The sequence below is a fragment of the Lutjanus erythropterus genome, chromosome 17, assembly GCF_056507025.1.
Source record: "Lutjanus erythropterus isolate fLutEry1 chromosome 17, fLutEry1.hap2, whole genome shotgun sequence".
Taxonomy (NCBI): domain Eukaryota; kingdom Metazoa; phylum Chordata; class Actinopteri; order Lutjaniformes; family Lutjanidae; genus Lutjanus; species Lutjanus erythropterus.
The window spans coordinates 28,032,220-28,176,398 of NC_139333.1; the positions used below are offsets into that span (position 1 = coordinate 28,032,220).

The 144,179-nt window shown below is 39.9% G+C and overlaps 6 protein-coding genes across 6 annotated transcripts in view; 3 read left to right on the plus strand and 3 right to left on the minus strand.

Annotated features, from left to right (window-relative positions):
- The window catches only part of g6pc1a.1 (glucose-6-phosphatase catalytic subunit 1a, tandem duplicate 1), a 3,957-nt gene extending 3,672 nt beyond the window's left edge, over positions 1-285 (minus strand). Inside the window, exon 1 of the mRNA XM_084740852.1 lies at positions 1-285. This exon is cut by the window's left edge and continues 76 nt beyond it. Coding sequence (XP_084596978.1) covers positions 1-142 — 142 coding nt within the window. The 5' untranslated portion in view covers positions 143-285.
- Positions 286-4,123: 3,838 nt separating this feature from the next.
- On the plus strand, positions 4,124-7,789 carry g6pc1a.2 (glucose-6-phosphatase catalytic subunit 1a, tandem duplicate 2). Its single transcript, XM_084740490.1, has 5 exons — positions 4,124-4,428; positions 4,520-4,629; positions 5,716-5,836; positions 6,116-6,231; positions 6,844-7,789. The coding sequence occupies exons 1-5, from the start codon at positions 4,199-4,201 to the stop codon at positions 7,344-7,346; spliced, it is 1,080 nt and encodes a 359-aa protein (XP_084596616.1). The 5' UTR covers positions 4,124-4,198; the 3' UTR covers positions 7,347-7,789.
- Positions 7,790-13,992: 6,203 nt separating this feature from the next.
- Positions 13,993-21,178, plus strand: LOC146312390 (S-adenosylmethionine synthase). Its single transcript, XM_084740426.1, has 9 exons — positions 13,993-14,243; positions 15,609-15,686; positions 16,909-17,031; positions 17,156-17,268; positions 17,813-17,956; positions 19,247-19,465; positions 19,670-19,852; positions 20,055-20,188; positions 20,291-21,178. Exons 1-9 carry the CDS (start codon positions 14,153-14,155, stop codon positions 20,391-20,393), a joined length of 1,188 nt encoding a protein of 395 aa, XP_084596552.1. The 5' UTR covers positions 13,993-14,152; the 3' UTR covers positions 20,394-21,178.
- A 4,870-nt stretch (positions 21,179-26,048) lies between these two features.
- Positions 26,049-51,987, minus strand: LOC146312391 (transmembrane protein 150A-like). The gene is made up of 8 exons (XM_084741131.1): positions 51,514-51,987; positions 49,970-50,059; positions 47,536-47,583; positions 43,654-43,740; positions 40,145-40,212; positions 35,364-35,491; positions 27,334-27,511; positions 26,049-26,594 (listed from the first exon to the last, which is right to left on the minus strand). Exons 2-8 carry the CDS (start codon positions 50,032-50,034, stop codon positions 26,347-26,349), a joined length of 822 nt encoding a protein of 273 aa, XP_084597257.1. The 5' UTR covers positions 50,035-50,059; positions 51,514-51,987; the 3' UTR covers positions 26,049-26,346.
- A 10,084-nt stretch (positions 51,988-62,071) lies between these two features.
- LOC146312392 (very long chain fatty acid elongase 6-like) lies at positions 62,072-76,903 on the minus strand. The gene is made up of 4 exons (XM_084740623.1): positions 76,710-76,903; positions 68,887-69,018; positions 65,714-65,865; positions 62,072-63,831 (listed from the first exon to the last, which is right to left on the minus strand). The coding sequence occupies exons 1-4, from the start codon at positions 76,802-76,804 to the stop codon at positions 63,401-63,403; spliced, it is 810 nt and encodes a 269-aa protein (XP_084596749.1). The 5' UTR covers positions 76,805-76,903; the 3' UTR covers positions 62,072-63,400.
- Positions 76,904-95,467: 18,564 nt separating this feature from the next.
- The window catches only part of LOC146312393 (uncharacterized), a 78,671-nt gene continuing 29,959 nt past the window's right edge, over positions 95,468-144,179 (plus strand). The window contains exons 1-10 of the mRNA XM_084741222.1: positions 95,468-95,610; positions 106,481-108,951; positions 109,965-110,082; positions 111,096-111,645; positions 113,389-113,856; positions 125,177-125,371; positions 126,468-126,548; positions 128,290-128,402; positions 129,511-129,569; positions 131,232-131,321. Coding sequence (XP_084597348.1) covers positions 106,768-108,951; positions 109,965-110,082; positions 111,096-111,645; positions 113,389-113,856; positions 125,177-125,371; positions 126,468-126,548; positions 128,290-128,402; positions 129,511-129,569; positions 131,232-131,321 — 3,858 coding nt within the window. The 5' untranslated portion in view covers positions 95,468-95,610; positions 106,481-106,767. The remainder of the gene's footprint in view (positions 95,611-106,480; positions 108,952-109,964; positions 110,083-111,095; positions 111,646-113,388; positions 113,857-125,176; positions 125,372-126,467; positions 126,549-128,289; positions 128,403-129,510; positions 129,570-131,231; positions 131,322-144,179) is intronic.

The window sequence follows — 144,179 nt, forward strand, 5'->3', positions numbered from 1 at the left end:
GGAACCAGACGGGGAAGAAGCAGAAGAAGGTGGTGTGCAGGTCGGCCACCGTGGACGCCAGGCTGAACAAGCCCTCGTAGCTGCTGTATCTGGTCTGCAGATAGACGGTCAGCTCGACCCCCCAGCTGTGGAGAAGATCCATGATATCACAACGTCTGCCTGAGGACGAGGCACTCAATCTGGGGTGTTTGGTCCCTTTTTTTTGTCCCTTCTGGTCTGCCTCTGTGCAAGTCTCACTGGACTTTACTCAAGGCTGTAGCACATTTGTTTGTCTTTCGGACAGTGCAGACAGGTTCCTTAACCTTTACACCCCCGAGGCCCCGGTCAACGCTCAAATCCATCGGTACAGAAGTCAGCTGGACAGATCAGGGACCTCATTTATAAAATGGACTTGTGGTCAGTTTTGATCTGGAGTGTAACATAAGTAGACTTGGATATGATCTTATCTCTAAGCAGAGTCTAGACTGGACTTAAGTCGTCTGACTCATTGGATACACACGGCAAGTAAAAGTCCTGCCACTGGTCGCTTGTTTCAAGCGGCATTGTAGTGTCCACCATCTACGCTTTCAAAGTCCCTGGTAAACAAGAACAACCTTCGAGCTGCAGCCTACACACTGAAACTGGCAAAACAAACAACAGCGACAACTAAAGCCATAACAAGACAAAAGCAAAAAACAAAACAAGACTAAAAACAATGTAACAAGTTGAAAAATGTAACGAGACGTAACATGATGAAAAAGACACAAAAAAAACCTAAAAGATGTAACAAGATACAAACGACCCAACAAGACAAATAAGACATAACAAGGCAAAAACAACAACAGAAAAGACAGTAACAAGACGACATAACAAGACAGTAAGTAAAAGATGTCACAAAACAAAAAAGATATAACAAGACTAAAAACTTCACAACAAGATGAACCAGACATAAGACAGAAAAACAAAAGACCCAACAAGACGAAAAATAACGTAACAAGATAAGAAAACACAATAAGATGAAAAAGACATAAAAGACCCAACAGGACATAAAACCCACCAAGACAAGAAAGACAACAAGCTGAAAAACAATGTAACAGACATAACAAGCCAAAATAAATATGCAATAAGATTAAGTACAACATAAAAGACGTAACAAGATGAAAAAACAACGTTAAACTCGTAGCATCTGCTATGTACGATTTCAAATGGACAATTAGCAGCTGTAATGCTAATGGTACAAACACAAACAGGCTAACAGCTGTTATCTTTTCGTTTGCAGTGATGAGGTCATTTTGATACCAGAGCTCATCTCCTGATGTGTAAATGTTTCATCAAAAATAGTTCCACCTGTTTCGCAGCAGAACCACGCTGGGCTTAACGCCACCTGAGACGATTGTGATTGGTTTAAATAAACACACGAGAGAAAGAAAGAGAGAGAGAAAGAAAGAAGGCAGCTAATAACTACTAACTAACTACAACTCTCAAACTCTTTACTTTTGAAATAAGCTCAAAAAAGTTTTGCCAACCTGCAATCATTTGTTGATTTAATTATTTACTTTTCTTTTTTAGATAAACTTTTTTTAAACTCATTTTTATTCAAACACAGAACACAGAGAACATTCAACCTGGAGATGCAAATACAAGCACACTTGTTTAAAGTTCACATTCTTTTCACGTCCGAAAATTGTAAATTATTAACTATTATTCACTTTCATTTTAATGAGTTTACTCAACAATTCTTGAAATAGCCTGCAAAATCATTTCTTTATAATATTTTATATATTTATTTATATATAAGACTTGTGTTTTCTGAGGAGAAAAGTTAAATATGTCAAGACAAGTTTATAGGTTGGAAAAAACTCTTCTAAAGTTTATTTTCAAAAGTTAAGAGTTTGAGTTTGATGTGATGATTATGAGTTTTCTCAGTTTTCTTTTTCACACTGTTTCTGATGAAAGTCTCATCTGTGCAGTTCACTGTAGGGGAAAACGTTGACTGTTTGCAGATGTCATCAGTAAGTTGAGATTTATAGATTACAGGTGTTTAAATTACAAATTTTCTCCTCACAGCCTGCATAAGAAAAGTTTTTTGAACTTGAGCACAATGTTGGAAATAATGTCAAGATTATTTTCTCATGCATAGAACAAGTTTATAAATGAGGCCTCAGATTTCTAGGAAAAACCTTTTTTTCTCCTCCGGTTGATAAAAATGAAGGCTGCTCTGAGTTTGAGGCAGCTGATTGTGAAATCCATTGATTCTGGCTCCCAATTGATCCTCTGTGTCCTATTGATAGCGTAGAATGCGTCATTTGATTTCAGGATCACACGATGTGAGGAATGATGAAATTCTTATCATCAGCCGTGTCCCTAAAAACCAGTTAAAATATGAGCTCATCTTGAGTGTCACTGCCAGGCCCGATTGTCCTGACGGAGCAGAAACTAGTCCGCGACCTCCAACCTTTTTTCCTGTTTTTATCGCAGACTATCTCCTCAGCTCCCACTCAGTCCAAACCCGATCATTTAATCATTGATCTCCTTATGTAAGCTGCACTGTCTCCACCACCAAATCATCAAAAAGACAATTACATAACGGACAATTATTACTCAGGGGCTGCATGAATGAGAAACTTGCCCTGTGGAGTGTCTTATTTCTCTTCAGCTGTAAATTAAGAGGATAATTTAGGTCACAGTTGCAGTATTGATCCAAGTGAAGATTTCCATTTTCAGCTGCTTTGTACTTCTACACCACCACACTTCAGAGGGAATAATTGTACTTTTTATTCCACTACATTTATTTGATAATTTACTTTGAATATTCAGATTATTAATGCAAAATATAATAAATACAGTAGAGGAGGTCACTCAGCTGAGTGCAGATCTGGATGTAAACTGCTTTGTAATCATCAACATTTTGATTGTAATTGTTATTTAATTACATTTTTTTTTCAAATTAGCAGATTAATTATTGAGTTATGATTAAAATGAGATCATTGTGACCTCTGACCGCCAAAATCTAATCACTTCATCCTCGAATCCAAGTGGACCTTTGCACTGGGTTTTGAGAAATTCCCTCCTTCCTGAGACACTGCATTCACGAGAGTAAGATGGATATGAGGACGACGTGACCTTTGACCACCGAAGTATAATCAGTTCGTCCCTGAGGCTGAGTGAACGTTTTTAAGAAATTCCCTCCAAGGCTTCTTGAGATATCACGTTGATGAGAATGGGATGGATGGACCTTGAACTTTGACCTTTGACCACCAAACTCTAGTCAGGCCATCCTTGAGTCCGAGTGGACATTTGTACCAAATCTGGAGAAATTTTCCCCGACTCACAAGAACGGGACAGACATTGGTCAACAGTGACCTTCGTCCTTTTTTATCACCAAATTCTAATGAGTTCATACTAACCTACTTCAAGGAACTTTCTTATGTGGATTTTGGACAAAAGCGGTTTCCAAGACGATAACCTCAAAGACATTTAGAGAAACTCCCGCAGAAAGCGAGACACCGCACGGGAATTTCTCTTTGGACTGAATCTTCCTCTGACGCACACTCAGGTGTGCAGACAACATAACGAGCGCAAAATATCAAAACATCAAAAATAAAATGATCTGCAGAAAAATCTCTTCCTGTTTCTTTTTAACCGCCTGATGTCTGAGTCACCGCAACTCTGTGAAAATGTAAACAGAGGCTCGATTCATCAGGTTTAAGGAGAATCTGACTTGATGGCGGACATTAAGAATAACTAAATGGTCTTGTTAACTTATGTAGAAGCATCAGTCATAAATTAAGACTGTTTCATCCCCATTTATGGCTTTAAGTAGGATTCTGAATGCAGGATTTTTACTTGTAACAGAGTATTTCCACATTTTAGTGTTTCTACTTTTACTAAAATGAACACTCTGAGGATTTCTTCCACCTCTGCACGGTTGTGAAATATATCCGACTTCCTCTGTGTGCTGTGTACAGTAGTTCAGTGATTGACATTTTGTTTTCCTCTTATCTTTTCAGCTTGTTTGTGTGACAGACCTCCCAAACTCTCCCGACTCCCAGTGTTTTATTACACATGTGCAAGGTCCAAAGATCAGCGTGAGCATGCGTTTAGCTGGTGGGTCCCTCTAGTATAAAACCCACCAGCTGTCTTACTGATAGCAACACTCTTTTTTTGTCACTCGCACATCACCACACTGAGTTTTTTCTCTTTTTCTGGGGTGCTAAAGATGAACGCCGTAATGGACTCCCTGCAGGGTTTTGGTGTGAGCACCACCCGCTACCTGCAGACCAACTACCAGGATGCTCAGGGCTTGTTTCTCTGGGTGTCCTGGGCCGCGGACCTCAGGAACACCTTCTTCATCTTCTTCCCGCTGTGGTTTCACCTGCGGGCGTCGGTGGGCATTAAGCTCATCTGGGTGGCCGTGATCGGAGACTGGCTCAACTTGGTGTTCAAATGGTGAGTCAGGTGCATCTCTGAAGCACAAGTTCCTCACAAGTTTTTTTTTTAAAGACTGTAACTTAGAGCATGTTTCTGTCCTTTTCTTCAGGATCCTGTTCGGGGAGAGGCCGTACTGGTGGGTCCACGAGACGGCTCACTATGCAGACAGTGTTCGTCCTCACATCGAGCAGTACCCCATGACCTGTGAGACCGGACCAGGTGAGAAAACGAGCTGATAACCCCCAGCTCTCTGTGCATTAAAATTATTCCTCTGATACTGGGTGCAATAGTAGCTGCAAAAATAAAAGTCTTCCAGCTGTGGAAGACTTAATAAAATAATTAATAAAATGACCACAAACCAGTGAACCTGAAGTTTATAATCCAGTTTTGTAATCATGCACAGGTTTAATCTTTAATCAGTGGTGAAAGAAGTGTTCAAAACTTAAAACACACACTCAAATAAATAATTAACCCAAAATCCCTGACTTCATGCTTTTTAATTACATGTTAATGTTCCATGTAATTTTATTACATAAGTTTAATGTAAAGAGTTGCGTTAAATGCAGTGTTTTTCTATCATGTTGAGTCAGTTTGTTTAAATTAAATAACTTGATAAAGTTAATGTTAACTTTTACATAAACTGTGTTGGAGTGTTACGCTTCCTTATGTGATCTAGTAAATAAAGTTTACTTGATTTGTTTACATTCACTTTACATGAAGCGTGCTCACATTATTTTTTAAAAGAATATCGCTTTGTGTTTATTAGAGCCGAGAATCTTTTAATGTTTAATGTGGGTCCTTTTATATATTTTGTCATACATCAACTTGGATGGCAGGGTCTAAATGTGTTAACTCTTTAAAAGTTACACAATAACTAATAAAAGATTTTTGAGTTTTTAGCCAAGTAGTGCCTGAGAAAATAAATAGTTTTAATTGGAAATATCAAAATTTTAAAATTTACTTTCTCTTCAATTAATTTACTCAATTCAAAAATAGATTTTTGTGAAATATTGGATATTTTAACCTCTTTATGCGGTTGAGAGGTTTAGAGAGGAAATCAAGGGGATTTTGATTTGTAGTTTATAAGCTTGTTTTATTTTATAACGTTGTAAAATCTTAATTGGAAAAGAAACGTGCAACTAAAGCTGTAAAATAAAAGTAGTCCCTCTTAAATGTAGTGAAGTACAGGTATAAACTAGCATAAAACCATAAAGTACATGTACATCAATATTATATTTATAATTAAGTACAGTACTTGAGAAATAAACAATGCAGTGATCGTTCCACTCTGTCTGTGTGATGCAGGCAGCCCCTCTGGTCACGCCATGGGAGCCGCAGGCGTCTACTACACCCTGGTGACCTCCATCCTCGCCATCATGACCAGCAAGAAGAAATACGGGAGCAAGAAATCCACCAACAAGAGCTGGTGAGTCGGTCTGAGAGACGCTGCCGGTGTTGTTTACCATTTTCCATCCAGAGCTTATCACTGTGGACACACTATCTGCCCCGAGCTGTGGTTGATCATTGACTCCAGAGAACTGTGGGTCAGAGAGAGGAGATTATCGCTGTTTTGATGTCCAGGCTGCAGAATAAATGTGCTAATTGTTATACTGCTTTGAAAGGTTCACACACAAAAGTCTCTGTGCTGCGTCCTTCGTTTTGAAAAATAAAATAATCCAAACTGGATGATCTTTTATTTTGACAGGTATCTGAAGGCCGTGTTGTGGACGCTGTTTTGGGGAGTCCAGGTGTGTGTCTGTCTCTCCAGGGTCTTCATCGCCGCTCACTTCCCCCACCAGGTCATTGCTGGGGTTATTACAGGTCAGTGGACCCCATTAGACACAAACTCAGATCAACTGACCCCTGCTAAGTCCCGCCCCTTTTCCCTCTGTGCTCCAATAACAGTTGAGCAAGCTTTGCACACAGCTGAACCTGTTTCCTGCACTTAGAGGTTTAAATACACACTCCCTGGCTAAGAGTGCTTTCACAGTGGCAGATTCAAAAGCGGGCTAACCCTGACTTCAGCCTGGAGCTTTTATAGCCCTGCTCCGGGGCAGGGTTAGCTCTGAGTTTGGGAGATTAATTCGATTAAACCCAGAGCTTCACATCAGTTGCTGCAGCCTGCAACCCTAACCCTGTCCCCAGTCCACTCACATTACACGCTGGTCAAGTGTCCGCAAAAGACCTTGGACAGGAATCTCATGTCTCACAGGATTCCAGAGAAAATATCAACCTCTGCCAGCAACCAAACTATTGATGTAGATTAGCTGGCTGGCATTTTGCTAACATTAGTACCTTAAAGATGGGATTCCACTAGGTACCGAGCTTTCTCAACTGTTATTTGAGAATAGACCAAAAAGGGGCGGGACTTAGGATGATCATAATATAACTGACATGACATAATATTGACCTGGATGTTTCACTGTGTTGTAGGTATGATCGTGGCTGAAGCCTTCAACAGAACTCAGTGGATCTACAGCGCCAGCATGAAGAAATATTTCTACACTACTCTCTTCTTGACCTCCTTTGCCGTTGGCTTCTACCTCCTGCTCAAAGCTCTGGGCGTGGACCTGCTGTGGACCCTGGAGAAAGCCCAGAAGTGGTGCGTGAGGGCGGAGTGGGTCCACCTGGACACCACGCCTTTCGCCAGCCTCCTGCGTAACATGGGCACCCTGTTCGGCCTGGGCCTGGGCCTGCACTCGCCGCTCTACACCGAGACCAAGAAGAGCAGCAGCACGCTGGTGAAAGCGGGCTGCATCATCAGCTCTCTGGTCCTGCTGCACCTGTTTGACTCCTTCAAGCCTCCCACGCACACCGCCGCCCTGTTCTACCTGCTGTCCTTCTGCAAGAGCGCCACCGTGCCTCTGGTCACCGTCAGCATCATCCCGTATTGTGTGAACGGAGCTCTGAGCCTGCAGAACAAGAAGGGAGTGTGAGCAGTGAACTCAGAGTACAAAGACTCATCAAATGGAAGTGCAGATTCTCCTCCGGATAAAAACAAAAACAAAAATAAAATCCTCAGGAAACGTCCGGGAGACCAATGGGAAATTGTCGCTGGTGTCACTTGGACGCTGGACTCTGTGAGCACTGTGTGACACTATGTGAAAGCACTATCCAGGAAGTCCAGGGGCACTTACAAAGACCAGTTCTGAATTCAATAAAATATAATTACAATTGTTTCAGAGTCCTGGAGAAGGATAAATGATGAACACATGAGTAGCAGGTGACTGTTGTTGCTCTGTTAAACCTCAGTTTTTAAGTTTCTCAGCTTTAATATGTTGTGTCAGCTGTAATAGTAACGTATTTTAAATGTTATAGAAAGTATTTTTAAAAGTGTTTTGAATATTTTTAATAAAAAAAATTGTGAAAATGAATGAAATGACTTGCATCATATTTCACTTCACTATGCAACCACACTGCACTTCAAACATGATTAGCTATTAGTATAATTAGCATTTGTTTATTCAATCACAGCCCCCTTTTACTGTTACTAAATAATTCATTTAATTAGAATCGGCAGACAGATGTAAGTTTGACATATAAAGATTTGGTTGGTCTAATCTAAATAGTCTCAGAGTGACTGAGAGAAATGCAAAATGTGTTACACTCGTCCCTGGTCTCCCCTACAAGTTTAAAGGGAGCAGATTGTAGAAATATTCAAGTACAACCCCCACTCCAAAAAAGTTGGGATGTTGTTTAAAACACAAATAAAAAGAGAATGCAGTGATCTGCAAAAACATTTTGACCTATTATACTCTGAGTATAGCACAAAGACAAAGATATTTAATGTTCAAACTGATTAACTTTATTGTTTTTTGTAAATATTCACTCATTCTGAATTTGCAACATGTTCCAAAAAAGTTTGAACAGGAGCAAGTTTACCACTGTGATACATCACAAAAGTTGTGTGGATTCTTGCTTGATATTCGACTTCAGCTGCTCAACAGTCCTGTTTTGGTCTCTGTTGTCGTATTTTGTGCTTCATGATGCACCACACATTTTCAATGGGAGACAGGTCTGGACTGTAGGCGGGTCAGTCTAGTGCCTGAACTCTTTAACTATGAAGACATGCTGTTGGAACACGTCCACAGTGTGTCTTGGCGTCGTCTCGCTTAAATAAGCAGGGACGTCTCTGAGAAAGACGTCATCTGGATGGCAGCGTATGTCGCTCCAAAACATGCATGTTGTTCTTAAACTCTATATTGACCAAAAACAAAGTTTATCAGTTTAAACATTAAATATTATCTTTGTGCTATATTAAACTGTATATAGATCAAAAAGTGTTTGCAAATCATTGCATTTGCATTTAATTTAACATTTTATAGAACATCCCACCTTTTTTTGGAATTGGGAATTATTCTTGTACATAAATGTAAAAGAAATCCACATCTGAAAATTAAGGTTCACAAATATACTTCTGTTACAAACATATATATGTCTTGTTTTAATAAATTAGTAGGAATGCAAACGTATTTGCAGTTTTCATCTAAACATATAATATATCCAAACTGTTGAATCTGCAACACCTTTTCTTGTCATGTATGAACTTTGCTGCATTTCTTTGAACATCAGAGTCTCACTGGCCACATCCAAATATGTTTTAATGAAAATATTTGTGGAATTTCTTCTTCATATGTTTATTTTATTGCATTGTTTATGTCTTGTCGTATTTTTCATGTGTTCTCTGAGGTTTGTATTCATATAATTTGTGCCTATAATGAAATAGAATAAATATTTGACCTAAAGCACACTAACCTCACCTTCAACCTGAAGTTTCAACAAAATGTCAGCTTCACCCAAAAACACTTTGTCTTTACCTCTGCGATGATTCGAACTGTCCAACTTTCTCGTTGAACTTCATTTAATAAAAAATACACACAGACGGCCTGACTTCCTGAAACTATTCGTCCCATTCCGGCTGCAGTTTAACCTCTATAAGATAAAGATATGGATATTTTTTGCAAAGCCAGAGTGAAATTAATCATTAACTGAGGAGCAGAGCCCTGGCCTTTACTCTGACTGCAGCGATGACACAGATCCTCACGTCACACAACCGTCTGTGTGTCAGCCGCTGCTCAGGAGGCCAACGCTGCCAGCTGAACAATCAATATTTGTCTGTTTGTGTTTTGCAGAATGCACACACACACACACACACACACACACACACACGACATGAACGACCTGATGAACGCTGAGTTATGAAAAAACTTTTTCAGTGCTGTGTCACAAAACTGGGTCAAAACTTAATGAGTTCCACGAAAGTTTTTAACTCATGACAGCAGAAGTTTGGTTTTCTGTGAAGCTGCTTTTTTTCCTGCCAACAGTCTTTGTGTATCCGTGTAAATTAAAGGTGGTTGAACTTTAATCAGTTGAAGAACAGACTGCTGACTGTAAATGCAGATAAAAACTTAAGAAAGCATGTATATGCATGCATGTTTTTGCATCATTTTATTTCTGTGTTCCTTCATAAAGTATGTATTATTGCAAATTAGACAAAGGGACTACCAAGGCACATTTTAACCGATTCGTTTTCTTATTTTTGTGGACAGATACGAGAACGAGAATTCAGCTCAATTTCTTGTTTTGGCTGCCAAAGTTCAGAAGCTGTTGTAACCATTCAATATGGACCCAAAAACATTCACAGCCTGGAGACAGAGAGAGGTTTAGACAGTTTATTAAGTGCTCTTTCTTAATGGCGGTCTGAAGGTTTGGCTGAGACGGACAGGATTCAGGCTGCTGAGGGCTGAGCAGGGCAGGCAATGGAGCTGGTGGCAGAAGACTGAGATGAGGCTGGTAGGAAACTGGTGTTCTGGCAGAGCTGGCTTGGAGGATCTGAAGCACAGGGAAAACAAAGGGCTACTGAGGTCCAGGAAAAACATCCAAAAAACACACTAAGAAAATCTTCAGTAAACTAGAGCCTAGATGTCTGTACCACATAGGAGACTGAACGATCTGGCAGAGTCTGGGAGTCTGAGCTGGAGTTATATACTGCAGTGTCTTGATTAGTGGATTGGGTGCAGGTGAGCCGGATAACATCTGCAGAGGATCAGATAGATGAGCAGGAGGAGGGAGCCGAGAGTCACGCCCAGCAACACAGACAGAGACAAACATGACACACTAAGGAGGGAAAACAGGAAACACAAGGAAAGGGAGAGACAAAGCCCAAACTCTAACAGAAGCTTATTGCCTTCACATGTTTTCTCAATGAAAAGATCATTTTCGTTCCTGGAGAAAAAAAAATGTCTTTTTTTTTTTATTTATGGGATAATTCTTCATGAACAACAAATTTGCTCTATTTTTCTGAATTAATATGATAATATTTGATGAAAAAAGATGTTGATGTGAACCTTGTGTTCATATGTAGATTTATTTTACATTTATAGGCTTCTTTGATAACTATTTCATGTACATTGAAAAAATATTTATGTGAAGAGAGTCATTAATATTTTGATTTGACTTGAATCATCATGAATCATTATCTTCACTGCTCCTCGACTCTGCATGTCGACATGTTTAGCTCTCAAAGTAAATATATGCTGTAGATGAGTGTTTCATAGCCCTGGTCCTCAGGGCCCACTGCCCTGCATGTTTTAGATGTTTCCCTGCTCCAACACACCTGATTGAAATGATCAGGTTGTTGTCAGGTTTCTGCAGAGGCTTGATGATGAGCTGATTATTTGAATCAGGTGTGTTGGAGCAGAGAAACATCTAAAACATGCAGGACAGTGGTCTGCTGTAGATGACTAGATGCGAATAAACCATCAAAGACCAAATGAAATGAGAAGCTGGAGGATTATTGGCCACAGTTCACAAAAAGAAGAAACCAGACATTCATGTAAATCCACCCATACTGCCTCCTGCTGGTAGAGAAAGTAAACAGCAAGTGATTATTGTGCAGGATGATGCTGAGCTGATGAGTTTTACAAATCAAAGCTTGTAGTGTATAAATTCATTTGAAAAGAAAAAAGTCAACAACAAAAGACAGCACAAATGAATAAAAGAAAAACAGCAACAACAAAAACAGAAAAACACGTTTTTTTTTATGTTATTTCTACTGTATAAAATGCAAATAAGATTTCTATAAGTGAGAATGAAAAATGCCTCTAAAACAAACCGTCCAGTTATTGAAAGTAAAAAACAGACTCATCTGGCCTCTGTAGAGCCCCTTAGTCTTTATTTAGATCAGGGCTGCCCAAACTGGGGCGCCCGGACCAAAGCTGGCTCACCATAATGTTTGATTTGTCCCACCAGATGTTTCTAGCTTTAATTAAGAATGAATATATAAAATGTTATTTATACTGTTTAATTTTTGTCTGTCATCTCCTTTGTTTCTCTCACCTTTCCAGTCTACCTTCACCTGTCTTGTTCAATGGAGGCAAAAGCCCCCAAATTATATAAAACCTCTTTAAATATGATCCTTTATTATTAATTATTTTTCATAATCAGAGCAGACGGACAGAGCGACTCTTTGCACAGGAGGTTAATGAAACTTGTGATCTTAGTATCATTTTGTATCTGTGTGCTTTTGTCCCATGGCTCAACAGTAAGTTTCAGTTTTGGCTCTTGAAGGGAAAAAGTTTGTCCTCCTTTGATTTAGATCTTACAAACAGTCCATGTTCCCTCACAAACAGCAGTGAGCTCAAGTTAAAGCTGCCTGTTGGACGTCCTGGAGCAGCTCGAATCCTCCATCTGATCCACAACAAGGTCGATATCAATATTTAAAATAAAAATAAAACTGTGCCAGTCATTTTGAATTAAAGTCCTTCCCTGAACACGTCTCCATGACAGTATTCCATAATAAATATAGCACCACCTTCTGGCAACAGAAAATAACATGTTTTATATTTTGACGTGCTTCTCCAAGAAGGTTGAACACATCCAACTCATATCTGGTCAGAAAGGCCTTAAGACCATAATAATGCTGTTTGGGAACATCTTGACATATCGTCAGACAGCATTGCCATTACGACATGGCAAAGGTCGTTGTTTCGCCAAAACAAAGGAAGTTGCTTTATTTTTTGTTTACTTCATTGAATCTGCCTGAAACTTAACATGTTCAATAGTCATCCAGGCCTGAACACATGATATGAGTTTTGTCGATGGGGGCAGCCAAATGGCTTGGTCACGCCCCTTTAAGTGCAGTCCTGGTGGCATGTTGGACGTCTGACCTCGCTGCCACCGTCACAGCTCAGCCTGCGCCTCCTGTGGCCATTACATTAACAAAATAAAACAAATGTCACCCCAAAAACACCTAATAAAACCAATTATGGATTCAGCCCATCAACGTAGGTAACATTTTTATCAAGTCACCCAACCACACTGTGCACTGTGGTTGTGAAATTACAACTGCAGACTGTAGTTGTTCTTAAAGTAAATTTCACCGCACCACATGTCAGTCCACTACAAATGCAAGTTAAGACTCTACCATGCAAAGAGAAAGACATATATCAACAACATCCAGAAACACTGCAGACTTCTCTGGACCCGAGTTCATCTGAGATGGACTGACGCAAAGAGGAAAAGTGTGCTGTGGTCTGACGAGTCCACATTTCAGATCGTTTTCACAGATCATGGACGTCGTGTCCTCCGGGCTAAAGAGGAAAAGGACCATCCAGATTGTTACCAGAGCTAACTTCAAAAGATCTGTGATGGTATGGGGGCATGTCAGTGCTCATGGCATCATGGATAACTGTCACATCTGTGAATGCCTGTGTCCCAACAGCATGTCTTTGTAGTAAAAGAGTTCAGGCACTAGACTGACCTGCCTGCAGTCCAGACCACTGAAAATGTGTGATGCATTATGAAGCACAAAACAGAGACCAAACAGGACTGTTGAGCAAGAATGAGGAAGAATTTCACTTTCAAAACTTCAGTTCCCAAACACTGACTGAGTGTTGTTACAGTAGTAAACGTGCTCCTTTTTAACAATGTTTTGCAGGCATCCAAATCCATATTAAAAAAACAAACAGTTAATCAGTTTGAATATTAAATATTTTGCCTTTGTTCTGTATTCAATCGAATATAGACCAAAAAGTATTTGCAAATCATTGCATTCTGTTTTTATTCATGCTTATTTATGCTTCCAACTTTTTGTGAAACTGAGATTTGTAGTTTTATTTAGAGTAAATCAATAAACAGATCTGACAGGAGACCCGAGGACACTCGTTCCCTGCATCAGGTCGTATCTAAAGGACTGAAAATGTCCCTTTGGCAGGCAGATCTCTGTGTGTGTATAGAGCCGCAGACGCCCCATCGGAGACCTCAGGGGCCCCCAGGTACAAAGAAACAAAGAGTAGGCATGAATGAATCTGTGGAGGAGCTTCAAAGTAACCGTCTGATGAAATCAACGCCCCGCGGTCTGATTTAAGGCGACTGGTTTGACTGTCAGAGGGTTCTGAGGTCAGTGAGTCCAGATTCTGACACATTCACCACGAGAGAAGTTTTAAAGTGCATCTCCAAGAAGAAGGGAAAAAAAGGAATCTCACCCTCCCCTTCCTCGCCTCTGAATGGTCTAACCCACTGGTTCACATGGCACCCTCCCCCCATGTGAGTGTATATTGTCTTTGCCTTATATAGAGCAGAGTTATCCGGCTGCACTGCCTTGGGACTGTGAGGTTTGAGTGCAGCTGAAGTCTGACACACAATCTTTGTCATCCTGTTTTGATAAGACACACAAGGACACATCTTCTCTGCTCCACGGCCGTCACTTCTGCTGCGTCTGTCCAGCTCTGAGGGGGACAAAATGAATGGTACCATGGATGGGAACTACGACCACGCTCTTCCTGACGGGTCCTTCATGTTTACCTCCGAGTCTGTGGGAGAGGGACATCCTGGTGAGTAGAGGACTCCCTCTCTGTCCATGCAGCTGCTGCAGAGTATGAATGGGCATCATGTGTTAAACACTTTGATGTTTCAGTGATCATTGATGACTTTGAGGAATGTGCAGAATCCTGAGCGGTGCATGGAGGCACTGCAGCATAAAAAGTAGTTTGATGAGCCACAGAGCTCAGGTTTATGGTTTCATTTGTATTTCTGCATGCAGTTCTGAACTATTTAGTGCATGAAATTAAATTCACACAATTGAAAACATGTTTTAGTACATTATAAAAGAGAAAACTTGCTCTGCAGCTAAATGATTTCAAGCCGCTTCAACTTAAAAAAAACTTCTGATGCTTTTAAAAGTTAAATTTACTCTGTAAAGCTTTACACAACATGTGATTTGTGAAACTGAAGGACCTTTTGACAAAATCAAAAGAAAAAATCTATATTTATTTTGTTTGTATCATATTTGATATGTTAGGCATTAATTAGAACAATTATTGCTCATTGTTTTTGGAGACTTTGTCACATTTAAATTGGTTTGGTTTTTTTAAACAGTAGTCTTTTTAATTCACAGTGTAGCATCAAAAACAGCTTATCAATGTAACATTCAGTTATGCTAAACAAGGAATTGTGAATATCAATTAAAAAGACAATTATTATTATTATTTTTAGTAAGGTGTTTTCTTGCTAATAATTGTTTGCAACTTCCAAGTGATTATTATGAGAGCAGGTTGCTTAAGTAAAAAACACACAAACATCTCAGTTTCCACTCTGAAGATGACATTTCAGTCTTTTATTTGTTTATTTAACAGTGTATTTGTGTTTGTGGTGCTAAGAAAGCAGATTGCATCATGAAACTCAACAGAATAATGATGGAGTGATTCACAAATGAATTATCTTGTAGACCTGCTGTATCATATTTAATACACACATTTTCAACATGATTTTACTATAAAATTAGGTACAAAATATTAAGTAATTATAGGTTGTAAAATGTTCATATTGAAAATATGAAATAGCCCCATTAGCTATTCCTCCCTGGGTGAAAATATCCACATTGGCCAGTGTGGTTATTTACACCTCAGGTGCAAATAGTATGTAGTAGTATGAAAGTATTACAGTGTATGACAGTTGTTTGCGGTGTGTTGGTGCTTTGAGGATCTGATGGCGTTACAGTAAACCATGAGACACCGGTGCCGAGGCTATTAATAGGAGTGATGTGTAGTAATCCGATGATGGAGAGGTGAGATGTGATACTTTCAGGCTCTGCCCAGGTGAAGAATGTGACATGTGCAGCAGGAGGTCACACGAGGATACAACCTGACACACATACTGTGGTGATCCAGATGCTAAAGCTTTTTAATCTTGTTTTCCAGATAAGATATGTGACCAGATCAGTGACGCTGTGCTGGATGCCCACCTGAGGCAGGACCCTGACGCCAAAGTGGCTTGTGGTTCGTACAAAGGATAGAGAGAACTTGCTGCATTTCCCAGTTCTTTCATATTTTGAATATTCGTTCAGGTACAAACACAGTTTACAAGTTGCCCAGACCTGTTGTGACTCATGTGCAGTCCATCTGCAACTTGAAGCAACTTTGAAAATCCTAAATTACACTTTGATGCTGCATTTTGAATAATAATTGAATTCTAAATTTCTCCATGTAGCCTAACAATGTCATCATTATTATAATTTTATGATTACCTGATGTCAGGCTGTATGTTCGTGGAGGTTTATGCGGGTAGCTGTCCAGGGAACATCCTTTGCTGCAATATTTTCTATAATGTTTATGGCATGTATCTCTGTGAATGAGACTTTGCCTTGATCCCTTCCTCCAACTGCTGTCATCTATCAGTTGCTATGGCATTTTTCTTTCTTTTCTTTTCATTTTATTTATTTTTTTATTTCAATGAAATATGACCCTCAGGTAACAGGGCATTAACAAGACTAGTTTATCTTGTTTCATATCTTTGTCAGGTATTTCCACTGCTGATGTTGTTAAAATGATAGATTTTCCTCTGAAAGCAGGACTTCAGTCTCAAAATTTACTATTCACTGCTATTATTGGGGCATTAATTATGCTAATAATGTCTAATAATAAAGTCTCATGCACGTGCACTCAAATATGCACAGATGGATTATTTCCTGACATTACAACCTTTTGCAGAATCTGACGTTCGATATTCGTACGAGCCCTTCGTACGAAAAAAAGCAGAGAAAGTTAACATAAGAATACAAAAATCTTCCTGAATGCGTGCAAACCCAGCAGAGGGAATTGGAGCACAAGTAAGAACAAACTACTTTCCCTCGAAACATCGGTCTGTAAACTTGTTATTAATCTTTTTTGCACAACTTGCTTGTAAATGCAGTAGTCAAATCCAATGTGTTGCCTTTTATTAAGTATTTGCGAACAATGTTTGAGCCCTGCCTGGTTTGTAGTCCACCAAGCAGGAACTGGTCTTATTTAGCTAATTATCGAATTATTCAACAACTATTCTGAAATGCATCAGATTTCAAAACTGGTCATGACTCCTATAGTCTAAACCTTTTTCTGAAGCATGAAAAAATGGATTTCTCAATAAATACTCGACTGAAATCAAAGTGATAGTCACTTCAGTCTGACACTGTAATAATAAATACATTTTCCAGTTGTCAAAGTCCTCCATGTGTTGAAACAGAGACGGTGTGTAAGACGGGGATGGTGCTGCTCTGTGGTGAGATCACGTCCCGAGCCAACGTGGACTATCAGAAGGTGGTGAGAGACACCATCCGAGACATCGGTTACGACAACTCGAACAAAGGTGAGTGGACTGTCAGAGGTCACGTCTCTGCACACGTTCCCTCAAAAGCTGCTGTTGCATTTATGAGAGAAAATATTCCACTGCAGGTTAATTCTGCACGTCCTCTTCTCATTGTCCCCTCCAGGTTTTGATTATAAGACCTGTAACCTGCTGGTGGCCCTCGAGGAGCAGTCCCCTGATATCGCACAGGGAGTTCATATCGATCGTCCGGAGACCGACATCGGAGCTGGAGACCAGGTCATCTGGAAAAACACAACATTTGGATTTTGGAGAATTTCTGTCACAAAATTATGTTTGAAGAATCAGAGGTCAACTTAAAGATGCACACATTAGAGTCCAACTCTTTTTCAGTGTTCAGTAAAGGACAGTAGCATGAAGGTGCTGCTGGAGCACAGATCTTTTACTTAAAGGGCAATTCTGGTATTTTTAAACCTGGTTTCTATTTTAATTTGGATATTTTGGAATCTAAATGACTAATAGGTAAAATCTGGGATTGTTTCAGTGCATCTCCTCCACCTCAGAGGTGAACCAGGCTGCAACGGTTGCAAAGTGATCCTCGGGGACAAATGTGCCTTGTTTTTACCACTGACAGGCACTGATTGTCAATTTCTATGTGTATGACAACATCATGAAAATTTTACTTAGTATTAACATCAAAATATATTTAAAATACTGAATGAAATTGTTACAAATACCTGCAAAATGTAGTTGAGTAAATGTACAACAAAGATGTCAATTACATAATTTATTAGTTTTAATTCTGTTCGTTCTGTGCTGACAGGGTCTGATGTTTGGATACGCCACAGACGAGACAGAAGAGCTCATGCCGCTCACCGTCGTCCTCGCCCACAAACTCAACGCCAAGATGGCCGAACTGAGGCGTAACGGGACTGTCCCCTGGCTCCGCCCAGATTCAAAGACACAGGTGGGTTCAGGAAGAAGTACAGGAGGAAGTCACATGACCATAAAATGTGTGTGGATAAGTACAGACTCCCAGATCCTCTCATAGTTTGACTTTGCTCAGTCCTAATCCCAGATCCTCTCTGCCTTCTCAGCAGAATAAAACACTGATATCCTCCTTAAAGGTCTATTGCTCTTTCAAAATAAAACCTTCATATTTATATATGTGGCGGGGCGCTCCCTTAGAGATAGGGTGAGGAGCTCTGTCACCCGGGAGGAGCTCGGAGTAGAGCCGCTGCTCCTCCACGTCGAGAGGAGTCAGCTGAGGTGGCTTGGACATCTATATCGGATGCCTCCTGGGCGCCTGCCTAGGGAGGTGTTCCGGGCATGCCCCACTGGGAGGAGGCCCCGGGGAAGACCCAGGACACGCTGGAGTGACTACGTCGCTCGGCTGGCCTGGGAACGCCTTGGGGTCCCTCCGGAACACCTGGAAGAAGTGTCCAGGGAGAGGGAAGTCTGGGTGTCCCTGCTCAGACTGCTGCCCCCGCGACCCGGCCCCGGATAAGCGGAAGATAATGAATGAATGAATGAATGAATGAATGAATATAGGTCAGTATATAAACGATGTAAGCCATGAAGAAACACATAAATTCACACTTAGAACAAAATCTCTTTGAATTCCCGGTTTGTGATGAGCCAGTGGCTCTCACTGTGTTCACAGATACTCATGAGTATGTGGGACGGTGATAGTGACCTGCAGAATGTGCTCATCAGCAGACCCCAACCGGAGCTCGCTGGTATGCAACATCTGAGCTGGGAGACTCATCCCAATAACCTCGTCACCAGTTTCAGCCTGTGCACGTGCTTGCAAGATATCAATCCTTTGAGCTCACGGCACATGTGAAGACTGCTGAAGGGTCCCTCGTCTGCAAAAGCTCAAATATGAAAATATAACAGCAGTCTATAAATGTGGAAATATTAAGAGAATATTTTATATTTTTGTTGAAAATCATTTTACATGCCTCAAAGGTGCATTATATAAAAATGTGAGGCAAAACGTAATCACAAATGATCAATAATTCCTCTCAGATGCCTTCAAACTAAACTAACAACCCTGCCTTGTAAAAAGTAAGGAGTAGAAAGTTCAGGTGTTTGTGTTAAAAAGTAGGGAGTAAAATAAAAAAGTCCTAAAAATAAATACTCAAGAACAGATACCTGAAAACTTTACCCAAGTATGCATGTAATGTAATGAAATGTAATATCTGTAATAAATATGCTAAAACGTCTCCTCTACCTTCCCTCCACTGTCCTCCAGGTGACGGTTCATTACACCCAGGAGAACGGAGCTGTGATCCCTAAGAGAGTCCACACTGTGGTGATCTCAGTGCAGCACGATGACGATGTGAGCCTGGAGGAGCAGAAGAAGGTCCTGAAGGAGAAGGTCATCAAAGCTGTGGTCCCTTCAAGGTACCTGGACGAGGACACCATCTATCACCTGCAGCCCAGCGGACGCTTTGTGATTGGTGGACCTCAGGTAAAGGTCTTCAGGTTGCAGCCTGTTCCCATTCCCATGTGGTCAAATGCAGATGTTTGGTCACACGCTACATTACCATTACAACCTAAACTTTTATTTTGAAGGGCCAATCTTATCTTATTCCATTCTGCGATGTGTTTGAGACGTAAATAAAGACAGACTGCAAAACTGAAGACAAAATATCTTTTTGTGTTTCTCTGTCAGGGCGATGCTGGAGTGACGGGGAGGAAGATCATCGTCGACACATACGGCGGCTGGGGGGCTCACGGGGGCGGGGCTTTCTCTGGGAAGGACTACACCAAGGTGGACCGTTCAGCTGCCTACGCTGCCCGCTGGGTGGCGAAGTCTCTGGTGAAGGCCAAACTGTGCAGGAGGGTGCTGGTGCAGGTCAGACAAACAAACAAACCCATCCAAAATATTCACTTTCAATACTTTTCTTGTTTTATGAATCGAGGAGGAAAAAAACTTTAACCTTTAATCTGACAACTGTAACAGATTCATCATTAAAACCCAGCTCTTAAACCTCAACTGAAACTGTCTTCATCACAAGTCTTCAGACTTGAACCGTGTCTCTTTTCTGTATTTTCAGGTGGCGTATGCAATCGGAGTCGCTCACCCTCTGTCCATCTCCCTGTTCACCTACGGCTCCTCTCAGAAGAGCGAGAAAGAGCTGCTGCAGATCATCAATAAAAACTTTGATCTCAGACCTGGCGTCATCGTCAGGTCGGCGTTAAACTGATTCTACTGATGATTAAACTAATGATACTGCTGGATGTTTAACCTGTAAGTACCTGGATTTATCTCTGTTGTTTCATTGCTCTGCAGAGACCTGGACCTGAAGAGACCAATCTACCAGAAGACGGCCTGTTATGGACACTTTGGCAGGAAGGAGTTTCCCTGGGAGGTCCCGAAGAACCTCAACTTCTAGAGTATCTGTGTACGAGTGTGTATGACTGTGTGTGTGTGTGTGTGTGTGTGTGTGTGTGTGTGTGTGTGTGTGAGTGTGTGTGCGATGTATAGATAGCTGCTCCTCGTGCTTCTGTAACCCGGTAAGAGAGAAGCAGCTGGGTGGGTGTGTCAGGATGGGTCAGGGTTGGTGCAGATAAGCTCCGGTCATTGGATGACGGACGGAGGGTTGATCTGTAATTTATGTCTTCATCGTCCCTCAATAGTAACCTGAAATATGAGCCGTTTGATATTTTTGTCCCACAGATACAGTTTACAGTACAGCCACGTGTTTATTCCACACTTAAACTGGTTTAAAGAGTAGTTGTTGAATGGAAGCCCATAGTGATAAAGTGATAAAAAGTGATTTTAAAAAAAAGCAAATGTCCTACACGTACAGATATAGTATTTCAAAATAATGAGAAACTTTAAAAAAAAAATGCTAATATTTTGAGAAAGTTTCTCATTATTTTGAGTTAATAACACTGTGATACACCATCAAAAATCAATTTAATCAATGTAATCTAAGATTAATTTCAATCAGTTTATCAAAACTAGGTGTAGAATAAGAAAATTCAGTTTGAAAATTAAGCAGAGCTCTGTTGCACAATCCTAAAATAATGTCTTTTTTTTTTTTTTTTAGCAAATCCAAGTCTAGTGATGTAAATAACATAATATGAAATAGTTTAATCAGTGGCCTTTGCCTGCTCTGTATTCCATCACAAAACATTGCATTATTTGTGAGGTAGCTAGAAAGTAAAACAAACAGCAACAACAAAAAAAGTTATGTTGTTTGCTACCTAGCTATAAAAGCGAAAAACAAACAATTATTGTTTGCTAGCTAGCTAGAAAAGAAAAATGTTGTTGCTAACTAGCTAAAGCTAGCCAAATGTTGCATTGCTTGCTGGCTAGCTGGAAAGTAAAAATAAACAGTTATACTGATTGCTTGCTAGCTAAAAGCTTAATTAGCCTAGTTCAGTTCATCTCAAGTGCAACTTAAAAGTTAATACTGGATCACAATTTAAATTGGAGTTTTGGTGCGACAGAATTAAATTTGATCTAAGTTTTGAGTAAACACTAAACTGAGGTTTAAAGAGAAGTTTTCCACATTGGTGGAAATGGACCTCCACATGTTTGCAGCCATTTGGCTATTTAGCTTATTTTGTGCAGAAATTAGTGAATGACCAAATTTTAATGGAGAGCAGCCATGTTTGCAGATTCATTTCAGAACCACTTTAATGTCTTAAGAAGAAAAAAAATCAGTATTTTTTATCATTGTCAGTATTTTTATAAGTTTAATACTGTATGATATTAGCAGAGTGTCTCCAGGTTTTAGTTTAACTTTGGATGATCTAAAGTCTTTAAAGATCTTAAAGTAACCTGTAAATGTCCTTATTTTTTTAGCATGAAATCAAACCTGTATTTTGTTTAACTCTAAAACAAAGATGTAGATGTGATCGCAGGTGAAGATATACAGCAGATATCCCAAAGAGGTTTCAAATGTTAGTAAATCAGAGTGATTGTTGCATGAATCCTAACATTAACTGTTGTTGTCAGTATTTTTATATGATGCTAGCTGCTAGCTGAGTGCCTGCAGGTTTTAGCTGAACAATCAGAAGAATTTAAGCTCTTAAAGTAACTATAGATGTTTTTTCTTTTGTTTTGTTTTTATCAATCATGATCGATCTTTTCTTTGTTTATTTGAGCGTAGTATTGAAGCATAGTGATGTCCGTGGCATTAGCTCCGCCTACCCTCTCTGGCGAATCAACCCATTCAGCGGACCAATCACTGCTGGTTGATGGAAGACGCGTTACTGTGCTCCGCTTGTGATGGGAATGTCGCCACAGACACAGTTCATAAAGCTGCAATCCAGTTTCGTTGTAGGTTGGTGTAATTAGCCAGTAACTTGTTTGAAAGTCTTTGAAATTACATTTACCCCCAAATTTCAAGTTCAGTAGATGATAATTAGCATCTAACATATTTGAACAGAAGATCAGAGGTACAGAAACTCAGTATTTGTTCAAAAGAAGTTTAAAATGTTATTGAGTTCAATTGGGATTTTGAGAAAACCTGCAGGCTTCTTAACATTAGTTGCTTGTAAGGTGTCTGCAGGTTTAGGTGCCACACTGGACGATTTAAAGAAGTCTCGCTGAAGTCTTCACAGGTTTTAGAGCTTTTAGAGCTTGTTTTTCAAAAAAGAAATCAATGCACAAACCTTTATTCTAAACATAGAACCCTATATATAATATAACCCTAACCATAGAAAAAGCAATTATGAAATGTAAAAATACAGTAGATGTCCTAAAGATGTTTTAAATGTCGGTGACTCATAATTGACAAATCCTGAATGCTTCCTGACATTTATTTTTGTATAACAGACAGCTGACTGCAGCTTTTATACTGGAGACTCTGAGGCCTTTGAAAATGTAAGATGATTCATTCAGTACAGGCTGAAAATGTTCTTTGGTTTAGAGTTTCAGCAGGAAATCGATGCACCAACTTATATCCTGAACATGCTGAATGGTGGCTCTATGAGATGAAACAGCTGATAAGTTTGATATCATTTGACACTAAAACAGAGTGAACTTCATCAAGGCCACCAGACGTCTGCAAAGCAAAGAAATACAGTAAATGTCTCCAAAACATTTCAAAAGTCAGAATCAGAGAAAAACATGTGAATCTGTAACCTTGTGAGGCGTATTTCTCATCTGAACATGAACCATATCTCAGTCTTTACACATACTTTGTCATTAATTGTGGAAAAATATGTAAATATGATTTTTGAAAAATAAAACATTTTGAAAAGATTGATTGCATTGATTTTTTTCTTCAAGGCTGCAAAAATGAATGTTTTGGGTTTTTTTAAAGGGAAACATCCTTTTACAATTTGCTTTAATTCTTTCGTTCTCTGCATACATTATTAAACTTTACTTTCTTGGAAATGCAGTTGTGTAAATGATCATAAACAGCATGACAGCATCTCTCTTTGCTAAATAACTTGGTCCCGTTAAAACTGTAAGACTGCCATTGTTATTACATGAGAGCAATGACACAAAGGTTTTTGGCAAAGAGCTTAAGTGAGATACAACAAAATATACAACAGAGCTTATTGAGACGGCAACATAAAGATGTTTCTCTGGATATTATAACTTGAATTACAAGATAAACAGAAAAAGGTTTAAAGGGATAGTTCAGATGTTTTGAAGTGTGGTTGCATGAGGTATTTATCCATAATTAGTGTATCATCTACAGTAAGTAGGAGGGGTCAGTGCTCTCATTCTGGAGATTTGATATATTTTCAACATTTTATTTTGCGATCAGACAGCCTTTTTCTGACAGGAAATTGCTGTTATATAGGCTGAATAGCGTTGTCTCTCCAAAGCAACCAAACTCCATTGACAGAAACAGTAATTTTACCTCACAGAACACAGGAGTTGCTGGTCTATAGCTGCCTCGATCTGTTCATTTGTTTGCGTTTTTGTGTGACTCTGGTGTCTTAAAAGGTTAGTTCAGATTCACCAAAGTCACACGATAACACAAAGAAACAAACCAATCTATGCAGTGTTAGACCAGCAGCTCCTGTGTTCTGCAAGTTAAAATGACCAATTTCACCAATGGAGTTTGGTTACTTTGCAGAGAGTGATATTTGCCTTAAGTAACTGTGGTTTCCCATCAGAAAAAGGCTGTCTCACAGCAAAACAAAGCATTGAGAATATTGTAAATATGCTTCTTTTCCAAACTGATGCCATTTCTTGTAGATAATTAACTGACTATGGATAAGTACCTCATGCAACCCCACTTTAAAAAATCAAAACTGTCCTTTAAAAACTGTCCAACACAAGGACAAACATAATTTTAACCAAAACAAAACAAAACAAATGTTTTAACAAAGTACAACAATTAAACCACATTAAATGAAACAATTATTCTTGGCACAGTAACTTTCCAGCTATTGTCAAAACTTTTGGAAAGCTTCACTTTAAAAAGTGAATTAAAGAGCAAAAGCTGATTATGTAACAAAACTTCCTGAGTATAAAACAACACGGAGCTTGGTGTCTGAATGTCTAAACATCAAAACTTTCATCAAAAACCCTCTGCTCAGCAAGGAGCGACATCTGAGGACGTTCGATCTGATAAAAGGCAGCTTCGGCCAAGAATCCAGAGAGCGATTGTTTCATTAAGACAATTGAAACAAACAGCGAGGACTGTGTGCGTGTGTGTGGACATGTGTGACTCTCAGAAAAGGCACTTACAATACTGTGCTATGGTTTGCAGTGTAACCTGCACTTCTGCAAAGCAGGATTAGAAGTCTTTGGTCAGTCTTTGGTCTCTGCTGAAAGGAACAGCTTTGGCACTGCGGCTGTGAGCAATAGTGAGCATGAGGATATGCAGGATGCAGCTTCCAGGCTCTAAACTCCACTTTAGTCTCTTCCAGATGGACCTGCATGTTGTCCTTTGACCTCCTGACATGGATGAGAGCTAACCAGCTGGGTACTTTAGCCCTGTGTCATGCCGCCGCCCCTTTTTGGGTGAAACCAACCACTCTGAGGCCCCGTGCACACCTGTTATTAACCTGCGATCACAAGTGGACAGCTCTAAACAGTTTTACTCTGATTATTCAGACCACGTTCAGAGGTGGTCTGGGCCGCAGTATGAACACAAATGTGTCCCGGGCCACATGGAAAGACTACCTACACAAGTACCACCAGACCCCGTTGAAAAATCACGCTATTTAGTCAGTGATTAAGTGAGGACAAACTTTTCAAACTTTGTGAAATGCTGTCTGTGACAAATTCTTAATTATTTGGGCATTCTTGTAAATTCAGCAACTGTTTGTGCCTGTTTGTTCCTGTGGGCAGCAGTTAAAAAACAATGATGCATTTTGCAATCATGTTTACTTGCATACAGAGGGGGGAACAACAAATTCTTAATCAGTTGTGCCCGCTTGCAAATTTGACATTATATGCAACACATCATGTTGTTTATTTCCTTGTAAAAAAAAACCTTGGGTTGCATTGCTGTGAAGAGCAGATAGGAGAAAGGCTGCACACTTTTCCTTTCTCTATTTGACTGGTGGTCAGTACAAATTCTGAGGTCTTTGCCAGTTCAAATACATAAAAAAAAGACAACAGTATCACCGTTTAGCCATTACAAGCCAAAATCCTTTGGCCAGCCAGGTGAGCAATTAAGCTATGCCTTCGCCAATCAACAGTCTGCATCTTTACATAGAAAAAAAATAAATAAATAGGTGTCTTTTCAGTATACCTCCATCAAAATAGATGAACCTGATATGTCCATAACCATATTTTTTCATGGTAAAAAGTTTAGTTACAGCATCAACTAAGACTCTTTTCTGATTTACTCTGATCCGCAGGCACAATCGGCACACGTCATTTACTCAGTAACATCGTTAACTAACCTGTGAACACGTGTTTGTCACAGACCGAGGTCACCAGTCCTACAGGATAAAAGTGCTCCTGAGTTTAAATGGACCAATGAATCCCCTTCATAAAAAAATGTATCTGGTTATAACGGACCAGTCTGGTGTGTGTAGAGGTGTGTATGGTTGTACTGTAGCAGCCTGGTGTTGTGTTCAGGTGATTTAATGAAGGTAAACAGTGAATGGTCATGTGTAACGATACTACGTTGTGGTGCAGCACTGCACAGGCTGCAGATTTAGCAACACATGTCGCTTTTTATTGTAAGTAGGAGCCTTAAACACATACAGATGGATGGCAATATTTGGTTGGGTCCAATTTCCCTCTTTCTAGCACTGGGTTGACATGTCCTCCAGTCCCCTGTGGTGGTGCATGTCACAGACACACATACTGACTGGCCACTTTTACAGCACTTGTTTTCACCCAAAAGCAGGGGCGTGGTCGCTCTCAAGACAGCAACGTTGCGTGTGGCTGCTCTTATCGATGCTGACGTTTGGTTACAGCATCGAGAAGCTCTCTGGCTGGTGGTGGTTGGAGCCGCCGCCCACCTCTGCCTTGTGTTCAGAGACGGAGAAGCTCAGCACTCCGCCTCCCCTGGACAGGACCATGAGGGTGTCCCCCGACATGCCCCCGAACTCGAAGGCAAAAGTCCCGTAGAAGAGCATGATGAGCATGCAGAAGACCCACTCAAAGATGGCAGAGGCGTGCTGCAGCGCAAAGCTCTCCTGGCAGAAGAAAACTCCGCCTGGTGATCGGAGGTTAAGGAGAACAACGGCTACACAGCGGGAGGGAGACAACATCAGTGAACACAAATGAATCCAAACGTCTGTATCTGTGTCAGTGGTGGAAAGTAACCATAGTTATATACAAGCCAAATATCTCTTTCTCTCGCTCCACTGGGAAAATCAGTAATTTTATCAGACAGAACACAGGAGTTGCTGGTCTACTCCTGCCTCAATCTGTTAGTTAGTTTGTGACTGAGTTTTTGTGGACCACTGAGATAAAATAAGTAAAAATTAATATAACCTTTATCTTACAACTGAACTGTGCAGCTTGTGCTCGGCTCAGATCGAGGGGCCTCAGAGGAGAGGACTGCGGTTGGACTCGTCTCCAAAGGGATGTAATGGTGTTTTTTCTCCAGCAGGGGGCCATGCAACACAGTTTACAGTCATAACCCCTGAAGACGGACACCGGAGCGTCACAGTCAGAGTGTGGAGAGCCAACAAACGCACAGCCAAGATCATGCAAACAAACACACCACACTGGTGTACGTCCATGCCATCGATAAAACCAGATGTTAGAGTTCATTTCAGTTCCTGAAACCTCTGTATCTGCAGCTACAGGGTGAAGCTATACTGGTACACATCTCTCTGAAATCACTCATTCATATCCTCTATTTTGTCATCTTTTTCAGAGCTCAATACCCTCAATATTTTGGAAAACTGTTGGAAACTCAGACACCTGCAGAAAAAGGAAAAGGATACTGAGCACCAGGGCGATCAGCGCCAGCAGGGTCATCCCCACACGCAAGTGGCCTATCCGGTACTCCTCCTGGGTCTTGGCCAGTCTGTAGGTCAGAGCTGACTGGAGACACACAAACAGCATGCTGGAGGGAAATGCTACTCCGGCGCCGACGTAGTGGAGGACTTTGGCAAAATCCACCTGAGACACAAACAGATAAACACATGAAACAGTTACAATCTGGCATAGTTATTATATTCTCTCAGAGAAATAGCATAGTATGAGTTTGATTAAGAGTTGTTTAGCAGAAATGTACATTTTTTACATACAATTTATCCTGTGGAAGCAGCAATTTTGGAAAAAACTTAACCAGCTGTTATGGTGTCTGTCTCTTTTTTTGTTACTCTTGTTTCCTCATTTTCTATTTGTTGTCTTTTCCTTTACATTTGTCTTTAGAAATGTCAGTGTCGGTCTGTTGTTGCACCGCTTTAGTCCAGACTAAAATATCTTAACAGTCCAGGTATCCTTTTCAACGTCCTCAGCAAGGAGGAGGGCGCCAGATTATTGGACTGTCACACCGACCTCTAATAACATCGAAGAAGGAAATTGGACATCCTCTCAGCTTTGTGCCACCAGAAGCTGCACGGCAAGTACATTACAGACACACACACACACACACACACTACTGTCCCCCTTCAAAAGTTGTTCCCCACTGTTTGTCATCATGCCTCTTCGTCCATACGAGGACCATGGCATCAAACTTGGAGGTCCATGTGGCGCTGGGACGTGTTCTCACATGTGTTTTGTAATAAATCAGTTTTGGGTGAAGGAGTTATTGGAAATGGATCACAAGTTGCAGGATTTTTTCGCCCTCTCTCTGAAATGATCTGAAATTAGCCACAGTCTCATGTCACAGACTAGATTTTCTAAAGCCTAAAGACAGAGCCAAGAGGAGGAGCAGAAGTCTAGTTTTTCTCTTTACATACCTTTAATTACAATAAGCTGAAAGGTTATTATGGAATTTTTGCTGATTGATGCCAAAAACTCTGCCTTTCTGAGCTTTAAGTCTAAATCTAAAAACATCTGGGCATCATTACTTGTTGTTCTCTTGTTGTTGGGAACATCTGAACACAAAAAAGCTGATAAAAAAAACACAAATGGCACACAGACACACACAGGGGTCTTTGTGACCTAAGACTGGCACTTATCTGACAAAGAAGGTCACAGGACAAGACGAGCTGCACAGGAAGTGGAAGAAAAAACTGTAATGATGCCAAATTACAAAAAGTCAACGAGATCATCTCCATTATCATCTGTGACGCTGACGGAGATGACACAGTGGCGATCTGATGTACAACCAGTTACTGTAATGTACTGGTCCAGGTTCAGCATCACAGACAGAAGAAGTGCATCTTCCCTTCATTCATGATCTTCTAAGTAACAGCAGCTGGTATGATGATGACACATCCCGAGCGTGAATGACAGAGGTGCATTGTGGGAGACATCACAGCTGTTTAAGCTGTGTAATTACAGAGCGGAGACACAAAGAGACAGTAAACGCAGATTCTGCTTGATTTATGTGTCTGCTGGTTTTGCACAAACCACCTGAAAACCACAAGAAGAGCACAAAGAGGCAGAAGTTCTTCTTCTTCTTAAAAAAAAAATAAAGTCATGAATCCTTTTTCCTACATTTTACATTTGCTTAACAATCTAGAACAAATGAGTCAGTTAAGGGATCTGAAATCCAAGAACCATTTTGCATCTTAACAATTCAATTCAATAGGTGTTCGGTTTTTGCCCGTGACCAACCGTTAAGTTTCAGCTGCTCAACAGTCCTGTTTGGTCTCTGTTGTCGTATTTTGTGTTTCATAATGCACCACACATTTTCAGTGGGAGACAGGTCTGGACTGCAGGCAGGTCAGTCTAGTGCCTGAATTCTTTTATTGCACGTCCACAATGTGTCTTGGCATCGTCTCACTGAAATAAGCAGGGACGTCGTCTGGATGGCAGCATGTGTCGCTCCAAAACCTGTATGAACCTTTCAGCGTTAACGGGGCCTTCACAGATGTGACAGTTACCCATGAGCACACTTTTCCAGTGTCCATTAGTCCATCTCAAATGAGTTCAGGCCTCAGAGAAGTCTGCAGTGTTTCTGGATGTTGTTGATATATGTCTTTCTCTTTGCATGGTAGAGTCTTAACTTGCATTTGTAGATGCAGAGACAAACCCTGTTCCTGAACAGTTCTCAGTACGTCTCCTCTCTGCAGCCTCTCTTTGGCCAACTCATTCATCATTTCCCGAAACCCCGATTCAACATCAACACATCATCTCAGAGATGTAAACAGCGGCCCTCACGTGCGTGCGTGGCCGTTTATCTCTCAGCAGATGTGGCGTCAGCATGGAGCACGTTCATACAGTCCATCACCCCACTGCCATGTTTACTCTGAGGAAAACACTGAGGTTCATTATGTAAGACTAAGCACGGACAGGGAGGAGAGGCCTGCAGCCAATCAGAGGGGAGACCTTAAACCGCTGAGTCGGATGAGGGGCCCTCAGGATGAACTGTGTGCCCCGTAATGTAGTTAGAGGGGCCCCGACGAGAAGAAACAGAGCCGGAGGAATCTGAGACGGCAGCTTCGCTTCACGCTGCAGAGGGCCTCAAACTACAACACTGACCTCTGACAGCACACACACGTGCGGCAGTATTATCACTTACATCTGAGAAAAAGGTCTGATGGATGTTACAGGAGAAACAGACACAGCGGTGGAAGAAGTATTCTAGTGTTCTGGTTCACGCTCTCTGCTCTCACAGGTTTGACTGCAGCAGGCAGCAGTTAAAAAATTTCTAAAAACCCACTTTACACTATTATCCATAATTCCAAGTTTATTCAACATGAATATCTGAGACTACTGAAGGTAGAAATAAACAGCATGGGAGTGAGAATTTCTTTGTTAGTCTCATAAGAATATCATAAATATGTGAACAAGAAGATCCAAGTTGGCAGAAAACCAAAGTAAAGTCAACACCAGCAGCGAAAAGCTGAGATAACTCAAAAATATAATTAGCTTTTCCCAACCTCTTCATTTTTACAGTGTATAATTAACAACCAATGCAATGTAAAAACAAAAAAGTTGAGAAAACACAAACTCTCAAGGCAAATTACATCAACAGATTTTTGAGTTTTGAGCCAAATTCAAACTCTTTTACCAACTAATAATGTTTTGTTGAGATAATTTACTTTCTTCTTTAAATTAAACTAAAAGCTCAAAGGTTCACATTTTTTTGAAAAGAAAAGTTTATTATCTGACCAAAAGACTAAAGGTTGGCAAAACTTTGTTTAGTTTATTTCAGAAGAGTTTGATTCAAAACTCTAGAAAAGTCTCATGAAGGCAGTTTCACTAGTCTCAACTTTTTTAATGCAGTGAAATAAAAAGTACAAGAATTCCCTCTGAAATGTAATGTCAATATTAATTGCAGTTCTTGAGTAAATATACTTACTTTTTCAATCACACTGTAAATCTGAATAACTTACATGCACTCTTACATATAATTTACATGCACTCTTTCATTAAAGTTAAATTAAAATGATTGATTATAGAAAACTCAGATATTTTCCGTAACTGCAACAATTTTCATTCATCACACCCTGTAAAAATGAAAACGCTGAGAAAACTCAAAATTTCAAGGCTGCTTACTTCAATCAACAACTCAAACTCTTAAGTTTTAGAAAAGTTAAACCAACTAAAAGAGAAGTTAAGATAATTTATTTTCTTCTTTAGATAAACTCGAAAACCATGACATTTCAAAGTAAACTCACTGAAGTAAATAATGGTTAATGATTTAATATTTTCAAATGCAGTCATTTTATTTTCAAGCACACAAATAATGATACATCAGGTTCACAGCTCAGTGAGAACAAGTTTTGATTTTTGGGTAAATCATCTCAACAAAATATTACAGGTGGACAAAAGTTTGTTTACTTAATATCAAAACTTAAGAGTCTGAGTTTTCTAAACTTTCACAGTGCAGAACTGAATCATTTTAAGTATATAAAAAAATTATTTTAAGTATATTTAACTAAATATCAATCAAAACATTTAGTTTAATGAACACAAAAGACAGAAAACTGCACTGGAACATTTTAAAAGTTATTAAACAACATGCAACAAATAATCAATCAATCGATTATTAAAACAATCGCTAACAATTTTGATAATCAGTTACTATTATTATTATTTTTGTTTGTGTTTTCAGAAAAAGAAGACAAGAGAGAACTTGGTGAACGTTTTTCACTATTTTCTGACATTTTACGGAGCAAACCACTAATCAATTAATGATCAATTAATTTCAGTGGTGAAAATAATTGTCATTCGCAGCCCTTCATGCCTGAGTACATTACCATCAGTGTAAATTTCAAATGCTGAACTGCATTCCTGGCACAAACCCCACAGTTAACACATGTTGAGCAGCAGATTTAAAACAGCAGCACCTGAGGCCATGAGAGCTCCAGATGTGTGCAGATGTGCGCCTGTACAAACACTATGTTCCTGCGCATCTACTAAAAAAGCCTGCATGTACGTACATGAGCCGCAGCTCCTCTCCTCTGCTGTAAATCACAACAGTTATTTTAGCGAGTCAGCACTAAAGGTGAGCCTGCATCACACCGAGCTGCTTTTTAAAACAACACGAGAGCTCGTCGGTAAACCGAACCGACACGCAGCCGCAGAAACACCGCCAGACGATCTGCAGACAGAACAAACACAACATCCACATCAAAAGAGGTTTGCTTGGAAGGTCTACAGAGAGCTGAGAGGCTGCAGGGGAGAGAGGGAGCAGAGGCTGATTCAGATTTCAAGATGGTTCATCTTTCGCAGCGATGTCCAGTGACGTAATCCAGTCGATCACTCCAAAACATGTGATATAATCAGACTGTTGTAAAGTCTGTAAATCAACTCTACACTGGGTCAACAGGACATTATCTTACAGCACTCACTCTGCTTACTTCCTCTTTTTGTCTGCATGCAGGGGTTACATTTTTATTTGAAAGAATTCACACAATCCACATTTCTGTGCTTTACCATTTAAAATGATCTTTTTTCAGCTGTTTTACCACGAACAGTCACTCATAATTCCACCATCAGATATTTGCACAGATTAATTAACAAATTAATTAATTAATTACCAATTTAAAAGTTTTACGAAGATATTCAGGAGTCTAAAACCAACCAAAGATACCCCATGCAGGTGGGTGCCTAAGATAATTGTAGGCAATGAGATTAGAGGAAATGATCAGTTTTGCATTGCAATTTTCATTTTTACTAAAAAAAAAAAAACAGTATTAAAATCGTGATGCTGTGATATTTATTGAGGTCTGAACCAAACATCTTTTCTTTCATTTAGCTCAGTTAAAATGTCGTTTTCTCAAACATTTTTCCTTTTTCAAAAAACATGGTGATCTGGTTCTGGTTAATTGTGCGGCTCTAGTGTAAACCACAGTAAACTAAAAAAGAAATCAAGATTGCTCTTTTCTTGTTTTTAATGCCATCATGTAAGAAAAAAAAATCAAACTATGTGTTTCTCATGTAGCTTCATCAGATTCGCTCTATCCAGTAGTCTCCCCATATTTATTTGTCTCCCAGTTATTTTGGAGATATTTTAATGTATCAGATGTATTTGTGTCCGTGGCTTCAGAAACAAAGTGGTTCTCTTTCTTCTTCTTTTTTCTCAAATGAAGTAGTGATGACACGGCAGTAAATGACTGTTTTGGTTGTCGTGGTGCTGAGAGAGTTCATGTAGGTGTGACAGGAAGAGATGCAGGAACTGTTTCATCTCTTTAACTCTGTTAGCAGCAAGAACAAAGAACAAATTTCTTCATGCACTGATCAATTCTGAGATTTTGGCATTTATCTTCCCTAAGACTAGCAGAAAGAAAATCAGAGGGGTAAAGATACACACACATTTTGTCTCATATTCTGTACCAGAAATCTCCACTCAGTGCTACATAGGTGCACTTAAACAGGTTCTTGCAGAGAGATTTGTTCTTATGGCATCCATAGCCTAATTTATATAACATTTTATTACAAAAAATGTAACAAAAAAGCCATTTTATGTCTGTTTTTGTTCTTGAAATGCACACAAACGATCAAATATTTAATTAGACAATGCCTCATCTTCATATTTAAACATGACATTTCAGAAAACTTGTAATAGAAAAAAAATATTTGTCTTAATGTAGATAATCAACAGGGGAAGGTTCAAGGTTATATGAAATTGTTTACCCTGTTTACCTGCAGTGTTTTGCCTCTGCATCAGATTTACTGGTGCAAATCTCTGACCTGCAGCAGAGGTTTCAGAGTATTTAGAGTGTGTTGGTTAAAGAGGAGCAGGATGGTCTGAGCTCTTTAGAGGCTCGTCTCTAATGTAACCTCCACACTGTTTATGTTACATGGAGGCCACAGAGACCCTCTGCTTTCAGTTGCCATGACACCGACCCATAAATCATGTAAAGTCTTATCTAAGCAGCAACATCTGAACAGTGTGCTCAGTCTCTGTGTACGATAATAAACAAAAAAACTGAGAATAAAGCAATATTTTTACTTCCTAATAAGTCTGAAAAGTTGAGTTGGTGTTTTAACAGATTTTAAAATTTACCAGCGACTGTAATTTGGCTGCACCTGGGATAAAAGATCAAACATTCAGTTTCAAACAAAGTAACTGTGAGCCACAATAGCCGGAGGTGGTGAAAATCACTAATAGATAGCAATCTCTGTCTGTGAATGAATACTGTTTGGAAATGATGTAAGAAATTATGTAACTTACATTTTAGAAAATGCAGCAGTGCAGGAAGAGGAGGTTTTTTTTTTATTATTATTTATTTATTCATTAGTTTTTTTAATGATATCAACCCTTAACTTATTTTTTGGAGCTTTTGGACATTGTGCTCATGTCTCCATATTTTACCGCCCATTCTTTGAGATGTTTTAGTGCCATAATCTCAGTTTCCTCCTTTTCTCCACCTTTAACTTCCTCAAAAACTGTAACGAACAACTAAAAGATTCCAGAAAAATGTTTATTTTTCTGTTAGAAATCAATCATCTGGTCCAGATTAACCTCTGAGGCTGAAGTGACCTGTGAGTTTCCTCATTAATTATCCATTCCTCCCGCTCTCTGTGCATTGTGTATGTACCCTGCCATCTTTAAGTGCTCATTATGTACAGTGCACACAGCAGACGACACATGGTAGCTTCGCTGTGTGACCCAGAAACCAACCACTTCTCCAGTAGTAGCAGTTCCAGTAGATCCTCCCATAGAAAGAAAATAGTTTAGACATAAAACTGCTCACATATCTTGAGTAATTGGATCTCGATTTCTGGAGAGAAACATTTTTCAAATGTGTTATTTTGGTGATTTGAGCTCCACAAGCTGATGCATATTATTGTAGTCTAGTTTTATTATTGTAATGTAGCTATATTATTTTATTTTATTGTAGCTATATTGTGTTGATGTAGCTATTTTCTATCTATCATTGCACCCATTATCACTGATAAGAGTTATTAATACTCCCAACCACCAGGGGGCAGCAACGACTAGTGTCTACCTGTAAGCTACACTTTTCATGCCTCTGGGTTAGACAGTATGATTTAGTAGAAGAAGATGCACAGGAGGGTAGATTAACCGAACACTGCTACAGTAGTTAATAAATAATTAAATGATGAACAGTTTATATTGAATATAAAGCTCATGTCGCCTGAACTGTCTCAAACTTCTGTAAGGTGAGTAATGACCAAAAATTCAATTCTTAAAAGTAGCATATTAATCTGAAGAATTAAGACTCTTTCTGTCACTTTAATTCACTATAATCACCTTTGATTGATGCAAAGTGAATGATTACACTCAGAGAGAGCTGTGAGTAAAGGTCAATGTGAAAACACATCTGTTGTTGTTGTTGAGTGTCAGCTGATAATCGTCCTCTAAACCAACATGATCAAGACAAAGCCCCGAAGCTTTCGAACACGATCATCCGATCAATGACTCTGATCAGAGTGCGATTACCTGGAAGTTTCCCACCATGATGAGGCCAGCGGCGCAGATCCATGCGGTGGAGAGGCCGGCCGTGTTGAGGACGCAGTTCTGGTGCTTCTCGATCACGTGAGCGTAACGCAGCAGACCGATCAGCATCACTGGAAGAACAGAAGAAAAAGAAACGTTGGCTCCGACACTGTGCCCACACTACATTTCAGATGTTTATCATTTCTCTTGCTAAATGACCTATTTTCTAAACAGAAGAAAAACACTCGCAGACCTCTGCACCCAAAATCAAAACACATCCAGATTCTGGAGTTTTACAAATTCATATCTTTGTTTATTAAAAAATGATCTTTAACAGGTGTGTAATATTTCTCAATTATAGTGTTGTTTGTATCTTGCGTACTTTTGTCTCTCCACAGTTTCACCACAGATGAAAGAACATCTGACATCTACATTATTTTTGTTCACTCAGAACAATAAGTTTCTAAGGTTTTTTTTGCCCCATGCTTTGGCTTGCAGGCTATACTTTTAACAGGCAGCGGCTAAAGTGAAGCCAACTCAGAAGTGCCAAAAACTGCCGTTCAAAAAATGGACACTTGAAGCTCCAGTCTCCATAGAGTTCCATATTAAAATGTCCAACTTTACTGCAGAAATAAACAAGTTTTCAGCCTCGTACAAAAACAGGTTTGATCTCTAATAGTTAATTTCCCTGTTCATGACAAATATAACTCACCATTTTAAATTGTATTGAGGCTTAAAGTTCTGTATTAAAGGCATGCTGTCTTTGAGTGACAGGTGGGTGCCGTCATAGATGCCTTTCCCTCATGCACCGGTTCTTAGCCCACTTCTGGATTAGCCAGGAGTTAGTCCTGCATGGCCAGACCTCTCTCCACAGCTCTTGTCGCTGAAGAGAGGTCTGTTTTAAATAGGATTTCATATATTTAATATGCATTCTATGGCTCCAACTCTATATTTGGAATGCTGTACTCATTTTTGCACATGCAGTTGCTACATAATGCTCCTTTAAGTGTGTTTATGTTTAGGTACATGAATGGATTTTGTGTATTCTGTATTATTATTGTGCACACTTATGAAATAAAAATGAAATAACAAATTTAACAGCTTGACTGGAGAGACCTTTACTCTCCTTTTAATATGAAGATGTTGCAGCATCAAAGGAACAGCGAGATCCCAGCGCAGCATCTCAAACATGAATCCGTGACGCTGCAGATGTCTGTGTGAGCAGATTCCTCCTTAATGTTTATTTAACTGTTCCATCAAAGCTTCACAGCAGTTTCACTCCGCTCTCCTTCACGTCCATCTGATGCTCACGCCGCTCACATCTGGTGCTCATCACGCCACAAACTGCAGAGAGCAGCGACTGTTAGGATGTTCATATTGTTAGTCCAGCAGCGAGCACAGTGGTCAGTTTTTGATGGTCGGGTGTACGCGGAGATAAGACCCAGTGTTTTGGGTTCTTGGTTATCTGTGTGCTTCACTGGCCGCCGCACAGCGAGGGATCGACCGTCTGATCTCCACTCACACCACACCTTCGAGTTAAACAAACCGCCTCACAAACATAAACTGAGTATTGTTTTTGAGAGCACAATAAAAAAAGGGAGACGCTTTTTGATGTTGGGGAAATTTCAGGAGTGTGAGCTCGCACACGCCAGCAGAGTCACAGCAGTCGACAATACATGGACTAACAGAAAATTAAAGTAGGGCCAGTCTCCTGTTGAGATCAGCACACGGATGTATTAATACACCTATGGATCAGTCAGTCAGGAAAACAGCCTCTGATTGGTCGACAGACTCGACCCAAGGCATCTTGGAATTGCCAGTGAGCGGCTAACAACAACAACAACAACAATTTACAACACAGAAAAAAAGGTTAAACAATCACAGAAGCATCTGGAGGCTGATGTTATAAAGGTACAATGCTAACATTAGCATTAGCTTAACGTTAGCCTATACTGCTTAGCTCACCATGAGCATGCTCACCATTTTTTTGGGTTATTCTCAAAGATTCAAGTGTAAAAAAGAAAAATAAATTATCTCAACAAAACACTAAAAGTTTTTCAAAATTTGCTAAACTGCTTTTAAATGTTGCATTTTCCAGCTTTCGCATTTTCACAATTTGACCATCTTAAGTTGGCAGGTTAGCATGCTATCACTAATTAGCATTAAACACAAAGTACAGCCGAGGCTGATGAGATTAGTTTTGCTGATTTAGTTTTTACTGGACAGATTTCTAGTTTACCTGATGATGAAAACGTTTGACAAACATTTGTACCAATTTCATAGCGATCTATTGAAGAGTTGCTGAGATATTTCAGTTTGGACGAAAGCGGGGAACCTTCAGGCTGCTGACGTGGCTAAAATGCTAAACACTTCCTCATTCCAGCCTCTCAAATGTGAGGATTTGCTGCTTTTCTTTGTCACATATGGTGGTAAACTGAACATATTTTGGTTTTAGACTGGAATAATCAAACTGGAGACATTATTTTAAGCACTGAAAAACTCCAACAGGCTTTTTTGTTACTATTTTAAGACTATTTAAGAAAAAATGCTAATGAAAATAAATGTTAGTTGCAGCCCTAGTTTGGTTTTAACCAAACCTGACTTGCTCCCTTACTGTCTGACCTGACCTTCGACCTCTGTGGTTTACCAGCAGCAGCTGATGATATCACTGTCTGTCCTCGCCACACAGCTTGTTTATGCTGCCGTACACTGTTCAAAAATGAAAAACATTTGGACAGATTGCTGATAGTGTGGACAAACAACACAAGTCTGCCAAAGTACTTTCCAAGAGTGACTAATGAGGTGTAAACTCTGAGCCGACAGAAATGAAAAAATACTTAAAACAAAAATGAGATTATGCAATAATATTTTTCTCCGTTTTGCGCACAGTTTTAACAGTAATCTTGGCTCTTGTTGGCTCTGTGAAGTCATTAACTGTGGTTCAGTGGGTGGTAACATCCAAGCTGTGAGATCTACAGCAGACACAGACAAAAACCCCCTCGGCTGAGACGGGTTAATGAGCTCATTAAACGTCCACAGATTCCAACATTTTCTCAGAAAAACTCAGAAGAAGCAGGTGTGTCCTGGTGAGAGGTCACGTCAGCGAGATTCAGCGTTTGAAGAGAGTTCAAACACACACAAAAAAGGACACTCGCATCAAGGTTTAATAATTTATTACAACTTACTGTAATACGTGTGTGTGAGTGTGACAGTGTGTGAGTGAGAATGTCAGACTGTCTCTGACCTCACAAACACCAAACACAACCAGAGATACGACACAACGACTGAACATTACCTCAGACAGAGAGGCGGGAACAACCACTGAGCAAGAAAAAAGCTCTGCATCTGTTTATTAAGGAACGCCTGGTGGTTGTTAGAGAAAAACTGAGATCATGTGGGATTAACAGGTATATTAAACATGTGACTATAAAATGACGTCCATGTCTGTCTGAACTGCTCAGTTACACCAACAATTATGGTTTAACTATGTCGCACCAAACCTTTAAACTGGCCTAAAATTAAAGAAACGTAAATGTCTCTTTAGTTTGTGATTTTGGAGATTTTATTTAAATTCTCTTGCACCAAAACTTTAAACTAAACATTTTATCTTTAAACCAATACACGAGGAGGCTTAACTGTTAAATAGAGATGGTTTGAGAAAAATAAAAAGTTCCTTGAAGAAAGTTAAGATACAGACTCAAACCAGCTGAGTTTTAACATTAGCGCTTCTTTGCTGAGCCATCATGAGTAGGCTAACTAGACTAACAAAAATTTTTAGCAAGCAAGAAAACAATATTATGTTCTTTTTTGCTTGTGTTTGCTTTGTTTACTTTTTAGGTAGCTAGCAAACAATGTAATGTTTTGCCAACTTTTTTTTTATTTATCTAGCAAACAATGCAATTTTCCTCTCTTTTCTAGTTACTACATCCTGACAGAACTCTAGTTTATTTTCATGTATTAATTTATTTATCTAGCTATTTATTTATTTATTTAAATTTAGCCAGGCAAAAGTATCCACATTGATTAAACTGGTTTACATCAATAAACTTGGATTTTCTAAACTGAGATTAGTTTTTAATTGTGCTTTAATTAAGCTCTGTTTAATTTTAAATCTGGAGTCATTCAGTCATTTTGAACCTAGTTTAAATTAGATTAGACTATAAGTAATCTTAGATTAAATTATTTTTTGTTGGTGCAACCCAGTCTAAGAGGTTATGACATCCATAATTTTACGGATTCAAAAACTTTACTATCATATGCAGAAATAAAGTCTTGCTCTGCACAATATTAAACTTGCTGTTTTGGTGTAAAAGTCAGCCTCCGAGTTTTAAAATTTATATTAGAGTTTAAATTCTCAGGTTCCTTACTATTTTTTTACCAAGCAAGAAAAAAATCAATATGCACCACAGTGCACAACACTGGGTGATGAACTCAGAGAAAACAACCTAAAATAGATGGTTTAAGGTGGTAGAATATAGCAGCTGGCCTCATGGTCGGAGGCTGAATACTCATGAGACATAAAAATGTACCATTCATGGCATCGGGTAAATTTTCCCGTGGTGAGGCGGGACCTGGCAGTGCATTCTGGGGAACAGAGACTTGGCTGGAGCCACTACAGCTGAGAAAACAAGCCTGTGAGTGCACAGAGCCTCGTTCAACCAAGAGCTGCATGATGGGTAAATGTGCGTGAGGGTAAAACACACACACACACACACACACACACACACTACAGCTACATGTTCTCTGTACGCATATTTTCTGAATACTGCTGTATTGATACTCACCCATGAAGGATCCGGTGCTGCAGATGAGGCTGAAAAAGCAGCTTTCAGGTGGGAGAGTTCCACATTTACTGCAGTAAAAACAGAGGAGATGAGGGGGGGGGGGGGGGGGGGGGGGTTTAGTGCAGGCTGGCCTCAGGTCAGTGGGCTGAAGTGAAGTACAGGTTCAGTCAAGTTCTCACAGAGTTCAAATCTGATCAGTGACCTGCAGGTCGCCTCTCTTTATCTTTGGTCCTGACTTTTTTACTGCGCTGCACTCTCAGGAGGAAATTCCTTAAAACTGGTCATGAAGAAGAAGCACAGCCTTACATGTGATCTTATACTCTGTGGCATTAAAGGGATAGTTCAGATTTTTTTTATTTTCAGTTGTATGAGGCACAGTTGTACAATTTCCAGCATTAATTCCCCGAGGGTCTCTTTCATATCCATGAAAAACTGGAATTATAAGTGAAATATCCCTGATGAATCGATACTGAATTGAATTAAATCGTGAATCAAATTAAATCAGGGCCATATGAATCAAACTGAATCAGGAAATCTGTTCTCTATTACTTCGATTATGTTATTTTGTGACTTTTGACCTTTTAAAACACCAAATACAAACACAAATGCACAACACAAACTAACTAACAGATTGAGGCAGCAGTAGACCAGCAACTCCTGCATTCTGCAAAGTAAAATGAGTGATTTTGTCAATGGAGTTTGGTTTGTTTGGATAGAATGAAATATGACTCACATAACAGCAGTTTCTCCACAGAAGAGGCTGTCTGACAACAAGGTCAAGTGGTAAAAATATTCAAAATTGAGCGTACACTGCTGACTTTGTCCACAGCAGTACATCAACTTCCTACAGCTGCTTCTCCACACTGAGGTTTGTTCATATAAATCTGAACTTCCCCGTTTAGAAGCATGCTAACATTTTCCCTTGGAAAACAGTAGAGCAGAGAATTGATTGTCTCTAAGTGGAAAGCAACAGTCTTACTGGGAGGTCAAGGACAGAATGACACTGAGATCTTTATCGATCTAAAGCACTGTGAAAAAAATCCCGAGACTAAAACAAGACACGTCCTCAGCAGGGTGAATCTCCAGAAACATAAAGCCCTCGTTCATCCTTCCTGGTGTCATTGTATGCGGCGAAAAAGCTTTCCGTGTTTACATTTCACGACTCAGTGTGCCGACTTTTCAAAGAGCGGTGAAGGATCCACGACACACAACAAAAGCTCGTCTTCCTGTCGAGGTGAGGAGGTCAACCCCCGCCCCCCCACCACCATCGACGACTGCGAGCTTCAGTCGGGCAAGTGTGGACTCATCTCACAACAAACTCTGCACTGCAGCTGCTCACCGACTATCAGAGCAACTTACACAAAGACACATCAACTAGAGAAAAAACACTCTAAATGATTAGAGAACTGGTTTTCTGTATAATGTTTGTCTTTGCAAACCCACGTTGCTGCTGCGTCTGCGTCTGATGCTGGACGTTGCTTCCTGTGAGTTTTTCAAAGTGGTAATCAAACACAGTAATTAGCAGTAATCAAAACTCAAACGTGATACTGAGGTCAGGACTTTTCCCCGAGGTTTATTGTGGAACAGATAACTATTTCCTTATAATGCTGACATGACAGCACATTTACAGAAAGAGCCACAATGCTTTCTTACATGTGGCCCCTTGTGCACAGGAGAAGACGAAGATGAAGATGAAGAGAGAGAGGACTGTTTTCTATTTTCTCTGGCAACAATACTGATGGATTTAAGCCTGAATTTATGACACTGTTGTGAACGAAAAGGACAATTTAAAGCATCATTTTCATCATTCAACATTATTCAGTCCCTCCAGGGAGTTCCAACAATTAACGCAAATTCAACCAAACCCTGTGAATTTTGCACGAGATTGCAATTTTGTCCAATTGCTGCAACATTTCTGCAAATTTGCCTGATCATCGTAGCTTCCTGTGAGTTCCGCCACTCATTCCAGTCCACAAAGCAAAAAGATTTGACTAGACAGATGCACCATGTCACAGGGTGTTTGCAGATGGACTGTATATCCTGCAACTGGCTGCATGGATTCTCAAGTCATGACTCAGTCAATGCATGATTTTTGGTAATGACGGATTAAAGTGGACATGATTTATTACAAAGAAAAAATACTTTTGAAGACATTTCGCAATCCAGACTTTCAGAAAAATCAGCCAAGAAATTGAAAGTTTAAACTGACAGGTTTAATTGCAGGGCTTCAGATTAACTCACAATATCAGTAATTGGATGGATAAATCTAAGTCTTACATTTCACATTTTGTCCACTACACATTAATCACAGGCTGGAGCTGAGCGCCAAGTGAAACACAATGTGCTCCGACCTCTTCTTGTTTTTGTATTTGTCGTCTGGTTTCAGTGAATAAGAATTTAAAAAAAAAAGAGCAATAATGAAGCTGCTTTTTATTGTTTGAAAAAAAACAAAACCAGACCGAGCAGAGCAAATAAAACTGACTGGGGGAAACCACAGACCACAGCAGGACGAGCTGCTGTTTCACATCATTCGATATCTGCGGTCACGTCATGCGTACAATATGTGTTCTGTTGTGGAAAAGAGGCGGAAAGAGGATCCTCAGTCGGTTTTTTGTGCGGTCTGAAGAAACCGCAGCGATGGCGGCGACTGAGTATCAGCAGTGTGTTGTTGTTTGGTTCATTGAAGGTCACATGTAGGAACCAGACAACTACGATTGTCATATAACAGGAGGTTCACAGGTAAACACACAGCAGCAGTTTTACAAAAAGAGTAAAATCCTGGTAGGACTGGTAGGACAGAAGACTTTTTCACTGTCCTCTCCCTATTTCCTCCCGGGATAACAATTTTCTGCAGATTTCTCCAGATTTATGACAAAATTTAACACCTGTCACAACCTGTTTCTGGCACTCTGCAGTGTGTATGAGCCCTTTATGACTCCAAATGTCTACTGTTTCCACCCAGACAGCGATTCCGATAACTGTCTGTTGACTGCTGATGTAAAGTTAAACTCCTGAAAACAAAAGTCCACTGATCTGAAAATAAAATACACACTCTGGAGTTGGAGTTCAGTGACTTCCTGTCTCACTGTCTGCCAAACTCCATTAACATTTTGCTCAATTTAACAGTTATAAACACCTACTCTTTCTACAAGATTATTTATGACTTGTTACAACTCATAAACAGACACTTCACTCATTTGGCAAACATTCGGCATTAATTTGAACCCTAATTAACACAAAACAGGCAAACAGAAAGACAAGTTATGGACTGAAAAGGAATCTCAAAGGAGGACATACGACTGTAGCTATGAGAAACCAGTATTTCAACTCAGCATGTTTCCTTAATCTCTAAAGACATATAATGACCATTTTATGATTTATTAAAGTAAATATTATAAATTTTATAAATGCATTAACTACTATCTTGAACTAACACAGCTGACTGTGAAAATATTTAGTTTGGGGTCAGTCCTGACTCCTGGAAGACCTGCAGAGGTGGGTTCACTGACCTGATGAGTGGTATGTTGTCCAGGGTGCAGCACAGAACAGGACCCCTCTGTAATGGGAGCGGCTCGTCACATGAAGCATTATAAAGCCTGTAAACACACACACAAACGTTCATACACTTCAGTCTGCAGATATAAGAAAGATCAGTAAAAGTCTAAAGGTTATGCTGCATTTTTAAATTCAAACTTGTTCAAAAACTCATTTTGGACCCACCTGGAATCACTGAAACTCACCTTAAAGTAGTTTAAAGTTTAAAAAAATAATAATAATGATCTTCTTTTCAGGTCAAACTTTTACTTTTCTCCCCATTTCAATGGTGCATAATAAATCTAAAGTAAGCAAATGTGTTCAAACTCTGTTAATGGTTGAGCATCAGCCCACATATTTGGAGGATCATGTCTCAGGCTCTACGCAAACAACAGTAGAAAATTCACCTAAAATATTTGTGAGGTGAGATGTCTCTTAATTAAAAGTTAAATCATTAGCTGCATGTGTTGCTTCATTTATAAAACTGTTAGATCTGTCAGGGTCTTGGGGAAAAAAAATTTAAGCAGATGCCAAAACAGTCCAGGTAAAATGTCTGTTCCACTTGTGTGAGTAGTGGATATAAATAGACAATATTGACAGTTTGGGTCACAGGGAATGCAAAACCGAGGAAGTGGCGTACCGATCCGATACGAAGCGGTTCAGGACTGTTCCAGCCCTACAGAGGTTTGCAGCAGCTAAGCTAAAACTTGTGATTTTATTCTAATACTGGACATTTTTGTGCAACAGTAAAATGGATTTAAATGCATCATAGGGTGTGTTTTTGGAGCAATGGGTGTCAGACAGATGGGCTTATGTTTAAAGGGAAATGACTACTGGGGTTTCAGAATAACTGACCGTCAGAACAAAGTCATGGCACCTTCTTCATATAGATTTTCCCTGCAGGTGTTTTGCAGACATCGACCGATACGTCTCTGCTGATAAAGTTTTTAAAGATGATATGACATATGATAACTAAACCTACTATTAATGTAGCGTATTTATATTTCCTGTACCAGCTGGGAAGGTACTTTTATTAGCAAAACTGGTGATTTGAATCCACGTTTATGTTTCACATGCCACAGAAGTCACTCGATATCAGAGGTAAATCCAGCTGCAGCCCTCACACCAGCTTGGATTCCTCCTTTTTCCATATGTACCAATCTGTTTGCATTCCTCGTCTTTGCTGAAACTCCCTCCTTACTCATTTATAAACTCTTTCTTTACACATTTTCCCCTCGTCTCAACAATTGCGCCGCCTTATTTCCTTAACGTCCACTCCCCATCTTCACCTCTCCATTCCTTCTCCGTCTCAAGCCTCTCTGTGTTTGAATTAAGACTGACAGTCTTGCCAGGAAGTGGGGAGCGGGGCGGAGGCCGCGCTGATGGAGGCTGAGGAAAGATTCCTCGTGCAGAATAAGCCCACCATGAATGAGCTGTTCTTGAATCGGTGCCACATAAACACGCCAGCTGAGAAAGCCTTCAGTGTGTTTTTCCCTCCACGTTCTCCACAGTTTTCACAATGGGCATCTGCGAGTAATTATTCACAATCAGTGGCTGAGTTTTTGCAGTTTTGTGGCACATTAACAGTACCTCCACACTAGTTTTTCTTTCTGATCGGCTCTCCGTCCAGAAACTGAGCTTTTCTTCAGCTTAAATCAAAACAAAACTCTGGCTGCCTCATGAAGAGAACAACAGCCTGGAAAACAATGATTTAAATCGCTGTTTGATGCTTGATCTGACCACAGAAAGATTTTTTTAATCTTGAAAGTTTGCTCTACTAAAACAAATAACAAGAGTTGAACCAGCTAAGCCTCGGCAGAGTATACAGGCCGTCTTCTCCTTACCAGCTGGGATGTGCTGTAGCTGTTTGAAATTTATCAGACTTAGTGAGGACATATTCTGGCAACAAAACACACAACAAGATTAAAGAGATCGTTCGGGGGAGGATGTTCCAGCAAGGCTGATGAATAAGTCCGTGCTTAAGGGAAAAAAGCCTGGCTTGAATTAACTTGAACTTCCACTGCACTGCCTGTTCTGGTCATGGCTAACTCGAGGCAGGCTAAAACAAGCTGCGCTCTGAGCGCGCACGGAGAACACAGGCAGCCCACAACAGCTGATTGTCGAAAACGAGGATGAGACGCCACAAAAAGGAGAGAAAACAAGAGAGATTTTCTTCTCAGCAGTGAAACAAACCCTGCAGACTGAACTATATGAAGAATACAAAGGATCATCATGAAAAAAGGCCAATACTGCCGTCATCAACAAAACAAAGACGACAACTAGCAGAAACTGATTTTATTATGTTAGTCTGCATTGCACCTTTAATTTTATTTATTGCGTCTACTTGTTCTGTGTAGGACTACAGATGGAGAGTAGGGTTTTGCTAAATCTGGTGCAACCATGTTTTCATTTCCTGTAAATGAACAATGTCATTGCACACTGTCCTTCTATAAATAAACTAAACTAAAGTAAACTAAAAAAACCTGCAGACAAATAAATCCCAACTTGATGTGATCCTGGCATGTGTCGCTCTGTCCTAACAGCTCACATGTAGAGCGTCCGCCTCATGAACTGAGCAACTCGGGTTCGATTCCAACCCGAAGACGAACCTCCATGTTGTCCTCCTTCTCTCATTCCTTTTTTTCTTGTCTATCTTCAGCCGGACTATGTAGCCAAAAGGCAAAAGCTATAAAATCATTCAAGAGAAGATATAGAACCTTACTGACTGTTTTTTATCTTCACAGCTTGAGCAAAATGAGTGAATAAATAAATAACTTCAAAATAACTTTGGCATGCATTTTTCTTAATCTATAATCTATAATCTGTTGTTGGCTTTTGAAGACAGTAAAACATGATTTTCTTTACTTTTCTTTAATACATCCTTTGAAACTGAAGTAAACATGTAAATTTATGCCTGGTCACATAGAAAAAGGTCTCAACTTGTTTCCGCACAGACGTAAGTGATGTGAGCACAAAAAGACACTTGAGGAAACTCTTTAACACACAGCTAAGTTAACTTGACACAGAGCAGGATCGTTCAGCGGATTCTTTTAAGCCACAGTCTTCTCTTGCTTAAGTTAGCCAGACTTATCAAAGTAAACCAGGCTTTTCCTTTACCCACATTGATGGAATAACCCTCAGGTGTTTTTGAAGTGTGGCTGCATGAGGTATTTATTTATTTCATGTAGGAACTATTTTCTTTCTGCAGTAGAATTTACCAGAACTACTTGAGAACCTACAGGAAGTACATGAAACTGCGCACGACGAGGACCGTGGATTATCTTGAGTGACCAGGTCACAAGTTTTGGAAAGAGACGCTGGTTTAGAATTTTTCAAATGTATTTTTTGGTACTTTGTTGGACACAGTTTGATAAGCGAATGGGTCATTTTGCATGTGGAGGCTCAAACAATGAAAGAACATGTAGAAGTGAAAAGTCTGACAATTTTACTGAGAATCAACTCATCAGTTTTGATCAGTGAACCATGTGCAGGTGGTTACTGAGACATGACAAAACCATTTTCCAAGAGTACGCATCGAGAACAAAGGAACACAGGTGTGTAGGAGAGGGGCGAGTAGACCAAAAAGTTGCAAAAGGACTCCCGCACACTGTCCACCTTGCAATATAACATTTATTTGCAAGTATGTTTCAGTACTAGACCTTAATCAGGCAAAGTGTGATGAAGGTCTAGTACTTTAACATTGCAAATAAATATTATATTGCAAGTTAGATGATGTGCGGGAGTCCTTTTGCATCTACATTTTCTGGTTAGGAATTATTATATATGTAAAATTGTTCTATAGTAATAACACGGCATCACTTGGTTGATAAATGTGTGTATGAGTGTGTGTGCTGTACCAGTTATGCACGGGGCAGACGTGCTGGTTGTACAGGGCCATCGCATATCTGTAAAGTGAAAGGAGAGAAGAGAACTGAGCAGACAGACATGAAACAAACAAGATATTGTTTTGATTAACGTGACTTTGCTGAGGTCTGGACATACAGCAGCTACACTCCCTGTCAGTACTCTGCTGTTTAACAGAAAACAAACAAGTGAAACGATGACAAAACTTGTTTCACCCACAGAAACGGAACATTTGAAAGCACCGTCACATAAAGTGACATTAATGTCGGCCCAGGCTTTAAAGTACAACATATTTTTTCACTAACAAAACATTTGTCGCATGAATTACCAAAGTGTTGCTTCCACCGACTTCGTCATAACACGCAGAAGCTGCTGGCTGTATTTTAACCTGCAGGCTGACGCCAGAGGAGCAGCTACACAATAACTACATCCACAAACACACACAACCTGGCTGCAGGCCCAAGATCATTCACCACACACACACACACACACGCTGTGAATCATATTATAGGAGCCTGGCTGAGAGTCGTGATCGGGAGACGGACACAGCAGCAGAGGCTTGACTCTTACTCGATCAAATATCTCAACAACTACTGGATGGATTTTCATGAAATTTTGTGCAAACATTCGTGCTTCCAAGAGGATGAATCCCCCTGACTTTGGTGAACTTCTGACTTTTCCTTTAGTGTAACCACCAGGTCAAAGTAGAAATCTCACGCTTCATTTCTGCAAATCATTGCATTCTGTTTTTATTTACTTGTTACACAGCGTCAACTTTTTTTTGAATCTGAGTTGTAACTTTGGCCGCATGTCAACAATATCTTACCTGAGACTTAAATACATCAAGAGGAATGATAAAACAGTTTCAGCCACTGTAACAAGCTATCAGTTCCCAAAAGCCACATGGTGCCACAGATAAGAAACCAAATAATAAGCTGCTGACAAAAACTGCTGTACAAAAACTGAAGATTAGATATGTGATGGTTGGAGCGCCTCTATTGATCACTGATAACAAGGATCGATTCGCCTTTACTTGAAAACTGTCAGGTTTAACTGTGAATCCACCAAATCTGCAGCCACAGTTCTGTTTCTGGGTCATACAACTGTTCAACGGTGCGTTCAAAGGCACGAGCGGACAGGTGTCAACGTGTCCGGCCTGCCAGAGTGAAGGGTGTGGGGGTGGGGTGGGTTTACAGACTCGTCTCTGACAGGGACAGCATTGGAGACCCGGTGTGAAAAATTCTCGCGCCCACTTAGCGAAGGTGTGAGAGGCTTTTTTTTTTTCTTAACAAAAGGAGACTGTGTCAGTGGTCTCACACTGAGGAGAGAAAGGAAGAAGAAGAAGAGACAAGGAAACTGTCACACAGTCCAGAGCTCAATTTAAAGAAGGTTTAGGTGATGCGTTTGAGGACAGTTGTCAGCAGATGTCTCATTGTATACTATCTCTCAGTAACAATATAACAATAACAATAATGCTGCAAAAAACATTGTTACCACAGACTTGTAGTTTGTAGTTTTCCTGTTAAATTCCCTGAGAATTAATAACCTGAAACAATAAAAAGAAAATGTTCGGAGAAATGTAACTGTGTACCACCATCACAATGAACTCTGTTACACATTTTAAACAGGCATAGAGACGATATCTGATGGAAGGAGACACTTCCAGCCGCTGATTTAACCAAGAATATCTGTGCAATCGCCTCTCTGATTGTTGCTGTTTGTCATTCTGTTTTTTGCTGACTGTTTCTGTTTTGTGATGCTGCAGAAAATGGTGAAAAATGTCAATCAGCTTTTCCCAAAGCCTAAAACGACGTCCTCAAATGTCTTGTTTTACCCATAACTTAAAGATATTCAGTTTACTGTCAAAGAGGAGGAAAGAAATCAGGAAATATTCACATTTAAGAAGCTAAAATCAGAGACTTTTTCTCTTTAAAAAATTACTCAAACCGATTAATCGATTATCAAAATAGTTGGCACTTAATTTTCGGTATGTCGTTGTCGCTCTCTGGTCCGTCCCGCCACCTGCTGACTCTCACTGCGCTCATTTCCACCATAAAAGCAGCTGTTGCCGGTTGCCGTAGAGCTGCAGATGTGGCCGCTGTGGCAGATGCGGAGACACACACACACACACACACTGTACAGACGCGACCAGCCCAGAGGAATGTCAAGGATCACTCATCCTCTAAAACAACCGCAGAGTAAACAGCCGTCTTCCAAAAGAGGAAACTGTTTTACATTCATGAACTTTGTACATCCAGCTGAGGTCACTGTGATCACTGCGGGATAATAGGTAGACTATCTAACCAGGATAACACATTCAGACAAGTGAACTTTCAACACTTTCTGCAACACAGTTTGTCCACAAAGGTCGAGAAAAACACACAGAAGAATTTCGTACAAGTTGGCAAATGTTTGTTCACTACTTACACAACCCATATTCCAGTGATGGTGAAGACAGGCAGGCTGACAGGAAGGATCATCCACAGGGACATGATGACCACCTGGAGGTTTCCTCCACTGTAAACCAGCAAACGCTCTGATCAGACCCTCAAAAACCACCAACACCAGTTTGTGTCGGTGACAGAATTACAATAACGGCCAAGAAGAACTGTACTGGTCACGTTAGGGACGTTTAGGACTTCACAACACAACAGTCCTGGACCTGATCAGTTACTTATCAAACTTGTCATAGACTCGTTTTAGACAAAAAGGTTATTATTTCCCCTGTGGATCAATAAAGTATTCCTGATTCTGATTCGTCGATTGATTGTTTGGTCTCACAAATGTTGAAACATTACTTTCACAACATCTCAGAATCCACTGTGACTTCTTGAAATTCCTTGTTTTGACCCCGAAACCCCAAAGATTTTCAGTTTACTATCAATTAAGACAAAAACTGGAGAAACAGGAACAATGTTAGGAATTTAGGGACTAACTGTTTGGAAAATAACTTGATTAATTTTCTGATTTTCTGATCGACTTGTCATTTTCTTGGGCTGCGACTAACTTTATCATTTGGTTCATTTACTGTCAAAGATATCAACTTACCAAAGACAGAAATCACATCTTAAAATTTAAGATTTTTGAAGAAAAAAATGAAAGAAATACTTATGTTGGAAAAGTTGTCGTCACTGTATGGAAGAAGTGTCAGATTGTAACGATATCTACTGTGATATCACATTTAACTCTTTTATTTTATTATTTCTTTTTTTAAAAAAAGGATTTAAAAGGATCGCTACTGACTGCTGCAACATTTGTTTAACAATTAGAAACAGACAATTCAAACTTTCATTGCCAAAGACTTTAAGTTAAAAGGAAAAATGAGATGAACAACAACAACAAAAAAAAAAAAATGCTGCGCACATCAGATTTATTATTCAATTTTTTCAAGTTGTCACTTTTCTTTGTTTTTTAATATTGTGATGAACATTGTTTCTTGGCCTTTTTTAATCATGATATTATTATATCTTGACTTTTTGCTTTCATTACATCCCTACAGAACACAATACATAAATAGAGATAAAATGAAATCAGATAAAAACAATAAAAATTATCAAAAACAGCGGGTACAAGAACATTCAGACATTTAAATTAATTGTCAAAGATGTCACACATCTAATTATCTGAATAATGACATAAAGGTTCTCATTATTTTTAAATACTAACTCATTATTTTGATAAAGTTTCTCATTATTTTGATAGTTTCTCACTACTTCAAAAAAGTTTCTCGTTATTTTGAAAAACTCACTCATTATTTTACTAAATGATATTTGAGATACCTTGTTATTTAAGACATATTTTGATCAGCCTACTTTAAGAAAGTTTCTCAGTAGTTTGAGATGTAATAATAAGGACTTGTAGGATCTTTTTCTCATCTCATTGGCGGACAGGATCTTACACGATGACCTTCATACAAACACTCATCAGTAAAGTAAATTAAAGGAGCAGTGATGTTAAATGTTTGTTCGTACCTCTGGTTCGTTCAGTGGAAAAAGCTTCAGGCTCTGCTCCTCATCTCAGCTCCTCCAGACTCGAGGAAAAGTTGCAGAAAGTCGCTGTGAGTCCGAGCTGCTCCTCCTGAGCTGCTGCTGCTGCTGCTGTCTCTGCTCTCATGGTCAAAAAACTGATCGATGCTGATCGATCACATCGGGATCAGGAAAGGAAAAATTAACAGCGTGGTTTCATGTTTTCATTCATGACACAGAGTCCCTCCTCCGTCTGCAGCAGCCGGTTTGTTTCTGACCTGGAGGAGGAGAAAAACAGCTGGAGTCAGTCAGTCAAACTCCTCCCAGTCTCACGTTTCCTCCCTCTTCAAAGACACATCTGACGGTTTGTGTTGCTTTAAATCACATTTTCCTTCAGTTTTGTACTTTTTAAAATGTTTTTCATATGAGCTTTTAAACCTGCATCAGAGTCTGTGAACTTCTGCAAACTTCACAAACTGTTTCGATGTGTGAGGAATCAGCTGTTGCTGTTGTTGTGGTGCCTTTAGTGAATCACGGATCATTTTGTTCTCCGTCTAGTTCCTGGAAACAGATTTCACAACCACATGGCAGAGAAATTACACATAGTGACTCTGGAAATGTACTCTGAGATACTGAATTTCATGCTTTTCTTTTCTTTTCTTTTCTTTTCTTTTCTCCAAACTGCCCAAAATCATTTCCAAGAAAGTGGACATATGATGCCTTCAAGTACCCTTTGTAAAGTCCTGTTTTCGGGTTGGCAGGGCCTGAGTAATGTGTGACTGCAGGGCATGAAGACATGTTGAACCTCACTAGAGGTGTGAAGTAACAAATACTCAGTTACTGTACTTAAGCAGAGTTTTCAGGTATCTGTACTTTTTTTTCTGACAAATTATTGCTTTTAATTCCTACATGTTCACACAAATACCTGTATTTTCTACTCTGCATCTGTACGATTGCATGACAAGACAAAACATACAAAACAGGATGAAAATGATATAAAAAGTGTCACAAGAAAAAAACAGCTTAAAAGACGTAACAAAACAAAGACTGAATGACAACACAAAAACGACGCAACAAGATGTAACAACATATAAACGTGAAAGACGTAACAAAACGAAGATGGCATAACAAGACAAAACACAAAGTGACATGACAAAACAACGTGAAAGACGTCACAAGACAAAAAACAATATAATGAGACAAAAATTATGTAACAAGATGTAACAATACAAAAACAACATAAAAGACAAAAACATAATAATAATAATAATAATAATAATAATAATAATAATAATAACAAACAACAACAAAACAATAATGGCAGAACAAGATGTACCACAATGGACACAACGAAAAAGATGAAAAAACGTAACAGACGTAACAAAAAAACAAAAACTGCAATACAAGACTTAACAAGACAAAAACAACGTCAAATGCGTAACGACAAAACGGCGTAAAAGATGTAACAAGACAAAAACAACATAAAAGACGCAAAGAAAAGATGAGCTTCAGTTAGATTTGCACATAAACAGCCAGTAGAAACCTTATTTTTACTTTGAGTACATTTCAGAGCCTTTATTTTTTCTGCAGTAAAGAAGCTGACGGTGATAAACAGCTGATAGATTCACAGACTCTTCATCATTTGGTATTGTCAAAGACATACATACATATTTTAATATCTTTCTGGAGTAAATGTAGGATCACTTTGTGACCTTTTCCACCACTGATAACACAGACATTATTCACTCATGAAATAGAGTAAATACAGGTCATCTGTTTCATTCAGGTCAAACAGAGTCAGGGTGCTGCTATCGGCTCGCTGGAAAGCTCTGCTGCACTAAATGGAACGAGCCCTTGGTTATTATCATTGGCAGTAACATCAGCCCTTGTGTTTACTATTTCATATAAATATGTCTGCCATGAAAAAGTTCTGTTGTATTTAAATGAGCAAGAAGATGTGAGTGAGGCTGCAACACTTGAACTTTACAGAAAACAGATTAACAAGAGAAAAATCCCATTATTAGAGCTATTATTGCTCATTAATTGAGTGGTGCGCATTTTCCCGACAGCACCTGAAGGCAGCTTCACGTGGGTCCTCGCGTGCCTCGCCATGCAGAGGTTCACACAGCTGTTTTAAATTAACATGTTTAAGTCGGAAATAAATGTCGTCTGCGCTGCTGAATCTCCCGTTTTACTGAACCGGTGCCAGAAAAAACACCGAACACTGACGTCCGACCGCCACGAGGGGGCGCTGAAGACTTTAATATCAATATAACACCTGCAGGCTGGTGATGACCATGATCTGAACATGGGGGGACTCTGACTTCCTTTAACATTTAAAAAAGCAGTAATCCTAAACTAAAAATACTCTGTTACAACTAAGTCTGGTATTAAAAATGTTACTTCAGTAAAAGTATGTGAGTATAATCAGGAAAATGTACTTAAGTAAAAGTACTAAATGCAGTAATATGCCTCCTGTGACTGTTATACTATTATAATTTGCATTTGTAATTTGAAAGCAGATTTTACTATAAATAAACAGCCTATTAATAATAATAATAATAATAATAATAATAATAATAATAATAATAATAATAATAAAAGCAATATAAATTAAGTAATAAAACAATAAAAAGTTAAGTATATTAAAATGATAAGATAGTTAAAGGTAATAAAAGCAAAAGCAAATATGTATTTTCATGAAAACCTATAGATATATCCACACACACACACACACACAAACACACACGCACACACACACACACACACACACACACACACACACACACACACACACACACACACAGGTGTGTACATACATATGTACACTTGCTGCACTTGCATGCATGTTAATGTGCAGCAGTGCGGTCAGTTGCAGGGTCACTGCTAAAAATAGCATCTAAATAGCAGCCTAAGGTTACTGTTTCAAAATAAAAGAAATCATTTAATAATCAGAGGGGACAGCAAAGTTTTTCTGCTTTTCAGTAACACTCCTTCAATTTTAGCCTTAACATACACAAAAAATATTAGCTGTGACACAAAAATGGACGATATTTTAGAGCTCCCCGTGAATTTGGACTATGGATACAGATGTTAAAGGAAGTGCATGCCAGGGTTTGGGGGTTCTGACAGTGAAAGCCTGGTCCTCTTTGGTCACAAAAGTGGACCTGGGAACAGAAAGAAGTAGCTGATTTGATGATCTAACATCCGATTTACACCTGATTTTAAAATGTGATCTTTATCTGGAAACATTATCCAGATTGTTGTATAAATTGTGTTTACATCTACCTAAGATCTTAACATAATGCAAACCAGACTGTCTCCAGATGTGGTCAGGCAGATCGGATCACATTCCCATCATATCAGATTTATTATGTACTGTACTGTAAAGCCTAGTATAAAATGTAGAGGAAGCCAGTGCAGTGATGCCATGACAGATGTAATGTGTAAAGATGTGTGTGTAAAGTGTGGCAGCAGAATTCTGAACCAACTGCAGCTGCAAGCTCACCACTAAATTCTACATACTGCTCCTTTAAATAACTAAAGCTGTCAATAACTGTAGTTGAGTCAAAGCTACAATATTCAAGAAAATACCTCAAACACAGTTCTTAATTAAATGTACTGCAGTCCTGATCCTGCAGCAGTGATTATTCTACTATACTCGTGAGGTTTAGTTGCAGTGAAACTTCCCTAAAGTGTAAAATATCTCAGAGCAGAGCTGTAGATCATGTGGCGGTTTTGTAAAAGGAAACCCCGCAGTTGTGACCTGAATCCTCTCTGGTGTATCAGTGAGTTCAAAGCTTCCTCTCAGTGTGTCTGACTGTCCTCAGTGTCCTCTGCTGTCACCCACCCACAGCTGCAAGACTAATGTGCTGAGCAGGCAGGGCTTTGTCCTCCATCAACCCACAGTAACCTCCGTCCCAGCGGTTCATCTCTCAGCCTGGACGTTTACGGGACAGAGTCGGGGCAGGAGGAGCTGCTTGTTTTAAAAGACCGCGGGAGTCTTAACTGTGTCGACAAGATGAATTCCTGCTCTCTTACTGCACTCTGGGATTTGACTGGTTGTGAAAGTGGAGGACGGTGGTTATCAGGGAGATGGAGTATTTCTCTGTAAAGTTTCAGTGCTGTCCTCCATCAATCTGTCCTTGGCAGAGACGAAGGACTTCTGCTGCAAAGTACAGGAACATTTCCCAAAATATGAAATCACCTGCAACACTCTCATCCTTGAATACCTTTAAAGGTTTTTTACAAACTGCCTTGAAAGAAATATGTGGCTGTTTTATGTAATCCTTGAAAAATATGTCAGCATTACCAGGACCTTCACAGATGTGACAGTTACCCATGATGCCATGGGCACTAACACACCTCCATACCATCACAGATTTTTTGAAGTTAGTGCTGGTAACAGTCTGGATGGTCCTTTTCCTCTTTAGCCCAGAGGACACGACGTCCATGATCTGTGAAAACGATCTGAAATGTGGACTCATCAGACCACAGCACACTTTTCCTCTTTGCGTCAGTCCATCTCAGATGAACTCGGGTCCAGAGAAGTCTGCAGTGTTTCTGGATGTTGTTGATATATGTCTTTCTCTTTGCATGGTAGAGTCTTAACTTGCATTTGTACATGCAGCAACAAACTGTGTTTACTGACAACGGTTTTCCAAAGTGTTCCTGAGCTCATGTAGTATCCTTTGTACAATGATGAGGGTTTTTAATGCAGTGCTGCCTGAGGGGTCAAAGGTCACAGACATTCAGTGTTGGTTTTCAGCCTTGACCCTTACGTGCAGAGATTCCTCTGGATTCTCTGAATCTTTTAATGATATTGCAGACTGTGGTTTGGTGAAATCTCTAAATTCCTGCAGTTTTGTGTTGTGAAACTTTAAACTTTTGGACTATTTGCACGCACAGTTTTGCACAAAATGCTGTGAATGACTGAGCCTTGGGAGGACGCCCCTTTAATACCCAACCATGATACTGTCACCAGTTAACCTGCTTACCTGTTGAATGTTTTTTGTTTTTGTGTGTTTATGATGCTTTGAGGAGGTTTTCTTCTACTTGGTGATGTTGATGCTATAAGATTCTGGATTTTAATTTTCATATTTCTGTCAATCTGGCTTGAAATATCTGTATACTTGAAAATACAGATTTTCTATCAACACCTTGTATAAGAAAGGAGATTAGTGCATAGCTTTAGGACAGTTTTTTCACCTCCTAGTAACAAATGAGACTTGGAGAAAGGATAAAGTGATGAAAACAGAAAAGCTGCACAATAAATATGTATAGATAAATGAGTTGAAGAAGATACCTTGGCACTCAATTTAAAGCTCTAAAGACAAGACAAATAACTGAAGGAAGTAGTAATAATCAATAAACTAAGTATCAACAAAGAATGTTTCCCCTCTGAAACAAGGAGCGGAGACATTTTAAAACCAGAATGGATTTATTGTAACAACATTTCAACATCAAAAGCCCTTGAACTGTTTTTGTTTCTCCCTTCGTTTGCAGTCGACGGTAGAATCCACAGGGGTGAAATCAGCGTGTTTTCCGATGTTTTATTAAGAGGAGACGCGACGCACAGACCAACATGAGAGCGCTCGCATTGATCCGTGACAGAGACGATAAACTGAAGAGTTGTTTGGCACACAAATGACTCGTAATCATTTCAAGTTTAAAAAGGTGTTACAACAAATCGGCTTCTCAGCTCTGAAATTCTGACAGTCTTCTTCTTCTTAAAGTGGTCCGACAGTTTTCTGAGCTGTTCTACAGTAAAACTAAAAGGTTCAGTAGTCGTGAAAAGAACTGAAACAAGACTAAACTTCAGGCTACACCAGAGGAGACTCCACACATCACTCCTTGACTCGGTCACATGTTGCGTTATTATTGTTTACCTGTCATCCAGCTGCAGGTTGCATCTTCAAAGGTATTGTTTTGTGATTTCATAGCAAAGTTATCATATTCGTATTTTTCATTAGTTTTTATTTCTAAATAGCCACATTGGCTATTTACACCCCAAGCACAAATTGTATTGTTGGTTACAGACACCTGGGTGCTTGTCTCTACCATGCTAGGCTCTAATACACCAGGCTGTAAATGGTCACACTGGCTATTTCTCCCAGCGTGCAAATAGCCACATTGACTATTCTTCCCTGAGCGTAAATAGCATCAGTGGCTACAGACACTTGGGCTCTTGTATCTCTATTTACACTCAAGGTGTAAATGCACATATTGACTATTCCTCTCTGGGTGTAAATAGCCAGTGTGGCCAGGTGCAGATACAGACATCTGGGTGCTTGTATCTGCCATGCTAGGCTCTAATACATCCAGGTGTAAATAGCCACACTGGCCATTCCTCCCTGGGTGCAAATAGAATCTGGCTTTTACAAAAAAAAAAAAAAAAAAAAAAAAAAAAAAAATATATATATATATATATATATATATATATACACACATATTTTAGTTTTAGTCATTGTGTCAGTTTTCATTTTCTTTTCTGAAGTAAAAAATCTAAAACTAAAACATTTTAGTTTTAATTAACAAAATAACTTTGTTCCATAGATGCTAATTTCTGCCTGGAATGATAAAATACGTTAACTCTGCACAGTCTGTGGAAATGTTGGATTTAAATGTTGGGCAGAGAGACGTCATCTATGGAATCATGAAAACACATTTTATGATCCAACATGCTGCTGAATAAGAAGTAGAATACAGTGGTTTGACTTTTCCTGCATGGTCTGTGTAGAGAATGACCGAATCACAAAGTGATGTAAAGAAAGTCACAGGATACTTAATGTCAAAGCTGGAAAACTAAAAACACAGTCTAATTAAAAACATATCATGGACTAGTATCTGATGTAAACATCAGCTCCTCCACAACAAAAACACAGTAATAGTGGTTAAAAATGAGAACAGAGCATTTTACTTCATGTGTTCAAGTCAAAACCCCCTCAGTGTACATTTATAAGCTGCTATGACACAGTTCTGATACATAATGTGCAGTGGTTTTACCTAAAAAGGGCATAAAACAGGACGTGAAGTAAACAGGACAGTATGAAATTACACCACACATATCACAAATGAACACACAACTACCCAGATCCCCCTTTAACATGAAGTGTTAATGGCTTTAAGAGTTTACATTTAGTTATCCTCTCTTTACATCGAAGAGGCAAAAATGGCGTCAGTTTGTCTGCAGATGTGAGGAATAAAGAAACAAACATGACATTTGGAAAGAGGAACAAAATGAAGGACGGCTGACTTCTGATCCTAACAAAAATACTCTACACATCTACCAGGTTCACTTCAGATTTGATGGAGAATGTTATATATTAAGAAAATAAATAGATTCTTATTATTTACAATGGACACATCATCATCTCTCCCTTCTTAGCAGCTCACTGAGTGCAGCACCAGCCATCACAGCAGCCCCGTTACTTCCTGTTTAACTTCATCACGTCAGAATCAGCACCGCAGAAGATGTGAAGTTAATGCAGAAGCATCGCTTTGTTTTTACAGGCCACATAAAGAAAATCAAATCACCAAATCATGTGCTGCTGCACCCCATGGGTCTACGAATCATCTGTACGACGGCACACAAGGAAAAGAGTTCAACACTGATGGGAGAAAAGAGCAAAAACGCCGCGCACAAGCAGCAAAATTTAAATAAAAGGACGACACGATGTGTGACGATGTGTATGCATAAAAAAACCCCAAAAACCTGGACACCTTATTTCCATGCATTAACTGGTATTTCCAAAAGAAGACACAATGAGCCCGTTTACATCTGGTATTAAAGGATCAGCGTCTAGGATTTAGCGCCATTTAGTGGTGAACTTGCAGAGTGCAAGCCAACAGTGTATACTTGTGAAAGGCTGTATCGAGAGCCAGTGTTTGGTTTGTCTCTTCCAGGTTACTGTACTTAACACACAATGATTCTTATATTCAGGTGATTATACAGTAATGAAAACTTACATTTCTGCCATATTCTGCCAATAAATCTGACATACCGGTCCTTTAAAATGTGTCTTTGGTGATCAGATCACAAGTAGACAATGGACATGTACCGATCCACTTTATTTTATTTGTTTATTTATTTTTCAGCTCCAATCCAATTCCTATAACTCAATTAGGATATCTGGTGACACCAGTACTCTTTTTTCTTTATTATAATTATTATTATTTTTGTTGTTGTTGTTATTATTATTGGTACTATTAGGGTTAGATGAGGCTGAAACTTAACTTCAGTTTAGTGGTGAAAAGTTTTGTGTCAGTTAATGTTGATGCACACCCAGGCGTTTTTTTTTTTTAATCATATGGAAAGCTTGTTTAGTTTGTGTAATGTAACTGTTTATAGTCAGGTGGCAGCCTGTTTCCAGCCTCAACTTACTCTACTCTGTTTATTAAAGTGGCCTATACAACCAACTTCTGAGTATGCAGTATGAAGCCTTTGATTTTTTTTTTATTTGTATCTTTAGTTGTCATGCAAACTTGAAGCAAAAAACAGATGGAAAAAAGTCAAAATATTTAATACTATAACAAAAGAATTCTCCACATAATTTAAGAGAACTTTATGTTAACCGTTTTTTTTTTTTTTTAGTTTGTGTGTTAAAAATTATTCTTATTCACACTGGATGACTTTTCATTTTCACATTTATGTTCTTTTTATTATCCTCAAGGTCTTTCAATTTAAATGCTATACACTAAATCATTGACTTCTTTTCTGATGTTTGATAATGACTGAGTGACTAATTACATAATTAGTCCTCCATAATGAAGCTGGAGAACCTCCCTGATAAGACAAAAATCAGTGAAGCGTTGCCTCTTTTCTTTTCTGGGTTTAAAGTCTTGTGAACTGGTGATTTAGGGGCGTGTCTTTATCTCTTCATCTTTATGGCTCACTGTGGGGGTGGAAGTCAAGAATTGAGGTTTATATAACATACAGTATTTCTGTCTTTGTGCACAAACAGTTCTGATCATCTAGCTGTTGGTTTACATATCTTACACCACCACCAGTCATGACGGGGAGATGCAGACTGGGTTTCGCTGTCCAGCACAATGTCTCACGTGAGGTGAAGAAGGCAAAATGTGCACTGAGTGTAAACATCTTTACAAAAGGACAGACAGGACGGGGACAGGAGGACCTCAGCTCCACGTGTTAAACAACACACTTCCTAGAAGTGATTTTCTCTGGGACGGCTGTCAGCTGAGGAATGTGTTCAGATCTTATCATCCAACAAAAGGGCTCGTGTGGTGAGAGCAGAGAGGAGAGGACGTGTTGAAATGAGCATCAGTGCTGTAGAGCTACATATTTCAAAACCTGTGTGTAACGATGCGAAAATTAAACATAAGAAAACACCCTTCTTTCATTCAGTGCATTGTGAAGTCTTTGTTCCCTTTTTGTTAATCTAAATATTCTATCCTGAAGGTCACAGTTGTGGTTCGGGCTAAAACAAACAATATTTTAAAGGAATAGTTCAACATTTTGGGTCACACACTTGTACTTTCTTTCTGAAAGTGAGATAAGAAGTGCTGCAATTATAAACTTAAAGTATGGTCGCAGCACAGAGTATCAGGAGTCAGATTTCAAAGCTAACGCTGCAGGCATGAGGTTGATCGACACCTGAGTCTGGCTGTACAGACTTAAATCTGCAACTATACGAAGACTTGGCATCATCAAACAGTCATGACGGCGTTAGCTGGTGCTAATTTAGTTAAACCAGACCAGCCAGAACAAGGAACTAAGACTGCAACTGGTGTTACTTTATATCTCACCTGTGAACGTCAGCCACAGGTGTCGGGGTCAGTGTGGGGCATGTTTGATAGGATCTGAACTATTTTGAAGAAATATCCAATTGCAATTATTTTGACTGATACTGCAATTGTGATATGATCATTTCTACATAATGTTTTCTCATTTTCATTAAAAAAAACACATTAAAACGATTATGGCGTTTTTTCAGGGATCTGTACTAAACAAAGATGTTTTCTGAGGTGTAGAGAGCGATGTGTTGGCCAGGACGCCTCTGCAGCACCACAATATTTTATTTAAAATGGTATTTTGACACAAATTTCACCCTTCCTAAAATTTCGATTAACTGTTCAGCCTTTCCTGCAACCTGACACTTAAAACATGAACCAAGCCTCTGAGCATTTGTTTTGTTCAATGTAAGGGGAAGATTTAACATTAAACATTACTGAGCATCATTGAAAAATGATTTATCTTTTTTTGGCTCCATCCTAAGTGGGAAAAAAACACACCTACCAGCACATGTATCTTGTTTGTTTCATCCTTTCACAAACAGAAGTGTTAAAGAAAATAGTTTGTGGTTTTAGTGGAAGTTATGGCCTAGAGCTATTTCTATTCTTTTAAGTCTTGTTGTCACAGTAAGGCTGCCATGTTTGGGACAACAGACAAGAAAAACCTGTGCAGTCGCTGTATCTGGCAACTCCTGCCGTGCCTTACAAACCGCTAAGAAATGCTCAGTGGATGGATAAAGTGTTGTTTGTCAAGAAGTAGGTTGTTAACTGGTGAGATGTTTGTCTTAGGCGGTATCAAGGTATCATGGTATTCCAAGGTACTGAGAAATCTGGATTTTCAACACAGACCCTCCTCTTTCTATTAAACTGACACAGAGAGGCTGTATTGAGGTGATGTAGTGTGCAGCACACGCCACAAGGGGTCAGTCTCTCTACCAGTAAACAGGCAGCTGAGCTGAGAAACATGGCGTCTAGCGGATAAAGTTAAAGGAGTTACTAGTAAAAAAACAAAAATAAGAAAAGTGCCTCTGTTTGGGAGTATTTTGGATTTAGTCCCGATGATAAAGGTAAGCTAGCAAACACTGATAAACAAACATAAACATATATAAAACAGGATGAACTGCAGAATCATTACTGTCAACGCTGAAGCAGAGGAAAAGGTGAGCAGTGAAGTTGTCAGTCTGGCAGTAAATGTACAGTTCAGGTTTAAATTTGTAAGTGAATAAATACTCTACAGTACTACAGTACAGTAGAGTTGAGCTGTTTTACAAAAGTTTTCCACAATAATACTGCATACTTCAGTAAAATGCCAGAAAGTTATGAAAAAATAGATACTGCCCAAGCCTAACTTGAAGCACAACTGTAGAATTTGATGCTGTAAGTCTTCCTTTGCACAAAGTGCATTTTCAATCAAACAGTCAAATCTAAAGCTGCGCAATTAATCGAAATTTTATCTAAACTGCAATATGACTTTCTGCAATGTTTGCAGGAGGCACAGTATTTGTTAAAGGCAAAATGTGTGTCAAAACACTTTTAAATTAATGAATGTCATGAGGCAGAGACGTCCCGTCCTACATATCAGGTACAGATTCCTGCAAAAAAAAAAGTTCCAACATGTTGAACTATTTCTTTGATGGTTTAAAATTCATATAGTAAGTACTTATTTTCTAGTTCAGCGCTTTAACGATACATCAAGAACTCACTTCTTCATGACAACATACGAACACAAACATTTGTTAACCTCCTCTGACAAATATTTGGCCCTCATATGGCTGTTTTGTTTTTTTGATACTGAATCTAAGTAACCAAGGCAATCGTTTAAATGAAGTGAGTACTATGTTAGTCAGACACAAAAATCCCTTTCTTTTTATGAATTTCCATTCTGAACTCCCAGCTAATCATGAGATCATATTAAACTGAGCTCCGTCTGAACCGGCCTCCTCCTTCCTAATGCTCTAAATCCACGGATGAATCACTGTTTGAGCTACAGACGCCTAGAAAAAAGTCAAAATGTCATAAAAAGAGGAGGACCGAGCAACCGGTTAACTAGTTGTGACTGACACATTCATAGCCACTTCACTGATGGTCATTTCTACTTATGGCACGTTTCGATACGACTGCCGAGAACAGTGTGGACACGCTACTCTGCTTTGGACCCTTTGTCCCTGGAGGAGCCTTTGAGGTAGCTGTTGTAGAAGAAGGAGGCAAACAGGACCAGGTAGCTGAGGTACATCAAAGAGCCCCACACGATGTTGTCCATGTTGGACGGACAGCGCACCTCGTGCATCCAGTTAAACACCAGACCGAGGACGGCCAGGCCCATCACCATCTGCAGGATCTGGGTGGCCGTGATGATCATGGCGCAGGGGCGGGGCACCCGCAGGCCGGCCGCCCGCACCGCGTAGTACGTGTACATGAAGGAATGCACCATGTAGTTCATGGTCATGAACCAGCCGCCGCCCGCCACCTGGTCCTTGTAGGAGTACCAGGAGTAGAGCAGCACGGTGATGTGGTGGTACCAGTGCAGGAAGATGAGGCGCTGCTTCCGGAGGATGATGAACGCAGTGTCACCTGGAAATGAAATGAAATAATTGTCCATTATAGTAGATTATATCAGTTTAATTACTCTTATACATTTTTCTATTTTAATTCTATAGTTTATTTATTTTATATACTTCTAATTATTTATTTTTAATTCATTTTTCTGTACTTGTGCTGTTGCAACATCAGATTTCCCCGTCTAGAGTTAAATAAATATTTATCTTCTCTCGTATCCTGTAGTAAAACTAATGGTCTGAACAACAGGAGGCCGAGGACATTCTTCCTGTCTGCAGCTGAGGAAACACTGTCCGTATCAATCATGCACTAATGGGATTTTCTTGCCACCTCAGCATCTGCCTCCATTTCCCAGAACAATCAGGTCTGTGCGTCCGACGGAGAGCATGAGGAGACTCGATCGGCGTGCAGACAGGGAGGCTGCAGCCTCATCGACAGAAGCAGCTCTTAACATAATTGTCCGCTGATAAATTTCCTGGAAAGTTTAAGTGCTCCGAGGAACAAACGTCAAGTTACTCAAGGTTAAAGGTTATGTCTGCTGTACATATCCTGTGGGTCTGATGTAAGAAGGCGCAGTAAATCATTATGGATGAGGCGTTCAACTGACATGCCTCGCTTGTTTAACCATTACCTGGAGATAAGTCTTAACGTTTAATCTTAACCCTGTGAGACCTTGAGTTTCTGAGACCTCTACAGTATAATCAACAGTTTCCTGAAAAGCCTGCAGTATGACATGTCCTCTGCCCTCTGGTGGATTATCAGTGAACTGCAGGCAGCAGCCGGCCTGCGAGTTCAAAATCCAGCATGGCTGCCTTCACGAAGTCAAATGCAGCACTGAGGTCCAGTAATAGTCTTATCTTTAAAACCTGATATTTAATAAAGCTAAGTTTAGTGTACTAACGCCACTGTCTGGCACAGTCTGGATGACGCATAACTGGCATCAGATTAGAGAACGTAGCTGTGTGTTTTGAGTACGCATTGTTTTTCCTGATGCTCGGCAGAACAGGAATGGTAGACCTTGGAGATGCTCCTGGCTGATTCTTTTCAATTTCAAGATGTGTTTGACCGTCCCACCGGCTATTTAAGATCGTCAGTATGTTTAAGGAAGCAGCATGGGGTCTGTCTCATCAGCACCTGAGTGACAGCGTCTGGGGCTCCTTGGTGGAGGGCAGGAGGAGGGTTGTTGGATCCCTGACAGGGACAGGGACATCCTCTGAATGCCTTGGGTGACGTGGAGCAAAGGGTCAGGTGAAGGGGGAGAGGTGCAGGCTGTCTGTCTCTGTGCCCCGGGGTCTTTACAGTTCCAAAAGATGTTAAAACTGTCAATAAACTTTATCCCATGAGTGAGGCACGCCGATGTCAGCCATGTATTCAGGACAAGGAGTCTGGTTAAAGACTTGATTCCTTTCCCCAGGGTTGGAATGGGACCAGAAATGAACACATTTTGCGACTGACAATCGGTCAGTTTCTCCAAGAGCAGGGCAAAGTCTTTTTTCAGGATCTCAGAGCCAGTTTTCCTTTGCAGAATGTCAAAAGACCCAGCATGGATAACGATCCTCATGTTAGTTGGATGTGCAGAGAGGATCACTGGCAACAGCTCTGTTAGCTCCCTGACAGATGTGCCAGACACTGTTAGGTTTTCAGTCTTTGCCATTCTTATGTGATTGGTTATCGAGTCCCCAATCAGGATGGTGTCTGATCAGATGTGGGGTCAGGAATATTTCTCTTAGCTCTTGGTTTCTCGGGTGTGGTGTTAGCTATACTTCTCCTGGCCCTTGGCTTCTCAGGTATGAGTTAGCAAAGTTTTTGCTGCTATCTCTGTGTAAAATGCTGCTTCAAAGGTGAACTGTGGACATTTAGGACTGTGTGAGGACAGATTAGAAGAAGGGGGTCTTACCCAGCTCGGGGGCCTTGCTGAGAACGAAGGCATAGGCCCAGAATTTACTGACGGGGGCGCTGTAGAAACTGGTGTCACAAACCGACTGTCTGAAGCCGCTGGTTGTGAGGACGTGCGTCATGTAGAGTCCAGTCCTCAGAGTTCCTATGATACTGCAGAGTGAACATACGACATGCAAACTGTTTATGATTCACAAGGCATCCAAAAACAGTCATTTTATCACCTTTGGAAAGATGGGATGGTCTCAGTCTGGAGGTCTGGTGTGTGAAAGTGTGATCATTCAGACACTGCAGAGTATAAAACATCCTCTTTCAAAGGTCGAGACTCTTCCTCCTGTCACAAACTTCAGCCTTACAAGCACCATCTTTACAACCCATAGCAGCTTCTCATAAAAACATCACTCAACCAGAGAGTACACACAACGTATGTCCATTGTTTCAGCTCTGCTGCAGCCATAAAGACTCAACATTACTCATCACTGCAACGTCAATAAAACCCTCTGAGAGATCTGCAATCACAGCACAGTGCAATCACACATTGATCGAGTGCAAGGAGGAAATCTTCTGCTCAACAATAATAACACACTTCAGATCAGTGGAAGAAACAGACACAACGCTCTACACTGCTGCTGATTTTTTTTAAGCACAAATTATGCAATTTATGTAAAATATCGATTTTATTTTACAAGAGAAATCCCTCCACTGCTTTGCAAAAAATATTTAAGAAATAAAAGTATGAATGAAAAGATGAGACATCCCTCCTGTCTGAACATGTCTATCAGTGATGAAACCGAGAAATATTATAATTGACGTCTTTACAAGCCAAGTCATGAAGCTGTTGTGAGTGTTTCTTCTCATCATCTCTCAGGATTTATAATTTATAAGACTGTGTAAAGACTGCAGTGTTAAAGGATAAAGCTCATGACTTTTCTCTTATTAGAAAAGACACAAACCAGACTCACAGTTTACTGGAAATGTCTTTTTCTCTGAGCTTTTATGACTGAAATGTCATGTATAGTCCCACTGAGTGAAGTTTATTTTGGTTGCCAAGAGTTGCACATTGGACAATTTGCATAATTAGCATAATTAGCTCATAATAGGTTAAGATAAAGAAGAAAATCAAAAATTAGACAAGTGTTAGTGAACTGTATCGTGCATAAAATATATGAAAGCATGTCTGTCCCGTTGATATGACCTTATTAGCATATTAATCATTAATAACAACACCATATTAAAAAAAGACTTATTTGAGGTGTTTTTTTCTCCCAAGAATGTTATTAGTAAAAGAACTCATGATAATAAAAAAACATGCATAAAACTATCCTTGCAGTCCTGGCCATAAAATCATTCTTACAACATGTTAAGAAACATTCAGGGCCTCAGGATTTCTAGGCATCACAGACATGGATATTAAGAGATCAACTTTTTAAATGATCTAAAAACAAAAGTGTAGTAATTTCAGGTTTACAGCTAACTACTCAAACTGCCCAACATGCAAGCCTTAGGAACCGAGATTAATCAGTGAGAAATCGGTAATTTCCTGCAACCGCCGGTCTAAGGCTGCAACCAACAATTAGTTTACTGTCCTGGACAACTAAAACTTAACTGATTATCAAAACAGTAGGAGATTAATTTAAAATTGATCCATAGTTGGGTAATCATTGCAGCTCAACTGTAAACCCCAAAGTGATCTTGTCATGTCCTGTCTGCAGACAGCTGAGGGGTGGAGGGGGCAGGTTGTGCCCACCGCTGTGGGATTAAGATTAGAGGGAGAGCTCAACACACCACAGATCCTCCGGTGACGGAGCTCTGCAGCCCCCGCCTGCTGCGACCTGCCAAGTGGGTCAAAATCTCTACAACCTCTCCTGGCAGCGATCGCAGTCGGCACCATGATCGGTTTTCAGTGGAAACAAAAAACAAAACATCGCAACACTTCCAGTTACACACAGTAGCAGATGCTTTTAATGTGTGTAATTGGATTTACAGATAAACAAAACAAATTACATAATTTTCCAGGGTTTTACTGTAACCTTAAAATTGCACACACCACAGAGACTACTTAAATTAACAGTCCTTCATGTATGAAATTGGACTTTGAAACTGTGAATTTTGAGTTGGTCATTGCCAGAGTAACAGTGTAAAGTCAGCTCAGTCAGATCAGAAGAAATATATGTGGCTGAAAGTCTGAGCACACAACCCATTTTATGTTGAGCACATGAGACAACATTGATCTGTTTGCTAAGATAATATTACTGTAATCGCAATGCTAATGTCTGCTAGCGTGTTAATGGGAATTTAGATTATGTGTTAGCATCAAGCTAATTGACTATTTATATATATATATATTAAAAATGAAACTGCGTGCAAATGAGTGCAGACAAACAACAGGTCAGCTCGTCAGTGAGGCGTTTTTTAGAGGGCTGTTAAGTCAGACAGCTATCAGAAGGTGAGGATAACAGGAGGGAGTAGAAACGCTGCTCCTTCACATCGACAGGAACCAGCTGAGAAGGAGGAGCTGGGGGACAGCGATGTCATGCTTGGCCTGCTGCCACTGCAGCCCAGCCCCAGATACACAGACAAAAATGGACAGATGTAATAGGAGTCGGGGAAATACTTCATTCTTAGATGCATCATGATGCATGATTAAGTGTTTCAATATTTTCTTACATCCTTAGCAACTCTTGTCTTCTGCAAGTCAAAACTGATTGCTTTGGAGAGAGCAATGTTGGGTTTATATAACAGCAGTTTCCTCATACAACCCCACTCTGAAGAATCCAAACTATTCCTTTAAGTACAGCTCACATCTTTAAACCAGCGAGGAATGTGTCAGTGACAGTTGTGTCATTTGACTGGTTTCAACTTTGTTCCAGACGTAAACATTTCCTCTCTGCAGGTAAAAGCAGTGATTGTCTAATCTTCCTGTTTACCCAGAATGCCTCAGAATTCATGTCATGTTTTGTTAACAGTAACCAGAGGCAAAAACACTGAAACGCTGAACGCTAAAATAACATCCCACTACAGATGAACTGCAGCTCCTCTTCTGGGATTATAATTATTGACACATTAATGTCTGTCCTTCAATGTTGCAGCTGCTAAAGTGGAGTTTTAGCTACATAAGATATTACAGGGTGAATTAATTTATTCTCAGCTCAGCGGTCTGCGACTGAGACTCACCTGAAGATGGCGAGGCTGAGTGACCACAGCACCAACGGGCGTCGCAGGTTCAGCTTCGGCCTCTCTCTCATGAAGTGCTGACCGCCGAACACGAGCGCAGCATACAGGCCACAGAACATGAATGACTTGCTCCTGTGGGGGGACAAAACACAACATGATAACACACTAATGAACAGAAAATCATTTATTAACCTCACCTCGCTGATATAAATGGGATGGACAGAATAATAGAAACACTTTAAAATAACATTATTATCTTCATGAAGGGAGGATCAGTTTGTTTCCTTTTTCCCCGATGAGGATGTCCTAACTTTTAACCTCTTTAAATTGTCGGTTACACTATTCTGGCTGTGATTATGTTAACACAGAAACTATAGCGTCTGAAAAGATGCTTGCTACAGGGTTTAACAGCTTTGCTGGGGGAAACCCTGCATTATAAACAGCAAAACAGCAGCAGAGATAACATAAAAATACCCAAAATGGCATTTTCCTTGCCCCGGGCAACTCGGCAATCTTTTTTTGTTGAGCCCTGCTTTCATTCAGCTGACATACTTGACATTTCCATTTCCCCTCCACTCAGGAGTCAACACGGACGGCGAGAGAATAATTTACCAGGTTGAAAAGTGACACACAATAGAGATCACCTAAAAAAAAAAAAAAAAAAGGATGAGGTTTGGACGTAAAAAGGGGAGCTGAGAGCTGCTGGGAGTTACAAGTGAGTAAACTGTCCAAAAGATTTTCTTCAACATTATAACATAAAAGGCAGCTTAAAAGCCATTATTGAATTGACCTATATGAAATAATCTGGTCTGTCATGCTGCACTGCAGGTACTTTGAGCTCTCGGGTTACAAAAAGAGGAAGGAGACGACTTCCTCTGACAAACAGTCCTGTTAAACCTTAAATCACCTCGGTCAGACCCCGAGGCACTGGATGATTTGGTGATGATATTGTGCTGTTATGCAAGGACATTACACAATTCAGGTGAACGTTCCAGAAGTCTGCAGTTAAAAGCAAACATGACGTGATCCGACTGTCTGCTCACCGAGGCCATATGTCGGGCGAACACATGACATGTATACAGTGTTTTTACAAATTATAAATAAAAAGATATACGCTTTATAATCCATCCTTCACTCCTGACTTTACCCTTATACCCTCATTCATGACCACAGCAAAGGATTAGCAGAGATTAGTGGCTGACACACTGAACATTCAGACTGCCAGCTCTGGGTGATGAGGCAATTTTAACTGCCCCGCCCGGCTTATCAGCTGCCACCGATACCATTTCAATTACAGACGGCTGGCAGCACGAAATGACGGAAGAGAAAAGGTCGACTCCAGAAACAGCTGCGCCAAAGAATTAAATGGTGCAAAAAAATGAAAAAGAATCATAAAGCATGCACCATGACAAAAAAAAAAAAAAACAGCCATACCTGATTTATTTTTCAAAAATCTTTTCATAAATAAAGAGTTGTGTGCATGTGCATTACATGTGTGAGGCTGTGCGTGTGTCTGAGGTGGTTTGGGAATACACCAGATGACTAATCCAGATTGGCACAATACATATTAGGCTGAGTAGATGCTGCTGCTTGACCCAGTTTAACGCTACAGGGGCTTCTGGTAGCCACCCACAGTCCGTCCATGTTGCAGGCAGAAAAAAATCCTGCATGAAGCCAAAGACCCTCTGGATGACCAAGAATGAACTGAAGCCTCGTTCAGGACTTTGACATTTGAATTCTGCACCAACAATTGAATGTTGCACAGCATTTTTGTATGTCAACATGGTATTTCTGCACGTTTGCACATAAAGATCAGGCTAGACTTTACATTAATGATACTATTAGAATCAGATTCCAGGGGCGGCTGCACTCTCCCAACCAGCTACAACCCTCCATCTGTAATCAACACAGTTGGCACAAATCAAATTTCACACTGAACTGCTCGCTGCAGCAGTCTGCCAGAACAATCGCACGGAACCATGGAAAACAGTAAATTAAATTTATATGCAGACGACACTCTAGTCTATCTACCCTATCTCTATCTTTTTTAAAATCTATTTATTTATTTTATTTTATTTTGGGGTGCGTTTTTGTCTTATGTTGTTTATATCTGCGCTTCCCCCAGTTGCCAACTGCTCGCTCACATTGCAATTTTGAAAACATTGTGATTATTTGTGCAGCACTTGAGGATTTTGATGTTCTGATGACAGACAGTTATGTTTTTGGGCTTTTTTGCCTTTATTATGATAAGACAGCTGAAGAGCAGACAGGAAACGGGGTGAAGAGTGGGGGGGTGACACACAGCAAAGGGCCGCAGGCGCGAGTCGAACCAGCAGCCACTGCAGAGGACCAACAGTCTCCATACATGGGACGGACGCTCCGCCAACTGATCTCTAATTCCAGCTTCTGAATGATGATGGCAGTAAACTGATTATCTAGTCCTACACGTACTGTTTCATCAAATGTCAGAAAACAGTTTAAAGTGTCTTTCATAATTTTGCAGAGTCCAAGATGGCGTCTTTACATTTCTTGTTTTTGTTGATCAAAAGGTAAAAGAAGAGGAAAGACATCCAGTATTTTAATTAGCCTATATAAAACAGAGAAAAGCAGGAAATCCTCACGTCCTTGATAAATTACATAAATAAATAATAATATTACCAGAATTATTGTTAATTAATTGTCAGTTCAGTATTTTTCTCAGTGTTGTCCACAGATAAAGAGCAGCAGTTTTTACTATGTCTCATGGCAGTGTTTTGGGTTTTTTGCAGGGGTTGACATATTTGTGAGGCGTTCAGTTGCTCTCAGTATCAAGAACAAGTGTACTGCAGAGATATCTGTGTATGTGTGTGTGTGTGTGTGTGTGTGTGTGTGTGTGTGTGTGTGTGTGTGTGTAACTTAGATAAAGATGAAGAGCTATTGTTTCAGACTAAAGGTGAGCGACTCATTAATACTGCCTGAGAACAGGAGCTGATACGACAGAGAACACCTCCCTCTGTAAACTGCAGCAAACGCCAACGTGTAACACAATGTCCCCTTTAATTACATTACTGAACTCTCTCTCTCTCTGTGTGTGTGTGCGTGTGCGTGTGTGTGTGTGTGTGTGTGTGTGCGTGTGCGTCCCCTCTGGAGGATGAGGGACATTAATGTGGTTGGTAATGAGGAGGAGACGTGATACTTGAGGCTCGATATCAAACCTCATTACTTTGGTCCTGACTGAAATGCATCGACTATGGCTGCAACTATTGATTATTTTCATTAACTGTTTAGTTGTTTGGTCCATAAAATGTCAGAAAATGTTTCCCAAAGCCCAAAGCGACCAACTATCAAATATCCTGTCAGATTAATGTTATTTACTTATCGTTTGATCAGAAAGTTGCTGATTTAAGTTCTTGTTCAGCTGTTTGATGTTTGAGATTCTTGGATTTTGGATGTAAAAAAAAAGGGTTTGTACAGAGCTTTAATGATTACTCAATTAATCAATTAGCTGATACACAGAAAATTAGTCTCATTATATTCTCGATATTCAAAACAGATTAATCATTGAAACAATTTATAAGGCAAAAATAACAAATATATTCACTCTTTACAGCAACTCAAATGTGATGATTTGCTGGGGCATAAAACCACTGATCTGTTGATCTTTACAAATCAATACTCAATATTCTAACAATGGCATAAGAAAAGTGCAAAAAAACAACAACAAATAAATAAATAAGTTTCAATCTGAAAACTAAACTGAATCATGACCATATAATTTAAAGTCATACTGAATCATGGATTTGAAGAATCTTGACATCCCTAAAAAGTAAAAAGTTAAAATCATCAAGATATTATTTATTTTTAAAGATTAAATTTCATTTTTACAGACAAAACAGGCACTTGAGCTCCTCCTAGTGAACTAAACTCCCTCTCAAATTTTCTTTTTTTTTTTAATCAACTTTTGTCTAAAAAGTTTATCTAACAAGATAAATCTGCAATATAAAAATAAATGCCTGAAGTATTTTGTGCAGAACAGCCTGTTGACCCCTGACCCTGTGAACTGGAGGTCATGTTTTCGAGGCATGGTTACGTAACACCTGTCAAACTGAGGATTTGTGTGTGTGTGTGTGTGTGTGTGTGTGTGTGTGTGTGTGTGTGTGTGTGTTTAAGTGTCAGGCGATTCGGTTCTAGAAAAGAAAAATGGGGTGTGACTGTGGTGTGTTTACAGAAGTGAAAACAGAAATGTGCCCGTTATAATTTCACAGAACACTCCCAGTCGCATTATTCATATTCATTTTTTACAACCTACAACAACAAATCCAGCTGTTTATTTGTTTTCTGGAGGAGAAATACCAGTTACCAACTGAGCTCCCCAGTTACAGTTATTTACCACCACTAAACCCGTCTTTATACTTTCAAATATTTATTTCCTCTGTGGAAACAAACTGACTGCTGCTGACTTCTGAAGAGCTACAGAAACCACAAAGTTTCAAAAGTCACATTTGTGCAGTCTTCACTTCTCAGAGGCTCCGTTCACTTTGGCCTAAAATCTCATCTATCATCTTATATATTATTCTACAGTCACTTTACCTCAAAAATGTTTTATTTACTACTTTTATATGCAGCACAATAATGATGCTGCTGAAATAAAACTCAGAAATACTGACTAAAATATGACATTCATTGTTTTTTGGTAATATAAAACATGATATACGGTGTCTAGAAGTGTATGATTCAGCTTTTTTCATGTGGTGTAGTTTTAAAAAGCAAACAAAATTGCAATAGATCAAAATATTGTATTGTAATACTTGTAGAATCACAATACATCGACTGTCACCCAAGCATCCTAATAAGAGCTGCAATGATTAATCGATTATTAAATTAATTGCCAAGTTTTCTGATAATTAATCAGTTTGGGTAAAACAAAACAATTGAGGACGCATATCTACATTTTTTCACTATTTTTGGACATTTATATAGAGCATACAACTTATCGATTAATCGAGAAAATAGAAGACAATCGCGATGGTATTGAATCGGGAGATAAGTGTGTCGTCCCTGCCCTATAATTTACAGACGTCTCTCTGGAATCTTGGAAACTGTGATAAGCACTTTTCTGAATTTGACATTTTATGGACTAAATCAGCAGATTCATCAATAATCAATGTTAGCTGCAGCCCTACAATTAATCGCAACTGCAATAAAAATCATAATATGCCCAAGTGCAATACATCCAAATCCCAGAACCAGAAGCAAATCGCATTTTTTTTTTGTGATGCAAAACTGATCATTTCCACTGATCATATTGTATATTGCTTCAGTCAAAATAATCCCAATATGACTTTTTTAACAAATCGTGCAGCCCTAAGCCTGAGTATCAGCACTCGTATCAACAAAACTCAAGCAACACTCTGTGTAGTGACACTGTAATCCAGAAACAACAATAAACAATGAACCATGACATAATGATGTGCTGTCTGGAGGTGTGCCTGTGTGTGTTTGCAGCAGAGTTACAGGACGACTCAGCAGAGAGGATTCCTGAAGCAGCTCCAAACCTCCTGCTCTGATTCATTAGTTTCTCTTTAAGGTCGTCTCCATCGTTCACGCCGTGCGCACGGAGCTGCTGGGCGTGGAGGACGAACGGGATGCATTTTGTCTGGACGTGCACTTTTCCCCCTAAAGCTTTTACGAGGCCTCAAGTGACGGCTCACTTTCCTCTGTAACGGCTGTATTCGGTTTCACTCGTGCACGGCCGGCCTCGTGGACGTGAGCCGAAAAAATGTGGTTTTACCAGGTGGAGTTTCTCACTCCCTCTTCACAAGACATTTAATTGGACAATGAGGAGTGTGTTTATGTGAGCAGTGATGCAGTGTTTTTGCAGTGTGTGTATCTAAGTGACAAGATATTTTTAATGAACACACAACAACCAAAGAAATATTTACTTATGCATTCAGATTATATGTCCTTTTTATATTAAAATAATGACTTCGTATTAGGGCCAGGTAATATATCGATAACGTGATATGAAACTAAATATCATCTTAGATTTTTGATATGGCATAAAGAATTTATTTTTCCTGGTTTTAAAGGCTGCTTTACAGTAAAATAATGACATTTTCTGAATTTACCAGACTGTTCTATTGTTTGTCTTTATCTACTTGGTCATTATATCCTCATTACTGATTATTATTTATCAGTAATCTCATTGTGTTAATATTTTGTTAAAGCACCAGTTGTCATCCTTAAAATATTGCTGCAACAGCAATATTAATGCATTTGGTCAAAAATAACGGGAGATTTGATTTTGTCCATTTCACCGAGCCCTACTTTATACTGTTGGAGGGATTAAAGGGACAGTTCATTCCAAAATTAAAATTTAGTTACTATCTACTAGCATGAGGGTGAGTAAATAATGACTGAAAAGAAAAGCCTAATGATATTATCTCATAATAGACTTGGTAACTCAACATAATGAGAAGCTTTCTGCAGTTAGGGTTGCAATTATCGATTATTTTCATTGTCGATTATTTTCTCGATTAATTAAGTCACAATCTTGTCAGTTGATGTGTTTGTCATGTGTTTACTGTAACGATTGTTTTCATTATCAATTAATGTGTCGGTCATTTTCTTGGTTAATCAATTAGTTGTTTGGTCCATCGAATGTCAGAAAACGGTGAAAAATGTCAACCAGTGTTTCTTAAAGGAAAAGATGACCTCAGAAATCAGAAAATATTCACATTTAAGGAGCCAGAATCAGAGAATTCTGAATTGTTTACTCAAAGCAAACAACTGTTTATCAAAATAGCTGGTGATTAATTTAATAATCTATTAATAATTGATTATTCCACGAATCGTAGCAGTCCTACTCAAAATAACAACTAAGTAACTCAAAATTATGGGAAGCTTCCTCAACATATAGAGTTAATATCTCAAAGTAATGAAATGTTTTCTTAAAGAAATGAGCTAATACCTCAAAATAAGGAGATACTTTATTAAAATTAAGAGATCATATTTCAAAATAATGAGAATTTCTCAAAATAATGAATTAATATCTCTACAAAACTGACCATATCTCTAAATAATGACTTGGTATGTCAAAATAATGAGTTAGTATTTCAAAATAACAAGAATTTTTCACCATAATGAGTTACTATCTTATAACAACTTCTTATAACAAAAATGATAATATCTCAAAATAATGACTTGGTATCTCAAGTAATGAGAAACTTTCTCAGTAAAATTATCTCAAAAAGTGATAATATCTCCAAATAATGGCTTATTACGTCAAAATAATGAGAAATATTCTCAAAATAAATAGTATCTTAAAAAAAAGACATCTCCACATCATGACTAAGTCAAAATAATGAGGAACTCAGAAAAATGCTTCTTATCATGAAGTCTTACAGAATATTATTTTCTAGGAGCATTAGCGGAAATTGGCTTCCATACCTTTTTTTAATTTAAATTAATGAAATCAAATGTAGTTGTAATTCAGAGCCAGTCTGGCCTATGAGAGCTCTGATGAAGTCATGCAGTGCATCCTCAAGGACGTTTGAATTAAAGCGGGTAAACCAGGATTCATCTGTTCCTGAAGGGAACCTCAGTTAATCCTCTGCGGTTTTAGTCCCAGATGAGACACATTGAAGAAGAAACTACATTAATGGAGGAAGATGTGAGCAGTTTAAACATGTAAAGACACCGGCGGGTCCGCATGGCGAGCAGACAAGTGCGGACCACCACCCCTCCGCAGGCTGCCCTCCGGGGAGGAAGAGGAGGACCACACTGATATGTTTTTTAATCTTATTATCGGTTATTAATGTTCTTTGATGACTTCCTGTACGTACCAGTTTTCCTGCATCCATTCCAGGGCTCGTCTTTCGTCGAAACGCCGCTCGAAGTCGTACTCCGCCAGCGGGGAGCTCAGCTCACTCTCGTTCATTTTCTATCTTCCGTTAACAAAATAAAAAAAAAAACCACCCAGAGGGTCTGTCTGGAAGTTTCTGCGGGGATGAGACCGCTCCGAACCAGCCTGCCGACAGTCTGACTGCCGCTCGTTTGTCCGGATGATATGAACTGGATTATCGCCGGTCGCAGTCCGGGGCCACGGGAGGATGCGGCGGTACGACCAGATGTACTTCCCTTCTGACTGTCACTCACTTTCTTTAAGGCTGAGCAGAGAGCTGCAGCACCGGCTGCACACAGCAACGGAGTTCCGGTCCGGACCTTCAAAATAAAACGTGATGGAACGATTACGTAACAAATTAGTCTGAAAATATTTTCTGGCCAGTTACTCTTTCAGTGTGAAATAACGACATTTAAATCTTAATTTAAGTCTCACGCCACTAATGTTAGTCACAGGGATTAGTTTTTAAACCTGATGACATCACAGTTTAACCATGTTGCATCTTGTTAAAAAAAGATTTTTTTTTTTACATTTTAATTTTTTAAATATTAATGTAATTTTACTCTAAACCTAGATTAAATGTAATTCTGCTGCACCAAAACTTTAGCGTCCATTACATTTAAGGAGGTTTAACTTTTTAAAAGGTTTCCTTTGTGACATTGACTGAGCCAAATAATTATTTGCTGGGCCATCATGAGTTGGCTAACTAACTTTTAGTTAGCTAGCTAGTTTCTAGTTAGCAAACAATCAGAGTTGGACAGTAGCGGAATTACTAGTTTAACTACATTTCTCAGTAACGTGGTCGTAACGTCGCTGTTTTCTTCATCAAATAGCTTTTCAGTAGTGAAGCTACTGTACTGATGAAATAACGTGGTAGCGTCAACAGAAGCTACATTTCCCGACGCATCTCTGAACCTTAAATCCGTCTCTTCCATGTGACGTCACATACCTGCCCTCCTGCTGATGCCCGTCATAGACTGGGTAGAAAAAAATGCCCACGAATTGTCGCAGCGGGGCGGGGTGGAGCGCGCGCAGCAGGAGACAGTGGCAGAGGAGGCATAGACGTGTGTGTCGTGAGTCTCCATGGCCAAACCTTAACAAGTTCATGTTACTTATCCAGTTCTCACAGAACAGTTACACGTTCCAGTGTTTACTGTGGAACCCTAAAAGAAAAGATCCTGTCAACATCCAAGACGTCCAACATAAATTTAAGGACACACGTTCAGGTATTTCCCGAAGTTAAACACAACAACCGCTAGCTAAGCTAATCATCACAACGCAGTCAGCAAACACCAACAGCTAACATGGCGCTAGTTAGCAACATGTCCTGTGGCAGCAAAAAGAATTAAAACCGTGTGTGTTTGTGTGCGTGAGTGTGTGCTCGCGCGCGTGTGCATGTGTATGCGTATGTGCATTTCCTAATATCTCTCATTATTTATTTTTTTAAATATTTCTATTTTGTTTTGTACTAATATTTAATTTTCAGCTTATTTGAAATATTTATTTGTCTTTCGTAACACTGATTTGTTTCAATCTCTTATAGACTGAAAGAGTAATAAATCATTCAATAATCTAATCAATAAATTGAAACGATCGTTTGTTGCGGTCCTAACTTTTATTTTGAAGGTGACAGCATTAGTTTCCGGTTCCTCGCGCTGTCACTGGGTGCTTTGACGCAAATGGAGCACGTTCTCTCCCTCTTCCTCGAGCATGCAGTGATGGAGGCGGAGGGGGCGGGGCTTGTGTGTGACGTTGGATCATCTGTTGGGAGCGTGAACACAGAGAGCGTTGACCCCACAGAGAACCAGTGAGTCCAGTCTGTCACCAGTATCAGTCTGTCCACCCAGACACCGATGAACTGGGACGCTGCAGTACTTCACTTCACACTTTTTACACTCACTTGGTGGTGTTTCTGCAACTACGGCCATTTTTGACTCTTCAAAAATTATTAAAATGCAACTGAATTTTAATTTAAAGTATCAGAGTCTGTAATTCATATAAATAGAAACCCAAAATTACATAAACACGTTAAGATTTTAATATGAAACGTGTTTATTTTTGTAGTTTTCACCGTTTGTTCTTATACATTTGTCCTGTGGGCAAAAATGCATTTTTTTTTGTAACATTATAAATGTATTTTCATCAAACTTTGTGCATCATTGTAAATATGAATATGAAATATGAAATAAAAAATAGGAGATTTCATAATTTTCTTCACTGGAAATTTAGAATCTCAGATGTCAACTGTGTTCATACACACTGAAGAAATAAAATATGCTGCTTTTTATTACAGATATTAAATTCTAACCAGTAAATCATCTCTAGTGCAGTCTGAAAATATCTGCAAATACAAATTCATATTAATAAAATAAAGTAAAGCAGTAATGACATCTTGTGTTGGAACAAAATATCAATGGCAAATAGTGATGATGTCACGTATAACAATAAGTTTTACATTTGCTGGATTATATTGTGGTTTTGTGATACCTGGCCAGTTTCCAAAATCATTGTTTCTATCAGTCACTTAAATACAAAAACATGGACAATTAAAAGGTTGAAAAATATTGAAGTTACCTTTTGTTTGACTTGAAATTGTGTCTAAAGCAGCACCTAACACAGTCAGGACATGTTGCATGTTGTGTTATGTTTTTGCTAATCTGCATGAGGATAAATGTCAGCTAGCAAAGTCTGTTATATTAGCATCGACTCCTAGCATCTAATATCCATAAATTCAACACACTGTAAACCTAGAAAAGTTCAAATTAATTATTTTTAGTCAGTGGTGAAAACTTTAAATTTGTCTGGAGGTTCTACAAACATAAAAATGTCGAGTGCCAGTTGAGTTTTATTTAAGTTTATTAAACTCATTACTTTCAATTCATGAGGGAAATCAAACACAAAAATTTTAAAAAGAAAAAAAATTATTTATTTGTTACTGTGTTGAATTTACAGAACATGAAATCATGGGCTTTTATACTGACTACATATACTAATATTATACACTAATGTGTGTTGGGTGACAGAAAATTCTGAGCTGGATTTACTCAAAATACTTGAGTTGGCTTAAATAATAATTTAAAGAGTACATGGATCACCAACTCCAAATACTTCAGCTTTGAAAAACTCCAACTTCTGAGTTTATTAACTCAATGAAATTATAGCAACTGACTGCCTCAGTTTTTTGAGTGCTGGTAACTTATTTGGGTTTCCAGTGCAGTAATATGAAGTTATTTTTAAAATGCAGTTTGAAACACACAATGAGGACACACAATAACTACTCCAGAAGAAAAGACGACCTTTGCCTCTTTTTTTTTTCTTGGTCTTAGGGCTCACCTGATGTGGGTGGTCCAACATGACGTGACATGACGTGACATGACGTGACATGACATGACATGACGTGCTCGCTAGTTTATGTTTCCACAAAAAGTACATTTGTTCAGATTTAAACAGAAAAAAGTTACGGTGGAGTTTGTTCAGTGTCACAGTAAGGACACAAAGTGTGGGACAGGTGCATTTAGATTAAAATAATCATATAAAGGATCAATAAACAAAAAAGATTTTTAGCATGGTGTAAAGTAAAGTTTATATGAAACAGTTAAATCTGGAATCACGTCATAATGTAACTGAATTTACTCATTTTATGTGTCTGAACACTGAGACCAGCTGTGAGACATGAACAAAACTGGTGTTTGGACCCTTAAATGCTTCATAAATGTTATTAAATCACATTATTTAGAAATTAAGAGATATTTAATAACACTGTGTACATATTTATCAAGTATCTTGTGAGAAATTTTAACATCCAAAATGTCACTGCTGGGACTCAGAAGTGCCTGTAGTTGCTGAAACAAAAACCACATGTTTGTACCTATACTATACATATGTGTGTGTGTGTGTGTGTGTGTTGGCTTCACTCCCACTTCATAGTTAATCATTTATTCTTCGTGTTTGAACCCACAACCAGCAGAAACATCATTTTGTTCTTGTTCTCTACAATGCTGTACAGATAGATGAAAACAATCTCTTTTTATTTTATCTCTTATCTTATCTTTTGTTCTGGTTCCGTGCGTGAAAAACTGCTGATTTTCTTATTCTTCTGTAATAATTAACTGAATATCTTTGTTTTTTGGACTTTTGATCGGACAAAATGAGATATTTGAACACGTCACCTTGGACTCTGAGAAACTGTGATGGACATATTTTACTATTTACTGACATTTTATTGACAAACTCGTTAAGCAATTAATCAGTAAGATAATCTAATTGGCTGCAGCTCCAGTTCTACTAATTAATTTAATTAATTATATAAATCCTCTGCCTTCACGCCTGTTCAGTGAAAAGCTTCCTTATCTTTCTGCATGTGCAGTTCTGCTGTTTGTCCAAAGGGGAGCGAGTCACTTCCATTTCATGTGAAACCTGTGAGGTGTGCCGTTTCATAACTCTCCTGATTGCACATCTGCACACACCTGTGACCTCACTGTTGTGACGGAGCAGCACTGACAGGACACAGTCACAGGCCAAAGGTAACCAGTTAGGTCCCAGGTTCACTGTGTTGCAACTGATTTATGGTCGTCTGATTAACTGTAACTTAGTAAAACATATTTAAACTCAACCTTTAAAGGTAATTTCATGTAACATGATGCCCATGTGTTTTATATCCGCATCTGAAGAAAGATTTCAGCTCTCTGAAAAGTTTAAGCCCGATTTTTTTAAAATCTCTCATGAAAACATACCTTTAGGTTCACAAAATCAGTGGAAAATATGAATAAAATAGTGGATAAATGTGCAAAAAGGTTGGGACGCTGTGTAAAATGTAAATAAATACTGAATGCAATGATTTGCAAAAACTTTTCAATATTTTTTTCTATTTCAATATATTCAATTGAATACAGTAGAAAGAGAAGGTATTTAATATTCATATTGATAGACTCCAAAAAGATTTTACTTTTCTGTAACACCCCTCAGATGCACTTCTTCATTTATACATAAAGCAGATTTTTATAATTTTTGTAATCCTGGGCCTTTTTGTTAAGGTTAGTTAGAACCCTCAAGACAGAGTGTGTGTTTTTTCTCCCTGGAACAAGTTGCCTTTGATATTTAATGAATTATATAAGAAAAATCTCAACTTTCTTTTGCAATTTTTTTGTCTCGGTCCCAGAATTCGATTGCAAAGAACGCCCTAAAGCACTGCAATTCTTTTAGAAAAGCTGCTGTGAAATCATACATTTCTGGACGGACTGTCTTTTACCACAAAGCCACGCTGCAGGAACACGTGCAGAATATGTCTCGGCCTCGTCTCGCTGAAATAATCAGGGACGTCTCTGAAAAAAAAACAGCAAAATAACTAATATTCTAAATTAAAAGTAGAAGAAATGTGGCATATTTGCATCTGAGTTGTCGTGGAGAAAGAGGCATAAAATTGAAAAAAAATTGAAGTAAAGTCTAACTTGTACTTAAGCACTGTACTTGAGTAAATGCACTTACTTACTTCATCAATGTTGATTGAGTTAGAAGTTAAAAATAAAAAACGAGTGTACTGTAGGTCCCTCTGCTGGACAAACCATGAAGGAGAATCTCAGCTTCTAAATGTCTGTTGTTGACCGGCTGAGCCTGACAGAGAGCAGCAGTGTTTTTCTGTTCCCCCAACAAGTCATTTGTCTTAAAACTAAATGCAGAGGCCTTCAGATTGATTAACACACTTAAAAGCACAAAAACATTTAATTGCACTTCAGTTTGTAAGCGGAGCAGCAGGCGGGGGGGACAGAGGACTTATTGTGAGAGTGTGGAGGAGACAGAGAAACACAGAGCCCCTTTCAGCAGCCGTCTGGACTCAGCCGCTGGTCTGAACCTGAACTGCCCCGCTGCTGCCCTCTCATCTGAACACGCAGTCTCCATCTTCACCAGCAGGTGGCAGCAAAGAGCGGGATGTTGGCAGGCAGCATTTACAATAAAGTTGATCGGTTTGAACACTTGATTGTCTGAGGAATCCACAGTGAGTGACCACATCACTCTGATTTAAATTTGGTTGTTGTTCCAAAAAAATTATTTTTTATTTGTGATCCACAGTTCTTTGACATAACCTCAGAATTATTTCAAATCACCACATGAAGACGATGTTCCAGTAGTGACAAAAGGGAACATTTAATATTTTATTTGTGAGAAATAAACTAAATTTTAGTCCAGATGTGCAAATTAGAAGTATTTTAGTGAACTACACGTAGTTTAAAATTCTGTGATGTGACAAATACTAATACTAAAATCATCACTACCAAAACATGATGATGTTTCAGTAGTGATAAAACAACACAAAAATGGAATAAATCATTTATTTAGGGGAAATTAACATATTTTAACCCAGTTTTGCCGATCAAAAGTATTTTCATATTAACCCCATGTCATTTAAATTCCTGTAACATGACATTGATTGAATAACAGCTGAAATATAACACACATGGGATGTTTTGCTAAAAATAAGATATTAATTATTAAGGGAAGAAGAAACTTTTCCTTTAAGATGTTCTGTTCTGACTTTGAATGGCTCGTATGTCACTGATGCTTCTAATCTGAATAATGTGTGATTGTAAGGAGCCTTTAAAAAAAAAAATGCATTATTATCATTATTTTTATTAGTATCACTGTTCTCTGCTGCTGTGTGGCAGAGCAGATGAGAAATGTGCTCTAAAGGGTATTTTTCCGCTGTCATTTGTTTTTGTTTTGTTTTTTTCGACCACAGTGACTGCAGCCACGGTTCTGTCAACCTCATTTCCTGCCAGAGGCGTCAGCGCCAATTTACCGCACACACTGCACTGAAATGCATTTCGATTACAGCACTTGTGTGTGTTATAATTCCTGCTATAATCTGTTTGGATCATATTCTGCTCTGAGTGGACAAGCAGTTTTGGAATGTAACCGAGTAGATTTACACACAGTTTGAACAAATTTGAGGTTCTTGTACTTGAATATTTTCTATATGTTTATATCTTTTCTATTCTTTGAATGAGGTCATCTGTAACATGACTGATTTCCCCGCAGGGATGAATTAAGTATTTCTGATTCTGAACAAAACCAACTGAACCTCATCTTTTCTACGGGTTCAAGTCTCTCTGTCTGTCTGTTTCATTTTCTCCTTGTTAGATCTTTTACATCTTGTTACAACTTTTAAGTTGTTTTCGTCTTATTAGGTCTTTAAATGTTCTGTAATGACTGATGTTTTTGTCTTGTTGTGTCTTTTATGTCTTGTTATGTCTTTTTTGTGTGGCAGTATGTCGTTTTTATCTTATGTCTTGTTACATTGTTTTACATCATTAATGCTATTTTCATCTTGTTGTCTTTTACATTGTTTTCACTGTATGTTTTGTTATGTCTTTTATGTTGTTTTCGTACTGTTATGTCTCTTACATCATTTATGCGTTATACATCTTATTACGTCTTTTACGTGGTTTTTGTCTGGTTACGTCATTTTTGTCCTGTCACATCTTGTAATGTCTTTCATGTTGTTTTTGCGTGATTATGTCTTTTTCATCTTGTGAAGTCTTTTGTATAGCTTTTGTCTTGTTTAGTCTTGTTACATCTTTTACATTATTTTTGTCTTGTTGCATCTTCTAATGTCTTTCATGCCATTTTTGTCTTGTTATGCCTTTAATGTTGTTTTCGTCTTGTACATTTTCTTATGTCTTTTACAACTTATTATATCTTTTGTTGTGTGGTTAGATCTTTTACTTATTATGTCTTTTTCGTCTGGTTACATCCTTCATGTCTTTTACACCATTTCTGCCTTGTTACATCTGCACTGATGGACACACTAATGAATCATCTTTTCTGTGTGATATTTAGGCTGCGGTGGTCATGGGACGTGGTGCACCATGATACAAAATAAAAAAAATAATCAATAATTCCCTTTAAATGCATTAAAAGTAATTGAAGGAGCTTGTTTTGAAAATGTGAGTAGAAAGTACAAATATTTGTCTTAAAATTTAAGGAGTAAAAACTAAAAGTTGTCAGTATTTGTACTTTTCATTGCAGGTTTTTTTTTTTTTTTACTTGAAATGCAGTATTTCTTTTACAGCACTTTAATTAGGTGAATAAAGAAAATGAAAACTTCCTCCATTGATAACTTAACTTGGTTCATCCTGTCTAAAGTTAGACCTGCACGTACTGAACTGGTGCTCGTGAGGAGGCAGACTGGGCATGCCCAGTAGCCCGGTGGGGAGGGAGAGGAGGAGGAGGAGGAGGAGGAGGAGGAGGAGGGAGAGACAGAGTTGAGATGTCTGTGAGCTGAGACGGACGGTAGAAACCCGGGAAGAAGAAGAGACTCGCTGTCCATTTTACAGCATCACGTCTGTTAACACCTGACGTGCAACAGACCGTCCCCTCCTCTCTCCTCCACACACACACACTCTGACACACACTCTAACACACACACACTGGAAGCTGGAGGGAGCGGATAAATGTGGACCGCAGTGTCTCTTTTGCAGCATCTCATCATCTGTGGCACCGGGGAGACAGACGCTGCTGCTGCTGCTGCCCCTCAGATAAAACCTCATCTTCTGGTGAGTAGACCTCCTGTCTGTTATCTGTCTGTCGTCTTCGTGTCAGTGCAGGAATGACTGCTGCGTTTTTCAGCCTCGGCTCTCTGCGGTGTCAGTGCTGCTGATTCTGATGCTGCTGCTGCCGCCTCGGATTCATGCAGCAGCACAAGTGCATAAGTTGAGCTGCACGTACGGAGAGAGCATCACTGCATCACTGACACATGCAGCCTGTCTGTCGGACCTGTAGGATGCAGAGAAAGGTCAAACACACACACACACACACACACACCGGCGCAGTCATTGACGCAGCTGTGCGTGCCATTCACAGGCTGAGTTAAGTTTCGCCCTTGGCAGGAAAAGTTGGCACCGGACCGTTTTATCTGTAAGGTGAGTGTGTACGTGAGAGGATTGACGATACGTTTGTCGCACCTGAGCGCAGCAGAAACGTATGGAAGACCAAGAGATGAACCAAAAAAATATTCTGTGAGTCAGTTTAATGAGAACCCCTCTCCAAATAATGACTTTAATCTTTATTTTTCAAATACAAACTTATTATTCTGAGAAAGTTCATCATTATGTTGACATACCAACTCATTAACCTGTTATTCTGACACACTAACTCACTGTTTTGAATCATTATTTTGACATACTTCTTATTTTGAGATACTAACTCATCATTTTGAGATTTTAACTCATTTGAACACACAAGGTCATTATTTTTTTTATATACTAACTCATTATTTTAAGATATTAACTCATCATTTTGACAAATTATATCGTTATTTTGACATACTAAGTCATCATTTTGAGATTTTTACTCGTTTTGGCATTCAAAGTCATTATTTTTGACACACTAACTCATTATTTTTAGATGCTAACTTGTTATTTTTACTTACCAAGTCATCATTTTTTGAGATTTTATTGCATTTTGACATGCAAAGTCGTTATGTTTTATATATTAACTCATTGTTTTAACATACTAAATCATTATTTTGACATATAATTGATTATTTTAAGACACTAACTCATTTTTTCCATACTAACTCGTTACTTTGACAAACTAAGTCATTATTTTGACATACTAAGTAAATATTATGCAACACTTGCTCATTATTTTGCAACACTAACTCATCATTCTGACACAATAACTTATTTTTGTGATACTAACTCATTATTCTGAGATACAAACTCATTATTTTGGTTAAGTTTCTCATTATAATGACTTACAGGACCGTTTTTCCTGGATCATGAAAGCGCAGTGAATGCAGACCTGCTGTGTTTTTCTGTCCAGTGAATAAATGAGGTGATTTTGGGCATCCATATTTCCTTAAAAAACACAAATATTTTGGTATTTTTGTCTGCCTACTTGCAAAACAACGAGATTTTGTGTTGAATGAAGGCAGACAATAACTAACTTTTCCATCCGTTTATAGGCTTCTCGAGATCTTGCATATCCTTGCATTTAACAGGCCAAACATAAAAAAAATAGTCCATATATTAATAAGCATCAGTGGTAGCCGGAATGAAGTCTGATCATCCATTTGTTTCCTCTCGTGGTACAGTTGAATATTTGTCAGGATCAGATTTGTCTGTGTTTTGATGCATGCTGCTGCTGATAAATGACACTGCAGGTAAAGTCTCTGCAGCTCAGAGAGGACGACAGGGGGCCGCATGACCGGCTGAAGACCCTGTCAAACGTCCCCTAGATATGAGCCCGGGAGCGAGATCCATTCCCAGCCTGCCGGGGGCAGCTGGAAGCATTTTGTCTTCATTTGTTGCAGTTTATGAATCCCCCATCTGGGGCTCCGTCTAGACTCTGCCTCTGGGTCTCAGTGAATGGACAGTGCAGGAGGGGGGGGGGGGGGGGCAGAAAAAAAGACTCTATTCTTCTCTTACCTTTTCCTGGAGAGAAGTAAAACACGCACACCCACTGAAACACACATCCACTCCATCAGGTTTGCAGGGCTGCTTGTCAGAGCGTCTCTCTGAGGAATCAGCTGCTCCGCAAGTCAACTGCACTCTTAACTCCTGTTTGTTACACTGCAGAACTTCGTCTTCATCATAGTGTAAAAATTAGGATCATCAATCAAAATCAGGAGCTGCTTAATGCGCTTAGAGTATGAGAAAAGTGTAATACTTGAAGGACAAGGTCTTTTCAAGGATAATTCAGCGAAAACACCAAAACCCAACCTCCGTCTCTCAGTACTTGTGCAAGTCTGTAGCTCTCAATTTCAAGCAACAGAACATAAACATATAGTTACACTAGGAGACAAAGGTTCAGCGGTTCTTTAAATAACTTGGCACCGGACTGTTTCTCAAACAGGAAGAAATAGTGTGTTTGTTAGGGACTATTTTTGGCTGCGGATGAACACACATTTGTTGATCTAGTGCAGTAGAGCTGAGGACACCCCCCCCCAGCCCGAACACATGCACACATACACTAAAAGAATAAGTGATTCATTCGAAAGCTCATAAACACTCATTCTTACCAAAAGAATAATAATGACTCATTTTCACAGAGCTTCAGAGGTCTCAGTGTTGAGGCTGACTAAGTAACCTCGTATTTTTAATTGAGGACAAAGACATTTTGTTTACTGACTTTTGTAAAAAAAAATGCAGGGTTTGCAGAGGTGCTGGAAATCCTTAAACACTTGAATTTTAATGTTTTCAAGGTTTGAAAAGTGCTTGGACTTTGGATAAAGTGCTTGAAACTGTAGTTAATTCAAACTGTAATTGCACTACTTTCATTAAATGATAAATTGCTGCCTGACTGAATTAGTGAACTTTTTAGATAAGGAAATATAATAAGTCATATATTTGCTGAGACAGGTTGTATAGGAAGTTAATGATTAATCATTAATTGATTAATTGCCATATAAGAATTTAACCAGTTTAACATATATTAAGAATTAATTGATAGTCTGTGTTCACGTACACATGATGTCTGCCTCACGTATCCTGCGTCGCTTTGCATCTGCAACATACACATGACTGATAAATGCAGGATGCAGTGACAGGGTCAGAGGTCAGGAGATTCGTCCAATGGTGGAAAGTTTTGAGGACAGGCTCATTGAACAAGTCTGCAGCTACCCTCATCTTTATGACGTATCATTGCCGCGCCACAGCGACAAACATGTCCACCACAACAGCTGGCGACAGATAAATTCAGTTCTGGAAGTTGACATCTAAACATGTCCAAATAAATGGAAACAGGCTCGAGATCGCTGTGTACGTGCACATCAGAGGATAATGAAAAAAACGGAATGCCTTTTCTTCTTTCTTTTGTTTTTATGGGCGGATTATGGTCTGAGTTCTCTGTGCTGCCCTCTAGTGGTGTTTTGCAGTACATTGAGTTTTTAGTTGACGTGCAAATCTTATTTTGAGTGTTTGGGACCCCCTGTGACTTCTGGCGTCCTCCTACGCGGTGCCCCGGACCCCAGGTTGGGAACCAATGATCTAGCGAGTGTTAACTGCAGCAGGACTTGTAGTATCTTGATAATCAGACTAAAATGACTGTTTTGTTTTGTTTAGCTGATCAATCAGCAGCAAGTGATGAATTCTAGAGGTGTTCAGTACAAATGAACAAATCTGTCTGTGCTGCAACAGTCCTGACTAACGTGGTCGACTAAGACTCTGGGCACTGACTGATGGTTTAGGGGGCACAGATTTGTGACGTGGCTCCAGCACAGAACCCCGATTTTGCGCCGTGCCTATGGGAAGCGATCAAGGTTTGCAACCAAACTAGATGTACATATAAAGGAGTCAAAATAAACTCCAGAGTGAGTGTGTTCATTGGAACAAAGGGAATGAGAAATATCAGGCTTTGGATGCACAGGATCAACTTTCTTCATGACATCTATTGACAGTAACAGAAATCTACAGCATCGTCAGGCTGGATGAAAGGTTGTGTTGTAGGCAGCAGGACGCACACTCAGATGCCTCGACGGCCCTGTGTGAGAGCTGTGATAACAAAGTGGTTAGTGCTAACAGTGTTTGGGTTCCCATCGGTTCTTATTGGAAGACTGAGATGGTCTCTATTCTCGTGTTGTTAATGGAGCTGCTGAGAAAACAGCATTAGTGACCGGAGCGATCTTGAATTACAGTTTTTTTTTTTTTCTCCTTCCCACGTCTGTTTTTATTTCATCCTACACTCTCCCACTCTCACTAGCCCATGGTTACTGCCTCTGTCTTCTTTTCAGCACAGTTTGTTGCCTCTTGCGTCAAAGAACCAGCACATTTCACTTTAAAGTTTAAAGTCAGCGTGGCTGTAATGAAGAACTATATGTTGCATTTTCTGAAAGCCAAGAATACGTGTGGCGGTGGGAGTATTTAGGAGGTGAGAGCGCTGGCAATGAAAGGACCTTTTAGCATTTGGATAGGAGCGGGCTTGTGTGATGATGGCGAGCATTAGCATTTTACAATCCTGCTGTGTTTCCCTATAATGAGTGGTCGTCTGCTGCTAGCTGCTCCAATCTGTGAGGCTTTTTCTGTATGTTGGCTGTGGTGCAGATGGAGCGCTTTGCAGTGGCCTGGATCCTGTGTGATTAATGAAACGCAAATCTGTTGTAGAGGCGCTTTCTCCTCGTTACATGATGCTGAAACGCCCGTCTCGTTTTGGTCGTGCCGGACACTCACAAGCAGTGTAATATGAGTACGGGGATGGAGGATTCATTCTTGGCTGTTTGGTAACATCTCAATGCCAGTAATTGATTTTTTTTTCTCTCCGTGCTTGAGTTGATAGCCCACAATGCCCTGCAAAACGTCCAGCAGCAAGTGATATCACAGTTTATCTGATTCCAAGGTGTTTAATGGAGGAGTAGAGTTACATAAATTACAAGCTCTGTGAAGCACATCTAAATATTTTCATTGTCTTTATTTGTGTGAAAACCCCCCACTTTAAAGGAGAAATCTGTAATATATTTATTGTAAAATAGCCGTGACATGTCATCAGAGGTTAAGGAAATACTCACCTCTCTGAAAACAACACTGCAGCTGCAGCATCTTTCTTGGAAATTATTTGGCCCTTTTCAAAGTTCAAATTAATGCAGAATGTTTCCCAAATTAGTTAGTGTCTGTTAGTAATTGTAATAAAATCATCAATTATCTTTCAGAAAGAGTGGATGTTTATAACGGTTAAATTGTGCAAAATGTCAGTGGAGTTTGGCTGGCAGTGAGACAGGCAGTCACTGAACTTCAGAGTGTGTACTTTCAGAGCAGTGGGGTTTTATTTTCAGCATAACAGGATGAAATTTACATTGACCGACTACTGACAGTTATGAACAGCTGATCAGCTTACAGTGGAGGACTTGCTGCAGCTTGTTACAGTGTTGTGCTCGTCTTGCACTCCTGCAGCCGTTACTGCAGCCTGTCTGAGCTTCCTCAAGTCTGGGGAGGAGGGGGTGGGGGGAACAACTCACAGATCGTATCAGGGCTGGGTGATATATTTATTATTTAAACTGAATGAATGACCCGGAACAAAACTTCTTATGGACCTTTTACAGACTCTTTTTGAGAACCAACGGCACAGAGCAGTGTTTCCCAAACTCCCTCCGTGGACACTGATTGGCTTGGATACCTCAGGGCCTGGCAAGATGGATTCTCATGTGATCTTGTAATTTTGCGAATCCAGCTGCCCTGCAAGGTAAGCTTTCATCCCTTGGAATACAAAACATGTGGTCAGTCACAACATAAAACGCCAGTGATCATTGATATCGACCGATCTGAAACTTTCCACATATATCGCCCAGGCCTATTTCCACATCACCATCATAGCTGCTACTACTAAATTTCTGGTATTGTGACATCCAACATTTTGCCTTCAAAATGTCAGAAAATAGTCCGTGTCTCACATGGTTACACCAGTTCAAAACTCAAAGAATTTACAAGCGTTTACAATTTAAAAGCTGAAAATCGTCACATTTGGATAATCAGAATGAAGGCTTCTGTGTGTTGTTGACCTGACATGAGTGGAGACAGACAGTCGGGAGTGAAGGACAGATTTAGAGATCCAATCTTTATCCTCTACTTGTCACACTGAGGAGTTTATTTTTAAAACCCCATCGATCAATGAGCGCCATTGTTTGCCTCTGCGGGACTCTCAAGTTCACCCTCGCAGCTCGCCATTGGCCCGTTGGAGCCAATCAACATGATCGTTTAATCCGATTGCGTTTAACGTCGTTTGTCTGAAATAGAAACAGCGGTGGAGCGGAGATGTTGTTTTCGTAGCGGCTGCTGAAAAGCCTTCGTCCACATCTGCCTCAGGAGTGCTGACACTGCTGTAAGGTAAAAGCTGGCTCGCTGCTGCTGCTGCTGCTGCTGCTGCTGCTGCTGCTGCTGCTGCTGCTGCTTGGTGCAGTCTGCAGAGCCGCTGCTGATGGCTGCCTGTCACTTTCACCTGTTTCACCTCACACACAGACGAGAGCCGTGCTGCCAAACTGTTGACTTTAGTGCTTTTGTTGAGCCAGACTTTGAGGAACAGATTGTGAAAGCAATGATGAATCGGCTGTCAGAGGTACGTCTTTGTCAAACATCTCCAAACTCTTCAAGGTATTAATATAAGTAAACATAAGCTGCTTTAGCTGTAAGTTTTCCTGATCCGGTTTCTGTCTTCTTAGAGGACCTGATGGGCTCATATTGTTGCTCAGAGTTAGACTGGATCCTAGAGGAAGCTGTGTGTCGAGTGCCAGACTGTGCTGACGTTTTCAGTCACGGTTTTATTTAGATGAATGAGCTGCCTGCTGCAGGATAGAGTAGAGGTCAAAGCATCTATCTATCTATCTATCTATCTATCTATCTATCTATCTATCTATCTATCTATCTATCTATCTATCTATCTATCTATCTATCTATCTATCTGTCTATCTATCTAGTTAGTTAGTTGTGGCTGTTATTTGCCTCGTAGTCATTATATCTGCTAGGGATGTGCACAAGTAGTCGACTCTGTCACTCTCGCTGGTCAGCAACAGAAAATCCTGGACGGTTAAAGTATTTATCAATATTTTATTTATGTACAATGTCAGTTAACTGTTGCCTCTAAGGTGTTATGCAGCCTCCCGCCACTAGTCGGTGCTGTGGCCCCGTCAGACAGCAGTCCCTCTTGCCCAGCATGAATGCCCTGATGACCCACACAACCCTGGATGTTTTTATCAGCAAAGTCAGACAGATGACAGCTCATAAAACCAACACGGTTTGGCAGCGTTTTGATACAGAAAATGGAAATAAGGTCAAATGTAGGCTGAATTAACCGATGGAGCAACATGTGACTATATTCAGTACAGACGCAGACATTAACCTGCAAGCAGAGCAGCTGCTGCTGCTGCTGCTGCTAGCACTGCTAACATTAGCCACACTGTGTGACAGGCTGGCAGCTAATGTCAGCTCTGGGGGAAACGATGTCATTTAACCACAGATACTGTAATCTTTTCGGTCTGAAAAACTGAAGCGAGTTTAGTGAGTAGTTGTCATGTTTTGCAGGTTCATGGTCAGTGTTCGTATTGCACCGTGCACAGTGGCACACATTTCAGCTGCATTTAAAATACGATTTGGCACAAGTAATCAGCAACTGCTTCAGACATCTTGTTTCAGCTCAGGACAACAGATGATGGAGGTCGTGTTAATGTTGGCAAAACTTTTTAAATCTCTGCTGGTTGTATCTGGTTGTGGTGACATTGCAGCAGGTGCTTCATCATCTGCTGCCTGGCAGGAATCTGAGCTCTACTCATTCTGTCTGAAATCGAGGACACATTGTTTCAAAAATCAGCCTGAATTTCTTGTGGTAAATCTTCCAATTATCTGCCAAACAACTGTGCAAGAGAAAATCCATGTAAAAAGCTTTTTCACACTTCATCAAAGCTGCACACGACCTGCAGTGACAAATGATTATTTCTATTGTGCCAGGCAGATGTGACAGTGTGTAGCATGATCTCCTCAGACATGCAGAATTTTATTTTTCTTTGTACCTGTCAGGAGTGGAGGTGGTGTCAAAAATACCTTCAGCCAGTCTGGCTGTGTCTGGACTTTCTCTGGGAAACGTTTTGCATTTTACTTTCGGTAGAGACTCATTTGGGATGATTTAAGAAGATAACACCGGAGTAGCTCCACACATCACCGAGTGCAGCTTTAAACATAACTTCTGCTTGGAACTGGTCGTAAACGCAACTTTGTGTGTCAATAAATCAGGGATTGGAGAGTTTTATCTTCTTGCAACAACCCGTGTAGCCGTTTGAGGAGCCGCGTGTGGATGTTGAGTCAACATGTTCGTTCTTAAGATAAAATGAGAGCGAGGAAGTATTTTTGTTCATTCAGGGCTTCCATACTTCTCTTTAATATTTCAGTGGAGTGAGAGCGAGCTCTTTCCTTTTGCTCCTTTCTCTCTGATGTTTTCAGACTCTATAAGAGGTTTTTTTTGTAAATCATAGCCCACATGTGTCACTCATGTTTTCCCTTTGAGAAAATGTTTTCTTTAATATCTGTCATATAGAGTCATCTTACGCATGTTCTCCCGCAGCATCACAGGAAACTATCATGATGTTGCTCTGAACGCTCCACTGAATTATGCTATTTAAAAACTGGCACAAAACAACAGGATGCAAAAACACACTGGCATTGCTGTATGCTTCACACATAGATTTAAGACAGCACGGCCAAAAGTATATGGACACCTAAACACTACACGCTCATGTGATAGCTGAACATCTCACTCCAAAACCACTGGCCATTAATCTGCTGATATAAAAGCCTCCACTCTTCTGGTTTCAGGCTGCAGGGATTTACTCCCATCAGACACAAGAGCATTAGTGAAGTCCAGCGCTGATGTTGGGGTGATAAAGTCTGACTCACAGTCGGCAATCCGGCTCATCCCGGAGGTGCTGGACGGGGCTGCGCTCTGGGTTCTGTGCAGGTTCTTACACATCAAACGGGGAAATCTATTTCTTTATGAATGTGGCTTTTGTGCAGGAGGGAGGTGTCATTTTGAAACATCGAAGCAACAAACTACCGTAAGTTTTGGATCATTTCCAACTAACTGGTTAATTTGTAAGAAGAAGAACGTGACAGGGTCCCAGGGGGCGCATGTGAGGGAGTTAGCTGCCGTCATCATGACTGCAGGCCAGTGAGGTTGTCTGATTTGTGCCGTACAGAGAAATCATATCAAGAGAATTTATTATAGGACTGAATGATTTTGAAGAAATATGTAATTGCATTTATTTTGACTGATATTGCAATCATGATCATGATTTGTGACATTAGAAAAGGATAATTTTTACATAATTATTTCTCATTTTCATCCAAAAAACATGTTAAAACAATTATGGTGCATTATTTTTTTTATCTGTACTTAACAAAGATGTTTTCTGAAGTCTAGAGAATGATGTGTTGGCCTGGACACCTCTGCAGCACCACAATATTTAATTTGAAATGGTATGGTGGCACACATTTCGCCTGCACCTCCTGCGATTTGAAAATTGCAGAAAGCCATGTTATGATTTCGATAAAATTCGGATTAATTGTGCAGCCCTACTCTAGAGGGTGCTTTATCATATTTTATCTGCTATAGGGGCATCCAAGATGGCACTTTTGTTGGTTTTATTCATGAAATTTTTTGGCTGTTAAAGATCAGAAAGATTCATATCAAGTGAATTTATTACATGCAAAAGTAAAGCTATCACATGAAATGGTGCCCACAGGGTGTTTATACTCTGTATTTTTATTTTTAATATAATTGCTGTTCGTTTTTAATGTTTTGACCAGCTCGTCTTCTTCATTTCCTCATCTTTTCATTAACCACGGAGGTGTCTGGGAGGAGGGGTTCACACATGCTTGAGATGTTGCCTCCCTGCAGATCAGACCACATGTCCACTTTCCATCCTCTCACATCTGCCACTTTTATTTTGATTCACTGTATCCTACATGGAGATGAGGAGGAGGAGGAGGAGGAGGAGGAAGTGGTCCAGGTGCCCGGTGCCTTTAAACACTCCGTGCCTCCTGTCTTGCACGAGTCGCAGCACCTCCCTCACCCGTACACTAACTACTCCACACTGACTCAGCATGCATGTGAGAGGCAGAGGGAAGGGAAGGGGGCAGGGCTACGGGTGGCTGCTGGGGAGGCAGGCAGGCAGGCAGGCAGGCAGGCAGAGAGGGAGGGAGTGAGGGGAGGCTGGCTGGGCTGGTCGGACAGGTCTGCACTGCTCTTCTGGAGAGAGGGAAGGAAGGGAGGAAGATGAGAAGGAAGGAAAAACAGAAAGGATGAGACGAGATAAACCATGTGGGAGGTGTAAATCCTGTACGGATGAAGAAGCGGCTGTGAGAGGAGGAGAGGTGAGTGTGAGATTCAGATGAAAGATTCTGTGTGTGTGTTGGTGTGTGCTGGTGTGTCTGTAGTACAAATGTAGCTGCCGGTGTCTCTGACAGCTCGGGGTCGATCCAGATAAACAAGCACTGAGGTAGTTGACACGATGATCCAGATGATCCAGATGTGCGTGTCTTGTTGCAGGACATATGAACTGGTCACTAATGTGCAGAAGAAAGTGGGACCCTTCGGTATGTTGTGTGTGTTTGTGTGGGTGGCTGAGAGTGAGAGTGTGAAGGCATGAATGAGAGAACATGTGTGAACTGAATATTTTTGTATAATGAAGCTGTGTGAGCATGTCAAAACATGCACTGCCACCACTGTGATCAACAATGTCAATTATAGCAGTGAGCAGTGCCTTTGAAATGTCTATTCCAGCCCCTAACTTGTGTTTCTGTTTGCCGGTTTCACCTTAATTAGAGTTCAAATTAATGCCGAATGTTCGCCGAATTAGTAAATGTCTGTTTATGAGTCGTAAGAAATGATTAATAATCTTGTAGAAGGAGTAGATGTTTGTAATGGTTAAATTGAGCAAAATATTAATGGAGTTTGGCAGGCCGTGAGGCAGGCATACTCCAGAGTGTGTATTTTCAGAGCAGAGGGCTTTTGTTTTCAGGCAGGTTGAACTTTACGTTGACACTACACTGACTCTTCCTCACCTGTACAATGTTGCGTTCGTCTTGCACTCATCTTGCACTCCTGCGGTGTTTCTGCAGCCTGCCTGAGCTTCCTTGAGTCTGGAGAGGAGGGGGTTGGGGGTATAATCTCTATAAACGGAAATCTGCATCTTATTGCGCAATATGAAGGCAAGGGACAAGATTTTAGCATCAGAAGTTCTGGTTTCAGTTTGTAGTCTGAGCGGTATCGACAGTCACCTTTGAGCAGGATTTGGTTGCATGCAGGTAAACAGTCCATGTGGAGTGAAGCCCCCGTGAAGCGCAGCAGGCTTTTCAGATTTCGGGCTATTTGACATAGTGGCCAAACAGTGTAGTGACAACATCACGTGATGCAGTAGAGAATGAAGCAGCTGTGAAGCAACAAATACTTCTTTTTTTTTTCTGCAAAATGACTCTTCAGGATCAGGATATGAGCCATTTGGTCCAATAACATTTAGAAAGCATAGAGTTATGGATCTGTAGTGCATGTCTGTTTTTGTTAGTTAAATGGTGTATAATCTATGTGCTAAGTAGTTTCTTCTTGTGCATTAGTACATTTGCTACCAACACAATATAGATGCTGGGTGAGAAAATGACAACTGCATTGGTCAGAAACTAGCAATGACAGCTGCGCTTCACTGTGCACTGAATAAAAACACTATCCACATGATCAGGACACAGATTATCACTGTTGTGCTGTATCTTTGACCATCCCTAAAGTAGTTTATAACATTAAGTGCTAAAGTACTGCAAGCACTCTGGAGGCGTCGGGCATCAGAGTGGAAAGACGCCTGAGGTTTCTCCACTTAGCTGTGTTTGGTGCGCTGAAGGAAAAGAGCTGATGCTGAGGATCAGTCAGTTATTCAGAACAGAATAATCAATAATGAAAACAGTCGTTAGTTGCAGCCAGAGTTTGGAGTTTAGAGTCCCATTACAACCACCTCTGTCACCGCCGTCTTTTGGCAAGATGATGAAAAAAATAATCCATTGTTGATACCGTTGATTGATTCACCTCTTAAACCCAAAGATAAAATCTAGAAAAGTGGTTTAAAATCTCTCTGATGTGTTGTTCGATGATAGAAAAGGCCCCCTTCGCGAGAACATGACCCTGCAGCAGAGATAATACTGAGCAAGGTCGCCTGCTGGGAAAAAGTGGTTTTGCTTTGAAACATGAGTCACCAAAGTGGTAATCAGCTCTTATACATTCAGCCTGTATGTTTAAGATTGAGATCAGCAGCAGCTGAGCTTGATTTATATGCATCATATAGTTAATTCTGCTGTAATCATTGCTACAGAAGTTTCAGATGTACAAACTCAATCCCAAAAAAGGCAGGACAATGTGTAAAATGTAAATAAATGCAGAATGCAATGATTTGCAAATGATTTTTGACTTGTATTCAGTTGGAAAGGTATTTAATGGTCAAACATACAAACTTTTTTGTAAGAATGAAAAAGAATTTCGCTTTGAAAACTTCAACAACCAGTGTTTTTGGTTCCCAAACACTGACTGAGTGTTGTTAAAAGCAGAGCTGATGTAAACATAAGCCTGTCCAAACTTTTTTTTTTTTTAACAAAAAACAATAAAGTTAATCAGTTTGAACATAAAGTATCTTGTCTTTGCGCTGCATCCATGTGAATATAGGTCTAAAAGTATTTGCAAATCATTTAATTCTGTTTTTATTTACATTTTACGCAACATCCAAGCTCTTTTGGAATTGGGCTTGCAGAAAATGAAGCTCTACCTGTCAGCTGTTTATTGTAAACATTAACGCGGCTCCCCCCTGCTGAAGATATGTAAGCTGGTGAGTGGAGGAGTTATGAGGCAGCAAGGTCATGGCCACTGTGCTGCTGATTATTCTCCCTCCCAATAAGCCTCCCTGCATCTTTCTTCTCACACTTTCTGTGCCTCTGCATGAGTCAGAGGACCCGTCTCTTTTGTCTGAATGTGTCTTTGAAGGCAGCAGCAGAAGAATGAGAAAAAAAAAAAGCTGCGGAGCGAGGCGGTCCCCGTATCACACGCAAAAACAAAGTCATGTTTCCTCGACAGCCTCTTTGACACTTTGCCTCTTTAATTCCCGCTCATCCTCTTTGGTTAATTATGATTCAGTGCGGCGGAGGTTCATCGAGTCTGAGCCGTGTGTATTTTTGGGTGTGACAGTGAGCCCTCTGCCATTTCTTGGGAATTTGCATGAGTAGGCAGCTCTGCCAAATCCAGTATGATGTAACCTGATATTATATGTGAAGAAATCAATAGTTTGATCGGTGTGAGTGGATGATTCAGGGGTTGGAGGGTTCATGTTGCGCTGTGAGTGTCCCTGAACGTCCCTTGTCACCCATTAATACTTAATACCCTCTGAATCTCCTCCTCGGGCTTTAATGTGTTACTACCAAACCTGCTCAACCTGCCTTGTTGCAGAAATCATAGCTGCTAGTGCACCAGCAACAAGCAAACTGAGAGCTAATATTAGCATGAGCCCCACCCCCCCGCCGTATCCAGGGAGCTAATAATAGTGCCGCACATGCCGGCTGGGGTTTAATTACCTGTGTGATTTGACTCATAAACGCCCAGCCATGGACTTTATCCATATGTGTGCATGTGAGCGTCCTTCTGTCAGCAGTGCGACCCAGAAGGACAATAAGAGGATGAGTCATCAGCAGCAAGCAGCTGTGGCTCTTTGTGTTTGTGGAAATATGTCGAGAGGTGACGCTTAAGTTTTAAACATCTTGTCCTTCAGTTAAAGCTCTCCCATCAGACTGCTAAAATGTGACCACAGTGAGTAAAAAATCTTCGTAGCTTCGTAGCTCCTCTGGAAGGCCACACAGGATGTTTTTTAAATGCAGCTTTATCACCAGCTCTCACAATCTGATTGCATAGGAATTTTTTTTCAAGATCTATTTTAAAGGGATAGTTCAGATTGTTTTAAGTGTGCTTGTATGAGGTATTTATCCACGGTCAGTGTATTACCTACAGTAGAGGGCAACCCCAGTGGTGTATTAAGCTAAGTAATGTACTGTTCCGGACAGGATCAGCGGCAAAATGTATTTTAGATGAAAAAAAGAAATGTCAGTTTAAGTGTACGCTATATTCAGAATATTTTCACCACTCTTCCTCGCTGTCAGACAGACTTTTCTGATGGGAAACTGTCGTTCTATAAGCCACATATCGCTCTTCCCAAACAAACCAAACTCCATTGACAAAATCAGTAATTTTACTTCACAGAACACAGGAGTCGCTGGTGTTCTGCTGCCTTGATCTGTAAGTTTGTTGGTGTTATTGAGTGACTTTGTGTTATTATGTGACTTCAGTGAATCCCGGCTATCCCTTGAAAAGACAAACAAACTAACTGATTGAGGCAGCAGTGATCATCGAGTACAGAGTTCTGGTCTTGCTAAAGGAGTTTGGTTCAAGGGCGTAAACATGGACTGTGCAGGCAGTGCAGTCTCTCTTGCACATGATTTATTCATAAAGGCAAATCTGTCATGGTTGTCTTTTTTTTGTAAAGTATTCAATAGCAATCTATAACAAAATTGGATGCAATGGCGTTTGTGCGTGTGCGCATGAATGAGATTCACAATTCTTGAAAACCTGTAAATAAAAACCTTTTTTTACGGCTCCGCACCAGTTGACAGCCGTGGCGACAGGCACTATGTTTTCATTATATTTTTGTGAACATGATATCTTAACAACAAACTTTTGGACTCAAGGATGAACTGATTAGATTGAGGTGGTCAAAGGTCAAAGGTTACTCTGCCCTCATGTCTGTTCTCATGAAGGCGACATCTCAGGAACAAGTGATCGACAACTGCTTCAGTTTGAAATCTTGTTTCAGCTCATATGTGGAGGTTGTGTTGATGTTGGTCAAACTTCACAAATCTCCGTAGGTTTTGTCTGTCAGTCGTGGTGACATTGCAGCAGGTGCCTCACCATCTGTTGCCTGGCGGGGAGCTGCACTCTACTGAGTGACCTCCTCTAGTTCCTTCTGTTCATGCTCGCTGTAAAAAGATCCCCTCCTAAAGCGTTTTCAAACTTACATTTCAAAGTTCAGCTGAAGTTAATATTCAGCAGTCTGAGTTTGATAAATTAGGTTGGAATCTTTCCATGTTAAAGTGTTTCTGGCACAAAATCGCCTCTTTGCGCCGCGCTGTTTCTCCCCGCTGCTCCTCTGATGTCCAACCTCCCTCTTGCTCCTCTCACGATATTTTTATAACTCTGTTTATTTCAACCAAACCAGATTTGGTGATTGTTGGAACGGAGGAAACATAAACCAAGATGTTAAATAGGTTTGAAAAATACCAAAGTTAACCATTAAGTACGGCACCCAAGTTAATGTAATATTAGACACGTGCTGTGGTATGATGCTGGAGTTTCTTTGTTGATTGATGCACAAGTTGAGCTGGTTCATGTGATTGAAGTGTTGAAGTGTAAATCAGGCAGAGACTGACAGGTGGTGAGTGGTGATGGTCTGTTTCTATTGTAACTCCTGGCACAGCAGCGACGGACCAACCAGAGCTGGTGCCAAGCTGGACGACTGTCAGAAAACTAACACTGCAGCAGGATCAGTGCAGATAGACAGATCCACCATCTACTGTTTTACATCCTAAGATCCAGTTTACCTCGTTTATTTGTTCCCCAGATCGAAGCATTGCAGAGTCATTTGACCCTTGTACTGAATGATCGTATTCTTTCCCAGTGAAGAGAAAAAGCCAGATGTTTGTGGGTGTTTGTGGGTTTTCTCTCTAGTGGGAAAAGGGTACAGTATGTTGCCTGAGAGGCAAAACTCAGGGCAAAGTAAAAACACACACCTCACTGCTGCTCCTTGAGCTCATCGCTTTGAGTCCACGCTAATAACTGAAGGTGACTCAGACTCATTTTTATCAACATTTATATCAACTCACAGATCTTCTCTCATGTGGATTCTGGTGGCAGGACAACGTTCAGAGAGACTAAACCCGCCCTCCATCCCCCACCTCCAGTGAAAATTACTCTTGGCTCCATCACTCCGTCAGATGGAAATATTCTACACGTCCTGTAAATCATTTTATGCACATTTTCTAAAAAAAACCAAAAAACCTTGATATCTGATACTTTTGGGAACTCTAACCCTAGAATAGGGTTAAGTGGGAAAATATGTTCTTTTTTGGTGAACTGACCCTTTAAACGGACTCTTTGCACGTTCTCACTGCAGAAGAAGAGGTGTTGTGTTACATCTGCAGTTGTGTGTTTCTAACATGGACCTTCCTGTAACTCTACACTCTCATCATTCTGGCCGCCTGCCAGCGCAGCTCCCTGCATCACATACATGACTCCCTCATCCTGCGTCTATCTCCCTGTTTCCTGTCCTCCGTCCATCCCTCCCGCTCCGTCTCTCTGCCATCTTTATCTCCCAATCGACACGTGTCTCATATGATCAATCGATGGATCAAAGGGGCACAAATGAAGTTCAGGCTCATCTCAGCTCTTTGCACAATCGATACAAGCCAACACACTTCCTCTCTTGGTGGCTACAAAGATGACAAATCATATCCAAGAATAATCCCTCCGGCAGCTCTGTCACATGTATGATACGGCCAAGAGTGTGTCCATATCAAAGGGATAGTTCGGATTATTTAATGTGGGACTGTATGAGGTATTTGTGTATTATCTGCTGTAGATGGCGGTCGGCGTGCCCTCAGTTTGGAGAAACAGAGAACATTATTCTGCTTCATTGTATTTTTTTTAATATAATATTGGAATATTGGTATATTTTACAGAAGTTAGGCTGAGACGTGTTTGATCATGGGGGATGTGAAGACGATTATGATTGTCTGGTTTTATGGGAATGACGATCTGAATTAAACTGAAAATAATTCCAGAAAAACTTGAAACTAATTAAGGCTAACTGGCACTGAGTTTTTTTTTATGCAGGGCTGTTTTCCATCTGAACACCCACTAACTTTACTAACTTTTACATGCAAGACCGGCTTCAGAATCAGAATCAGGACCAGGAATACTTCATTGAACCCTGGGGAGAAATTGTTCAAATCAAAATACAACGATGGCCCGGCTGGATGAAATAAGTGCTTCCACGGCGAAGAAACAGACCAGAACTCTCTCCACCAGCATGTTTAGAGAGGGTGCAGCTTACAAAAATAATCTAACAAATATGATGAAGAGTTGGCTATATGCACAGTCAGGGCATGCACACTATTTTCCTCTACAGTATGCATCGATTTTACTTTAAAAAGCTCAGTTTAGTGAGGATGAAAGAACCAAAACAGAGTGAAAAAGAGCTGTTTTCTATTTATAGCCTGTTCAGAACTCCTCAAACATGATGCATCACATCTACTCATCAGCTCAGTGGCTTCATCCTTTCATGATGCAGCCCAGGAGCCACATCGTCTTCCTCACACCTTTAGAAACAATGGGACTCTGCAGAGCCTCCAACAGCTGGACAAAGGGCCTTTTTTTTGTGTGTGAATGGTGCAGCCGCGGGAACAACAGCTCAGAGGTGTGAACATGGCAGAGAGACGGAGTGCAACAAATGGAGGGGCAGTAAAAGCTGTTTGATAATTAGAGACAGAAAGAGAAACATTTTTTATTGAGGATCTTTGTTGATGCTCTTAGTAGAAAAATTCTTAATCAGATGGTCATTAATAAAAAGGTCAGAACAGCCTAACAAATGTTGCCGTGCTCAGTTAAATAATGAAGAGCCGAGAGGAGAATTTGCGCGGCTCGATCGAGTTCGGTCTCTTTGAAGCGAGGGCAGAAACATCAGTTGGGATTAAGGAGGGAAAGTCGCCTTGCGTGCCAAGTCTCTCACAAGTTCTCTTTGTTCTGTCAACTTCAATTTTCGACACACACGTGCTCTCCCACTGCTACCATAAGGCAGCTCCAATCTGTCACTGCTGGCAGCAGCCTGGAGCTCGCCATCCTCGTTTGAGTGACTTTTTTTTTTTTTCTTTCCACAAAAGAGTTCTGTTGTCTGCGGCGTTGTTGGCGTGAAGAGTCGTTCTGCATGAACGCGAAACAGAAGGGTGACAATTGGAGAGAATTCAGCTCGATTGAGTTGAGGAACCGCCGAGGGAATTGGCTTATCGAAGAGAATAAAGTGGCTCGAGCTCAGGATTTTAAAAACAGGCTTTTTCTGGGATGAGAGTTTGGTGTTTGGTGCGTGACGTGGTCGAGCTTCTCAGGTGTCCTGGAGCTGATTTTAGATTTGTCAGTGATATTAATTCAAATTGTACTCGATTAGGATTTCAAAAGTAACTAAGTAGATTACATCATGTAATGCATGCTTAAGTACAGTGCAGGCTTGAAAATCTACTCATTATGAGTGACTTGCAGTATTGGTTCCCAACCTGGGGCCAGCCTTAGGGGGGACGCCAGAAATCACAGGATGTCCCAAAGACACTTTCTCTCCTGAGGTCCTCAAAGCCAGATTTGCACATGTCAACTAGAATCGTAATTTCGGGTTCGTACGCCTTTTCCAAAATCAAATTCAAGCACTTTTCAAACATTTTCAAGGTGCATTTTCAAGTCTTTTCCAGCACCTTACAGCTGTGGTAAATAACATACTTACAAAATGATGATTTCATCTCTTCATCACTTTTATCAACCAAAATTATGTTTGATGACAGAAAGTTTAATGTCAAAATGTGTCACCTGTCGCTAAGAAGACTCGGCTTCATTAGGGATACACATCTGAAAATGGTAACAACTGATTAATTGATGAATCATTAATGATTAATTTTCTTTTTCCCTTTTTTCCTCTTTTTTTAGATTTTAAGTTAAATTTTAAGTTTTGTAATCCAATAACTGGCTCCACCAGACAAAACAATGTCAAATGAGGCACAATTAATGCCATTTTTAGACTATTGATTAATTAATATGTGTTAATATGTGTTCAGTTGGTCAAATTCTTATTTTGCAAATAATGATTAAACATTAACTTCCTAAAGAATCTGGCTCAGCAAATATCTGAATTATTTTTTATCTAAAAAGATAATTAACTATTCAGTCAGACAGCAAATTATTATAAGAGTAATCTGATTACAGTTTCAAGCACTTTACCCATAATCCAAACACTTTTAAAACCTTGAAAACATTAGAATTCAAGTGTTTTCCAGGTTTTCCAGCACCTGTAAGAACCTGCAAATTATACACAAGTCTGTGTTCAGGCTGGGGGGCTCAGCTGGGAACCACTGACTGACAGGATGTTGTTTTTTCTCATCACATCGTCAGAAATTGGTTACTCTTTTGAAGATGTTTTGCAAACAGGAAGTCCTCTGTATCATCAATATGACCGCGATCCCTAAAATAAAATCAGATCAGGCTAATCTGATTTCCCATCATTCACTGGGGCCCATCTAACAATCAGAAACTCTGTTAGTTTAATTTGCGACTGAATGCTGAGTGCTGAGTTGTTTCATTCATATTTTAGATAAAGCTCTGTCACCGGCTCTTATCAACGGTGAGTCAGAGAGCAGGAGAGGATGTGAGGGATAATTTCCTCTCCCAGCAGGATGAGCTCATGTTCTCAAACAGCTCATCACCTCACTACACTTCAACATACATCATACAGGAAATAATATGGACGAGAGATTTCGAGTGCGACTGAAATTCTACTTGATTCTACCAGATATTTACCGTACGTTAATCTAGACAAAACTGATTTGTCTTCAGCTGTCAAGTCAGCGAGTAATTAAGTCCAACAAGTTTGTGTTTACAGCTCAACAGTCTGCTGGAATGAGGCAGGTTTTAGCATGCACTTCGTTATTTGTGCTCTTGTAGAAGAAGTGTGAGTTAAATTGATTTAACCTGCTGCAGTTATCTAATGTGAGCCTGTTTACCATCTTTTTTTTTTTGCTTTGTGACTATTTTAAGGCACTCAAACCCTCTTCTATCACTGTACCTTGGCTGGCATTTTGTTTTGGCAGACAGAGAGCTGTTACTCTGCTTGAAGATAAAGGATTAAAGTAATATTGTTTATTTTAATTTTCTCTGGAATCAATTAACACGTCAAACCGCCTCAGTTTGTGTTTATGTAAGTTACAGGAAATGAAGGAACAGACCGTCAGGTGAAGGAAAAGTTTCCTCAACAGATTTCGCTCCACTGTTTGGGATCCGGCTAGAAACGTTAATAGATAAGGCCGGTGTTATGATGTATTTTTTAGATTTTCAACAGCTCCCCAGTAGTGCTGCAACATTAAATGAAATTTGACCAAAATCGCAATATGGCTCTCTGCAATGTATTGCAATTGCATACTGCAAATTTATTTTTCTCCACTAACTTTTTGCCTGTATGTCATCCATTTTGGCCAGCAGATAGCCTACATTCAGTGACGTCTTGTTATTTTGCCTGTTGTGGAGTCAAAGATTGTGTCATAGACTTTCACAATAAAATCAAATCGTGGTGGCTGATTAGACTTGATATAATTATCAGATTTAAAAGTCAAAAATCCTACAGATATCTACAGGAAAAAAAAAAAATATTGTATTGTATGTGTTCTCACCTGCAGCCCACCTGTAGTTAGTTCATTTTTAACCCTGTCCATACCTGTGAGTTTATATAGATGTTTTACAACTTTTGCAGGTTACCCAGCCCACTGCGGGACTCTAAGTCAGGTGACGTAGTGTAAAGAACACTAAAATCCTCATATGGAGGAGGATGGACTGGTCAAATACACGGAAACTTTCACCCAGGATGCAACTCTTTGTGTCCCGTAACTCAAACCATGATCTTTTTTCTAAACCTAACCAAGTAGTTTTGGCACCTAAAACTAACCAAACTGCGTCTATTTCATGACCTTAACCACGTGTCAGTGACGGACCGTGTATTCAGCGGTTGAATGTCGTCTCCTTCAGTTGTCTCCTTGTGTTCTTGGTTAGCTTTTAGATTCATTCTTTTTTTGACAAGCTTGTTTTTTTCCCTGGATTCCTCAGCTGCATTTTGTTAGTTTGCTTTCCCATTCACTAAAGTCATCTTTTTGTTCTTTCACTCCTGTCTGTCTGTGTTTTTGGGGTCATCCTTTAATTTAACCGTGACAATCCTTTAATGTTGGTTTTGTTTCAGACAAACATCAAGAGCTATAATCTTACACAATGATGCATATGCATGCAAGACAAGCACTGGAATATCCTGTGTGTATCTTGCATCATTAGAGGATACAAAAGGTAACACCTCCTCTTTTCGTTCATTCACAGGTATGAAGAATAGGGAGCTGTTGGAGGCGTCCCACGGGCATGTTTGTCCTCTGGCCACTCAGCCTGTGTGTCTCTGCTCTGCACACTGCAGACGCTCTGGGAGGGAGAAGAAAGACCGTCTAAAAATAAACTGACACCCACCACCAGCAGAAAAAAACAAAAACCAAACCAACAAATAAAAGAAGAGGACAAAGAAGAACTCTCTTTCACCCTGTCTGACTCTCTCTCTCTCTCTCTCTCTGCTCCATTTCTGCATTTCTGTCCTCATTACGGCCTGTGAGGAGGTCATGTCCCAGTCTGGAAAAGTCCTTCATTTGTATGTAGAAGTGAGGTCTGCCCCAGATCAGAAGGGAGGGAAAGGAGAAAGTGAAGAAGGGATTTCTCAGGGGCGTTCAGTTCAGGACAGTCCTGCGGAGCTCCTGTCTCAGCTAGCGAACCAAACGACTTGCCCGACTGTCAGTAAGGCCTCCGCGGCTCATCGTCTGGCTCAGGACTGCACACACAGCCCGTCTCCATCAAGAAACACCGTTAGCTTTCAGCTCCAGCAAGCCAGAAGCTCCCCTACAGTCACCAAGCGTTGGAGTTCACCCTGTGATGAAGTGTCCGCTATCCACTCTTCACCAATGACCTCTTCCGGAAAGGTCTCGCTGCCTCACACGCCTCCCAACTGCCGGAGGTTTAATGAGGAAGAGGTCAGCAATGGTAAGCGGTCCGTGGTCACCTTCAGTTACATTGAGAAGTCCAATGTGAAGACCTTGGACAGTCCACGCAACTCACTGGAAAGATCGACTCACTTTCGTAAAAGACCCAATGATCCAGTTTGGTTCGGGAGTCCCAGTTCATCGTGCAGCTCCAGTCCGAAGGTGACTTTCCGATCTCCGGGAAGTCACCAGCAGATGTTCTCCCCTGGCCTTCGCCAACCACCTTTGGACCCCATCGGCAGGGCAGCTACCCAGCGGGCTGTGGAGGAGTTTGGCTCGCCTTTACTGAGGATTAAACTCGCCCATGCACTTGAGCACACCTCATCCTCGCGCTACAACCAACAGCCTCGCTGTCAGTCCTGGGCTGGGTCTCCTGTTCAGCGTCAGAGCATCAGCGCAAACCCCAAAGACTACATCACAGACAGGAGCCAGGCTGTTTGTGGGCTGCCTCAGAGCCCTGCGTCCGACCAGCTATCCTCCCAGTCCAGACAGTCGAAGACCTGCATTGAATCCCAGAGCCCTCGTCACTGGTCGGGAGAGGACAGAGCTGTGGCAGGCAGTCCGGCCACCAAAAGACATGTTCACAGGACCTATAACAGGAGCACTTCACCACAGGGAGCAATCCTACCACTTGGCAATAATGTAATTGAGGGCTTGAACCAGTTAAGTGACAGTAAATCCTCCTCTCCAGCTCATAGCCCTGAGGTTGCCCGCAGGCTTGCAGAGGAGGCAACCAAAGTATCTACTATTTTCACAGAGGCAAGACGGTCCTCATTGCACAATGCTTTAGGTGAGCCTGCAAGCAGCTCAAACTCAGAATTTCACAGTTCACCCTCAAATGCACAAACGCTCAAGATGAACATCCCTTTAAATGACCAACACACGCCAGCAACTGACAACACAGACAGTCACCAGCCTGAAAACTCGATCTTGCAGTCACAGTCACTTGAAACGAACTCCCATAATAACTATGAAGCACACCAGGAGGAGTGCGTTCAGAAATCCCAGCATCAGAGCTCCATTTTATCAGCAGCTCAAACTTCCCCCGCCATCCCTTCACGCGTCCTCCGTCCCTCTCATCCGCCCACCGAGCTCAGCTCTCCCATGAGGGACCCCCGGCTATTCCAAGCAGAGCTCCGAGCGCCAGATACCCCCACCCTTCATCGGCATCAGCTTCCGCAGTACACTAGAGACTCCTGGTCCCCGAGTTTAGACAAGAGAGGAGACCTGAGCTGCTTTGAGAGAGGGGACTGCACAGAGCTTGCTCGCAGGCTCTTCATCAATCAGAGTGTTGAGGAGGCACCGGTCAGCTGGACGTCCAGGCAGCAGTGGGGGAATCAGGTGGAGAACAGCCCGAGGCCAAGTTCCGAGCCTGGGGTTGGGTCCGTCAATGGCCAAACTCCTGATCGTCAATCCAGTCGCCGTCACAGGCCGCTCAGTCCCACCGCCCAGCAGAAACGGGCGGAGCAAAGGAGGAGGGAGATCCTGCTTCTGGGGCCGGTGGTGCTGGACTCTGCAGAGGAGGATGAGGGTTGTGATGAGGAAGGACAGGGTGATGAGATCGAGGGATTTAGGGCGGAGCAGCAGCCACACCTGCAAAGGGTAGAGGAGCCTGCAGAGGCGGAGCAGAATGGAGTGATGGGAGGGTCGTCCTCGCGGAGCTCCAGTGGGGTGACGGGCAGCTTGGGGGACAGGGACTGTGTGTCCCCTGAGTCCAGTCAGTCCAGTCACCAAAGCAATGAGACTGGGGCCGCCACCTCAGGAATACAGGTGGGTGCTGGGTAAACTTTGAAACCCACAAAGCAACAAATTATGCTTGATACTGTACACACATTTTATGCTTATAACTGCACATTTTTTATGTAACTGAAAGATGTCAGAGTGATAATAATAGTTATACACTTTGGGAAATATGCTTATTCGCTTTCTTGGTGAGAATTAGATGACAAAATTACAGGAAATGACATGATTACTTGAGAAAATACAGTTTGAGCCAGGTGGCAGTTAGCTTAGCATAAAGACTGGAAGTAGGAGGAAAATCCTAGCTTAGCTCTCTCCAAACTGAAAAATGTTGTCAGTAAAGCTTTCTAAATCACTCCAATGTAACACAGTATATTCTTGTTTGTTCAATCTCTACACTAACTAGCACTTGGGGTTCTTCTGCATTTCTAATGTTAGTAGTTGGTCTTTGTAGCTAAAGTTATCTGTTGGTGTGCATAGCTAACATTTGAGGTTGGTCTGTATAGCTAACGTAGGCAGTTGGTCTTACTTGTAAATATTCTTTAAATGAGATGTTGAGTTCTTGGATGATGGCAGTATTTTCACAGCTGAAGGTAGAACGGATTCTGTACTGTGATGTTCCTCTTTTCTGATTTGAAGACAAAATAATGTTGAAATTTTCATCCAGTGAAACATTTTTCTCACTAGAGGCCATGATAATGAACAGACTGTAAGATCAGCTGTTTATCATTCTTTATTTTAAAACTGTAACTGTAACTGTAAGTAAGAGCCCTCATTTTTACTAAGTGTGTCTGCAATCTGATCACATCTTTTTTATGTACTTTTTTGTATCCTTTTACATGTAATCCATTACTCCCCAAGCCACAGTCTACATGCAGCGAGTCAGACTAGCTCCATTCTTAATGCACAGACGAGAGAGATTTCGATCTCATCTCAGTGCAAGAAAGTGAACAAGTGTTGTTCCCAAAATGTCTGACTGCTCCTTTAATGCTGCAGTGCAGAGCTGGCCTCCAGTTTGTGTCTGTGTGTGTTGTGTCTTTCAGACGGACAGTGGCTGTGCGGTGCCCGTGCCCTCGCTCCACTGTCAGAGGATCGCTCGCGCCAAGTGGGAGTTTTTATTTGGGACCCCTGCTGAGGAGGCTGCTAGCAGGGGGGAGAAAAGTGAGAGCATATCCTCCTCAGTTTCTTCTAGTTACTGCACTTTCATCTTGTACCAGACTGGAGGTTTTATTCCTTTTCCTTTGCTCTTCACAACAGAATATTGCAGTGGGATTCAACGTTCATGTTTTTTGTCACTTGACTGGTGCAAGTGGGTCAGGAATGTACTTACCCAAAGTCAATGTTTACTTTCCCCTGTACAATTTGTTTATTAGCATTATTAAATAACAGCAAAGACTAAAGCTGCTACAAGGATTTTTAACTGATTGTGATACAGTCTTCTATATGAACTACATAATAATATAAACGGGAGTCAAAGGCAAGAGACAAATTATTTTTTGGTCCCATTTGAATAGTACCATGAATTACATGTATAATGTTTGTCAATTTAAATGATTTAAAAAATATTTTTACAAGACGAGAAAGTTGCATTTTGTTGTAAAACTGCTGGAAATACAGATGTGTAATTATAAACACTATACACCCAGAAGCTGCATAAGTGACATCATGATTTTCTCCCTCCAAAAGCTAACGTTAGCCGCTGCTGCTGTTTTCGTACTGGGATATAATCACACAGCACAGCAGCTAATAGAAAAAAAAACAGTAGTGCAAAATGACAACAGGACAAAAACAAGGGCAGAAAATTGAAAAAGAAAAAAAAAAATAGAAGGAAAAAGAAAGAAAAGAAACCCTCACTCCTTCCCGCCACCCCAGGATCAAATACTGCAAACCAGGTTTGATGGCTGGATCTGTTTGTTTGATTTTTCAGCCGTCGACACCCACAGATCAATCTTTGACTCTTTGAATGCAATTACACGAGAAGTGGACAACTTCAAGTGATTTACATCAAGAAATGTGAGAATCCATTTGCTCACTGAAAGCTTATCAGGGTGTTTCCACCTTGTAGGAATGCCAGCCAGGATAAGTCTTTTCTGGTACCCAGGAGTCGGCAGCTGAGATAAATCGTTCACGTTTAAAAATGATGGAGGCTGATGTTTAACTCTCTCTGTCTGCAGACTCTCTGGAAACCTCCACAGCTCCTCCCAGTGGAAACTCCAGTGAGTCTCCCACCCCGACTCCCCCGTGCACCCTGCCTCTGCTTTCAGCCAATCACGAGGTGCAGCACGTGGAGGTAGAACTGGTGACTCCTCCCCCTGCCGTCATCGGGACCTCGCCCAAAACCGGCATCATTCGCCGCACCTTGAAGTACTCCGAAACCGACCTGGACGCCGTCCCGCTGCGCTGCTACAGAGAGACGGACATAGACGAGGTGCTGCTGGCTGAGCAGGATGACGCCGACTCTGCGTTTGGGAGCAACCGCAGCGTTCAGGGCAACTCGGGGACGGGCAGCAGCCCGCTGGGGGGGCTGGCGTATGGGAGGACAGGAGGGCAGGTGGTGGTGGAGGAGGGAAGGGAGGATGAGGAAGATGAAGATGAGGAGGAGGAGGATGAAGATGAGGAGGAAGAGATGGTGAGCTGGGCCAGCGTGAGGATGCAGGGAGACAACAGGAAGCAGCAGTACGCAGCTGAGGAGGAGCCGGAGGTGTTTGGTCACCTTCTGAAGAGGTGAACAGAAGAAACACACACACACACACACACACACACACACACACACAGTCTGACCCAAGCCTGCAAATACACACACAAGTTCACAAACACTGTGGTGAAGTGGGATTTTCCCCTGACCCATATTTTGATCTGAATTTGGATCTCACTTGTAACCTAATTTTCAGTAAACAGGTTTGGAGGTACGTTTGTACAAATCCCCCAGAACCCTCTAACAGTACAGTAGATCACATCCCTGGAGTAAACAGATAAAAATACAATTTTAGTATCTTTTTCTAGATGTTTCCTTGGTTGACACACATTTAGGGTGTGTGTCAGTGCCTAAACCATACTATTTAGGATGCCAGAAGAAGATTTAGTGTGTCCGAATGAGGAGGGTCTGCACTGAGAAGAAAGAACATCCTGCAACGTGGCTGCCTTTAGTGAGGAAAAACAATCGATTATCTGCGTGAAATTAAAGGCAGTTGGATTCGCCAGTGATCCTTACAACTTACCAAAGACACAGTGGTTCATAGACTTTGACATCTGACCAGGAATCAGGTTTCATGACTGTTATCTGATTTAAGTGTTGCTAACTAGCATCAATCAATACTGAAGCCACTTTTTCAAAATGATTCATGCAGTCTGTATTACCAATAATGCATCTTGGACTAACAGTTAATTTCACCTGCAAAACTCACTCAAACCACCAAAACTCTCCATTCATGTCTCAAAATAAGCTTGTTTGAGCAAAAAAAAGAAAAAAATTCTCACTCAGAATGCAGACTTAAAAAACACCAAGAACAGGCAACATTACATTAATGATGAACTTTTATCTTTGAAGTGAATTTATCACAAAAATCAGTATTTCATTATACAATAAGAATAATTTAGAATTTATTTATTGACCCTGCAAAAGTATATTTAACACTGTCATGTAATTACTAAAAATACATGACTCATACTGTTCAGTGGACCCTCAACTTAAGTCTTTTTGATACCGAGACGATTACAAACTACTACACTCAGGACATCTGGGTTTCAGATGAAGTTGCGATCAGCTGTTGACACAGATTATTTCATTTTATTGTAAATAATCTGCTAAGATTTTCTTTAAATTTCACATCATTCAGTTTTGAATGTGTTTTTATGAACAGCTTTGAAAAAGGTGCTGCAAATAAAGTATAAAGAGTTTTGCAGGAGGGTGAATGAGAAAAGAGTTCATGGATTTTGGAAAACGTTCTCGCTGAATACATTTTATGTGAAAGCGGTGAAAAAAACGATTCATGGATTGGTCCACATCAGTCTTCAGTCTTCAGTCTTTGATGTGACTTCAGTTTTGACCAGTGCATAAAAACAAATGCAGTTCAAATGCTCAAATTTCAAATGCAGTTTGCAAAACATACCAGCATGTCCTACTGCATCCAGTCACACTTTGCAATATGCGAGCATGTTTCTCTGCCTGTTTTGACCCACAATCCTCTGCGCAAAGGAACATTTGTCACATTGACTGAGTTGCAGAGAGAGAACAAACAGCTCATTAGCTTTCGAATCACACATTTTTCTTTTAAGCTGTGGACTGTGACAGATGTATGAGCAACAGAGCCAAAATTTAGTGTGTCTCATACTGCATGCAACAGTGTGTACAGGGCTGCTGTCCTATGTACTTCAAGTAAAGAAAAAGTATTCATCTTGGAATGCAGATTAAAACTTTTCATATCCACAGATGTGTTTCGTGTTTCTTAATCCTCCCTGTCTGTCCAGACCGATGGAAACGTTTTTTGACAACCACCATCCAGCCCTGAAGTCCCCCATCCTGGTCTCTGGTCCTCGATGCTCCGCAGAGGACACCTTCAGCCGCCACTTCGAGAGCATCATGGAGTCCCACCGAGCCAAAGGGACGTCGTACAACAGCCTGGACAGCGAGGAGCTGCTGACCTCCAGCACCCAAACCGTCCTGACCTTCGACCTGCCCACACTGACCCCTGCCATCCACGCTCCGGTTTGTCAGAGCGCCCGGCAGATCGTCCAGCTCAGCTTCGCCCCGCTGGCGCACGACGAGCGGCCCAGTCTCTCTGATTCGATCTTCACCGTGACGGGGGACTCTGACGCCACCCGAGCACCGTCCAGCGAGAGGCTGAGCAGCGGGTCAGACGACACGCCACCCAGAGGACGAGAGTGTGCACAGCTGGGGAGCAGCTGGTACAGCAACATCTCCTTCTCATTACCAAGGTGAGTTAGCAGAGTTTTTTCATGACAGGTGTAATAGTAACAAATCTTGTCCTCAGTGTGTGTGTCTGTGCACAAATCAAAAGACAGCTAACGTGCATGAGGAGAAAGTCTGGAGGCTGTCCTCATTCTCATCAAAAGATTATTTTGCAAAACTGAAATGATACAGAAAGACTGCACCAATCACCGGATGCTATTTAAATAACATTATACATAAAATGGTGCAAATGACAGTTGCAAAATAATGTTCAAAAAAACACATTCAAATTATATGGAAATAGCTGCAAATAACTTGTAAATAATACATAAAGTTCACAAGCTTAAAAACACTAAACTGAAAACTGTTCTTACTTGCAGCAGGAAAGTTATTAATGAATAGCTAGGTTAAATTAGTTTAACGTTTCCATGTAAATCAACTAAACATTCAAATGCATTTAACGCTCCACAGAATACTTAACATGATTAACATAAATTTGGCTTATAAGCAGTGCTTTCCAAGACACAACAGAGGAAGGAAAAGATAAGAAAACTGTAGCTGCAAGTAGCTGCATGTCTGTTATTTTTCTTTTCTTTTTTGCTGTCCTCTGGTGTCATTTTTTTCTCCTCTTCTTTTTGAGTTTTACCTGCTGAATATCAGTAGATTCTTCCTTTGTGGTTTGCACACGTCACTTCAGTCTGCTGACCTCAGATGGATTTATTAGGACACCTCCATATGCTAATTCCAAACTTCCTAGCAATTTCTTCCTCAAATTTAGGATCAAATGTGATTCAGAACAGATGCAGCTGTCTGCACACGTTTAATGAATCCCATGTAGAAAATCAAATAAAAACAAGGAAACAATGAACTGAAAGATGCTTAAAAACTTTCTAGAGCTGAGACGAACAGCACTTAACATTTATTGATTTGATCCATTGTTGATATAAAAGTACTCATTAGTGCAGCCTCAAAGTCAGAATCACTTCCACTGTAAAAAAAAAAAAAAAATGTATTAGAGAGAAAACAATAATGTTAGTTTGGGATGGGGAAAATTAATACAGAATATGTTGTGACATGATTTCTTGAGATGAGTTATCAGTTTTGGTGGAGAGATTCTTGTGTGTAAATCTGTTTGAACACTGAACTGTTCTGCTCTCTGTTAAAACTCTGATGCAGATCTTTCTGCCATTTGATGTCAGTACATCTCTGCACATAAAGCTGAAAGCTTTTAATAATTCATGATGTAGTGAAAGCAGAGTAGGGTTGAGTTCTGTTTGGTAAATTTCAAAATACCCTTTTTTTCCCTTGAAAGTCTTTCAATACATGACTTCATCTCCAGACTAATCCGCAAATGCGTATTAGACAATGACGAGCTTTTGACTTTGTGGCAACAGTTTAGGGGAAAACCCGTTCCTGTCCTCGTGCACAAAGCCAGCTCTGTAAAGAAATTCAACACCTTTGTGATGAACTGACTGAGAGTCAGACCTGGTCACCCAGTGAATGTGAGCAAATCCCTGCGGCCAGGTTCCAAACACCTGGTGGAAAGTCTGAAACCGGAGGAGCGGAGGCGGTTTCTGCAGCAGGTTAAAGCACCGAGTATCTCGCCAAATTACAGGATTGTATTATGATGATAATCTGTGGCGCTCGGATGTAAACACGATCTGTTTAGTGGGACGTGAGGCGAGGAGCTGACAGTGTTGACAGCTGATATGCAGGATGGTGACCTCTGCATCAGTGATTCACCAAGAATCTGGGTCATGTTTGTTGTTGTGTATCATTTTCTATTTTCTACTTTTATTTTTATCTTCGCTCCTTACTGAAATAAAGCAGTGCAGCATAATCTTTTGAATGTATGTGAAGTTACAGTCTACTTATGTCATTGTACTTAAGTACAAATTTGACGTCTGAGATCTGTACTAAACTTGAGTATATCCATTTAAGGGCACTTCTACTACTACACTACATTTCAGAAGGCAATACTGTACCTAATCATGTTTCCTCCACTAGAAGGGCATCTTAGAGGGCACTTTATTATGTTTTGTCCACTCGAAGGGCACTTCATCACATTGTTTTGATGCTGAGGCCACTAGAGGACACTTAAACACGCTTTGACCACTGGAAAGGCACCTAAGGAGACACCTCATCACATTTTCTTAGACATTGGGCTACTAGAGGGCACTTTATCATACTTAGTCTACTGGACGGGCAACCTAAAGGACAAGGGCACGCTAGAGAGCACTTCATCACATTTTGTCCATCGGAAGGGCACCCAAGACGACACTGTATCATGTTTTGTCCACTGTGGAGGACACTTCATGTTGTTTTGGGCACTAGGCCACTCTACATGACATTTATCATGTTTTAGTGACAGCAGTGGCAATCAGGAGGGTACTTTTTTCCAAACATGGGGACATCAGGAGGGTAACAGCCCCACTTGCCCCCCATCTGAGTCCACCAGTGATGTACAGCATGCAGTTACATAAAACAAACCCGGTCTCGTGTCAACCTGTTTCCCCTTGAAGAAACTGTTGAAAGAAAATCACGAGCAGCGAGTTTTATGAGTTAACTGAGTATTAATGCAGTTTTGATTGCCTCCTGTCTGAGGTTAATGGACTATAGTCAGCCTCCAGACGAGCGAGTGTCTCCGTCTGTGTCGTTCTCCTTGTGCAGAGCGGTGCTGCAGTGCTATTCTGGACCCCGGCAGCTGAGAGTGAAGGTCGCTACAAGGCTGCCTGTTGTCCCTCTGCTGTGTGTGTGTGTGTGTGTGTGTGTGCATAATATGTTAATCCATCTGTGCATATTCCCATACCTGCAGGTGTTTGAGTGTGTGCATGCAGGTGTATCTGTAGGTGATTTTGGGTTGTTGTACTTGAAAGTGCATGTTTTTGTGTCTATCTGTCTGTCTGTGTGTGTGTGTGTGTGTGTGTGTGTGTGTGTGTGTGTGTGTGTGTAGGCATGTTAGACAGAAGCAGATGGCCGCTGCAGCATTCAGAGGCTCACCTTGACTGTCAGAGTCCCAAAGACTTTTTAACATTCCCACCTGCAATACAGGAGACTTTATTTTATACCCAGAATCCTTTGTCTTTATCTTGTGCACCGTTTATTCCTTCATAGCAAAACAGCATCTTCTTTAATCCATTTTGCACCAAGACAGACATGTTATGGATTCAGACTGTGGCAGAAATGCGGTGCATCATCAGTCTACCTGTCTGGATAAATGTTTGCTCCAGTGTTTATATGTGTGACTGCGAGGTAGAGCAGCTTAGTGACTGTCATCCTAACTAACTGTGACAGCACTGCAGAGGTAGACTGACTGCACAGGGTCACCTTGGCGCTTTGACCACTAGGTGGCAGGAGAGGACAACAATCATCAAGGCTGTTGCAATGAGTGAGTCTAATGCAGGTGGTCATTTTATTGGTATTTAAAGCCATGCAGAATGCACAGATATAGTTGCAAAAACACCCACTCACACGCAGATTTCTGCTCCAACAGAGCGACATCCCTATTATTATATTAATGTAGCATTTAGTAATCGAACATAATCAGTTTCATGAATTATATGTGCATGTAAATACATTGCAATGCATCAAAAATTGTAGGTGAGACAAAAATGAACTAAAAATATTTTGCCAGTGTCAAATCTATATCTTAAATCTAATGTTTACAAGGATTTATTTTCAGAATATGGAGGAAATGGAATGTAATATTCATAAGTATGTTTTTATTAGTGTATAATCACTTGAAAATAAGAATTGTTGTGTTTTCGTTACCTTAGACTGAGCTGTTTATATCTACAGATCCTCTTCCCTGGTTGCCATGTTGCACCACCAGGTTTCTACAGTAACTCAGAACAGACAAACCAAACACTGGCTTCAGATACGGCCTCTCATGTTTTGCAGGAATCAGCTGCCTCGGTTGGTTCTCCACACTTGAAAGGGGAGGGTGAGACAATTTGTAGATGCCACTAAATTCTACAGATGGGTCCTTTAGAGATTGGAGGGACTTTTTCCTTTCATTTAAAGTGTATAAGTCGTCTAACTAAAAAAATGCAAAAGATGTATAACTTGTGGAGATAGAAACACTGCAGTAGTAGCAGAAGGTTCTACGGGTTCTTCCAAAACGTCTGTAACGGTTATTTAGTTGCTGGCGCTCGCCTTCATCGGTCACACATGGGATTGATTCTAGGTATGAACTTGGTAGAGTTGGCAAAAGTACACACATTTTTTACTCAAGAAGAAGTACAGGTACTTTAAAAAAAAGTGAAAAAATACAGGCTCAGAAGTGAACTCAGAATATTAAAGTAAAAAGTCGCCCTCTGAAAGACATTTCTACTGACTGTTTATGTACCAAGCTAACTGAACCAGAGCTGCAATGATTAAACGATCATCAACTATTTTGATAATCAACTAATCCAGTATTTTTTGAGAAAAGAGTCAGAATTCTCTGATTTTAGCTTCTTAAATGTTAATTTTTTTGGGAGGTGCTTTAATCCTTTATGACAGTGAACTGAATATCTTGGGGTCGTGGACAAAACAAGACATTTGAGAACATCATCCTGCACTTTAGGAAACACTGATTGACATTTTTCACCATTAATCGCTTCAAGGGAGTAATTGACTGATTAATCAACTATGAAAATAATCGCTAGTTGCAGCTCTAAACTGAATCTCGAGTCTCCCTCTCTGTCTGTTTCGTCTTCTTACATTTTCACATCTTGTTCACCTTTTATCTGTTCATGTATGATCTGCACTGATAGATACACCAAGGAATCTCCTTTTCTAGATGTTGTTGTTCCATCCATTTAGGTTGAAATCAGCCTTGTTGTTGGGAAGATGATGCAAAAAACCCCAAAACAAAACAGAAAAAAACAATCAAAAATTCCCCTCAAATGCATTAAAAGTAACAAGCCTGTTTTGAAAATGTAAAGAATAGGAAGTCCAGATATTTGTCTTAAAAAGCTGTCAGAAAAATAATACTCTACTAATAACTCTACTTAAAGTACAGTACTGAAGTATTTACAGATTTCTGTGTGTGTGTGTGTGTGTGTGTGTGTGTGTGTGTGTGTGTGTGTGCGCACAGAGAACAACTCCTTCTCAAGTTTCAGCAGAAATACACTCTGAAAGGTTCAAAACAGCAGCAGCTTCATTTTGCCTATCATTATTTAGTGTCTTTAAACGTGACCTCTCATATTTTTCCCTGGACTTCCTCTTTATACGAAGAACCAAATCTGGTCTCGTCCAGGTGAATGTTTGGTCAGCACTGATCTTATCGCAGTTTTATAACCGGGCCGACTCTGGCAGCAGTCGAGCTCTGGAATCCAGGAGGGAGACGACGAGACAAATATTTCTGAGGGCTTGTCCATACTTTTGATAAAAGTTGGAATTTCCCTCCCCTTCACCCTCCCTCCTCCTCCGTCCCTCACATCACCCTTTTCAGATGGTCTGCACCATTAGACAGTGGCTCATTGTGCAGGGCTGCCCAGCGGACTGGGGGGGGGGGGCTTCAGTTATGCGGGGATACCGTTGAAGCAGAGGCTGACACCAGGAATTCTCTCAGGACCTCTCGGCATTGTGCCGCCTCTTGATGAGACAATGCTAACAGGTGGCGCAGGAGCCCTAAACCAGAGCGCCGGTTTAATCTTTTGATTATGAACACTCCCTGATGAAACATACACTGTAAAAAAGCAAAAAACAACTGGGCTGCCTTAAAATTTAAATTCAGTTGACTGAATTTGAAAAGATAAGTTGAGGTAATTTTGCACCTGAGAAAGAATGTTCAATAAACTGAAGATAAGTTGAACTCAGTCAGTCACTCACAAACATTACAAACAAATTTGATTTAGTTTTGCATAAAAATTGTACCTTGAGGTCATTTTGGATTGATTCAAAACAAACTCTTCTTGTCACATAAACTTAATGCTATAAGCTTAAAATATCAACCTGGACCGACAATTCTTTGGTCACACTGATGAATATTAAAAATACATTTGTTTTCCTTTTACATTAAAAAATGTCTTGGCTTCCTTAAATACGGAATTTAGGATGAATGAATTTGAAAAGATAAGCTGAGGTAATTTTGCAAAGATATGAAAGAAATAAACTTTTCTAGTCACAAACTTGATATGAATCCAGTTTTACTTGAGAAAACACGTTCAACAAGCTTAAGATACTAAGTTCAACCAACAACTCAGTGGAACCAACTGCTGAGTCACGCTGCAAAACACTACAAACAAATCTGAATTCCTGTCACATAAAAAAGTTTCCAGCTTGTGTTAAAATTCTATGTTGAATACTCGTTGAATACCGCTTTTCTCGTCAAATAAACTTGCATTTAATTCAGTGCATAGCAAAACATGTTCAGTAAGTTTTACACTCATTCTAAATTTGATGCTGCAACTTTCAAAACAGTTGAGACAAGGGCAGCAAAAGACTGTTTTCATTATAAACAAAAAGTTCAAAACCCATGGCATCATGGGTAACTGTCACGTCTGTGAGACAGACAGCGTCCCTGCTTATTCAGCGAGACAATATCAAGACACATTGTCCACGTGTTCTTACAGTGTTGCTTCGTAATAAAAGAGTTCAGGTACTAGACTGACCTGCCTGCAGTCCAGTCCAAACTTTTTTGGAACATTTTGCAGGCATGAAACATATTGTGTTTAATTGAAAATAGGTCAAAAAGTATTTGCAGATCATTTCATTATGTTTTTATTTTTGTTTTTCACAGTGTCCCAACTTTTTGGGAATTTGATCCAACTTTTATATTTTAGATTAGTCAATTCCACTGAATCCCTGTGTGATTTTTTTACAGTGTAAACTGTCCACAGAGGCCTCAGGCGTTGACAAAAAGCCATCTTTTCTTTCCTCTGGGCAGTTACGGTTGTATTAGAAACAGTTTAGAGGCACACACCCAACAGATATCGCTGCGTGTTTAAACCTGACACCTCATATCTTTGTTTTCTCTGTAGGTGTGCTAAACGCTCGCACCACAAACAAGGTAGACGAGAATTTGTACAGCGCCCACAGGAGGCATAAACTGAGCATGTGTAACTGGAGATGCAAAGTGAGGGAGAGAAGGGGGAATGAATGGAGGGTAGAAAAGGGAAGGGAGGAGGATTTTTAGGCAGCAGACAAGCCAAGTTTCATGCCATGCTTCGAATCCAAGGTCAGCAGGGGACAGTGAGAGTTTACACAGTGGAACAGGGAGGGAGAACCAGGGGGAGGAGTGAAAAGAGGGAACAGAAACAACAGCAAACAGACTCAGAGGAGAAAAGATAGAGAAGGAGAGGCATTGCAGGACAAACAGCTCTTTTTACTTTGGGGGAAGGAATCTCGCTGTGAAGATCAAGTGACAGCAAACACAGAGGGAGAGTGAGAAAGAGGAAGAAAAAGGGGGACCCATGAAGTCTCAGACAGAGTCAAAACCAGCAGTGCAGAGGAATGTCAAAATCTGCGGGCCTCTTGAGAGCGACGACAGGTGTTCCTCTGCGTTAGGACCGGACGGTGATGCGTTCAGGTTACGAGGCCAGGAGGAGAGGAGGGGTCAGTCGGGCGAGCGGTCTGAGGCGAGGTGGCAGTCAGAGGACACAGGCTGTCTTCTGCTGTCATGGCTCATCAGCAGTCGGAGAGGAGAGGTATTTGTCGACTAGGCGGTCTTGCCACAGGTACGTCTCCACCCAGGAACCTGTCCCACCTGTCTGCCATGTTAATCAGAGGATTTACATATATATATAGTTTGGCCTGACGGAAAATACAAACGGTCTTTTTAGGTGTCAGACTGAGTCTATCTGCACTTTAGTGTTTGGGAACTGAGGACATTAGTAGTTGAAGTTTTGAAAGTGAAATTCTTTATCATTCTTGCTTCAGGTGCTCAACAGTCCGGGGTCTCTGTTGTCATATTTTTCCTTTCATAATGCTCCATGTATTTTCAGTTGGAGACAGGTCAGGACTGCAGGCAGGTCAGTCCAGTACCTGAACTCTTTCACAGCGAAGCCACGCTGTTGGAACATGTGCACAATGTGTCTTGGCATTGTCTTGCTGAAATAAGCAGGGACGTCTTCTGGATGGCTGCAGGCGTTGCTCCAAAACCTGCATGTACCTTTCAGCATTAATGGGGCCTTACCCACAGTTACCCATGATAGAAAAAACTCCCTGCCTTTTTTCGCATTTCTTTACACCAATCACAATCGTCTTGGGCGGCGCTAAGCCCAGGATGTAGTGATGTTGCTTCTGCAAAATAATGTCAAGGGGGAACTGGTTTTGGTGGAACATTTGCACATCAGGAGGCGAGCTCTGGCATTAAAATTACTACATCACTGGTAACAACTGTTAGCTTGTTTGTGTTCATACCATTAGCATCCCAGGGGCTAATTTGCTGTTTTCAGCAAGGAGATTGCAGCTCAGAGGTTTTTTGTTGTTTCCCAGGGACTTTGAATACGTAGGCACAGACACCGATGCTGATGCCGCTTAAAGCAAGCGACCAATGGCAGGACTTTTACCAACCGTGTGTATCTGGTGAGCCAGACTGACTTGCAAGCAACCAAAGCCCACTCAAACATGACTGGTTAATACTACTTGGACTACAAATGGACTACAAATGGAAACCAGAATGCTGCCAACAACAAAATCTTGTAACCACCTTGTCAAAATAATAAGATTCCCATCAGCCTCAGCTGTACTTTGTGTTTTGTTAACAAATGTTAGCATGCTAACCCGCTAAACTAAGATGGTGATCATGTCAAACATATATCATGTTATCGTTAGAAATGGAATCAATCCAATCCCGATATTGCCGTAAGTTATTGATCAGGAATCGGATTCCCGTTCCAGTTTAACAATGCCTCATGTTATTTGGAAGCAAACGTAAACTCTCAGCAATGCATCATGGGAAATTATGCAAATGAGGGACATCTCTTATTTGATCAGTTGCATATGATAATGTCACAAGCCACAATCCAACAGCGTCCCACAATGGTTGAAGGAAGCTTTTATGCACATTACATTACACAGATTAAATGAGCTTTCCAGATGATAAATGCAAACACTGTCCATAAACATCAACTGACACAGAACTTTCCACCTCTAAACTGAAGTTCAGTTACTAGTACCAATAATAATAATGATGTTGGAATCAGACCGGAACTGTGAAAAAAAGAGGCCCTAGTACAGCCTCTCAGTGGCTGGCGGTGGACTTTAAGTCTTGTTCTTCTGTGTTCTCAGAGTGTACTTTGTGAAACTAATCCCTGTAGCTTTCTTAACCAGTCAGCTTGTGTTATTAATTACTGTTTGCTCTGGTGTGATTTCGCCTGACTCGTTGACAGTATGAGGATGTGTAAGTGTGGGAAGCGAAGCCCTGGGACTGTGGGTTTTGTTGGCTTGTTCCTCACGCTGAGAAAACCAAATGAGAGCTCCCACTTGTTCAGGAAGTGTTTTCTGGCTTTTTTGAATACGACTCTCAGTTGTTACACTGTCATTGTTTTCTCTGGACGGCTGGCGTGACTGGAATCGTCACACAGCTCTCAACGGCAGTGACAAATGTCAGCATCATGTCGAATTCTAAGTAACTGAACTCTGAGACCTCGTTTTCTGTCGTCTATGTTCCACCAAAGCCAGAAAAGTAGTTCTCTTTTAGCTCGGTGTGACATAACACGCTTAAATTATTATCACAGAATAATTCAGATCAGTAATAAGTTTTGCACTTCTGAACTGGCTAATGCTTTGAAGGGGCTTAATTGGGAAGTGATAACAAGAAAGTGAGAAAGCTGGCAAAAGAGGAGATTTGGAACACAGATATTAAAGTGTATAATCATGCCAAATGTTGTGTTTGAATATGAAATGATTTGCATATGTTCTGCTGTACTTGTTACTGAATTAATGTAAAATATGTGTTTTGTTTACTGCACTCTCTACCTTTATTACACCTTCCATCTTTCCACCCATATGTCTTTGAATCCTCTTTATCGTCCTTATTTTTCCACTCTTCATCCATCATGCATTTTTGTTTTATTTACTGTCTTTCTTTGAAGCTACGTTCTCTTGATCAACTTCACTGTTTTCATCTCCTCCTTATATATTTAAGTATTCTTGTCCAAAAACCTCACTGGAAACTATTTAAGATCACAGCGCTGCACATATCAGATATTGGTATTATTAAATTATTGATATACTGGAGTTTTATTATTATATCACCATCAATCTTTGTTCCTCCTTTAATAACTTTCTCTCTTTCCTTTTTAATTATTTACCAATCTCTCTAAAAATTTCCACTTTCTACTCCTGGGGCTATATTATACAGTAGAAACGTTCTATTTTAAGTTATCTACCTTATCTATCTATATTAAGTCTTAATTTAAGATAGGAAGAATTTAAGAAGAGGAAGCGCATCCTGACTTTAGGAATCTTATCTTATTTCATCCAATCTTATCCCAGATCCTAAATACTCAGTCCAACATTGCTTATCAAGTTTTATGTGCTACTTTTCTCACATCACAAAGCAAAACTACTTTTTAGCATTGAAACATACAAAAAAAAGGTGTATAAACAAAGAAGGCTCCAAACTTCAAGACATAAGAACGAGTTATAGGTATTGGTAATATCTGTAGAAAAATCCAAAGATGTTCTTCCTAAGAAACTTATAACAATGCTAACTGAGGAGATTTTTTAAAAGTCTCTACTGTATCCAGCATCCATTGTGTCATAGCAAAAAAGAGCAGCCACACAGAGTAAACAAGTTAGTACTAGCTAGTACTACATTAGCTATTGTTAGCTAATACTACTGTTACTGTTCTGAGTACCAAAAGGATTGAAAGCAGGTATTATTTGACTAGGGACATTTTGACAGTACTTGGTACTGGGTTTTAATCAATACCTAAAAGGTATAGATTACCGATACCCAGCCCTAGTGAACACTACTGGTAGCTACTGTTTGCTAGTTAGTAAGTTAGCAACTACTATAGGTGGAAAGTGAAGGTCAGGACAGCTTAACAGTTAACAGCAAAATAAAGAGAGATTATTTAAGATTTTTGGAAGTTCTGATTAATGTGTAATTCGCATTTCAAGTACTGATAGCTAACACTACATTAGCTACTGTTAACGAACACTACCATCAGTTACAGTTAGCAAATACTACTTTTAGCTTGTGTTAGCTAACACAGCTGTTAGCTACTGTTAGCGAACACTACTGGTAGCTGCTGTTAGCAAACACTACCATTAGTTACTGTTTGCTAGTTAGGAAATTTGGTACTATTGTATGTGTAAATTAAATAATCTTATTTTTTCCTCTCTTTATCCTTGTCTGACCACCTATTTGTGTCTTATTTTAATCCCTCACTGTTTCTGCCCTGTCAGCAGGGACAAGGCCCGCCTGGCGACAGATTCGGAGCTGGACCAGGACCTCAGTGACAGGCTGGGATTGGGCAGCAGCGACACCCTCACGAATGGCAGTCACCGTGCCGATGTGGCAGCCGCCAAACGCCTGGCCAAACGTCTCTTCAACTTGGATGGCTTCAGGAAGTCTGATGTGGCGCGCCACCTTAGCAAAAAGTGAGCTGCTCGTTGTATAGCGTTACACCTACATACACTTATAGCAATTTACCACCACATAGCAACTACTTTAAACATCTTAGAATAGCAACTAGTCAGCAAGGTGCTACCAATGGCCTTGAAAGCCATAGCAACCAGCGCTAAACATATAGCAACCACTGCTAGCACAAAGACCAACAAAGTAACCAACTACGTATTGCATCAGAAACACTCGTAACCTCTTAGCAATTGTTCAGCATCTATCCAATATGCACCCAGATATTAGCAACATCTCAACAGGTTGCAAAACACATTAGCTACCATGCATTGTCACATTGGTATCTAACAGCTAAACAGCAAGCTAGCAACAACAGAGTCCTTTGACAAGCAGCAAAGACACAGATTTCTGAAGACATTTTCTCATTTCTTCCACTGATTTGTCATTTTATCACTGACTATTTTTTTTATTTCTTTATTTTTAAAGAATTATTTTTAGCTGTCAATTACTATAAAATTATGAATAGTCCCGACAGCACTGCTGCTACTCTTACAAAAAATAAGAAACTGTGTTAACCAACATGTAAAGTACTGTAAAATTGCAGTGTAGCTCCTTTCTACTGCATGTTATGTTTATTTAATGAATGAATGTTAATCTACTCGAACTGGTCCATGCTGAGTTTTCTGCACATTTACTGTATGTCAGTTTAAATTCTGCCTACAAAGTGCTGTGTTTTAGTGGATCTGCATTCCTCCAGCGATGTGCCGCTTGCTCCATCAGGCCCGTCAGTCTGTCAGCTGCTTGCTCGTGCTGATGAGAAAGAATTCGGGATTAAAGGGTTTCCTCACTTTCTGACAGATGCACCCTGTGAATCTCCTCTTTTTTTCTTTCTTTTTTTTTTCTGGCCTCCGGTCTGCATCTCCAGCTGACTGTGCCAGGACAAACTGACTGACTGACAGCCCAAACTGAGGCCTTTCACTCAGCAGAGAGCTACCATCTGAACGTTTGATTGACATTTTGTGCTTTTATGGTTACTGGAGGGTATTTTTTTGCTTTTTGTCTCTTCTTCCAGTATCTGTATTCCTCCTCATATGGTGTTTTATATGTGTCTGTTTACAGTAATGACTTCAGCCGTATGGTAGCACAAGAGTATCTGAGTTTCTTCAACTTCACAGGCCTCGCTCTCGACCAAGCACTGAGGTGAGAACACACAGTTCGGTAAATTCAATATGTCACTGGACTGTTTTATTAATGGAGCAATAAATAACGATTGTGCATCTAAAAATGAGTACAGCAGTCCAAATATCAAGCTGGGGCCATAGACTGTGTATGAAATAGGTTGAAATGTACTGTAAAAGCAAATTATCCTGAAAACAAAAGCCCACTGCCCTGAAAATACACACTCTAAACTGCCTGCCAAACTCCATTCACATTTTTCTCAATTTAACCGTAATTAACATCTACTTCTTCCAAAAGATTTTTGATGATTTCTCACAAGTCATAAACAGACACTTAATCATTCAGCAAACATTTGGTGCGAATTTTAACTCTAACTAACATGACACAGGCAAACAATGACACACGTGAAGGACTGGAATAGAAATTTCAAAAGAAGACACTGTGGTTTTAGAAGCAAGTATTTCAATTTAGCATGTTTACTTAATCAACACTGACATATCATGGTCATTTTATGATTTACTACAGATTTCACCTTTAAGTACATATTATTACAGTACATTTTCAATATATTTCTAATATGAAGTGAAGACAAGACAGTGAAAAGTAAAAAAAAAAATCGTTTGATTTGGTCTGAATTAGACAAAAAGCTGCAGATGTTTTTGACTTCATATTTAGTGGATCCTCTCCACTGTTGAACACTGCTCTCTAGAGGGCAGCTTCGCTCCTGCATTTAGAGTGAGAGGACAGTTTGTACTGCATCTTACAGACAGTGATCACATGCACACAGTGTCTATTGTTTAACAGAGGTAAATACTCTTTTTCTTTTGTTTAATATTTATTTTATTTAATCAGATATTAGTTATACAGTGCATTAGGGTTGCAAATTGTAAGATCTCTCCTTTATGGATCATTGGTAAAAAAAAAAAAATTCAAAATCTCTTTTATAACAGAGATGTGGCCGAGGTAGCAGCCAGTCACAACATATTAAAATGCAACAAATACAACAAATTAAACCAAAATACACAATAAAGCAACAATAGCTATTCATACATAGTGGCCTCTCTTAGCTAGAACTCACCCAGGGTGATTAATCATTAATTGATCAATCGCCATTAAGAATATAACCAATTAAAATGTGTTAATCAATATTTAATCATTAGTCTAGAAAGTGGCAGTAATGGCACCTCGTTTGACAGTGTTTTGTCTGGTGGAGCCATTTGTTTAATAAGGAAATTCAAAATTTAAACTATTACAGCATTACCCATATTATATCATTACTGATGTATTCACTTTTAAGCAGCATTTTAATGTCATAGCAGGTGAAGTTAAAGCTAATTTTAATTATTCTAGGTAGTTTAGTTTTAGGTATATGTATAAAGTAGCATAAAATGGAAACAGTCAAGTAAAGTAAGTACATAAAAATTTTATTTTGCATTGAATAAATGTATTTAGATACCTTTCATCTCTGGTAACAAACTGCATTTAATCATATAAAACTGGTAATCTGTGATTTTTATTTGTCACAGCCTCTGTTATGTAATTACATATAAAAACATCTTAATGAGAAATGTAGCTCATACACAGTAATGTAACATTAAATATTGTTTTTTTTATGTATTCTCTTCCATTAGTCTTGTTTTGGGAGTTTTTCCACTGGTCTATAATGTCTGTTATAATTTAAAGCGTGTCATTTTGAATCAGTAATGGATCAGAACTTGTTTTTAAAGCCGTGCCGACTGTCCCTGTGTGTTTGTGTCTGCAGGACTTTCCTCAGGCAGTTTGCTCTGATGGGAGAGACTCAGGAGAGGGAGAGGGTGCTGTCACACTTCTCCAAGCGTTACTTGGACTGCAACCCAAGAGTCATACCATCAGAGGGTGAGTACTGCAGGGAAGTGTTTCCAAGCACCAGGCAGCAATAAAAAAAAACAAAAAACAAAAAACTGGCCTGAATATTTAATACACTCAGGCAGCCATCCTTATAGCAGCTATAAGTGATATTTCATCATAACAAAGTGAAAACAGTGTGTAATGTGAAAGGAGTCGCCTGAATCTGCCAGCCCACATCATAATGTGCTTTAAATCTGTTTGTTTTCCGTCTCACCACTCTTAGATGGTTGTTTTCCGCTGCAACAGGCGGCTGTTTTCAAAGAAAAACCTCTAAAAACCAAACAGCAGATAGCCAGTTAGCCGCTAGCTAGCTGTTGAACGTGGCAGGAAACAACAACAACCTCTGATCTGCAACCTACACACTGAAAATACCGAAAACGTTCTGTAGGTCGGAGTAAATATTGATTCAACATGATTGCAGTTCTGTAAGGAAGATCGATTACAGTTTGAACACATTGTTTGCGACATGTTTATTAAAATGTGCATTGGATTACAGTTTCAAGGCAACCCATTGTGGCACAACCTTGAAACTGCTGCTATTTAGGTATTTGAAACAAACTAAAAAATATATTATGCAAATTCTAAAATTTAAGGAAAGATATTTATATGTACACTGTACTCAGTGGTGTCTCAAAAGTCTTTGAAATAAGTTGTGTTCAAAAAGGTTTAACCTAGCAAAAGTTAGCTAGCTAAAAATGCTTATAGTTAAAGCTATACGGGATCTCTGTACAATTTTATAATAATTAAATCACTGACTTGTGCATCCACATCATGTGTTAAATTAGCATGTATTCATTTACTTTCTGTTTACCTAAACGACTAAACAAGACTATTTATTGTATTTTAGTCATTTAGTTTAATGTTTTGTGTTATGACTGCAGTGCTAGGCTAATAAAAGCTAACAGCATTTATTGTTTACTTTAAATATGAAAAAGTCTGACTGTGTGTTATCTTTTTTAGCTAATTTAAAAGAATGTCACAATAGTTGTGGAAGACATACATTGATTTAAGTAGTTTTTATTTATAAGTGAAGGTGTCTTGTTTTGCAGATCGAGCTAATGCTAACTCCAGCTAACTCTCTGTTTTCATCCTTTAGATGCAGTTCACACTCTCACCTGTGCTCTCATGCTGCTGAACACTGATCTACACGGTCAGGTGAGTAACAACGAGTGTGTGAACGTGTGTTTGTGAGATATGTGTGTGTAGATGTTTGCATCTGTCTGTTACAGGGAGGTTCTGCACTCTTAGGAGTGAAGGTGCTAACTGGAACCATAAAGTGTTCTTTGACCTGTCCTCGTAAGAGAACCCTTTTTGATTCCTGTTAAAACCTTTCATAATGTTTTCACTCCAAACCCTTTCAGACAGTTCTACCCAACATAAACAACTACACCTAAAACCATCTGTGAAAGGTTCCATGCAGAACCCTCTATGAGAGGGGTTTAATCTAGAACACACTTAGGGCTTTACAGAGATCCTTTTTATGTTCCAAGAGTTTTATCCAGAACACACTCGGGGGGTTCTACCAAGAGTTTTTTCATGTTCCAAGAGTTTTATCTAGAACACATTCAGGGGGTTCTAAATAGAACCCTTTTATATTATGCTACAAAGAAGAGAGAGTTTTCTTAAGGATTTCAACAATCCTTGAAAAACTATTCTTTCTAAAAAGGTTCTTGGATGAAAAGCATTCTTAATGGAACCCTTGACAAACCCCAAAGGGGTTCTTCAGAGGTAAATGGTTCTGGGTAGAGCCTCAGCCCTTCAGGAAGAACCCATCTGGAACCCTTTTTCCTGCAGGCGCAGCAGGTGTTGTGGACAGACAGACGTGCTCAGTCAGGCGACAGATAAACAAATCACAGGTGAAGTTTTGGGAGCCACGTTCTCCTCTCAGGTTCTCCTGATTAACTGGAGTTTTGGGACTATAGGACTGAGTCTGATCATCAGCTGATCTGCGGGTCTGCAGGTCCGCCTGCTGAGCTTCTTCCACCATCATTAATCTGCTCCTTCTTCAGTCGGAGCCTCTCTGTGTAAATCTGGGCCATTGGCGGCTCCTCTCAGCGATAGTGCAGCTCTGCGGATGAATGATTAATTAAAGAGGCTACAGAGGTGACAGGATGGAGGATCAGCTCCTTTAGAGAACAGCAGATCAGAAAAGTTTCAACAAATGTTAACAGATAAACTCAAAGTTTGATCTTTGCTGTGAATGTGATCATTATCAATATCATCCTCCTCATGATTATCACAGTGAGAGAGGAGATCGGTTGATACAGCCTGTGACTTTTTTACATTTTTTGATTCATCAGAGATCAAATAAATATTGACAATAAATGCTACAGCCACAGTGTCCTCCTTTCTATTCCATAACTTATGTTTCATTTTGCCTGCTTCACATTAATTAGAGGTCAAATTAATGCAGAATGTTTGCTAAATGCGCAAGTGTCTGTTTATGAGTCGTAATAAATCATAAATAAATCCTTTAAAAGGAGTTGATGTTTATAATGGTTAAATTGAGAAAAATGTGAATGGAGTTTGGTTGGCAGTGAGACAGGCAGTCACTGAACTCAAACTCCAGAGTTTGAGTTTTCAGAGCAGTGGGCTTTTGACACCGCTTATTATTTATTAAATTCAATAGTGACAGAGGCTTTGTTCTGTATTAGCTCCTCTGCTGCTTTGTTTTAAAATGGATTAAAAATTGAATTAAAAACTCACAGAGTTAATTGAAATTGATGACATCAAGGAGGTGTTAAATAAAGAGTGTGAGGAGAAATGTGTAAATATTAGTGTGAAATAAAAGTACATTTATATTTTCTCTGTTTTCAGAACATCGGCAAGAGGATGTCGTGCACACAGTTCATTGGCAACCTGGAGGGACTGAACAACGGCCAAGATTTTCACAAGGATCTGCTTAAAGTAAGCTACTTTCAAGTCTAAAATAGCACATGCACACACACACACACACACACACACACACACACACACATGCTGTCATGCACAGACACACATCTTTAAATGAGAGCGAGCAGACTGTGTGTGCCAGCATTGTATTGTCCCTCAGATCTGTGTGACTGAGCCTGGCTGTCTGGCCTGAGCTCGCTGCCAGCTGGCGTTCACCTCATCTCCAGAGGCCTCCAATCAGAGGCCTGCCTGGGCCCGCCACTTCCTGGTACACTGCGGCCGCGGCGCGGGCTGGAGGACTAATTGTTATGTGATCTGGAGACAAGGAGAATGAGCCGCAGCCGCCCTCGGGGTATCGGTGCGCGACTTCGACAGCATTAGATTAGCCTATTAGCTTAACCCAGTTGAGTTTGGCTGCGATAGATCGTGAACCTTCGGAGGGGGTTCAGACGGAGGCCTGGGGCCGCGTGATGTGGTGAAATAACCCAATCAGAGCGGGCTGTCTGTCCATTGGTGCGCCTAATGATGATGCCGCTGATTAGTTTTGGTCTGCAGAGTGGTCCGTCAACATGCCACAGGGCCCCAGAGAGCAAGTCAACAAGTTGTAATGGTGTATTTATAATGCATGAGGGGCAGAAGGAAAGATGACGGGAATGAATTCAGAAATGAAAAGCTGTGTGTTATTAAGGGCAGATAGTATCCACGCCGAGGTCATGTGACCGCGAGCAAAGAGCGGTCCACAGAGAGAAAGACACAGACGTGCATCAGCTCTTTTATTAATGCTCAGACACTCTGAGAAACAGAGGGGTTCTGCACAGAACCATTTGCTTCTTAGGAACCCTAGTTTGAAGAAAAGGTTTGTCCAGTGTTCTTTGATTTAATTAATGTTTGCCTCATCTGTAGAACATGATATGGTTCTTCATAGAACCCGCAGAAAACGAGAGGATTCTTGGTGAAAATTTTTGGATTATTTTTAGATTCTCCTGGACAGGTTGTTGAGGAAACCCTTGGAATAAAAAAGTGTTCTGTGTAGAACAAATGAAAGGTTTTTCAGTAGAACCTCCTGTGTGTGTTCTAGATAAAGCCACTGGAACATAAAAGAGTTCTCAGTAGAACCCCCTAGATGGGTTCTTGAATATAAAAGCGTTCTGTGTGGAATCCCTTGTGGGGTTTCTTGAGGAAACTCTTGGAGTGTAAAAGGTTTCTCATTAGAACCACCTCTGTAGGTTCTAGATGAAACCCTTGAGGAAATCCTTGGAATATGAAAGTGTTCTTGGTAGAACCTCCTAAGTGGGTTCTTGTTAGCGCCCTTTGAATGTACAAAGGTTTTAGATAAACCTTCCAGACATTCTGTTTGGAACCGTTATACTATACAAGGGTTCTCTGTAGAAAAAAGCTTTTAAAGGTGGTTCTGGGTGGAACCTTTCATGTATGTTCTGATTCTGTCACCTATGTTTTTCCATCAATTTCCACCAAAAAGAACCTGGTTCAGAACCTGAAAAGTTGGTTTCCAACTTTTTCATTCAAGTTTTCCTTGAGAACCAAAGTGGGCGTGTCATATCCTACAGGTCGTTGTTCATTGTGCAGCGCCGTCTGTTGATGACATCCTTGGTTCCACTCAAAATTGGTGCAAATGTGGGCAGGTTCACTAGGTTCCACCAAGGTTCCAAAAATCTTATTTGGTGGAAAAGAACCCTGTATGGTTCTAGTTACCAGCTGTATTCCTCAGAGTGTACAGACTCAGTAACTCAGTGTTTTTAATTGAGCCTCCCGCTCTTTTCTTCTCTTTTCTCTCTCAATGAGACTCTCCTCCATCTCTCCCTGCAGCTACTCTCTCTTTTCTCTGTGTTCTGTCTTTTCTCTTCCTCCCTTGTTCTCCGGTTCTCTAAATGTTCTGCCAGCCCACTCTCACTTTGCTCCTTATTTTGGCTCAGTTAAGCTCCGGTGCAGTTTAATCTCCATCTCTAGACTGCGTCTCGCTGCCACCTTCATCTGAACTCCTTGACCTCCACCCAGTTCTGCTTTTCTTCTTCTTCTTCTTCTTCTTCTTCTTCTTCTTCTTCTTCTTCTTCTTCTTCTCATGTGTTTTGAGGTGTGTTGCTCTTTATAATACAACACTTGACATGATTATTAATCAGTGTTTTAAGTGTCAGGTCAAATTAAGTATGAGTCAAATTCCATGTTACCTCTTATATTCAATCTAAACTAATCATGTGTTTGCAAGCTACTTTTGTCAGTTTATAAAGAAACTCTGCTACCAGCCTGTATTAAAAAGCAAATAAAACCAAATAACAACCAACTGTATACATAATATTGCAAAAAATGCAAAAAAAAAAAAAAAAGTCTAGTTGATTGTTACGTGCACATCAGTTTAACTGGGCTAGAAAGCTACAAAAAAAAGTCCACAGGCTGAGATAAATGGAAAAATAGTCTTATTTAATTAACAAAGAGGTCCTTGTATTCTGAAATTGGCGACTCACAACTTGACAAGCTGAGTCGCAGGCGAAGCTCTGCAGGAGCTCTGCAGAAGCATAGCATTGTAATTTGACAATAACAAGCGGTGACGAGTCCTGCACTATAAGTTGATCAGCTATTTATTACCAACAGTAGTTTGTTAATGTAAAGTTAAGCCTGTTATCCTGTAAACAAAAGCCCACTGCTCTGAAAATACACACTCTGCTGGAGTTCAGCCACTGCCTGCCAAACTCCATTCATATTTTGGTCAATTTAACCGTTACAAACATCCACTCCTTCTAAAAGATTCTTAATGATTTTTTACAACTCGTAAACAGACGCTTACTCATTCGCCGAATATTCGGCATTAATTTTTAACTCAAATTAAGGTGAAACAATAACACAAGTTACAGGTCAGAACAGAAAATTCAAAGATGTCGGAGAAGCAAGTTAATTTAGCATGTTTCCATATTTTTTTTAATGACATCCATGTAATAACCTCGCAAATGATGTGAGAGAATAAACTACTTTCATTTTTTTTCAATGCAGGAGTTATGAAAATGTGCATTTTTCACCATTCACATGGACATCAGATGGTCACCATATGAACACTGTGGGACATTAGTTGGTTTTATGATTTATTACAGTAAATATATTACAGATTCCTCCTTTAGATCTCCTCTAAACACTTATATTATAAGAAGACAAAGTAACTGGCTCCAGTATGCTCTTCTTGTCTTTCTTGTTTTCTCCTCTCCTCCCTTTTTCTCTGTTATCGCTCCATCATTTCCTGTTACAGAATCACCACCATTCCTCCTCCCTGCCATCCCTGTGCCTCTCATTTCCTCCGCTCATTTTCTTGTTTTCCCATTTCCCCTCTTGTGTCTGGTATCTGTGTTTGTTTGTGCTGTAAATACATTAGGAACGAGCCTCAGAAATCCCTCATTTTCTCCCTGGTGCTCATTCTGCACAACAACACGCTCGTGTTTCTCTCACGTTGTCCCACAATCGGCACTTGTTTCTTCTGTCACCATTTTGCCACGGCATCATCGCGCCCGTTGTGCTTCCATCACATCTTTCCCTCATATCTCCACCATCCTTCTGTCCTTCTTTTACTGGGTTTAAACTGGTTATTTTCATCCAAGTTGAGAAAATAAACGTGGGGAGCTTTACAGTGTTGCAAAAAGAGTCAAGAATATTTTGATCAGATATGTATTTGCTGCACAATAGCAAGTGTTGTTTGTATGTGTATATGCTTCTGTGCAACTTTGCAATTTTGTTCAACAACTGTAAATTTGACCAATCATCTTTGCTTCTGGCGAGTTACGCCTGTTGTTTTATCCTCCCTGAAGCAAGTTGGCTTTGATTTTATTGAATTATACAAAAAACCCAAAGAAAAATCACAACTTTGACTTTTGACTACTGCAAACATCTTCTGCATTGATTTAGACTTCTGTTAACTTTTCCTGAAACACCATCATCAGATAAAAACATTTCACGTTGTTCAATACTTTGGTCTATGATCAATACCTGCAAAAATAATGACGCTCCCAGCAGACTCAGCTTATGTTTAATGCTAATTAAAACAATAATAATAATTATTATTGCAGTCAAAAACTTTTTCTTTTCTCTGGGGACACTAATACAGATGAATTAGTGTGTATATTTGTTTTACAAACTGCTACATGAGAGCTTTTTGTCATTTTTCTGTGTCTCTCTTTATGTGATCTTCTCCCCAAAAAGGGGGCGTGGCCTTAGTGCCTCGGTCAGATGTATGTTAGCATGCTAATGTTTACATTCAGCTCAATTCGCCACTAGATCACAGTGATCTATAAACTTTGGTTTTACGAACTCACTTATGGTCTTTTTTTAAACTAAGAACAGAACAGCAGAATTTTAGGCGTTCAGCTGTGTGTTTTTGTCCGTCACCAAGGTTTGAAGTATGCATTTTGGATTCTTGTTGGATGTTATTTAAAGTTGGACAAAGTCAAAGCTGTGCGTTAACTCCATCCATCATAACGCACAGTGCGGTGTGATTATTTAAGATGGCACCATATGTTGAAGCTTCACTCTGAGGGACAGTAAACACTGGAGTGGTGCTCAGCCCTGTAGCTAAAACAGAAATCAGCTGCCTGCTGGTCTGGAAAATAATGAGAGGGGCTCTGCATCGCCATGACACCTCCTGATAGCCCTCTCCCCCTCAGGTAGACCATACCCTCCCTCCTCCGTCATCAATTAGTTCATTTCTTTCTCTATTTTCGTTTCTTTCTGTCTCATTTCCGAGCTGCTTCTGCTCCATTCCTCTTCCTCAATAACTCTCTCAGCTGTCTCCGATTCCTCGTCTCTCTCAATTATTCCCTCTCAGCTCTGCCTCTCTTTCTGTTTCTCACCAGTTCAGCTTATTTTGATTAAACCTCTTGATATGTTTCCCATTACCACCACAATAGAGCAGCACAATTGAGCAATCTCCTGAACTGAGTGTATAAAGCTTCGGCTTCACAACCTCCCTCACACACCAAAGTAATACCCAGAAAGGCTTGTCCTTTTTACTTTTTATTGCAGTTTCATCTTTATAATAGCAGAGAAACTGAGGAGATACAGAAGGAGCTCTTGACAAAGGTACCTGACGAAATATAAAATCGGGGGATGATCTTACGTGGCATTTTAAACAAATTTCCAGAAAAAAATGGCCAAAGAAAATGTGAATTAATGCGTATATATAATGTTTCACGTTGTGACTAACAACACGTCGTAGCTTCTCTAAAATCACCGCAGACCACAGCCTTGTGTGACTTACTGCTTTTATAAAAATCTTTCATAAAACAAACCACCATTATTTTGTAAAAATGACAAACCCATTTAAAAATCAGTACTTGTATCAGCATCACATTTGCTAAAATTGCAATAACAAGTTTAGTAACGTATTGATTCAGAAAAGTTCAGTATTGTCCGTCCCTAGTTGTCACTTCTTAGTCATCATTTTTACTACAAAGTAGTGTCACCACACCTTAACAAATAGTACACTGTAAAAACAAAAAAATTGAGAAAACTCTAAATTTCAAGGCAACAGACTGAACGATATTTTTGAGTTTTGACCCCAAACTCAAATAATTATGTTTTTCAAAAGTTTTACCAACTACCGATCTTTTGTTGAGATAAGTTACTTTTCTTCTTTAGATAAACTTAAAGCATTGAATTTTAGAAACTCAAAACATTTTTTTAAGGGAGTAAATTAGTTTAAATGAAAGTGAAATGTTAAAATTTAAAACTAATAATTTTTCAGGCACTAAAAAAGACAAATCAAGTTTGCTGTGATGCATTTTAATTTTTTTTTACTTTGTAAAACTCAATGATTCAAGTTTATCTGAGGAAGAAAAGTCTCAACTAAAGCTAATAAACTTTAAAATCTATTGCAGTACCTTGCCTTAAAATTTTATGACATCTCAACTATTTATTTATTATTTATTTTACAGTGTATGTTGCTGGCAACTCACAACACAACCAGAGAAATGTAAAGCCAGATTTTTTTCAGCACACCAGGTTAGAAATCGCCTAACGGACCACATCGTCTGTTTAATGGTCCCACTTTCTTTCTTGACTTTTCCAGCTCTTCACTTCCTCTGTTATTAATTTCAGCATGTCTGCTTTCTTTATCTTTCTCCTCTATCCTGTCCATCTCTTTCAACCACTCAGCCAACACAGTAAATCAAAATTCAAAATAAAATCTGACATTTAGAAGCAATTTGTTCGGCGCAGTAATACAGTCACAGGTGTGTGTTTATACAGTATTTTACAGAAGCTTCAAACGCAGCTCGGCCAATCACAATCAAGAACCAGATCTCTTTTTTCTTCATATAAACAGTAAAAAAAATTTAAAAATGACAGTCTGTCATTCCAAGTCACTGCATCCCAGCAGTAGCAGGATGGATGGAGGTACAGAGCGAACATACAGCACAGCAACACACGTCAAGTCGACTACTGAAGCCTGTTTGTCTCAATCAGCCTGTTCTCATAATTCATAATGAGGCAATAAGCTATCGTAATGGACTCCAGAGGAAATTTTCTTTCCACAGTTACCCACAGCAGACTATCAGTCAGCAGAGACGTGACAGGCTGTTCACAAGCACAGAGGCCAGTCAACAACATCCATTTTCTGAGAGCTCCGAGTTCACGAAGTTCATTTTTTCATCGGATGTTTGGTTAATTTTCTAATTAGCCTGAGAAAAATTGATATTCTCAGTGGCCTCGTCTTTTCATTATGTCTTTCCTGCATTACGTTACCTGTCCTTCTAGCTTGCTAAATTTTTAGTCGCCCTCCAGATGCCGGCAGTTTGGGCGTCCATGTCGGCGTTGCCTAGCAACAGTGTTCTCATGACTTAACTGCTCCAACGCCATGCATGCGGTGCACATGACTTCCCATGTCTCACGGGTTCCATTTGAAGGCTGCATTATGGGAATGTGCCGGACTATTTCTTGTCTCTTAGCAGTTGCCAGGCAACCAGTAAAGACTCCAGGAAATGACTGCTCAAAGCCAAGAAATAATCCGATACATAACCCCCATAAAACAGTGGATCAAACAAATTAGATAGAATTATTTAAGCTAGAAAACTGGTTCTGTTAGGTAGAATTGGTTCCATTTGGACAGAGCCAGGCTCGCTGTTTCCACCTGTTTCCAGTCTTAAGCTAGCCAGCCTCATGTAGCTTCTCTACTTGAAAGCAAAGAGTTTATTTCCCAAAAATCTTGAAATAACATCTGTACAAAACTGAGCTGCAAATGTGTGGAGGGAGGATTTTGTGAACCACAGACAGACTGTAATTTGTCCACTTTCATAATTAATCTACTTGTTTATTTATTTACTTGCTTCCTCATTTCTGTCAAAGACTTTGTAGATCCTATCAGCTGTTTTTGCAGCACTGCAGCATTTGGACTAAATTTGTCCATAACCATAATGTTTGGGCAATAACCACAAAAAGAAATGATTGAGACTTTTTGAAGCTTTTGAGCCTTAATGACCACATCATGTTCACTTGCCCTTCTACAGCAGCTCGCATGGAGAACATGGCTGCTGTGTTTCTCTCACAGTTTCCTGTAGAATTTGGGACTCTGGCTGCTGGCCCAACCTTGTGCTTTGCAGGAAGCTTTCTTCCTTCATCGTCCATTATTGTCCAAAAACATTTTTTAAATGGAAATACGTAACCCTTTCCTTTATGAAGAAAAACATGCAAAATTTATTTTTTTTGAAATACAGAAATATGCAAAGTTTATGCTCTTTTGCATAAAATTGTGCAAATTATAAGGGTTTGTTTTTACACAGAAATATGTAAACATTATGTTTTTGTAACAACGTGTAAACGCTACATCTTTTTAGTCAGAAATTTGTCAACTTTATGCCTGTTTTGCACAAAAATGTGTAAACTACAAGTTTGTTTGCACAGAAATATATAAACTTTGGGGTGTTTTTTGCAAAAACATGTCAATCTTACATATTTTTTACACAGAAATATATTTAAAGCTTTTGTAACAATATGTAAACTGTACATTTCTAACTGAACTATGTAAACTTTACACTTGATTTTCACAAAAAACGTATATTTTTTGCAACTTAACATTTTTTTTATACAGAAGTATGTCAACTTGATGCTTGTTTTGCATAAATGTGTTTTTATGCAGAAACGTGTAAACTTTCTTTTACAAAAATATACAAACTTTACAATTTTAACACACAAATATGTAAACTTTATACTTTTGTAACAACATGTAAAATCTATGCTTTATACAGACATGTCAACTTTTTTTTTACTCTTTTTGACAGAAATAACTTTTGTTTTGCACAACAATGTATACTTTTATTTTTACACAGACATATCTTATGCTTGTTTTGCACAAAAACTCTAGTTTTTTTTATGTAAATTATGTAAACTTCACCCCTTTTAAATACAGAAATATGTAACTTCCCTTATTTCCATCAAAGACTTTGCAGATTCTATCAGCTGTTTGTGCAGCACTGCAGCATTTGAATTCAGTGTGTCCATAACGACACTGTTTGGGCAATTACCACAAAAAGAAATGATTAAGACTTGTGGTCCCAACGCCACAGTAAGCTTTTAAGCCTTAATAACCACTTCATGTTCCTACACACTTCCATAGCAGCTCGTATGGAGAACATAGCTGCTCCCACAGCTCCCTGCAGAATTCGGAGCTCTGGCTGCTGGCCGAGCTGGTGCTTTGGAGGAAACTTTCTTCTTTATCGTGAGGCTCAGAGATACACTCTCTCTCTCTCTCTTCAGCACTGCTGAGGGCTTAAAGCTTGAAGTGGGAGCTAATGATGCACTGAAGTAGGTTACCAGCCTGCATTAGAGCAGGAGAACAAATTCTGCTGAAATGAAAATGTTGCACAGCTCAATCAGACACTGAACCACGCTCTTCAAACAGTAATTAGGTGCGCTGATGTTATCGATTGCGTAGCTGCATTGATAGCGAGGGGAAAAGACGGATGATTTATTTGTTTTTGTAAATTAGGGGGGAGGAATCATTTTTACATGTGTGGCTGCCATTGGTCTGGTCCAGCTATGGATGTGTCTGAAATCTGCACAGGAGCTGTAGTGCCAGCGCTCGACGGCCTCGCCAGCCTGGACAACGACAAGCAGGTCAAGACAGAGGAGGGAGAGAAACCTGAAGGCAGATGCTACAAATTTAAACACATCATGACTGGTTTATATATTCAGGGAGAAAAAATATCACTGTTTTTGGTGTTTAGGGTCTCAAACTCACATTATATTTAAGGCCACAGGACAGGTTGTCCTCTCCTCTTCCTCATATAGCATACAGCCCCGCATGTTCAGTAGAGTGATGTTGCTTTATTCACGGAGAATCACATTAACCTCCATGAAAAGATCATGAATAATCCACTTCTCTTAAACCTGTCTGTGCTCCAGGTCGACCTTTGTTTTAGGTTTAAAAACTAAAACCAGCAATGAATCGAACCTGCTAACAAGTATTATCTGTGTACCAAAAGCCTGTCACTACTACTGACACTACCAATAATAACAATAACAATAATGATGATAATAATAATCATGTTACTACGTATTAAATAACGTTTTTCATACAGAATGATGTAAACTTTAAAACATAAACTTAATGCCTTTGTACACTTTTTAAACACAGAAATATATAAACTTTACATTTTTTTACACAAATAGATACACACTTTACATTTTTTTACATGCAAAAGATACACTTTACTTTTGTATACACAAAGACCCATAAACTTTACGCTTTTTACACAGAAATGTGTAAACTTAATATGTACTTTATACTTTTTTATGCAGAAAGATGTCAAATGTATGCTTATTTTGCAAAAGCATGTAAATTTTTCACTTTTTATGGAGAAATGTGTTAACTTAATGTTTTTTACACAAAAAGATACACACTTGACAATTTGTTTTACACAGAAATATGTAAACTTTAGATGTTTTACATGAAAAAGAATTAAAACAGAATTATGCAAACTTAACACTTGATTTATATAAAAACATGTAAATTTTAAGCTTTTGACACAGAAAGATGTAAATTTTACGTTGTTCTTTAAACAGGAATATGTAAACTATGTTTTTGACACAGGAGCATGTAAACTATTTAGTTTAAATAAACTACTTGCTTGCTAGTAGAAAGAAAGTAGTTTTTATAGATTCTACGGCTGAAAGAGAACAATTTAGAACAATTAATGATCCTAATTGACTTATTTATTTATTTATGTTTTCATTTCTTTGATACTTAAATCTTACAGGTGTTCAGCCAGTTTGAAAACGTCCCCACAGAAAAATTAAAGATAAGAAGCTTTCCAGTCTCTCTCTCAATCATCTAAAATAACTGAACTCCTTCACTGAAAGATGAACTGAACACCTGCTGTCCTGAGAGGCAAATTGATCGAAGACGAAGCAACGGCAGAACAGACTCTGACTGAAATACAAATCTCACACATTTTTACTCTAAAAATAAAAACAAAAAGCTGTAGTGCTGCTGGAGGTGAAGGGGCACAGACAGACGTAGTGAAAGAGGAAGACGGGGTGTGAAGAAGAGACAGCTGCTGAGGTCAGCAGAGACGTGAGGCTGTGGATACACTCCCCGTCTCCCCGAGCTGTCTGGACTCTCCACGAGGGACGCGGGGAGAGATTTAGACATGATGTGAAATATTGAGTGGGTTGAGGAGCGGGAGGGGGAGACTGACGGTAGGCGGGAAGACTCATAGAGGGCAGGAGGTAACAAAAAAGACAGATTTATTCTGCTTTTTAGCGTCGTAGTGGTGAGCAGGTGTTTCCCTGTGGGGCTGCAGCTTCATTTGAGTAATTGGAGGTTAAGTGCTTTGCTCAGAAGCACTTTGATGGTTTTCTTGGGATTCAGGCTTCAAACCACAAGCTGCTGCTGCTGCCCACAGAGTGAAAGGAGGAGAGATAATTGTGAGACAGAGAGACGGTGTCAGACTAACTAAACTAACACCAGAGCTTTCACCTCCTCCTGTGTCAGGCTGCCGTCTTCACGCAGGTCGTTTGTTTTTTTACAGTCAAAGGTTACCTTCACTCCCCCTCTGCTCACCCATCTTCCTTTCTTTGCCCTCGATAGAGTCACAGATGTCTCACATGTCAGCTCGCCGACATGTCCACCTTGATGGCGCATGTCAAGAGACAGACACTGGTTTTACGGTCACAGCGCCCATTAAAGTTTTATTACAACATTTTAAATTTAGCACAGAACAAAAGATACAGAACAACAGCAGGAGGACGAGGTTAATTAGACACAAACACACAGGTACAGTTCATTACACTAAGGATTAGGCGCATTAAGTATTTAAAACACCAAAAAATAAAAATAAATAGAGAAAAGTAGAGCATGAAGCAATCCCTGCTTTCTTTTCTGTAACAATCCCATTTGTTCCAGTGTTTTTTCCGGTGCTGGGAGTATAATTTATTTAACTAAATACTGTATTTGAGTACAAATTGTGCTTTGCTTGAGTTTTTTCCATTTTATGCAACTTTACACTTAAACTCCACTACATCTCATACATATACGTCATAATCTAAAGGGGCTGTGTGCACCAAAGCATGTTTTCCTGTTTGTTGTTTCCATTGTTTCTAGTAGTAATGGCGCACATTTACATACTCACAGTGTGACGAGGCTGAATGTCTATTCAGCACTTGTTTTGAATAAAAACATGTAAACTTGTAAACATTTATTACACATATGTATGTAAACTTTATGCTTTTGTCACAGATAAATGTAAACTTTGCTCTTGTTTCACACAAAAACATCAACTTTACATTTTTATTTAAGACAGGAAATTACAGACTTTACTTTTTGTACACAAGAATGTGTAAACTTCATGCCCCTTTTTACACAGAAATATGTAAACTTGATGTTTCTTAGGTTAATGTTATGTCAACTTTTCACTTTTTTGGATACACACTTTACAATTTTACATGGAAATATGTAAACTTTGCGATGGTTTTGCACCAAAACATGTAAACTACACTTTTTTAAGCACAGAAAAAAACATGTAAACTTTGCATTTCTTATACAGAAATATGCAAACTTTATGTTTTTTAAACATAAATATGTAAAATTACACTTGTTTTGCACAAAAAACCCTTTGCAATCTTTTTACACAGAAATGCGTAAACTTTACTTTTTTTTTTTTTTTTTTTTACAAAATATGTAAACGTTGTTTTCCACTTGTTGTTGTTTGTTTGTTTGTTTATTTATTTATTTTTGGTTGCTGAGAGTTGAAAAATGTTCCACTTTGGTCACAGCGCCAGTGTGTAGAATTTAGTGGTATTTAGCGGTGAACTCACAGATTGCAGACATCCTGTCTCCCCCTCCCCTTCCAAGTGTGTAAGAGAACATACGGTGGCTTTTTCCTTTTTTTAGGTAATTATACACTCATGAAAACATGCTTATATATATTGTATTCCATTTTTGCCATATTCTGCTAACAAAATCATTTGTAACTGTTCCGCCTCCTCCTCTCAGGCTGCTTGAGATACATTTCTGATAACCGTGAGACCGAGCTCTGAATCCTTTGGTTCATTTTGATTATAGATCCCATAAAAATCAGTCCAATCGATGCCCCTCGTCTGTGACTGACACGGTCATTAAATCTGCGGTCACACTCCTGTAGCTCCACATATTTTGTTTCTGTGTCGCTCCTGTTACTCACTCTCCGGTCAATAGCTTAACGTCTCTCGGGGAAACACCTCATTCATTTGTCTTGTGAGCAAAGGTTTGTGTCAGATGCTCAATTTTCTCTGTCGCCTCCTTTTTCTTCCCTGCTTTCACTCGGCCTCATTATGGTGCACTCTTTGTTTTTTTGGATACAAGTCAGTTTTGTGACACTCACAGTTTCTTTTTTGGACTATCTGCAA

Coding starts and splice junctions, on each gene's coding strand:
- g6pc1a.2 (XM_084740490.1), top strand. CDS start 4,199: ATGAACGCCGTAATGGACTCCCTGCAGGGTTTTGGTGTGAGCACCACC. Junction 4,429..4,519: donor CTCAACTTGGTGTTCAAATG/GTGAGTCAGGTG, acceptor CCTTTTCTTCAG/GATCCTGTTCGGGGAGAGGC. Junction 5,837..6,115: donor AAATCCACCAACAAGAGCTG/GTGAGTCGGTCT, acceptor TTATTTTGACAG/GTATCTGAAGGCCGTGTTGT.
- LOC146312390 (XM_084740426.1), top strand. CDS start 14,153: ATGAATGGTACCATGGATGGGAACTACGACCACGCTCTTCCTGACGGG. Junction 15,687..16,908: donor TGACGCCAAAGTGGCTTGTG/GTTCGTACAAAG, acceptor GTGTTGAAACAG/AGACGGTGTGTAAGACGGGG. Junction 19,853..20,054: donor GCAGGAGGGTGCTGGTGCAG/GTCAGACAAACA, acceptor CTGTATTTTCAG/GTGGCGTATGCAATCGGAGT.
- LOC146312391 (XM_084741131.1), bottom strand. CDS start 50,034: ATGTCCCTGTGGATGATCCTTCCTGTCAGCCTGCCTGTCTTCACCATC. Junction 47,584..49,969: donor ATCACTGGAATATGGGTTGT/GTAAGTAGTGAA, acceptor TTCACTTTACAG/ATATGCGATGGCCCTGTACA. Junction 35,492..40,144: donor CAGCACCGGATCCTTCATGG/GTGAGTATCAAT, acceptor CTGTTCTTCCAG/TGATGCTGATCGGTCTGCTG.
- LOC146312392 (XM_084740623.1), bottom strand. CDS start 76,804: ATGAACGAGAGTGAGCTGAGCTCCCCGCTGGCGGAGTACGACTTCGAG. Junction 69,019..76,709: donor GAATGGATGCAGGAAAACTG/GTACGTACAGGA, acceptor GTCCCCCCACAG/GAGCAAGTCATTCATGTTCT. Junction 65,866..68,886: donor CTCAGCCTCGCCATCTTCAG/GTGAGTCTCAGT, acceptor TTCACTCTGCAG/TATCATAGGAACTCTGAGGA.